This window comes from Girardinichthys multiradiatus, chromosome 9 (genome assembly GCF_021462225.1).
Source record: "Girardinichthys multiradiatus isolate DD_20200921_A chromosome 9, DD_fGirMul_XY1, whole genome shotgun sequence".
NCBI classification, from domain to species: domain Eukaryota; kingdom Metazoa; phylum Chordata; class Actinopteri; order Cyprinodontiformes; family Goodeidae; genus Girardinichthys; species Girardinichthys multiradiatus.
Genome location: NC_061802.1, coordinates 20,024,379 through 20,144,752, shown reverse-complemented (window position 1 = coordinate 20,144,752; position 120,374 = coordinate 20,024,379). Strand labels below are relative to the sequence as shown.

Below are 120,374 nucleotides of genomic sequence, written 5' to 3'. Positions count from 1 at the left end.
TTATTTTCCATAATGTCATGATGAAAATTTAACATTCATATATTTTAGATTCATTGCACACTAACTGAAATATTTCAGGTCTTTTATTGTCTTAATACGGATGATTTTGGCATACAGCTCATGAAAACCCAAAATTCCTATCTCACAAAATTAGCATATCATTAAAAGGGTCTCTAAACGAGCTATGAACCTAATCATCTGAATCAACGAATTAACTCTAAACACCTGCAGAAGATTCCTGAGGCATTTAAAACTCCCAGCCTGGTTCATCACTCAAAACCCCAATCATGGGTAAGACTGCCGACCTGACTGCTGTCCAGAAGGCCACTATTGACACCCTCAAGCAAGAGGGTACGACACAGAAAGAAATTTCTGAACGAATAGGCTGTTCCCAGAGTGCTGTATCAAGGCACCTCAGTGGGAAGTCTGTGGGAAGGAAAAAGTGTGGCAGAAAACGCTGCACAACGAGAAGAGGTGACCGGACCCTGAGGAAGATTGTGGAGAAGGGCCGATTCCAGACCTTGGGGGACCTGCGGAAGCAGTGGACTGAGTCTGGAGTAGAAACATCCAGAGCCACCGTGCACAGGCGTGTGCAGGAAATGGGCTACAGGTGCCGCATTCCCCAGTCCTGGGCTACAGAGAAGCAGCACTGGACTGTTGCTCAGTGGTCCAAAGTACTTTTTTTGGATGAAAGCAAATTCTGCATGTCATTCGGAAATCAAGGTGCCAGAGTCTGGAGGAAGACTGGGGAGAAGGAAATGCCAAAATGCCAGAAGTCCAGTGTCAAGTACCCACAGTCAGTGATGGTCTGGGGTGCCATGTCAGCTGCTGGTGTTGGTCCACTGTGTTTTATCAAGGGCATGGTCAATGCAGCTAGCTATCAGGAGATTTTGGAGCACTTCATGCTTCCATCTGCTGAAAAGCTTTATGGAGATGAAGATTTCATTTTTCAGCACGACCTGGCACCTGCTCACAGTGCCAAAACCACTGGTAAATGGTTTACTGACCATGGTATCACTGTGCTCAATTGGCCTGCCAACTCTCCTGACCTGAACCCCATAGAGAATCTGTGGGATATTGTGAAGAGAACGTTGAGAGACTCAAGACCCAACACTCTGGATGAGCTAAAGGCCGCTATCGAAGCATCCTGGGCCTCCATAAGACCTCAGCAGTGCCACAGGCTGATTGCCTCCATGCCACGCCGCATTGAAACAGTCATTTCTGCAAAAGGATTCCCGACCAAGTATTGAGTGCGTAACTGTACATGATTATTTGAAGGTTGACGTTTTTTTGTATTAAAAACACTTTTCTTTTATTGGTCGGATGAAATATGCTAATTTTATGAGATAGGAATTTTGGGTTTTCATGAGCTGTATGCCAAAATCATCCGTATTAAGACAATAAAAGACCTTAAATATTTCAGTTAGTGTGCAATGAATCTAAAATATATGAATGTTAAATTTTCATCATGACATTATGGAAAATAATGAACTTGATCACAATATGCTAATATTTTGAGAAGGACCTGTATAATAAGGTTTTCTAGAAACGGGCGCTTTTCTGTGATTGCAAGAATATTCTCTGAGATATCAGAGACCATGTTACTGGTATCAATCATAACTTCTGTGTTTTTCTTGTTGCAGAAGTTTTTAATCCCATCCACAGCTGTGTTACTTACTATTAGGGTTCTTGGTCTGGTGGGGAACTTTTTCTCTGGCAATTTAGGAGAAGACTTTAGAATGAAGGTTGTTCTCAAACCTTTTATTGATCTCAGAAGATGGATAGTTTTCCTGGTTTTCATTGTGTAGTGGAGCAAATCTGTTTTGGAGGGGAATTCAATAATTTCCAGCTGTCTCACTCCTATCAGTTGTTGTGACAGCAGCTCGCTGTGGAAGTCTCCTTTTCCCAAGGGAAACAGGAACATCTCTCTGTAATTCTGGCCATTCTAATTTATTTAATTGCTGAGATCTTCCAGTGAGTCGTCCACCTTGATTTTTTTGGGCATGTGCCTAAAACATGCCAGGGGGGTCTGCCTGTAGGTTTATTCTTAGTGTTCTGATTGCCGGCTGAGTTGTTGAGCTGGCTGTCACTGTTTGGGATGACAGGCAGAGTTGAATCATCGCTGTACCCCATATTCACCTCCACATTCACTTCTAGTCGATGGATTTTCATCTCCAAAACAGCCAATTTCTGTAAAGGTTTGTCAAAGTCCTCTGTGGTGAAGGAAGGCATTTTGTGCTGATTAGCTGGTGTCAACCTGTCCTGCTTTCGAGTTCAATTATAAAAGCATCAAAGTCCTTTAAAAAAATTTAAAAATAAAATAATAATAATAATCCTTGGGAGTTGCTGGTAAGTTGTTTTAGTCTAATATTTCCATAATTTTGGCTAAGAGATAAAAAGTTAGGAGTAAAAGAATGCAAGCAAGCAGGAAGCTTAGGAGAAAAGCGTCTGAGCAGGCAGGATTAGGTAAATTAGGTAGGCAGGCAAATTAGGTAGGTTGCAAAGAATGAACAAAAACAGCAAAAACACGAGAGATGAAAGAAGGGTATAAGGAAGAAAGAAAGGAAAGAAGGGCATGAGGGGAGGATTGAAGGACACAATGAAGGGAAAAGGAAATACATAAAGAAAAAGACATGAAGACAAAGTAAAAGCACAGAATGGGAATGAGGGAGAGAAATAAAGGACACAAAAGGATAGAATGAATGAAGAATGGAAGGAAAAAATGAAGGAATAAGCATGGAGATAAGAGAAAAAGGTAAAAAAGGACAAGGAAGCACAAAATTTAGAACATTAGGAAAGAAAGGAGGCAGGACACATGAAAATACAGAAAGAAAATGAATGTTTATAAGGACAAAATTGGGGTAGGATACAAACAAGGGACGGAGGGAGGAAGCAATGACAACAGAAGAAAAATGGCACAAGGAGGTAAGGAAGAATACAAGGAAGAAGGGAAATGAGGAAAGGACAGAAAAAAAGAACAGGAGAGACATAGACTACAGAAGGAATGACAAAAAGGTTTATACAAGGAATGACATAAAAAAGAAAGGGTAGAAGGAAAGATCCAACATTCAAACGATGGGACTGATAGTGTCTGGAAATACAAAATCATTCCATATTCTATCCAGAGCTAAAAAACAAAATCGAAATCAAATCCCATACCAGACTGCAAAGAAACCCTGGTAAATAGACACCAAACCAGAATATAAAAATATTACCCAGGTTGATCATCTGTTGACCATTGTTTTTATAAAATATTTATTTACAAATGTTTGAAAATGAGATGGCAACAGGTCTTTTTTGTCAGTCTTCAGTCTGACTTACAGCTCCGTAGAAGTATTTTTTATGAATTAACACAAATAAAAAAAATTTCTAAAATATTTTCTCAGTAGAATCCATGTTCTACGTCTGTAAATCATGAATTTACAGAAATATGTGAATTTCACCATGACTTCAAAGACGGCTAACGATAGCTGACAGTGGGTGGGTGGGCAAGAAGAATGGTGTTCAGAAGGCCAGCTTTTTCATAAGAAGGTAGACCCTGGAGTCTACTTCAAAGCCGTGAAGGTTGTTGGCGTCTCCCTGCAGCCTCATAAGCAGGCCTCCATAAGACACATAGGCAGAGCTGAAATAAGCACATCAGTGGAAGTAGGTTAAAACAGTAACTTTTTTTATTGCAGTCAAATTAGTTGAAATTGTGCCATATTGTCATGTGCCGTTCATACTTTGTATTATAGATACTGAAGTACACTTTAAAATGACTTGTTAATTTCCCGACCAGACATTTCTACTGTATTATCAGTTTACTTACAGACGTGTCGCTGCTTCTGTTGAAGTTTCGTCACCTTCAATCTTGTAAACCTTTCCATACATCACATACTCAAACTGGTCTGCTCTACAAAATCAAATGTAACAGTGAGTCTGAACCTCAGCAAAAAGCATGGTGTTGCAATATTTTATTAATATGTAGAAATGTATGCGGTGCAAAATGTCCTACCGAGACGGTCGATCATCCTGAGGGTTGTACTCTCCATCATCTGGTGTTCCATCCTCATATAACGTGCTGGCAATTACCAGTCTGAACTTGTCACCTTAATAAAATAGACAATGACATCAGCTGATAATGACATTATAGTGTTGACAGATAGCTTGGTGTATAAAAAGTACACTCAAAACAGTTCCTAAGCTTTGTGTTTAGCCAGATACAATTATTTCTAAATGTGTGCGGCCCCGGGGCCATTTACGTCCCCTGGACTGATTTTGTGTGGTCCCCAACTCCAATTCAATAACGATATAAACTTGGCCTGTTTGCACTGGTGGTTGATGCACATGGAGACATTTCATTTTTAATCAGGGCAATATTATTACTGACCATTTTAAATCTTCTTTCAAGGGAAAAATTTAAAATACAACACATCTGTCCAGTGACTTCTACTCAAAAGCATACTTTGGTTCATCCAAATCTGCTTTTAATTTATTACACTTGGATAAATAAAAACAAATATGACTCAAAAGTGTGACACAAATCCTGTTCTTATTGCCCAGAATTGAGTAAAAAAATTATTTTTTCCAATTTTCAATTGAGCCCAAATTTGCAAACTGAATGCCTTTCTTTTATTGAGGGAGCATGCAATAACGCTTTTTGAGTTTTGGATCTACAATAATTTACACATTCCTTAACTAAAAAAAAAAAAGTTGACTACTTAATTTTTTTTTTAAATATCGCATGCTTAATTTATTGTTGAGCTGGTTAAAAAAAAATCCCATTTAAGTTTTTGTGATAATAGTTTTTTTTATTATATTTTTTTGGCTCAAGAGTACTTTTGACTTGAAAACTTTGGCCCACATGTCAAAAGGTTTGGACACCCCTGAGTTAACGTCTTACCAAGATCAACAGGGTATATCTGAATGTTCACATCCAAGATGAGGTCCATCTTGAAAGATTCACTTTCACAATGTAGTCGTGACACTAAAAAAAAAAAGAAGAAAAATAATAGAAAAACAACATTCAAGTGCTACAATAAAATTACTCTAGCAACAAGATAACCAGAGTGTAAATATGTTTGGTGAGCCACACTTTCAAACATTATCCAGAGCTTGCCGTCTCAGTTTTCTAGAGGATTTAGATTTTTTGCCTTTAGAAAGTAGGTGCTCCAATAGATTTTCCACCCAGTCCTCACTCTTGACCCTTTTATTGCTTTTTATTTTGTTGTTTTGTTTATTCAGACCACCAGTGAATGGGTTTAATGCTATAACAGCTTGGTTTAGACAAACATATGGAAGCCCCCGAAATCAAACCAGAGTTAAGATCAACAAATCCAAGAAACATGTAAATAACTGAAGGGTGTTGGCCTTATTCTGTGCTTTTGTTTCATATAAGTGTAGGTTTTTAATCTCATCAATCCTACCTCTGTCAAACTTCTTCCCATCTGGATCGATGTCTTTTACATCAAATATATCTTCAAACAGAATTCCAGCCATCTCGTTGTAGTCTGACTTTGTAAAAGAGATCAAATAAATAAAATTAAAGTAATGATTTTAGGACGTCTGGTAGAAGATTTTGTGCACAAATAACAGGACACACACAACACAACATTGTTTTATAAACCATATAGAACGTGGCAGAAATACATTCACAGAAATGCATAGAGGGTCTAAAAATGTTCATTCCAGGTTTTTGGTGTTTGTTGCCATATAACCACAACTTTTGCTCTCGTGTTCAAGCTACATGCTAATCTTAGCACGAGGTTCGCATCATTTTTTTCATACTTACCGCAAACGATGTTCTTAAAACAGGTTATAAACTAAATAAAGCCACGGCCACTCGGTTCTGTTAAAAGGCACCAAGTGTTGAGTATTAGCGCCGAATTTTTTAATTACGTATGATTTCATTCATTACTATCTAAACCATAATATACCGCGGAGGAACCATGTGCTCAACCTTCGACACGAAAAACTACCACTTCCGGGTAAGAAAAATTAAAAGAAAAGAAGAAGACTGGTGTTTAAAATGACAAATGACATTGCATATTACAAATAAGCCATCACGTTTAGAGATATTAATAAAATATTGACAAATATGAATTAACCTTAAATACTGAAAATAATCTTTGCAGTTTGGCATTATAAGTTACGTTCTAAGTTAAATAAATTGTACAAAATAAATACATAAAAACGTTCACAGAATTTAGGTATATTTTCATGTTTGTTCTGTTTTAATGAATATCTTCCTTTTTGGGATAAAACAGAAAAATATTTATGTGGTTGTATACGACATTCGCCTCCACTTTCCGGCTCCATTTGGTTGCTAAGTATTTTTGGCGTCCTGTGTGTGTACAGTTGCTAGCTAATTGTTAGCTGACTGAAATTTAAGAAAAAAGAGGGCGAACGAAGCCCTGTTAAAGATGTATTTTCTAAGATTTAGTTACGGATAAACGGACAATATAAGGATGTCTAAACGGACTAACTCGAGCAAACAATGGGCCAATGAGGTATGGATGGCGCTGATTAGCTAGCTTATACAATCTGTTTAAGTTGATGTTTAAAGAAATTTACATTAGCTTCATCACAGAAGTAAAAATGAGATGAGATGTAGCGAAGATTGTCTGGCGTATTTGCAACTCTGCTTAACATCGAGAGCGACGGAACGAAAATACAAATACAGATAATACACATAAATGCTGAAATGCCTGATTGATGGAATCAAACATTTCTTATTTGATGTACACTGACTATCTATTCTTTGTGTGTGTCTTTGCTCTGACATCGATATAATGATAACAAATTGCCCTGTCTTGGCAGCCTCCAACAATGCTCATTTGATTTCCATACATGACTGAATGAAATCAGAAATCTTTCCTGTCACTTTGGGTTTTGAACGATTCTGATATTCACATGAGTTCCAGGAAGCCAGCCAAGATGGGGGACATCTTGGCAACTGAAGCTGATCTTCTTGGGATGATCAAAGAGGTAACACATTTTTGCAGTACACACTGATGTAAACCGAAATTCACATTTCTGTCTGCAAACCATTCATACGATCTGCAGAGACATGTTTGGTATGTGTATGTGTTGTTTGTTGTACAAGAAAGTTCATTGGAGCTTTTTTTTTTTTTTTTTTTTAATGTTCTTATTTTATAGTACCTGAAGTTTGAAGACTTTGAAGAAACTGTTCAAGCTTTTGACAAAGAGTGCAAAACCAAAGGCAAGCTTGTCTCAAAGCCACGTGGAAGTTCTCTCAGAGACTCAAAGACTCGTGTCATCCAGGTAAATGATCCAGTAATAAAATAGCTAATGACACTTTTTTTCTTTTATGGTAGTTTATCAGCTGTAGCGGTAAAGACCATTACTAAACAGCAAGGGTGGTAAGAGGTAGGACATAAATGCGAAATGTGCGATATGCAATTTAAAATGCACACAAACTTTTTATCCCCTGAGTTCTTGTTTTTTATTTTTTTTTTATTTTAAGTGTCCTTCCTTTTAAATGTGACTTTTTCAGGAAGATCTTCTGAGCTCCTTCAATGATGGAGATCAAAAAGTGTTCTTTGAACTATGGGCAGAGAACATTCCCTCCGAGGTAAAAGACTCAGATGCTGAAGCACAAAACCTGGAGTTCTACCTTCATATCCACTTTACCATCTACCCACTGAGGATGCATCCGAGTAGACAAGTATGTAGATTCATTTTTTAAATAATAGTTTTTAGTTTTTGGAAAGAAGAAATTAATAAATGTATTACATAATGTGCAACGTGTCCACAAGGTGGCGCCACATGCTCTTTTTCAAGCAAACCCCTTTGAAAAGGCACTGTAAAACTTTCCTAACTTCCTGCACATGTTTATTGTATTGGACTCTATGATTTTGATTAGTTAAACTATAATTAAATTGCTGTCAGGTTATTTAGAAACTCATAAGCTGTAGCTAAAGTTTCTTCCATGCTTTTAAATACTTTATTCAGTATTTGTAACCAAAGTGTAAACATTCATTTACATAATAGGAACTGGTTTTAAATTACGTGATTAGCTTGTGTGACATTTAGCTGGTAACATCAAATAAATAATGTTACTGACAAACCAGAATCTCTCTGCAGGACCGAGCTGAATTTGAGGAGAGGATTTCCCTTTTCAAGCAGTACCTTGAAACCCGGGGAGCAGCGTTGAGCCAGACCACTGAGTTTCTGCCTTATTACGCTTTGCCTTTTGTTCCAAACCCCACCATTCACCCCTGCTTCAAAGATCTCTTTCAGGTGCTCAAACTGCTCTAAAAGGCATCTCTTTTTTTATATATATGTATTTTTTTTGCACATAACCACCATTACCCACCAAATGCCTGTCTAATCTTTCTTCAATATGTCTATTTTGTGTGATTAGGATTCCTGGATACCACAGTTGAAGGACAAGTTGGAGAAGTTCTTATCAGTGACCATAAAATCATCTAAGATTCCAAGGCTGTTGACTTTATATGTATCCTTTTTCTGTGCCTCCCCTACATGTCCTTTCTGAGAAAATTGTCACAGTGCAGAGGCGGGTTTCTTCCTGTGTTGCTTTCATAAGAATAGCAAAAGTTGTGGGCAAGCATGCAAATCTAACAGCGTTCTGGTAAAATGTTTCTCTGCCATTAGTTACATACAATTCTACCAAAGCTTAATAGCAAGAGTTCAAAAAATTTTCTTTTAACTTTTATTTTAGGGGATTAATTTGAACATGTGGCTATGGTTTCATGGTTCATTTTGGGGGGATTCCTCTGACAGAGTGTGAACCCTTGGTTTCGGTGTGGACAGTTTAAAACTTTAGCTAGATCGTAGCCTGTGATGTGATTAAACTAAACAACACTGGATGGCATTTTTAATTTATTTATTACACAGCGAAGCCTAACTGTTTAACATGATGAAATAATGAAAATCAGATTAACAGTCTTAATTAAAAAAAACACCTTTCTTGCTTGCAAAATTTGTAATGTAAACATTGCTACAGATTTGTTTGCAAAGGTGATTATTGCAACATTTAATTTCATAGTTAAATAATTTCACATTTCACAGTAAAAATACAACTGCAACCCAGCTGTTTACTGTGGTTTGTAGAGCTTAGGACTACAGGTAGGCGATTTTAAGTGATTTAGGGATGGTGAACTCAGACTCAAACAGCCATTGTTATTTTATTTTTTGCATTAGTTGTGATTCATAAAGAAGTATTCTGTAGGCTAACAAACAACTAATGATTTTGTATCATTATTAACAGGTAGAAGGAAAGGATGTGGAAAATAAACCAATGCCCACAAAAAAAAATGGTGAATGACCTTTAGAAAACATGGATATATAGTGCTTTAGACCATTCAAAATACACTGATAAATCCATATTACAAGGAAGTGATACAGTATACAGTAAAATATCAAAGAACGGGCTGTTGAAAAAGTACTATAAGTTTGAATTTGCAAAAAAGTCATTTCAAAAGTCTAGAAACCTTTAGAGGACTAAGTGAACATTTACGGAACAAGAGGTAGTGTTTATAAACTGTAATAAACAAAGGAATGTTGCCATCTACAAACCTCGCATCATGCCTTATCTTTTACTCTTGAATTTGTTCTCACTTTGCTTTTTTATGTTATATATTTATGTCCCATGTCATGGAAATTAACAAGTAAGAAAATTGTCGGCCTAATGTCTTATTTACACTGAACTGTCAAAGTAAACTTTTATTCAGGTAATGACTTTAAAATATCTAGAGTGCTTTACAAGAGGAGAAAAAACTCTGTAAATGCAGACAATATGATAAATAATGAACCAACAGCATTTTTATGTTTTGTTTACATGTTTCCTACAGTAATAGGTTCTTATAGATGCACTGGATTAGACCTGTTTTTGTCCCCAAAAGGGTGTTGGTTATATGCAGCTGTTTAAAAGGTAATGTAAACTTAGCAAATATTGAATCTGTTCTTGCATATTTTCTTTCAACAAGTCATATGGACTAAATACTGTATGCATGTCCCCGATGGGTTTTGCCATCTCAAACAGAATGTTCCATACATTTGTTTGTCTTTTGTCATCTTTAGCTTGAGCTAGATATATCTACTTTTAGCTTGATTGTATGTATTTACTTCAAGATAAAACACAGTTTAGTTTCTTGATTAGCATTCACGTATACAATCTTTAACAAACATAATGCAGAAGGAGGGTGGAAGGACTACTAAAGGTGTGTATTTACTTCACGTAATATGTCTTGTTAAGGTTTGAGCGATATTCTTCTGTTTGTGGAAAGATGTCCACTATTGACTGTATATAATAACTGTTTGGCAGGTAATACAGTTTTGAATGGATAGTGAGCTTGCCTAACCTTCCATGTTTAATGGAGCTTTATATAAGTGAGGTTTCTTTTCTCATGTACAGTAAAATATTAACAGGTATGTTATGTTTTGTGTTATATTTCAGTGATGTTAATCATATGAGTATATGTTGGATTAGTGGAGTTAGCATTTTAGCTCCTCAGTCTATGATTTAAAGGCAACAAAGCCGTCTATAGCCACACCTTCTCATTCTATATTTGCTTAAGTATTATGAATTGAAAGGTGGAGAATATTTGAGGCCTGTGCTAATATTAGCTGTGGACATTCAGTACCATTACTGCTTCAAATGTTTGTAATGAGAGATTTAAAAAGGTAATAACTTCAGTACAATGCCTAATCGTAAAATATTTAGTGCCAACAATTGTTTGATTTAAACAAATATTCATCAAATGCTTTTTTTCCCATTTATAATAATATATTTCAGATATAATAATAAAATGTTTGTTTGACCTTGGGGCTAACTTTCTGCAACCTGTTTGTGTGACCGCACAGAAGCCATGCAGCAGTTACAGCTTCAGCTGGCTGAGTCGGAGCGACGCATCTCCAGCTACGTACGGAAGTGTAACAAGATCAAAGCTGACTACCATAACCTTATTGGAATCACTGCTGAGCTGGTTGACTCTTTAGAGGCCACAGTCAGTGGGAAAATGGTAGGCCTGCTGAATGTTGGTCACATGCATGTTTAAAATATGTGCTGCAAATACAGACTATATTCTGCATATGGGCACACATGATGCTTGGGGTTTCCTTTGTTTTGCATTTGCAAAGTAAAGAGGTGTACGTAAATATTGAAACCTAATACCGATAGACATTTTAGTACGGTCATTTGTGTTTTATTGTATTTATTTTTAACCCCCAACAAGAAAGATAAATCTTCCAATGTGTAGATTTTAAAGTAAAAGGGAACTTCTGTGTTTTTTGCAGATCTCCCCTGAGTATCTTCAGAGTGTGTGTGTTCGCCTATTCAGCAGCCAGATGAGGCAAAGCGGTGTTCAGAGCACGGACTTCATGAGGCCTGGCACTGTAAGCGCCACATACACTCACAGCCATTTCTCATATCTTTTTATCTGTTTAACGTCTTTCATTGATGATCGGAAGTCAAATGGGCGTGGGGTGTCGGGACTCGCGTCACTCAGGGCCGTTCAGACCGACACACTATTTGTAAAAGACTTTTAAAGATTACATACAAATGATATGGCTTACTGCGCACTTCGTCGTCAGCAATAAGCCATGTACAGCAGGATATATCCGGGAAGTGAGGGCCTAGTTTTGCTTTTTTCATCCGGAAAACTTCTTGAAGAGTTGCACATTGAAAATAGCAAGGCAGAGAAAAAAGGAAAAATAATCATCTTTGCCTGTCATTGTAACTCACAAATGGTTAATTACCTTTTAAATTTTAGTTGTCAGTTGTCAGAATATGATAATAAGAAAATCCTCATAGGGTGTGTTGAAGAATTTTATATTTTTGTTAGATCAGGGCACTGTTTCAGATTAGTCTTATTCTAGACTAGCGTTGATGCCAATCCTGCTTTGGCTCTGATTATGAAAACCAAACACATGAGCTGTTTGTCAGTTCTAAACATTGTTTTGCTCTGATGCTCTTTTTGGTTCAAGTTTCTGTTGATGATCACGTCACAACTAAGTATTATGTGTCCGCAATTGACAAAATTAATTGACAGATTTTTCTTAGTTGTAATGTATGAGGGCCCATAAACACATATTGGTGACATCAGAAATATATAGTTGATGCTGGCTTGTTGTGGGCTTTCTCTCACTTTAAAGACATTTTTATCACAACCATGGAAGCTAAACTTTAACCACCCTGTTATCTTTGGTGTCAGTTTGACGTTTAACATCATTCAATGTTTTGACATCATTTTTTGGCTTCATATTTAAAGACTTTTCCTAATTCAATTGGGAAATATGGGTAAACATATTATTTATATAGCTGTAGAAAACATATAAGACATATCAATATTATAAGCACACGTTTTGGATGATATTGAAGTCACTGCAACATCAAATTTCCTAATGTTTAAAAGACTTTTGGGCAATGGCGCTATGTAACCATAACTATAGCAGCACGAGAACCATTGATAGAAAAGATTTTCTGTAAATGAGGTGTTGTCAAACTCTTTGACCACGAAGTTTGACATAAAGGAGAACGTGTCTGTGTCAGAGGACAACATGGAGGAAGACCCTGATAATGAGGCATCCTCCTCTGATGACACCCTCAGTGTTTACCCTCTTGCGCTATCTTAACTTCCAGCAAACACTTTGCAAAAATGGAAAGTTATTGAGGTCTGTCTCCTCACGTCCACAACAAAGTAGACGTAGTACTCTAACGTCATTAAAATGGTTCCAGGGCCTACCAGATATGCTGTCAACCACGTCCAAGACATAAAATCGACATTTGAGCTGTTCAAAACACCATTAACTGAAAAGGATATAGTTGAGATGACAAATTTAGAGGTTAGGTGCATGTATGGAGATAGTTGGAATGAAGTGGATGGACCTCACTTACAAGCCTACATTGGGTTACTCATTTTGGCAGGAGAGTACAAGTCAAAAGGTAAAGCAACAACAAGTCTTTGAATTGCTGATACTGGAAGGGCAATATTTCAATCAACCGTGTCTCTAAATGAATTCCATGTTTTCTTGCTTGTCATACACTTTGGTGACAGAGGAACAAGGCAGGGCCGATGAGAGCATGAGAAGCTAGCAGCAATTGTGTTTGTTTTTCCTGGGGTCAAATTAGCCCGGAATTTAAAACTCGTTACTTGTGATAACAGAAATAGCTTTTCATTCCAAAAGTCAAATATCACAAAAATATGCGATAATATAAATCCATTAGAATAACAAAAATATTTATTTTACCTATTTTAGTTAAATCTGTGAGATTTTATGGTGATCTCCATATTTCTCCATAGTCAAACTGACCCCAAAGATAAAAGATGTTAGTACATTTGAAGGTAACAGGATGGTTAGAAAGTAATGAAGTGTTCAGAATATTTAAAGTTAAACTTAATATTGCCAACAACCAACTTAGAACAAAACCAGCACATTTGTCTCCTCAAGGCTGCTACTCTCAACTTGCTAAAGCTGTTGTTTCGCCTGGCAGGTAGAACAACATGATGGTTGTTGTTCCAAGTGTTAGGAGTTTTATTTCATAAAGCATTAGTGCAGATCCAAACCAAAGTAATCACATCATAACTAATCAGCCGAGGCAGCAAAGCAGCCCCCAGAAAGCCCGTGTCACACTGGCACTATCAGATATTTTTTCTTAGGAATGTTAATTAAACTTTAATTAACTTAATTAAGTTGAATTCTACCCCAGCTCTGAGTAATTGGTGCTCATTAACACTCATCTTGCCTTAATACCAGTTTTCTGATTGAGAAGCCGTGCTTAATATACAGGTGCATCTCAATAATTTAGAAAATTACTGAAAAATAAATTTGTTTCAGTGACTCGGTTCACTAAGTTAAACACTTTATATAGATTAATTACACACAGACGGATGTTTTTAAGTCTTTATTTCTGTCCGTTACGACTTCCCGCTTACAGCTAATGACAACATTTAAGATTAGAAGATTACATCAGACCAATAAAAACATAATAAAAAGACTTAATGTACTCACTTCTCAGACTGCTTACCCCTTCTATAAACCATTAAAAAACAGTGTGTATCCTCATAGTGATGCTTGCAGTCAGAGGTCTTTGACGTGCTGTTGAATTCCTCCTGTGAAATCTTATATTTGTAAGGTTTGAACTGAACAACCTTATTTATTGAGTGTGTGTGTGTGTGTTTTCTTTGTGTGTGATACTTTTGTCCACAAAGGGATATTACTCTATGAGTCCCTATGATGATGGCTATGTAAGTTTCATGTTTTCATGTCTTCTTTTTGTCATCCCTTCTGTCCCCACCTTGCATCTTGCTTGTATCTCCCCCTCCAACATTATAAGAATGTTTCTGCCTTCCATCAACATGTATGCATTTCTTTGCCTGACCTTGTACTCATTCAATTTTCCATGACATATTGTTTTCTGCTTTCCGCTAGATTGCCCCAGTTATAAAAGACGTATGTCTCTATTTGTCCGCATAATGATCCTTTTTGTTAGGTTAGTTACGAAGCCAAACAGGAGTGTTTTTCAGGGTATACCTCGTTATTACATCCAGTTTTTTCCAAGGATTACAGTTGTTACTGCCACTCATCTGTTGTCTCTCTGTTAAAGCCATCAGTTTCAGTTTTACACTCTCATGTGTCGTGGTAAAGTTTTGTAATATGTTAAATAAACACCATGAGAAGAGTAGCCGACACAAAGTACATTTCTGCCATGATCAGGTTGTAAAATAGGTTGTCTTAAATTACAGTCAGGTTACAAGACGCAACAGGGGCAGCTTATAATAAACGATTCAGCATTAATGACACCGAGTTTCAAAATTGATCCATTATCCAGGTCAAATTGTCAGAGCAGAAAGATGCATGCAGTTAAAGACTGTATAGCCAGAATGATTATTTATGTGGCATTTAAAGGGTGTTGAACTGGATCACTTTAATTTATTTATTTACATTTAAAATATGAATAATTGTTTTTCAGCTGTGAATTTTTAAGTCAGAAGAAACTTTTATTAGGTCCTTCTAGGGAAAGTATTTCCACTTATTCCTCAACAATCCTCTAATATATCACTAGATCTCATTTCTTTTGGAGACCCTAATGCAAGAAACTAGAAAACAGAAAAATAGTTATTTCAGAGTTTCAATTTCATAAACCGTTTCATCCCATTTCCACAGACACCTACAGTATGTTTCCTTGTCTTGAGCTGTATTGTGTTTGTTTTCGTCCAAAGTCTGTTCATTATACTCTATTATACAATTGAACTGAGATGTAACAGCTGTAAGGATGCTACCCCATCTGTTTGGTGATGGTTCTTTGCCTGGATACTGCATGGACAATATTACCAAAGAGCCTTGCACTGTGTATGTTTGGCTGTAGCATGATGAATGGATGTATTACAGCATACTAACAACATAGGTGGAGGAAAATACTCCTAAGTAGTATTAAAACTAAGATTACAGGAATAATTTAAACATTTGCATGTGTTCTGTACTGTGTTAACAAAAATGATTACTAATAGGTTCTAAAACAATAAATATATACTTAAGGTCATGTTTTGTTTTTTATTTACTTCCTGTTTAAGGCCTCTTCTATGTTACGGGCATCCATTGCACCACAGTAAGTGTTTAATCATATTTCTTTGTGCAGTTTATTTAATTACATCCTAAAATGTAAAAACAGTTTTTTCATTAATCTATAGGAAACCAAAAGAGGTGCCAATGCTGCCTTCTCTGGACTATGAGAAGCTGAGGAAAGACTTGGTTGACGGCTCGGACAGACTGAGGTGTCTCCTCCTGCAGGCGCTGCGCTGGGTAGGAGGAGCTCTCAAAAGCATGGATCCATGCTTCTTTACTTGGGTGTTTGTTGCTGTTCACGGTGGATGTAACCCTCTATCCATCAAATGATTTAAATCCTTTACCTTTGTCTTTATCCACAGCAATTGTATAATTACTGAAGATGCTAACATCTAAGCCATGTCAGCCTTCACCTTAGTCTAGCCTTTATGAATTATTGCAAATCATCAGCATACAGCGATATCTCCACTAAAACTATCCCCTTGGTAGAAGTGTGGACAAGCCTGTCTCTAAAAATGCATATTTATTTTTCTCCTATTAAGCACCTAGAGTAGCATATGAGCCTTAGTAACAGCTAAAATAAACATAGCATCATATTTATAATAGTTATTGAAGACCTTTTGATGGTTAATTGTTGAATTCTGTTCATGTAGAGACTCACCCGCTCACTTCCTGGTGAACAGAGAGACACAGTCCTTCAAGCCTACATCAGTAACGACCTGCTAGAGCGCTACAGTACGAAGGTGGGCCAGCAGTTTCAGTGGAAATGCTTAAATAGGATAAAAATCCTGTCACAAAGATGTAAGATTAAAACAAAGCTTATTTGCTTTCCTTTGTGTATGAACACACACTGATATCATGGAAGTATTTGAAGTGAGGTGTGGAAAGTTACAAAATGCTAGATAAAAATAGGGGTGGGTGACAAAAGTATATCACAATGTCAGTCAGTCAGTCATTTTCTTCCGCTTCTTCCATAGTGGATCGCAGGGAAGCTGGTGTCCATCTCCAGCAGTCTATGGGCGGGAGGCAGGGTACACTCTGGACACGTTGCCAGTCCATCGCAGGGCAAAACGGACACACGCAGAACAAACAACCATGCACACACCCGTTCATACCTAAGAGCAATTTAGAGAAACCAATCAACCTAACAGTCATGTTTTTGGACTGTGGGAGGAAGCCGGAGTACCCGGAGAAAACACACGCATGCACGGGGAGAACATGCAAACTCCATGCAGAAAGACCCTGGGAGTCGAAACCCAGGACCCTCTTGCTCTATCTCTTAAAGATAAAAAACATAAAAGGTCTTAACTTAGTGCACATATCATTTCTAGCTATTTTCTAATCACTTTGCACAATTTTGCCAACTTGTGTTAAGCACAATTGACATTTAAGAAATATATTTCCATTTTTAGACATGAAATGCACTGCATCTCAAACTGTTTTGTCTAACGCAAAACAATTTTTTGTAATTTTAAAACTAAACAAAACAACTCCACTCATGTAAAATTCACGCTTGCACTATTAGACAGGTAAAAGTAGGAACATTTTGTATCACAGTTGTGTACAAAACATCACAGTTATCAGTTTAACTTGCCGTTAATATTGGTTGCATTAGTAGTTGTAATATTTTTAATAACTTCACCAGACTCTCACCCACATGCATTTTTTGTTAAATAAAATCCAGCAGGGATTGAGTTACAGCTTGCAATCTGAACACACAATGTACCCAGTGTTCAGACTGTGTTCAGACTGTTTCTACCGGAATAAGGCTTTTATTTGGAAGGTTTGCCATACTACCACTGTAAAAAGAGGCATAGACCATCTGTCCTGTTGTTTCCCTCTATACATAGTGAGGATTAAACCTACTTAAAAAGCTTACCTTGAAGCCAAACAAACTCAAAACAAAAGCACAATACTGCAGGAAGGTGATCATATACCGATGCACTCATGCAAACGTTTACTGACCATTTGAACCTATAGATAAATGCAAATGTTTTAAAAATCTTGCAGATCGTTTGGAAATTGTTGATTTAAGAGAAAAAAAAAACTAGTTCAATATCAGCCAGTTTACATCTAACTTGAAGCTTATTGTGCCTTTTTAAACTGCTCTGTCATTTTCCTTTGTCTTAGAGAACCGTGCTTCATTTGATGAAATCAGCAAACGAGGTTGTCCGTCAATACTTGGCTCGTCTCATCAATGCATTTGCTTCCCTTGCAGAGGGTACGTTCCTTTGGTTTTGCATGCTCTTTTCTTGGTAAGATGAGTCATAGCCTCGTTAAGCTTACTTATGGAAACCTAGATTGATTGAAGACCTCAGGACTGAAGCCACTAATGATACTCTGCAGCAGAATGTGAATGACAAAGAAAGGCTGGAGTAAGTTTTCAGGCTCTGTCATAGAGAAACGTTTAAGGTTTAACATCTGAAACATCTTGTATTGAGTGGTAAAAAATTTGATCCAGCCAAATCAGACTGCTGAGAGATATATCATTACTATGACTCATGGCTCTTTTCAGGTTTTATAAAAAACATACGGTTTATCTGGATTTTGTATTGTTTCTGAGGGTGTAAAGAGTTTGTTGTTTAAATTGAATAGTATTTTTTCCATTTTAAAACCACTACTTGTAATTAAGATAAACTATATGTATTTTTATATTTTGTGGAGAATCTTAAAAATATTGAAGATTACTTAAGTTCTTCTTCTTTTTATCCTCTGCTGTATTCATGATCACAGGCCGGATTTACCTCTCCCAAATTCCCATTCTTCTGAAACTTCTGACAGAGACACTCAGGAAGGAGGACAAGGACTCCCTGACACGGGAAAATGTTCTGGTTGCCCTGCAGAAACTCAGTCTTAGGTAAAACGTTCAGTTTTCTTTTAGAAGGTCACACCATAATAAAGGTTCTGTTTTGATGTAACCACGAACCCGTATTATGGATCAGTTCTTTCCCTCATACAACTCGATCAGTGGGGATGGTGTACAACTCGCATAAATCACCTGAACAATATGCACAAGACGATATGCATCATCATCCTCATGCAGGCTATTTAAATCCATTCTCTGCTTTAAATTTAAGCTAAATTGTGCGTGGTACTCAACATGTTATCTGTCTGTGAATCTGCTAAATGCATCTTTCAGATTAGACAGACAATGGAGGATCATCCAATGTCTGTCCTCTGTCCGTGTTTTGTTTAATATCACAATTTCACATTTCTTCTGTAATCCGTATTTCCCCTTACAGTTTGTAGCGGGTGCGGGGTTGTGACTGCATCCTGAGGTGGATCAGGGGCTTAACATTGATGGATTAGCTTCAACCCCCCCCCTTTGGTTAACTGCAGATTTATTACAACAGTCTTAATGTTACATTGCTTCTATAAGGAAATAATGTTTTACTTGTACAAATTAGTACAGTACTAGACTTTTGTCTTATTTTGTCTTTAAATGTATCATTAGCATAATACTAGAGGCCAACACTGAAAAAAACACAAAATAAACTTTATTTGAAATAAGCACATAAGCATCTTTAATACCAGCTGCTAATAATTTAAATAAAACACTGAAAAACAGAACAACAATAACGCCAGTCTAAACCAGAATGTAGAAAATCTCAGACGGAGTGTGTTTTTTACTTGAATATAGAATTTAGGCTCTGTTGATAAGAATCAATAATTGTGGATGGGTGCTCCTGTTAGGAGAAGCCAGCAGACAGCCATGATCGCGGATGATCTTATTGGCTGGCTTGTGGATGAGCTGCAGGACTGGGACTGCCTCAGTGACTACATCCTGGAGTATTCTGCAGCTCTGCTTATGAACTTGTGTCTGCGTACCAAAGGTAAGAGAATAAAGTAATTTTAACTACATATTTGTAGTTTTACCGTAGGAAACAATACTTGCTTCTAGTCTCGTTGCCACAGTTTAGATGTTAATCTTAATAAGCTCTAAAGTTTTAAACAGTAATCCGGCATTGTGCATCTTCACTATGGCACGAAATTATTTTCTGTCTTCAACTTTTATTTAAACCTGGTCAGACAATTTCATCAAAAATCATAATTAATTAAGAATTAAGAAAGTGATTATGCTTGATGGATTTGTTTTCTCCTCAGACTACTACAAAACAAATAAGTCTTTGTTACATACAGGTACAAAAAAAAAACAGTTGTGATGCAAGATTCAAAAGAATCTGTGTGATTTGGATGACTCTCCGTTTGTAGGAAAAAGGAAATGTGCAGAAAACGCCAAGCATGTGCTCAAAGTTCTGACTGACCTCCTCGGACATGAGAACCATGAGGTGAGGTGATTTACACATCTGTCAACCCATTTACATAGATGGCAATGCGCAGTGCATGTACGTTGCACACACAGCACTTTAATGTGCAGCACACACAACTAATTATCTGTTGCTTTATAGTGTTAATAAATAAATATATACAGTTGTCCTTGCCACCAGTAGATTTGTTGAACCCAATTGTTAGTACATCAGAATTCATGCCTAACTAAACCTAACTTCAATGAAGTCATGATGTAGAAGCTTGTTGAATGTTTCCTACTTATTTCTTATTTTATTCCACACAAAATTTTATCCTCATTTTCTGTTAAATATTTCTAGATTTCCATTAGCCATCAAGTGAAATTCCCTGAAGATCTCTAAGACTCTCTAAGATTTTGTGTTTGTTGGTGTCGCTGTGCCTTCCTCAGATTCGGCCGTATGTGAATGGAGCTCTTTACAGTATCCTGTGTATTCCCTCCGTGCGACAGGAAGCAAAAGAGATGGTAAGATAGCTGAAACACCATCATGTGTTTGGAGAAAACAGTGCTCCCTTATCGCCATACAATAACAGTGTGTTAATTGTAATGTATGTGCAAAATTTGGGCTTTAAAATGTATGGAAATGAAAATATAAGAAAATATTTTTACAGGGTAAGAGTTGGACCACACTAATAGGTTAATATTTCTCACATTTCAGCACCGTCAGACACACTTACAATTCCTGTTAGCACCATTAAAATACAGCTATGAAATGCCACAGATGTAACAACATAGCCAAATATTGGTTCATACTTGCTCTCTTTCCTAATTTCTGCATCTTAAGCTTCCATTAACTGTGTTGTTCCCCTTTGACTCTGCTGTAATTGTGTTCAGAGCATCGAGGAGATTCTTCGCTGTTACAACAAAGAGGAAAACCCGGACCTCAACAGACAGATTGAGTTCATCATTAAGCAGCTAAACTCAGGTTAGTTAGTGAAGTCACTTTTGCTTTACATACCAGCAGTTCTGAACAAAGTCAGCTTTTCATGATCAGTGTTGATTGGCTTTTATCTTGTGTAAATGTCATCCCTATATATTGACACTTTTTAACCTTTATTATAAAATTATGCACATACATCCATACATACATACATTAATACATATATTTAAGTTTGTTTATTTTTATTGTTGTAGCAATAGAGGAACATTTTTAATCATTGCGCTGTTTGGTACCCAGGTGATGAAGAGGGATCAGAATCAGATGATGAGGAAGAAGATGACGACAATGACGTAAGGCCTTTTTTTCACTTATTGCATCCTTCATTTATCCAAGCAAAATTCTTATTGAGAGTAAAATATTTGGGTATTTTTTTTTTTTAAGAGACCTAATCAACAAGGCAGAATACATAACCTTTGTTTTTCACTGTATGATACTTACTCAGACTAAACCTTTCCTGTTTTATGTCAGTTAGGATCATTAGGATGTGTCGTGCAACCTCAATACACAGGTGTACGCCACAGATAGAGTGGTTTCTAGCACTGTCTTAGTGTTAAGCATATAGACATGTTCAGGGTAATAAGTTGTGAATTGTCACAAAGTAATTTTTAGAAGAACAATCTTATATGGTTGTGTTAAATGGGAAAACTGTCATCTGAACATTGCATAAGTGATTTATATTAATTACATTACACTGTTTTTTTAACTACAGTTACTGTGATGTCTGATTCGTTATAAATTGTTACAGGAGGATTTAATGGAAATAGAACTTGATAAAGAGGAGGTTCTTCAACCACAGCAAAGAGAGCTGTCTGGGGAGACTCTGCTGACCACTGAGTATCTTGGGGTAGGAAAATGGTGCACACTAATTTTAAGCTAAATATGCTACTTTTTTCCTATAGCTTTGTGTCAGCCTATGTCTAATGCACAGCATTTAGTGTTGGAGTTTATTCATTATATTGCTGCCCACCTCAGGGCAGTTTAAGATACATCACCACCATCATCTGTGTGCTACTGGGACATTCGGCTGTTTGTCTGAGCCACTCTATGCTTCCAAGCTCTTTAATAAACAAGAAAAACTACATATATAAGCATCTACATTTCTTTAATCATATAGGGAGATCCAAATTTCAACATTTTATTTGAACTTTGTTTTCTTTAACAGAAATGTCCTTCCTCAACCATGTTGTAAATTATGATAAATGGCCTGCACTTGTATAGCACAAGTCCCCAAATACCCCAAAGCGCTTTACACTTTAATCAGTCATCCACGCATTCATGCACACATTCACACACTGACAGTGGTGCGCTACATTGTAGCCACACCTGCCCTGGGGCAGACTGACAGACGTGAGGCTGCCATACAATCTGCACCACCGTGCCTTCTGGCTACCATCAGCAGGCAAGGCGAGTGAAGTGTCTTGCCTAAGGACAATCGACTGAGGCAGACAGAGTGGGGGTTCGAACCGGCAACCTGCCGGTTAGAGGACGAACCCCTACAAACCCCAGCGACATCGCCCCAGTAACACTGCTGTTAACAGGTGTTAACACTAGTAAATAACATCAGTAGCCACAACTCTTAACTGGACGTCGATATACATATTTTTATGGCCATTTCAGATGGCCAGCCATTGTCCTCATTTATGCCAGTAATGATTTTGACTTATGGGCTGCTCGGTGGCGCAGTTGGTAGCACTGTTGCCTTGCAGCAAGAAGGTCCTGGGTTCGATTCCCGGCCGGGGGTCTTTCTGCATGGAGTTTGCATGTTCTCCCCATGCATGCGTGGGTTCTCACCGGGTACTCCGGCTTCCTCCCAAAGACATGCCTGTTAGGTTAATTGGTAACTCTAAATTGCCCTTAGGTGTATGAATCAGTGTGTGCATGTTTGTTTGTGTGTTGCCCTGCGATGGACTGGCGACCTGTCCAGGGTGTACCCCACCTCTCGCCCATAGACTGCTGGAGATAGGCACCCGTGACCCTCTATGGAATAAGCGGTAGAAAATGACTGACTGATTTTAACTTTTTTGACTCGTGTGTCCTGTCCAGGTTTAGCCTAAACAACTTTTCTAACTATATTGGCACATCGTTGAAGCAGTAAAAAGGATTCTTTTCAAAGAAATTCTTAGGAGCGAGGAAGGTCTTTGTCCTTTATTCTGAAGATGTGTTCAGAGTAAATGTGTTTTTTCAGATCATTTAATTGACATTTTAAGCCTGAACATTTTTAATGAACCATTAGCTCAACCTGTTGGCAGGTTACTTATTACATGGCATAACATGTTTGTTTTTGTTTTTAGCCCATAGATCCCTCTTGGTCAACATCCTTATTCAAATGAATAGTCTTTAATTCCTACATTTGAACATCTTTCTGAACACAGTGTTCCTAATAATAGAAACAGTTTTTCTGGCACAAATTGTACAGGACATAGATTCTGTGTCTTAAAGTACATCTGCAATGATACTAAAGGCGTGTTTCCACTTCAAAAAGAGGCAAACTACAGCGGCTGCATCTTCTTTTGGGGAACATCACATCAACTTCATTTATTAAACACCTGCTAATGTTACATTTTTCCTAGAAATCTGTAAGTAATTCAGTTTTGTTTCATACTGTAACAACTGGAAATGTATCAGAAGACTGGAGAACATCCTGTTCTAATCCTGGTCATAGATCCAGTTCATCCTTCTTCTGATACAAATGGAAGTAAATGTAATGTCGTAGTTGGTTTCTGTGAAATTTATCTCAAGCTTGTTACATTTACACCTTTTGGATTAACTTAAAGTTACAGGATGAAAAAGTTAGGTTTTTTTGTTGCTGTTGCTGAAAACAAATCTGCGTGGTAACACTCCTGGGCCCCGTTACAGGAAGCTGGGTTAACAAGCTCCGAGTAGAAAGCACAAACCCTGAGTTGACCTACTCCGCACTGTCATACCCAGGGTTTTCGGTTTCAGAACATGGGGTAACGCTTGGGATTCTCAACTCTGAGTCAAAGTCGCCTGGAGTTAAGCACGGGTAAATAAGAAGCTCTCATCAATGGAAGGCAGATAACACGATTCACCATGGCAATAGAAGGAAATAAGAAGCCTTGAAGTGCGTATATACACCGATGGAATTTGAAATATTAATGACGACATATGAAGAACATGAGCACATATTTAAGAGGACAAGCAATAATGTTGCTGCTGCAACAACAGTGAAAGTTAAAAGAATTTAAGTTAAGAGACAGAGAATTAACAGGTGTTAACACTAGTAAATAACATCAGTAGCCACAACTCTTAACTGGACGTCGATATACATATTTTTATGGCCATTTCAGATGGCCAGCCATTGTCCTCATTTATGCCTCATTTATGCCTCATTTATGCCAGTAAATGTCTCTTTAAGTTAAGAGACAGAGAATTAAAAAAGACAGAGAATTAAAAAAATAATAAAGTGTTTGTGTGCAATAAATGTGTGTCTAGGTGCAACCCAGCTGGCACAAAAAGGACGTTGTAGCAAATCAATATGAAATATAAAATTTTTGTTAAATCAGGTAAGGTCAAGTTGTTCTGTTTAACCTTTACCAGCTGAATTACACAGCATTAACTGGCTATATTCAACATATGCAATTAATGATGTGGCTCAGTAGGAAGAGTAGTTGTCTTGCAATCGGAAGGTTGTGGGTTCAATTCCAGCTTCCTCCTGCTGTATGTCAATGTGCCCCTGGGCAAAGCACTTAACCTCAAGTTGCCTACCGATCTGCGTATCGGTGTATGAATGTGTGAGCGTTAGTGAGTGCGATTGGGTGAATGTGGCTCTAGTGTAAAGCGGTTTGTATGACTGGAAAGGCACTATATAAAATTCAGTCCATTTACCACTTAAAGGTTGACTCATGTCAATATGAAAATAGAGTAGACACACAAATGAAATTTAGATATTTTCTGTACCTAAAGCTCCCTGTGAAACAGCTGCACAAGATGTACTTACAAAAAAAAAAACATAGAAACATGTGGAGTCAGAAAGGAAGGCCTAAAAGTGCAACTGCAGAAAACACAGATTGAAATACACCTGAAACCCAGAAATGTATGAATATATACAGGTCCTTCTCAAAATATTAGCATATTGTGATAAAGTTCATTATTTTCCATAATGTCATGATGAAAATTTAACATTCATATATTTTAGATTCATTGCACACTAACTGAAATATTTCAGGTCTTTTATTGTCTTAATACGGATGATTTTGGCATACAGCTCATGAAAACCTAAAATTCCTATCTCACAAAATTAGCATATCATTAAAAGGGTCTCTAAACGAGCTATGAACCTAATCATCTGAATCAACGAGTTAACTCTAAACACCTGCAAAAGATTCCTGGGACCTTTAAAACTCCCAGCCTGGTTCATCACTCAAAACCCCAATCATGGGTAAGACTGCCGACCTGACTGCTGTCCAGAAGGCCACTATTGACACCCTCAAGCAAGAGGGTAAGACACAGAAATACATTTCTGAACGAATAGGCTGTTCCCAGAGTGCTGTATCAAGGCACCTCAGTGGGAAGTCTGTGGGAAGGAAAAAGTGTGGCAGAAAACGCTGCACAACGAGAAGAGGTGACCGGACCCTGAGGAAGATTGTGGAGAAGGGCCGATTCCAGACCTTGGGGGACCTGCGGAAGCAGTGGACTGAGTCTGGAGTAGAAACATCCAGAGCCACCGTGCACAGGCGTGTGCAGGAAATGGGCTACAGGTGCCGCATTCCCCAGACCTGGGCTACAGAGAAGCAGCACTGGACTGTTGCTCAGTGGTCCAAAGTACTTTTTTCGGATGAAAGTAAATTCTGCATGTCATTCGGAAATCAAGGTGCCAGAGTCTGGAGGAAGACTGGGGAGAAGGAAATGCCAAAATGCCAGAAGTCCAGTGTCAAGTACCCACAGTCAGTGATGGTCTGGGGTGCCGTGTCAGCTGCTGGTGTTGGTCCACTGTGTTTTATGAAGGGCAGGGTCAATGCAGCTAGCTATCAGGAGATTTTGGAGCACTTCATGCTTCCATCTGCTGAAAAGCTTTATGGAGATGAAGATTTCATTTTTCAGCACGACCTGGCACCTGCTCACAGTGCCAAAACCACTGGTAAATGGTTTACTGACTATGGTATCACTGTGCTCAATTGGCCTGCCAACTCTCCTGACCTGAACCCCATAGAGAATTTGTGGGATATTGTGAAGAGAACGTTGAGAGACTCAAGACCCAACACTCTGGATGAGCTAAAGGCCGCTATCGAAGCATCCTGGGCCTCCATAAGACCTCAGCAGTGCCACAGGCTGATTGCCTCCATGCTATGCCGCATTGAAGCAGTCATTTCTGCCAAAGGATTCCCAACAAAGTATTGAGTGCATAACTGTACATGATTATTTGAAAGTTGACGTTTTTTGTATTAAAAACACTTTTCTTTTATTGGTCGGATGAAATATGCTAATTTTGTGAGATAGGAATTTTGGGTTTTCATGAGCTGTATGCCAAAATCATCTGTATTAAGACAATAAAAGACCGGAAATATTTCAGTTAGTGTGCAATGAATCTAAAATATATGAATGTTAAATTTTCATCATGACATTATGGAAAATAATGAACTTTATCACAATATGCTAATATTTTGAGAAGGACCTGTAATGCTTGAAGTCTCAAAATGTGATACAGATTAAATTACTGCTTTCATTGATACCTGTAGTTCTGTGACATTCTTCTTTTATTACTTAGCTACTTCTAAATATCCAAGGGGCTCCTGTTTAAAATACAATGTAACTAACCTAAGCTATTTGTGTCTGATGATAATAAAATAAAATAAAACTAAATAAAATAAAATAAAATAAAGTTTCAGTGCAACCTCCGTCGGGGATCACACCTCGGTGTCCTGCGTGACTGGTTAGGACACGAACCACTCTGCTAAGGAGGAAAATCTGACTCCACTGAATGTTTGTGGTTGATATCATGGGCACCTCTGCCATACACTAACAGTGTGTCACCTATGTTATACAAAAAAAACCAGAACTAAGAATATTATTGAGATAAATTATTGACTGTGGCGAAAAATAATAACGCTCAAAAATATATTCATCCAGAAAATGATAAGACATCTAATCGGGGTTTAATCCCCATCTCCTGACGAAGATTTCTGGGAAGTTGTTGCGCTCAAACGTCTCCAGGCTACTCCAGAAAAGGTCGCACCATTTCTGACATCTTCCTTGTGTCAGGTGTAAGCGAAAACGTAAACCAAACCCAGGGTTGGTTCAATATGTCCTGCTACCGAGAAGGGTTAGTTGTAGGGGTAACTTGACTCAGGGTAACGGCTACCTGGCTTTCTGAAACCGCACATACTTACCCCAGAACTTACTCTGAGTTCTCACTAACCCTGCTTTCTGAAACAAGGCCCAGAAAGGTACTCAGAATGAGCGAGTCGGGCATCACTCTCAGTGTCAGCAGCAAACAATATTACATAAGCAGAACAATGAAAACATGCCTTTAGTCCTCAAATTAATAAAGATGTAAAACTAAGGTAAAGTGTTTTGCACATGGCCCTTATTTACTTTCTGTTTTTATGCTGTAGATCATGACAAACATGATGAAGGTGAAGAGGAAGTCAACACCTCTTCCACACCCAAACATTGATGAGCCCTTACAACGGCCTGTCACCCCTAGCTCTCATCGAAACGCAAGCACAGGGTAAATTCAGTGTTCAATGTCATGAAGTCCATTCTTCATAAGTTTATTGTCTTTTTTTTAAAGTTTTTGTTTAAACGAAACAGCACTAATAATTTTTATGTGGTTTCAAATGTTATTTTAAGTGTATAATTTGGTGAAGTTACCTGACTTCTGGGCCTTTTTTTTTTTACAGAACCCAGTCAGTTTACAATCAGTAATTCAATTCAATTCAGTTTTATTTATATAGCGCCAATTCACAACACATGTTGTCTCAAGGCACTTCACAACAGTCAGGTACATACATTCCAATTAATCCTAACAATTGAACAGTGCAGTCGGAGTTAGCTTTTTATTCAAATTGGATAAAAAGTTTTTCTATCTAAGGAAACCCAGCAGATTGCATCCAGTCAGTGACTTGCAGCATTCCCTCCTCCTGGATGAGCATGTGGAGACAGTGGACAGTCACTGGCGTTGACTTTGCAGCAATCCCTCATACTGAGCATGCATGTAGCGACAGTGGAGAGGAAAAACTCCCTTTTAACAGGAAGAAACCTCCAGCAGAACCAGGCTCAGTGTGAGCGGCCATCTGCCACGACTAACTGGGGTTTGAGAGAACAGAGCAGAGACACAAAGAGAACAAAGAAGCACTGATCCAGAAGTTTCTATGGGAAGGAAAAGTAAATGTTAATGGATGTAGCTCCTTTAGTTGTTTCACCTAGAAAGAAAGAACAGATAAACTCTGAGCCAGTTTTCAAGGTTAGAGTCTGAAAGAGAGCACATATAATTAGTTACAGTTAAGCTCAGTCAATCGCCATGTCTAGGAGAGAGAAAGGGTTAAACACTAAAAGACAGGGCTATGTGGATCATCGATAGAGGGTGAGCATTAAGTTGTTGCCAGCAGAAGCTCGGACGATTCCCCTCTCCAGAAAAGTGTCACAGGTAGACACAGAGCCAGGCCAGGTGTAGCTTCTAGGAAGAGAAAAGAGAGAACATCAAGTTAAAAGCTGAAATAAGAGCAAATAATGCAAAATTGGAGAGTAGTGTGAGAATGTAGCAAAGAGGGTGAAAGTGGTCGTTATGTCCTCCAGCAGCCTAAGCCTATAGCAGCATAACTACACAGATAGTTTCAGTTCAGATGATTTAGTTAAACGGTGCTTATTTACAACAATGTCGTCTCAAGGCACCCCACAAAGGGTCCCACTGATGGTCATTGTTATACTAAAAACCACAAGGATTGGGATACCTCTCTCTGTCAGACTGATTATAACCATCGGAAAAGAGAAGTGGTCATACAGGTAGCAGAAATGGAGGGTGTTTTTGCACCTCAACCACAACTGAGCCGGTTTAGGCTAAACCTGACATTTCCATTTACTAAAGATATATTAATCATATCAGTTGGGCATTTTGTCAGTGATTGCGTTGCATCTTTTGTTCAACTCCACAAGTAATAACGTTTCTACTGGAGACTGAACTTGTGCACTAGGTCAAAGCAGTTACATTTTGTAAAGCCTGAATTGCATTTGAATGAGACACCATGAGTAGCCAGGGGGCACTGAAAGCAGACACCAACATAGCCATGGAAACATGGTATTAAAATATTTTCTCTATTTATTTCAGCATTATACAATAAATAAATGTAAACTCATTGTTTAAATTAAAAACTGAAAAGAAAACCTTTCAGCAATAACAAAGTTGAGGTTTAGGTTTACAAAATATACATTTGTGTCGCTATAGATGCCACACGTTTTCACACAATGTAGAATATATGTAATTTTTTATGGGATTGTGTTATCCCTAGTGAAAATGGACCCAGCAGTCTGTGTTGTGAGAGTAGCAGGAACACGGAATACCCCCTGAACAGACAGAAGAGTGAGGAAGAAAGCCTGATCCCTTCCCGATACAACTCTCGACCTCCTACACGTTCCGGTAGCCCGTCCAGCAATGCTGACTGTCTGCGCCACAGCATCGGTGTGTAATCTCTTTCTCTTTCAAACTATGGTTCACTAATTATTGAATAATTAGAATGGCATTTCAAATCCATGGAATAGTGAAATAACCCTTACCTAAGTGTACATTTTGTGGCATGTGTTTATCACATGTTTGGAGTCACTCAAAGAATAAGCCTTCTGTATTTTTAGGGAAGATCTGATTCCCCTTCCACCAACTTATCTTTGCTGCATATTAGGTTTATTTGAAGTGATGCCCATGGTCTTTAGGGAGCATGAGGCACTTCCAGTCAAGGAAGTTGCAGCAAAAAACTCGAGGGGCACATACTGGTCCTTCTCAAAATATTAGCATATTGTGATAAAGTTCATTATTTTCCATAATGTCATGATGAAAATTTAACATTCATATATTTTAGATTCATTGCACACTAACTGAAATATTTCAGGTCTTTTATTGTCTTAATATGGATGATTTTGGCATACAGCTCATGAAAACCCAAAATTCCTATCTCACAAAATTAGCATATCATTAAAAGGGTCTCTAAATGAGCTATGAACCTAATCATCTGAATCAACGAGTTAACTCTAAACACCTGCAAAAGATTCCTGAGGCCTTTAATACTCCCAGCCTGGTTCATCACTCAAAACCCCAATCATGGGTAAGACTGCCGACCTGACTGCTGTCCAGAAGGCCACTATTGACACCCTCAAGCAAGAGGGTAAGACACAGAAAGAAATTTCTGAACGAATAGGCTGTTCCCAGAGTGCTGTATCAAGGCACCTCAGTGGGAAGTCTGTGGGAAGGAAAAAGTGTGGCAGAAAACGCTGCACAACGAGAAGAGGTGACCGGACCCTGAGGAAGATTGTGGAGAAGGGCCGATTCCAGACCTTGGGGGACCAGCGGAAGCTGTGGACTGAGTCTGGAGTAGAAACATCCAGAGCCACCGTGCACAGGCGTGTGCAGGAAATGGGCTACAGGTGCCGCATTCCCCAGGTCAAGCCACTTTTGAACCAGAAACAGCGGCAGAAGCGCCTGACCTTGGTTACAGAGAAGCAGCACTGGACTGTTGCTCAGTGGTCCAAAGTACTTTTTTCGGATGAAAGCAAATTCTGCATGTCATTCGGAAATCAAGGTGCCAGAGTCTGGAGGAAGACTGGGGAGAAGGAAATGCCAAAATGCCAGAAGTCCAGTGTCAAGTACCCACAGTCAGTGATGGTCTGGGGTGCTGTGCCAGCTGCTGGTGTTGGTCCACTGTGTTTTATCAAGGGCAGGGTCAATGCAGCTAGCTATCAGGAGATTTTGGAGCACTTCATGCTTCCATCTGCTGAAAACCTTTATGGAGATGAAGATTTCACTTTTCAGCACGACCTGACACCTGCTCACAGTGCCAAAACCACTGGTAAATGGTTTACTGACCATGGTATCACTGTGCTCAATTGGCCTGCCAACTCTCCTGATCTGAACCCCATAGAGAATCTGTGGGATATTGTGAAGAGAACGTTGAGAGACTCAAGACCCAACACGCTGGATGAGCTAAAGGCCGCTATCGAAGCATCCTGGGCCTCCATAAGACCTCAGCAGTGCCACAGGCTGATTGCCTCCATGCCACGCCGCATTGAAGCAGTCATTTCTGCCAAAGGATTCCCGACCAAGTATTGAGTGCATAACTGTACATGATTATTTGAAGGTTGACGATTTTTGTATTAAAAACACTTTTCTTTTATTGGTCGGATGAAATATGCTAATTTTGTGAGATAGGAATTTTGGGTTTTCATGAGCTGTATGCCAAAATCATCCATATTAAGACAATAAAAGACCTGAAATATTTCAGTTAGTGTTCAATGAATCTAAAATATATGAATGTTAAATTTTCATCATGACATTATGGAAAATAATGAACTTTATCACAATATGCTAATATTTTGAGAAGGACCTGTATATCAGCAAGACCAACACCAAAGGCCTTATGGACTTCTTTTTCTTTCATGAGGGAAAAAAACTATTCCAAAACGTCTCAAAATAAAAATAAAGAAGTTTAACTCAATCCCAGACGTAGTTTCATGAAGCTCTTACTTTGCTCTGTCATTCAGACTCAGACAGTGCACGTTTCTACCAGGATTCAGACGGGACAAATGAAGATCAAGCTAAGAAAGAATATTCCCAGGAGGAACACAACGGGCACTCCGCCAGGTAAATGATACACAAAGTTTACACTTTAAGTCTCAGGTCAGTCTATTATGACTAACCTTGCACAAGTGCTTGTTTTTTATGTAACACACTGGATGTTGTTTTACTATCATTTATTTTTCAACAAAAGTATTAAAAGCTAGAAACTAACTCGTTTCTAGATGGATATAGTTAACGTGATGTAGCAACCATGGCCAGATTTCTGCCTGACTTTTACTTTTAATATTTACTAAAAGTTGAAAACAGCTACAGCATCGACCACATTCATTGACACCCCTGCTAAAGATGTGTAAAAAGTCTTTATTGCAGGAAAATAAACTCTTTCTCGGAAAAGCACTGCAGTTTTTCCTTGGCAAGTTTAAGCAAATAGCTATTTTTTGTAGCCATGTCCTGACTTATTAAGATCAACATAAATCTACCTTACTTAAAAGCCATGTTCTGTTGTCTTGCCCAATTTGAACCTTTGCTAAGAGAAAAGGGCCCTTTTTGTTGTCATGTTTTTACCCCAGACGAAAGAATTAAGTTATGAATTAAGGGTCAAAAGTTCCTCAACATTCTGATCAACTTAAAAAAGTAATACAAAAAAAAAAAAAGAAATATTTCAGTTACATTTATATAACTTGTTATAGGTGCCATTAATTGTCACCAAGGTTTTTGATAAATACTATTTCTTATATCCCCCTCCTTTCTTACACTGTTGCATATTTACTGTACCTTGCGTTTTGTTGGTGTACAGAGTTTCACTGCTTTAGTTGAGTGACATTCCAGCATCACCTGCCTATCCACTGGATACTGTAGCACAGTGGTGGACCAGCTGGGTAAACAGTGAAAGTTGAGCAGGAAGAGAAGGGGGGATTACAGGTGATTTACGGAAAGGCAGAAGACTGGCATTGCCGATACAAACGCAATGCTGTTAACCAATACACCAACATCTGTGCATACACAATTCCTCCAGCTAGGCTTGGCTGCCACAGGCTTTTTGGCCTGCAACTGCAACTAAAACGTGATACCAGTGACCCAAAAAAATAAAACAACTTAATCTGATGCATCACTTTCCAAGCTCTCTGTCTGCGCTGATTAAGCTTTACTCACTGCTGCAAGCTTGGAGTGGCTCTAATTGCTGGCTGCCAAACCTACATGCTGGTTAATGAAGCTAATCATTATTTGACCTTTTGGGAAAACTCATAGCGAATTGAGCCTTTATCCCCAGATGGTCAGTTATTTTTTATGTAAATGGTAAATGGACAGAATTTACATAGCACTTGCTATGCAGATTGGTAGGCAACTTGAGGTGAAGTGCCTTGCCCAGAAGCACATTGACATGTGGTAGGAGGAAGCTGGAATCGAACTCACAATTGTAAGATGACAATTACTCTTTTCACACAGCCACCTCAAATGTGAAATAATTGAGAGAGTGACATCCCAGCAAAAGTACCGTAGCCCATCCTAACTCAGTAGAACCCTGTGACTTTTCGCTCTTTATTCCCAGTACACCTACTACACAAAATAAAGGCACATCAGTTGTGCCACACATTACAAAGTTATAACAAAACATGATGTTTCACAAAAAACGGTTCCTTCCCTTGCATTTAGACCCAGGTAACAGGAAACTGTACAACAGCTTAGATTCTTCCACTCTGAGTAAATGTTCAGAACTTAATGGCTGGATTTTTTTTTTACGTTTTTCACACTGATATTCTGCTATTGAAATGAGAAATGAATTTACTTTTAAGGCTTTTTACAGATCTTTACCTAATTAAATGTGAAGGTTGCTGTCCATATACGTTTTGTGCTTTCCGTTAAGGATTGATGCAAATCAAACTAAGCAGCAATAGTCTGCAGGCCCTCTGTACGCGCTGACATATGTTTCTTAGTGTGTGCGTCCGCAGAGAGGGTTGGCAACAGTGCTGGACACCGATGAGTGAGTCAGCGCTGCCAACCTGGCGTGTAAGACTGTACCATGCGTTTTAAGGGAGCAGCAGCCACAAGGGGACCCATACAGTCCAATGCTTTTTCTCTCCTCTAAATCCTAGAGGAACTTGACTCCCAAACGCCGCCAAGAGAAATGAGTGCCAGGAAGCCCTTCTTCCTCCACCCCCCAGAAACGTAAAACATTGCCACAATACAGCCAGGCTAAGGCTAAACAGAACAGCCTAATTTCCTTAGTCTGGATGACACGTCTTTTATGTTGAAATGAAAAGGGCATTCATGTTGGGGAGAATGGAACCTTAGCAACGCAGCAATTTGGCAAGTACCAGATAAGCAGGTACCTTTTTTACCTTTGTTTTTAAGCCTATAAACACATTTGGCTCTTTCATGTTAAAATAGTCCTTTGGACATTTTGAATTACATTAGGTGACACCTTGGGAAAAGACTGTTTCAATTTCTTTGTCTTGCTTTTGACCTTATTTGACCCCACTTAAGGTTAGAATGCAATCAATGCTACATATGTGCCTGTTTCATGTTGCTGCTGTGCAGATGGCAAGCATTGCACTTCCACCTATGTTCGGAGATACTATCATGGTGCACAATAAGCAGCTATGGCAGATCATGTCAGGGATGTTGGTGACATTGTGATTATTGAGGAGAAACAAGCATTAAAGCCATCTATTAGAAATGGTTTAGGATTTCGGATCTAGACCGTTTGCCTGATAAGGTCCATAGGAGAGTGCTGTGTAACTGGGTGCAGAGGAGTTGTTTATTCATTGTGAGACATATCTATCAGGTGCTATTTTTGTGTTTTAGAGGCTTCATAAAGTGCATTTGTGATATTAATAAGTCACTTGTAGCAGCGGTGATATTCACATCATGCCCCTAAACGCTGTGCTTTATGACTTGAAATCTAACAGGAATAGGCTGAGAATGATTATTGTCCTGCAGCTTTTATTATTTTAAGACTAAATAAAGTGATTGGAAACAAATTTACTGGCTAACATGGCCGATAGCCAGGGCAGTTAACAGCACAACACCCCTTTTTCCTGCTGATCCAGCTCCATGTGAACTCGTCACGTCTTCTCTTCCTACTTAATGTTCGTTCATCGGAAAATAGGATGGATTGTTTACACCTGATATGCTCACAGCATTTGTGGCGCAGTTCAGATATATGTTCATTTTATTTGCTTTGTTGTAAAACAAAGAGCTGGAAAAAGACTTTTAAGCTGGATCTACTCAAATCCAGTCCAAACAATAATCTATGATGTTACTTGAATGAAGATAGCAGATTCTTTGTTGAAGGGGCAACATACAAGCGCTAAATTGTCTTTTTTTTATTTAAAAAATACATTGAAACTGTATGAGTATCATTACACTAAATATAGATTCTAGTGTCACCAGGTCATCAGTAGAGTATCACCAGTAATGGAGGCTAGTGACTGAAATTGATACTATAAAATATCAAGGGCAAGAACATGTGCAAGGGTTGTTCTTGGATATAGTCCTGATTTCTCTTCTCCGTTTCCCCCCTGTATGAACTTAAATATGAGTGAAGCTGTATCTCATGATGAATGAGATCATCAGGGAAGACAATTCATCTTTGAGCCAAATGACTGTGAATTTAGTTGCTCTGGATATTTTTTGAGGCTGTATGCCCTGGAACAAAGTATTTTATATTCTAAAAATATATTCTAACAAATTTATATTCTAACAAAGTATTTTTATATTCTAGAATTGCACCGCTCAAGGTGGCAGCAGGTTGGAGTAGCTCTGTTACTTTTGATTCTGATTTATTCTTTTTTGGGAACTATTCCTCTTGTGGTGGATACAGTTTATTTTTTTTGGACGACTGTCCTCTCTGGTGTCAGATGCTGTGCAGCTTGGAGGATTTTTCCTAATACTTTCTATTTTTAGACATTTGTTATGATTGCCATGACAACGGGGTTGTTTTTTACAACCGGGAGCAGCTGATTAATATCTCAAAAGCTCAAATAATACTTCAACTACAACCCCAAATCCCCGATGAGTTGAAAAAAAGACGCCGTGGATGCAGAGCAGGAGCTAAGAGAAGAGAGAGAAAGAGGAAGTTCAAACCATCTCTTCCGTCGATTATGATGGGCAATGTGAGATCGTTGAGAAACAAGTTGGATGAACTCCAAGCCCTACAAAGGACCCAGCCAGAGTACCGGGAATGCAGTATTATGTGTTTTACTGAGACATGGCTGCAGGATCATATCCCCAACTCCAGCGTCTCTCTGCTGGGCTTTTTAACCATACGAGCAGACAGAGATTTAAAGAGGAGCGGCAAATGTAAAGGAGATGGACTGGCAGTACTTGTGAACAACAGATGGTGTAATCCAAGACATGTAACTGTGAAGTGACATCTCTGCAGTCCAGATATTGAACTGTTGGCAGTAAGCTTTCGTCCATATTATTTACCCAGAGAGTTCACCAGTGTTATTTTGGCAACAGTTTACATTCCACCTTTAGCTGTTGCAGAGACTGCATGTGATGCCATCAGCTCAGTTGTTGCTAAGCTACAGACACAAAACCCCAATACTTTTGTGGCAATTTCTGGTGATTTTAACCATGCTTCACTCTCTGCTACACTTCCAACGTTTCAACAGCTTGTCAGCTGCTCTACCAGAGAAAACAAAACATTGGATTTGTTTTATGCAAATGTCAAGGACTCATACATCTCTACAGCAAGACCTCCTCTAGGCAAATCAGATCACAATCTTGTTTTTCTCTGCTCGAAATATAAGCCCCTTGTTCAGAGGCAACCTGTAATAAAGAGGACTGTGAGAAAATGGTCACAGGAAGCTGAAGAAGCTCTGCAAGGTTGCTTTGAGGCTACAGACTGGGACGCACTGTGCCAGCCACATGGAGAGGACATCAATGCCATGACTGAGTGTGTAACCGACTATATAAACTTCTGTGTGGATAACATCATCCCACCAGAACCGTGAGATGCTTCCCCAATAACAAACCTTGGATCACCAGTGACCTGAAGGACCCGCTTAACAAGAAAAAAAGAGCCTTCAGAGAGGGAGACAGAGAATTATTGAGGAGTATACAGAAGCAACTTAAAGTCAAGATAAGAGACAGCAAAGAGGTGTACAAGAAGAAGCTGGAGAGCAAGCTCCAGCAAAACAATATCAGAGATGTGTGGACAGGGATGAAGAAGATCACAGGCTTCAAGCAGAAGGATGATCAGACCGATGGAGGTCTGGACAGAGCCAATGAACTGAACACATTCTTCAATAGGTTCAGTTCAGAAACAAGCTCAGCATCATCCTCTCCTGCTCACAGCCAAACAGACATCCCACCCTCCTTTAACCCATAGGACCCACAGCTGTCCAGTAACACCTCAAATGTTTTATCTTCCACCTCAGCCCTAGACCCTTCTGCTTCTACGTGTTTGCCTTCAACCATATCAGAAGATGCTGATGCTTCCTTTGCTTCCCCCTTCCACCTGTGTGTCTCAAGAAGTCAAGTGAAGATGCAACTGGAGAGACTGAATCGGAATAAGGCTGCAGGTCCAGATCATGTCAGCCCTAGAGTCCTGAAGGCTTGTGCAGAGCAGCTCTGTGGGATTCTGCAGCACCTCTTCAACTTCAGCCTGGCCCAGAAGAAGGTTCCGGTGTTGTGGAAGACCTCCTGTCTTGTTCCGGTACCAAAGAAAACTCACCCATCAGTCCTCAATGACTATAGACCTGTTGCCCTGACATCTCACATCATGAAGGTCCTAAAGAGACTCCTGTTGGCCCACCTGAGTAAGCAAACAGTAAACCATCAGGACCCCCTTCAGTTTGCTTATCGCTGTGGAGTTGGAGTTGAAGATGCCATCATACACCCGCTTCAACAAATCCACTGTCATTTGGACAAAGCCAGCAGCACTGTGAGGATCATGTTCTTTGATTTCTCCAGTGCATTTAATACAATCCAACCTCATTTGCTTTGTCAGAAACTCCAGAAGACTCAGGTGGAGGCCTCAACAATCTCCTGGACCAAAGACTACCTGACAAACAGACCACAGTTTGTGAAACTGAAGGGTTGTGAGTCTAACCAGGTAGTCAGCAGCACAGGAGCACCACAGGGGACTGTACTCTCACCATTCCTTTTCATTCTGTACACCTCAGACTTCCAGTACAAGACAGACTCCTGTCATCTGCAGAAATACTCGGATGATTCTGCAGTCGTGGGGTGGATCAGAGATGGACAAGAAGCTGAGTACAGGAAGGTGGTGGACCGCTTTGTGTCATGTTGTGGAAACAATCATCTCATTTTGAACGTGACTAAAACAAAGGAGATGATTGTAGATTTTAAGAGAAACAGGAATAAGTCAAAAACTATTTCTATCATGGGAGAAGAAGTGGAGGTGGTGGAGGAGTATAAATACCTTGGTGTTCACCTGGACAACAGACTAGAGTGGAGATGCAACTGCAACTGTGAAGCCATCTACAAGAAGGGACAGAGCAGACTGTACTTCTTGAGGAAGCTTAGGTCCTTTGGTGTTTGCAGCAAGATGCTGCATATCTTCTATACGTCTGTTGTGGAAAGTGTGATCTCTTCTGCCATCATCTGCTGGGGAAGCAGCATCAGAGCCAGGGACTTAAAAAGCTCAACAAGCTGATAAAAAAGGCTGGCTCTGTTCTGAGGACTCCTCTGGAACCTCTGGAGATCATTGTGAACATTATGGAGAACCCTGAGCATCCTCTTCATGAAACTGTCCTACAACAACAGAGTGCCCTTCAGTCAGAGGCTTCTTCAGATCTGCTGTAAGACAGACCACTACAGGAGATCCTTCCTGCCCACAGCCATCAGCATCTACAACGGTTCTTTGAAGAAACCTTCATAATGAGCTACAACAATATTTAATTTCCCTTTGGGATTAATAAAGTATTTTTGAATTGAATTGAATTTGAAGTTACATTCTTAAATTATTTTGTGCTTCAACTACAGCTTGTATTGTGTTACTTTTTACAGTCCAGTTTATAAATACTTAAAACACAGAAAACAGCATTTAAAACAAATTGATTTATGCCTTGCAGTGCGGTGAAAAAGTATTTGGCCCTTACAGAGTGCTTACATCATCAAACTAATTGTAATATTAGCCAAAGATAAACAGAGTAAATACAAAATGATTTTATTTATTGCAAAAAGCTATCCAAAACACCTGCATTTAGACAGCATATTTAATTAGCACTACAAAAAAAAAACTACATAGAGAGAAATTAATTTAAACGTACAGTGTCCTGATATCTACGGATTCAAACAAGTTAAATTTATAGTTGGAAAAAAAAGAAAATGCTGTCTTTAGAGTAATCCAGATGGATTTACTAATTGTTAACAGGTCAGTGCATGGTCCATCAGTGTGTTCCAGGACAGATTGCTTTCAGACTGCCAAACTGATGCAGAAAGAAGTGTCCCACACCGCTTACTAAGGTGGAACGAAGAAAACAATCTTCAGTTTGTTCTCTGTGCACTTACACCTGTCTTCAGCGCTGTGTGGACATGATTACTCAGAACACGTGTTACTGCTAGCTGTGAACGGGGTCTTGTAAATGGCTTTGTAACCTTTTCCAGTCTAATAGATGTCAGTGACTTTTTTTCCTCTTTTGTTCTTGAATTTCTTTAGATAAGAGCATAATGTGTTCCTTTTCAAGGTCTTTTAGCCTACTTCATGTCGTCAGCGATGTTCATATTGTGTAGGCTAGTGAACTCGAGCTCATTTGTCCAGAAAATGTGGTTAATTGCTGTTCATTCATAATTTAACAAGGGAAAAAATTACTTTTTCATATTGGGTCAGGTTGGTTTGGGTCGATTTTCTCCTTTATTTACTCAGGTTACCTTTGTGTAATGTTGAATTATTATAAAACAATTCGTACTCATACTCATACTTGTCGTCTTCGGCTTTATCCGGGACCATGTCGCGGGGGTAGCAGACTCAGCACAGAGGTCCCTCTCTCCAGACACCTCCTCCAGCTCCTCCAGGAGGAGCCCAAGGTGTTCCCAGGTCAGCCGAGAGACATAGTCCCTCCAGCGTGTCCTGGGCCGTCCCCTGGGTCTCCTCCCGGTGGGACGTGCCTGGAACACCTCCCGAGGAAGGCTCCTCTCGTTGTGGAGGAGCAGCGGCTCTACTCCGAGCCCCTCCTGGATGGCCAAGCTCCTCACCCTATCTCTAAGGGAGTGCCCGGCCACCCTACGGAGGAAACTCATTTCAGCCGCTTGTATCTGGGATCTCGTTCTTTCGGTCATATAAAAATTATTTAAAAAATTTTAAATCAAAACATTTAAGCGTGACAAAAAAGCAAAATGAATCTGTTAAGGAAAAATATTTTCTCCACACCCTTTTAATTTTCTTTCAGTTATTCTAATATAAGGTTTTACATAACTCACTTTGTAACTACATCCATTTTTATGCCTTGACTCATGCAACAGATTATTTACAGACAAACTGTCTGTATTTGGAGATGTGGCCTGATTGTCGTAAAAATCAGGCCACATCAAAATCACAATCAAATTGTGTTGATAAAAGCACTGAATTTCTTGACCTCACATTCTGTATACCAAACAAAGCAAGCCCAAGCTTTGTCTCAGAAGAAAAGATCCATCAGAAACATCAGCGATTAGTTGCATTTTCTGGAAGAATGAATTGGTGGCAACTCCAAAAAGCCCTGTGGGCCAAAAAAGATCATTTCACTGAGTTTTCGAAGGACCCAGGAGAGATGAGAATACTCTGGAAGAGGATGTTGAATCATTGTGAAATATAAAACATCTTCTTTGGTACATAGAGTTTACCTAGAATAGTGAAGCCAAAATAGCCGCAGGGGAGAAAATGTAAACAATCCCACTAGGGCAACACAGGACATAAACCCACACACACCTAAGGGCAATTTAGAGAGTCCAGTTAACCTAACCTAGTCCTGTTTTTGGACTGTGGGAGGAAGCTGGAATAACGGGAGAGAACTCATGCAGGCACAGAGAGAACATGTAATTCGTGCAGAAAGACGCACATGCCTGGATTCTAACCCAGGACCTTCTTGCTGCAGGACAAAAGTGCTACCAACTGTGCACCCTGCAGCCCGAATGTCATGGTTATGATTGTCCATAAAGGATAAAAATTAGGCAGCGCTCTGTGTTCTTAATTATGGGTTTAACAGACTTTTTAAAGATAACTATCTAAGTTTATAATTTTCTGTAATGAGGAATACTATTTTTTTTCATTGCAGTAAAGGGAATTTGGTAGCTTGACCATTTAGTGAAATTCAGGAAGTCATGTGTCATGTGAACTACATGTGTTTACTCAGCATTAAACTGCTAATAACTGAATACCTTTTAAATTATTGGCAAAATGATTTGCTCAACCCTTATACCCAGTTACTGTAGTTCATTATTGGCATTATAAAAAATAAAAATTGCCAAAATGGTTACATCTTAAGGCAAAACAGGACTTATTTGTCATAAATCCAGTACTTGTGGATGTTCTTGCATAATTTCTGACTGTAGTAGTGGTGATTATTGTTTATTGACATAGTTATCATGGCCACAAAACGTATTTTTCTTCTCTGACTATAAGTGGCAGTTATGTCCTTGGATTCGTGAGCGCCTCCAAGATCCCCCGCACACCTGATCTCCCGATTAACCAGAACAGTGCCCACCGGAATCGTGGACCTGCCCTGGCACCCCAGTTTTCCCAGTCGGAGCCGCAGCACAGCAGCCAGCCTGGTTCTGCTAGCTCCACAGGAGGAAGGGGGAGCGGAGGTAAGCATAAGGTTTAGGTGCGAAATGGACACCATCCAGTCAGTGTTGGCAATGCTACCTGCCCCAGCTAGTGACTTGTTGTAGTCTGCCAGCAAGGTTGGAAAAAATCCAGCCATGATTGGACGTTTAGAAAAAATCAAGCCAGGAATAGATTTTACTCCAAGCCAATTTAATTAGATGTAGGTGACCATCTCTGCTCGTCTCTGGCCCATTCTGTAGCAAATATTTTGAACTTTCAGTTTGGAAAACATGTTTCAGAGTTTAGACCTCTTTGTTTTCAGCACAAATATCCAGAAATTATTGTTGTTCTCAACCTAATCACAGCCAATAACAACAAGTAATGAATTTCTTTGACAAATCTAGTGTTTACGAAAACATAAAATACTAACCTATTTGCAGATTTAAAATTGTGTGGTTGGCCCACATGTATACAATATACAGATTAGAGATCTGTATTTAAATGCAGTGTTTTTGATTTAGTTTTTTTAAGGGAAAATAACAATGCTGCATCTTCACTTTTAAGAAAGCACATAATAAAACTGCAGAATGCCTGTTCAGCTCTGACCTTGAACTTGAAAGAATGAATTGCTAGTTCTGCGCAGTAACTCTGCACTAAAAGGATAGTTTTAGATGTGGCCTTTTGTTCACAGTGTCATTCTGAGTGTATCGACCCCCCTCAAACTTGTGTCTGCACTTCACAACTGCCTTTTACCTTAACCACCTGCTCCAGCTGCCATCTCAATACTATTCCTATAAAACAACAAAAGTAGAAACGACTGTAAATTGGCAAATCCTGGCCCAGTTTCCCAGTTTTCTCAGTCTTGCATGTCTTCAGTTTCAGTTGTTACTCAAATTCTGTAACAAAATCTTGGATTGCATTGTTAGAAAGCTTATGCATAGTTTTTTGTTAAAGCGTGTTTTTAGTGCTTTTGGCTGTGACAATACTGAATAGTCAGGTAACAGAAAATAGCAGTGTAGAATGATAATTATCATAGTTACCAGATTTCAGCAAATCATGAATAATGTGTAAAGTTTTTTTCATGTATTATTATTATTATTTAAAAAAACAATAATAGTAACTCTAAAAGGTTTAAACTTCTTAGAGAAGTATTTAGTTATCTTCTTTATAGTATGGGCCAGATGGTTCTCTATTGGGAAATGGCAGCTTTTATATAGATTTAGTTGAAGAGTAAGTTAAAAGGACCAAAGGATTATGGTTGAAGGCAGTCAGTTTATTTTTGATTACGTTTTTAAGATTAAGTTTTTATGATGGATGGTTTATACAAGGCTGTGATAAAAATGAAGAACCTTAATTTATTTTGTTCCAGACAAGTTTTTACTTTAGTGAAGGAAAGTTCTATAATCAGAACAGCACTGTAGCCGCTTATTGTTGACATGTTTTGAAAAAGTAAGCAAATAGGAAAGTCAAATTGGGTTAAGTTTATGTTAAACGAGAAAAGTCAATACTCTGTCCAGCCCAATCGGCTTTATTAGCTTTCCATGTCATATCTCACACAAAGAACTTGAGTCACAGCAGAGAGGATCTGGTGCTCTTAAGCTTGGTGATAGCATCTTTCCCTGCTCTCATGCATCTTAACTGCATTTCATAAACGATTACCTCCGGCTCTTCCACCGGGTGACTCTTACCATGAAGCTTGTAATAGCACCTAATGGTCACTCAAAGCCACCACATCCCCCTGCGAGTGTGTTGCACTTTTGAGGTCTGGCAAGTGTCTGACATCTTATTGCCTCAAGAGGAATTCACTTACTGTAATCATAGCAGAGCTGAAGTAAGAAGACACACAAGGCACTGGCCAAAAGGAAAAGTTTAGTTCACGTTTGCTGTGGAGCTTCTGAAGCTCTCGGGAACATGTTCTGCAAGCCTGTTCCTCTTGAATTCACTTAAATGTTCCCTTTTTGCTTCTAGTTGGACTTTAGTCTCACTGCAGGAAGAGAACATCAAAGCAGACATCGGCAAGAATTGCTGTTGGTCTACCTTAGCGTACACATTAGCTATGACTGACCGATACGCTCACTCACCTAAGGAGAAATGGAGGAGGTGTTTGTGTTGTGGAACAGGCCACACACTTGGGCAGTGCAAACAAGGAGGCTCTCCCTCCTTGTTTGCACTGCCCAAGTGTTTGCACTGCACACACTTGGGCAGTGCAAACAAGGAGGGAGAGCCTCTGTTGCCCACTCATACCAGGAGCATTATCCAAGTTAAGACGGGTTGGCCATGCTGGCTGGACGTGATGACAGATTCTCGTCCTGTAGCCGTGCAAACAGATAAGGCAGAAGAGATACATGAGTATTTATTAGGACTGTTCAGTCCTGTTCTCAGTGAAACTCAGATTTAATTTCATCCCAGATTGCCCAGAACAGTTCTCCCTTTTTTTATAATGAGGCATTAAAGAAGGGATCTTCTGTGTGAGTTTTTCTTTTTTTAACCAGACTTCCAAGCCACTCTTGAAAACTCAGAAAAATATCAAATTTGTTTGTAATATTTTCCTTGTTTTAATGTTTCTTGACTTTGTCAATAATTAAGATAAAGATTAAGATAAATATGTGTAAAGAGTAGACATTATGTTTTCTGAATTTTCGGGCCAATTGCTGATCTCTGGTTTTTCTAAAGCTTTCACCTGCTCATGCTGAGCCAATTCCAAAGAACGTTTACTGTTTACATTTATACTTCAGTATATTTTTTTTCCAATGTAAACCTTTTAAAGTCTTTCAGGTTTAAACATTTCAGATTTTACATACATTGGATGGGGTAGATATTGCACCAACCCCGCCCTTACTTCCATCTATTCATTCTCTCCTCTTCTCGTTCCCTCTCCAGGCAGGCACTCAAAGAGGAGGTGAAGAGCGAGCTGTCACCATGGGGGGAAGCACTATCTGTCCAGGAACGTCAGGCTTCCTGTAACATCATCCCCCCAGGTTGTGATCGGGGGTCAGGCCAACAGAGACGGCTGATGATCAGCGGCAGCAGCAAGAGGAGGAAGAGGAGTGTGTGAAACAATGTGTAGGATTGTGGCTCTAAATACCCCCCCACCCACCACCCTTTGGCTTCAGCACACACTGCTTTGGTAATGTGATATAACTACAGTCAATAATCACAACCACCAGTGAAGCAACCCAGTGAACGAAGAAGTCTGAGTTTTTGTGTTTGTTTTTTGGAACAACTCAAGCAGTGCATAAGTTTTGTGTTTCAAATCAACTCAGTAGCATTGCTCGTATTTGGAGCCACTGAAAATAAATTACCATACTTTTTGTTTTCAGCCTGGCTAACTATTTCCACATGGGTTTCCTTTCTGGAAAGATAGTGCTCCTGTTTTTCTTTTCTTCACTGAGCTTAATGCATGGGTTCAGACTTTGAGTTTGAGTCAGGATTTAACATAATATAAAAGGGATATTTAACATAACTGTCATTAGAAAGAGTAAAACAAAATGCAGTCTAGGTCAGTGGCACTCAGATTTTTTTAAGGTTTTTAAATTATAGTAAATATCTGTCCACATGCAAAATTGATTGTACTCTGCTTAAAATAAAATAATAATAAAAAGGAACACACCTTGTAGAAAGGCGTGACTTCCTTTCATCTGACGCTCCAAGAGATGCACAAACTTACTTTCACTTTTCTGATTACTGAGTGTTTTTAATTGTCCATAGAACTTTCTGTATGATGTATTTGGAAAAAAAAAACTTGAGCATCTTTGATTGTCTTGATTTCTGCATATTTTGCATTGTATACTATTTACATGTATGGTAATGTGTATATTTATGTTCAGTACTACGTGTTTCACGTAATGCATTTTGACAGTGCTTTTAAATAAATTTCGTACTTCACCTGCTTGCTTGTCTTTGCAATCTGACTTGCCAGCTTCAAATACTGCTGTACAGCTAAATACATTTAGAGTTATTCAAGCATTTTTGTCTCTTTGTAAGTAAATATTATTTATGTATCACTTTTCATTGACAGAAAAAATTATAAAATACTTAAAAAGACAAGTACGTGATACTGATAATTAAAACAAAATAAAATAAAATAGAAAATTGACACTTTATCATAGATAGATGCTAGAATCCCCTGCCTATAAGTACTCGTACTTGTTGTCTTCCGCTTATCCGGGACCGGGTCGCGGGGGCAGCAGAGACGCCCAGACGTCCCTCTCCCCAGACACGACATAGTCCCTCCAACTTGTCCTGGGTCGTCCCTTGGGCCTCCTCCCGGTGGGACGTGCCTGGAACACCTCCTGAGGAAGGCGTACGGGAGGCATCTGGTATAGATGCCCGAGCCACCTCAACTGGCTCCTCTCGATGTGGAGGAGCAGCGGCTCTACTCCGAGCCCCTCCCGGATGGCCGAGCTCCTCACCCTATCTCTAAGGGAGTGCCCGACCACCCTACGGAGGAAGCTCATTTCAGCCGCTTGTATCCGGGATCTCGTTCTTTCGGTCATGACCTAAAGTTCATGGCCATAGGTGAGGGTAGGAACGTAGACCGACCGGTAAATCGAGAGATTCGATTTTCGGCTCAGCTCTCTCTTCATCACAACGGACCAGCACAGCGCTCCCATTACTGTGGCAGCCGCACCGATCCGTCTGTTGATCTCCTGCTCCATTTTTCCCTCACTCGTGAACAAGACCCCGAGATACTTAAACTCCTCCACTTGAGGCAGGAACTCCCCTCCAACCTAAAGAGGACAAGCCATCGTTTTCCGGTCGAGTACCATGGCCTTTGACTTGGAGGAGCTGATCTTCATCCCGGCCGCTTCACACTCAGCTGCAAACCGCCCCAGTGCGTGCTGTAGGTCTTGGCTAGAGGGGGCCAGCAGGACCACGTCATCTGCATAAATAAGAGACGAAATCCTGTGGTCCCCAAACCAGACCCCCTCCGGACCTTGGCTATGCCTAGAAATAGACTATAAGCCTATAAGTGTGTATTTTATTGTTAGCAATAAGTTGAATATTTGTCTCACTTTTTCTCTGCACAAAAAGCATGTAAGATATTTTCCAATGTAAAATTACACATTTTTGATAGACTTGTTTAACTTTGTATTGGCTGCAAAAGGAGGTCCTACACCATACTAATAAATTATTGTGGTCTAAAACCAGGTGTTTCAGTTTCATTGTCCAACCCCTGTAGTTGCCTTCAGGTGTCGTTAATTTAACAAATACAGGCCATCTCTGTATAATATATATTCTCAGTGCAATTACAGCTGTTCTGTTAATGCCTCAGGGATTTTGGAGAAAACAAACTGACCCATAGGGGCTAAGATACCCGCATGAAGATGGGTCACAGATAAAGGTGTGGAGAAGTTTAAAGCAGGGTTAGGTTGTGAATCAATATCGCAAGCTTTGAACATCTTATACAGGTCCTTCTCAAAATATTAGCATATTGTGATAAAGTTCATTATTTTCCATAATGTCATGATGAAAATTTAACATTCATATATTTTAGATTCATTGCACACTAACTGAAATATTTCAGGTCTTTTATTGTCTTAATACGGGTGATTTTGGCATATAGCTAATGAAAACCCAAAATTCCCATCTCACAAAATTAGCATATCATTAAAAGGGTCTCTAAATGAGCTAAGAACCTAATCATCTGAATCAACGAGTTAACTCTAAACACCTGCAAAAGAATCCTGAGGCCTTTAAAACTCCCAGCCTGGTTCATCACTCAAAACCCCAATCATGGGTAAGACTGCCGACCTGACTGCTGTCCAGAAGGCCACTATTGACACCCTCAAGCAAGAGGGTAAGACACAGAAAGAAATTTCTGAACGAATAGGCTGTTCCCAGAGTGCTGTATCAAGGCACCTCAGTGGGAAGTCTGTGGGAAGGAAAAAGTGTGGCAGAAAACGCTGCACAACGAGAAGAGGTGACCGGACCCTGAGGAATATTGTGGAGAAGGGCCGATTCCAGACCTTGGGGGACCTGCGGAAGCAGTGGACTGAGTCTGGAGTAGAAACATCCAGAGCCACCGTGCACAGGCGTGTGCAGGAAATGGGCTACAGGTGCCGCATTCCCCAGGTCAAGCCACTTTTGAACCAGAAACAGCGGCAGAAGCGACTGACCTGGGCTACAGAGAAGCAGCACTGGACTGTTGCTCAGTGGTCCAAAGTACTTTTTTCGGATGAAAGCAAATTCTGCATGTCATTCGGTAATCAAGGTGCCAGAGTCTGGAGGAAGACTGGTTGAGAAGGAAATGCCAAAATGCCAGAAGTCCAGTGTCAAGTACCCACAGTCAGTGATGGTCTGGGGTGCCGTGTCAGCTGCTGGTGTTGGTCCACTGTGTTTTATCAAGGGCAGGGTCAATGCAGCTAGCTATCAGGAGATTTTGGAGCACTTCATGCTTCCATCTGCTGAAAAGCTTTATGGAGATGAAGATTTCATTTTTCAGCACGACCTGGCACCTGCTCACAGTGCCAGAACCACTGGTAAATGGTTTACTGACCATGGTATCACTGTGCTCAATTGGCCTGCCATCTCTCCTGACCTGAACCCCATAGAGAATCTGTGGGATATTGTGAAGAGAACGTTGAGAGACTCAAGACCCAACACTCTGGATGAGCTAAAGGCCGCTATCGAAGCATCCTGGGCCTCCATAAGACCTCAGCAGTGCCACAGGCTGATTGCCTCCATGCCACGCCGCATTGAAGCAGTCATTTCTGCCAAAGGATTCCCGACCAAGTATTGAGTGCATAACTGTACATGATTATTTGAAGGTTGACGTTTTTTGTATTAAAAACACTTTTCTTTTATTGGTCGGATGAAATATGCTAATTTTGTGAGATAGGAATTTTGGGTTTTCATGAGCTGTATGCCAAAATCATCCATATTAAGACAATAAAAGACCTGAAATATTTCAGTTAGTGTGCAATGAATCTAAAATATATGAATGTTAAATTTTCATCATGACATTATGGAAAATAATGAACTTTATCACAATATGCTAATATTTTGAGAAGGACCTGTAGAGATAATTTCACACCATTGTCAAAAATTATTACTATTAGGTGTGCACTTCACCTCTATGGGAGAATGGAAAGAAAAAAGCCACAAATACCAAGACAGACCAAATTGAACTTTCTGGCCTCCATGTGACGCACATTGCATGGTTGAAAACTAACACTGGACATCACTCTGAACGCAGGATGTCCACTCTGAAACACGGTGATGGTAACATCATGCAATGTGGATCCAAATTTTTAACACCGGGGGCGTTGAAAATGTATGCCTTCTATCCTTTTCTATTTTTTATTTAGAAAAAAAAAATCAAAAACAATGTATAATACTTCTGTCATTTCACATTATGTACTACTTTGTGTTAGTCATACAACACAGAAACCCAATAAAATGAATACTGTTGCATGGCACTGTGCCTTGAGTACAAGACTGTGTCTTATACTAACATTTCTGCTGAATACTACTGCAGTAACCTACTCTATGTGGTGATATTAGTGGGCTAAGTCTGTGTCTTTGATATGAGAGACCTGGGTTCAAATCCTGGTTGGCTTATGTAGGGCATCTTGTGCACAAATTCTGCCAAGTCTCTGTGCAAAGTGTAATGACTTGCTGTGGCGACCCTTGAATAAAGGAGCAGTTGGAAAGGACTTAATTTGACCACTGCAAAACCACCAGTTGTACTTAAACCACAATGTAAGAAACAAGAACCTAATGTTTGCTTTTCTAGTTTGAAAAGCCCACGGGTTTGTGAATTTACTTGCCACTAAAACCTACAAAATAGGTGCACAGAACCAATATAACAGTACCTTCAAATATGGAAGATAAGAAACCCGCAGACTGTCAGTGTTCTGATAGCTTTGGTAGGTCATGTCTGCTGTCCCCCTGAGAGGTGACATGTTCAACAGCTAACATAATAGATGCAGGCTGTGAGGGCCAGCACAATGTGAGGAAACAGGCTACACATGACAGACTGACGCAACTGCTGCCAGGTGGCCGTGTGTTTAAACCCAGCTTTGCTGAAACTTTCTAGCTCAGAGAGTGGAAGAGAGGGAACAACTATTTTCTTACTAACTAAAAGTGTGGATACAGACTAAAATGAAGGAGTTTATACAGAGAAACATAGCAAATAAGGCAAGTCAGTTTTTTTAAGTTCAAATAGATTTTGAGATACATTCGAATTTTTCCACACAGCGCTGCAAAACTATTTGTAAAGCAGGAACACCCTTTACTAAGGAGCCTCATATGTCACCAGTATCATCAACAATCATTGCAGCCATGTACTTTGGACAAAATGTGACACCAACAACGAGCAGGTATCTGTCAGGGTCTGTGTCTTCCAAACTTCCTGTTTCCTTTTGTCTGAACAGATGAATAAGACGACCATCACAGCTGCACTTTGTTGTATGAACACATCTTTTTTTTTACGACATGCTGGGCTGTTTCACTTAGTGTGCAAGTTTACAACTTCTTGGGGGCACTGTAACATTAAAGGTCAAAGAAGCCTCTCATCAAACAGACTCCAGTTTACAGCTGCTTGGCATTCACTTTTTACATCACTGACCTTCGCAGGAATGTCCTCACAAACCAGCACGTAAACTTTCGAATGAAAGCGTTGCTTTTTCACTGTGTGGAAACTAAAACAAATTCAAGCTGTGTGTTAGCATGTTTTGGAGTTTACCAATACTCGTGCAAGTGTGTTGATAATGAGTTTTGCTATAAATTAATCTCTGTAACAGAAAATGCATCATTTTAAACAATGAACCAGTTTTTCTTAGCTCACTTTAGCCTACATCAATTTAGGCTAAAGTTGTGGTGAACCTCATCCATCGGACCAGCTAATTATCATAGTCCTCTTTTCTAAAATTAAGTCACAGAGGTGACAGGTCTGAAAGGTAAATCCATATATTCTTCCCCCAGCAGTGTTGTCTTGCTCATTATGGGGATCCTGAGGCATTTCCAAGCCAAAAGAGATATATAGTTCCTCCCAGTGAGTTCTGGATCTGCCCTCGTTTTAGTGTGACCTGATACACTTTCCTGAGAAAAACAAGATTAAACAGCTGCTTAATTTAGTAGTAGTTCTTAAGGAAACTTGCTAAACCTGCCTTTTTGCCATTCTGCTCTATAGAGTAACACAAGTTACTCTATAGAAACTTGAGATACTGCCACTATTAACTGGTTAACTCGTCGGGTTAGTGCTCTGCTGCTTAACAGACATGGCACTGGCAGCTTGCAAACTGTGGTAATAATATCCCATCATGCCTTTTCAGATACAGATCAGTATTGTTTCGTTTTAACAGTGGTTTAATGGAAGATCTAATGGAATAGGAACATGACACTCTGTCGTCACATTCTTTTTGTATTTATTACCGTAGTGTATAATCACCGCATTAAGCAGCCTGCAGCGGATTTTAGGACATATTGAAAACTGGCTCCACATGTGCCTCACCTCTCACACCTCATGAATAACACAACACAAGTGCACCACTGCCACTGAATGAGAGCAGTCATGGCCCAATATTAACATCACTTAATTTCACAATATACTGAGATTAAAACTTATGCCATCTCTTACTAATAAATTAATTTGGCTAATAATTACATGACCACTTGAGGACACCCATAGGGCATTGAAATTCCATTACCACATAGTTAGTTAATCTTTACCAAATGAAAAAATAAATACATAAACAATAATATGACGCCATACATTTCCTCATGAAATGAAAATGATTTGATGATCATCTTCATTTCATGAGGAAAAGAAGATCTACATACAGGGATCATTTCTATCAGGGCACAGTGTGGCACATAGCAAAATACGACCAACTTTAATCACTACCTCATCAATAATGTTTAGACCTTCAGAAATTACTACTTTCACAAAACAGGTTCTTTGATACAGGTTTGCTTTGTCAGAGGCTACAAAGGTTATCCAGAGTCCCCATAGTTCTTTTGCACTTCCATGATAAAAACCTTGAAAAATCTTTAAAACAAATCTGCACTGTGCTCTATTTGAGTTAAGATGGTAAAAATGGTCTACAACAGAGGAGTCTTGAATGGACTACAGTACAGTCAAAGGAGTTAAAACTTTCACGATGTATTCTTGCCCAAGCATTTTATAAAATCAACTTCCTTTCTCATGCATTATGATTGCATTCAAGATCGTCTATAAATAAAATGATTTAAGTAACAATGATTTTCCTGCTAAAGATTTTGCATGAATTATTGCAATCCTTATTGTGTTAAAAGCACTGTATTTATAAATGTAAGCTGAATGTGGGTGAAACAGAACAAAATGCAAATGTAACATCATGCCGCATGTGTTTTGATTATTCTAATAATTGCCTGTGGCCTGTTAAGACTATATGAAGAAGTCTTTCTTCTGCAAAAGCAGGTGTGATACCCTTTAAGCCTGGAGCATGGACACACCTTCTGGAGAAGAAGACAATCAATAGTGCTGAGCTCCAATGAGCTGGTGGATTCTGAGGACAACTTCTTCATCTGGAGTAGATGGTTTTTCATGTTGTGGTTTTACTTGCAGTAGTGCAAATTGCTTTTTGTGTTCTGAATAAAGTCTAAATGCCTGAATTTTGATTCCACAGTGTTGTAGTAAAAGGTATGAGGAAAGATAGCCAGAGCGAGGGTCATATTGCAATAATCTGACTGCGTTTTATTGGCCGATACTTCTGTTTGCCTTCAGTGACTAACTGTTTCTGATCAGGCAAGGAAGGACATGGAACTGTAATCTCCATCACCACTCTAATCTTCTGCAGAATATGCACAGACCAAAACTACAGAGAAGGGGAAAAAAATCTAAACGGGAAAAAACATCACCAGCAGGCAACAGGATGCACATGGGCCTGAGAAGGATGGCTGGTTGGATTCAGGAAATGGATAGAGGTGGAAAGGAAGGAGAGATTCGGAATCACAGCTGTTGGTTAGATAAAAAAAAAAAATCTGTTTTGAAGCAGAGAGAATTTTTGTTGTTCTTCCCCAACACTAAAAAAAGTTCGAGAAACTTTCTGGCCACATCAAGGGTTAAGTGTGGTTGTAGATGACAGCTGTGCAATCACCATTTCAACCAAAATAATTTTTGTTTTTTTGGTACAGAAGAAACTTTGAAAGGGAAAGACAACAAACATAAACACAGAATGAGTTATCATGAATAGTTAAAACCAAAATGTGTTGTTTTTTGATATTGTTGTCATTTCTCAAACCTTATCATTCTAAATAAAACATTCTGAATTCCAAGACTGGTTATACGATTTTAAAATCATGTGAAACAATGCTTTTATCTAAAGTGTTAACCTTCACTGTTTCTTACATAAGGTTGTGGCACATCAATAACCAATCTCACAAGGACGTCCACTCTATGAGATTACAGCAAGTAGCAGTCCTTCACACAATAGCTGTAAATGACCCTAGGACCAATTAAACCTATGAGTAACTGTTTCACAATACTTTAATTGCACAAGGATGTCTTGATGATTTCCAATAAATGCTGGAAGGTAATGTATTTAAGAAATACTTAATATTCTCAGAGGTTATTTAATGCCAAATTTTAACCAATGTTATTCGTTTAGGTTCCAATCCTTTCAGAGCTAATAACGAGAATTTACCTGCTTAAAACAGCTGACCAGACATAGCCACACTAACATATAGTTCACCCTCTATAAACAAAATGTTATAGTCAATTGTCCAATTCTTTATTTTTCTTTTGCTATTTTTTTGAAAATCATGATTTCACTGGACAAAATTTGCTCTAACAAGTCAACCTCCATATTCTACACACCTGACTCATAAATGTCATAGTAGGTGTTAGTTTCTTGAACAGAGCATCGCCAAGTATGGCTAATATGTTCAAAGAACAAGTATTAGTGTTCATCTCTATATTTTAAATCACATATGTTCTACAGAGGGGTTTATTTATATTCTGTATGGCATAAAATTGCGGTGCTTTGTAGCAAATGGAGCATCCAATTTACTTCCGCACAAGTCACAAAATTAAGTCCTCAGGCGTGTTTATGCACTTTGTAGAGTTTTAAATGTACATAACAGCAGGTTTATAAGACTGCTGTGCTGGTATGCCACATAAGGAGGCAATAGCAGCAGAATGCGGCAGTTACACCTGACAAAAATCCATGGGAATCAATCAAATTGAAATCTTTTAAGATTTTTACCGGGCTAGGTTGTAAAACAATTATTATTATTCTTTTCACTCCTTATTTCATCCTCTTGTTATCCATCATGGCTTATAGATCATCAAAGTAATCTTCTAGCTCAAATACAGTCACGTTCAATAAATTAGAACATGTGTTCCAAAGAGACTTGTTTGTCAAATTAAAAGTACGTTTTGGAAATAAGTTTCAAGCAGGTATCAAACATATTTTTAATTAAGCCCACATTTCTGTATTAAAAATGGTTTTTCACTGGTCTAAGTTAAACTTCTAATCTCAGGCTTAAATTAATCTATATAATGTGTTTCACTTAGTGAACTGAGTGAAAATACTTCAAAATTCACATGGATATCTTTTAAAAGTTGCTTGTCCAGCATAATGTTTACTACAGCCAATAAATCACCCTGAAACTCTTTATGTCAAGCCCTCTTGTTTACAAGAATTCTTGCTATCTACACTCTGCCCTTGTGCCCCCTATGACAATGGGCGAACAGGAGGTTCACTATTCTGAAACACTTTTTTTTGTGTGCTTTGTAAAGAGATGTAAATTATGTTTTTGAGACAGGCCAAAATATGATTTTTTTTTCCAAGTTGTCAATTGTTTGTTGAAACCCTGCTTGTTAAACCGTGACTTAAGCTGTCTTCATCTGCTTAAATGGACAGGAAATAAGTGAAAAAGCTGCTAGTGTCTAAAGAGAAGATGTTTTGAAGTAAAAATGTAAAGGAATGGTGAATAATGTGACGTGTGTGCAGACCAAGACCTTCTGCATCTTTGGGAACAACAAGCCATGGTTTGCTTCACACCTCAGGAATCTGTGCAAGGACAAGGAAGAAGCTCACAGCAGTGGAGATTGGGCACGGTACAGGCAGGCCAGGAACAGACTTGCAAAGGAGATCAAAGCAGCCAAGAGAAGCTACAGTGAGAAGCTGAAGAACAGCCTTTCTACTGGTGATACCTTGGCTGTATGGACTAGTCTAAGAAACCTGACTGCCTATAGGAGCCCCCCCACCCTTCCTGAACAGAATCCTCGCCTGGCGAACCATTTGAATGGCTTCTACAGCAGACATGACAAGAAGCCGTTCACGCCTCAAATCATCTCCTCCACATCCCATTCAGGGACAAGTTCTTCCCACAAAGATACCAACCCCCTACCTTCAGATCCTTCGCCTGCACTAAAGATCTCCGAGGAAGATGTAAATAGCGCATGAAAACAAAGAAAGCTGGAGGACCTGATAACGTCTCCCCATCATGCCTGAAAGCCTGTGCTAATCAACTCGCTCCGATCACTGGAGAAGTGTGAGGTCCCCTCCTGCCTCAAACGATCCTTCATCATCCCGGTGCCCAAGAAACCCACCATCCTAGGATTAAATGACTACAGGCCTGTAGCCCTGACGTCTGTGATCATGAAATCCTTTGAGCGACTGGTGCTGAAGCACCTGAAAGACATCACAGGCCCCCTGCTGGACCCCCTGCAGTTTGCTTACCGAGCAAACAGGTCGGCAGATGATGCCTACACTGCCTAAGTTGACAGTGTAGGCCTACACTTCATCCTGCAACACTTCGACCGCCCAGGGACGTACGCCAGGATCCTGTTTGTAGACTTCAGCTCGGCCTTCAACACCATCATACCAGACATCCTCCACCAGAAGCTCACCCAGCTCAACGTCCCAGCCTCCACCTGTCAGTGGATCAACAGCTTCCTGACAGACCGACAGCAGCAGGTGAGACTGGGGAGCATCTTCTCCTGCAGCATAATCTATAAGTACTGGTGCCCCCCAGGGTTGTGTTCTATCCCCACTCCTCTTCTCCCTGTACACAAATGACTGCACCTCATCGGACTCGTCCGTGAAACTCCTGAAGTTTGCAGATGACACCACTGTCATTGGTCTGATCCAGGACGGTGATGAGTCTGCATACAGACAGCAGGTGGATCGGCTGGTACACTGGTGCGGTCAGAACTACCTGGAACTCAACCCACTCAAGACTGTGGAAATGGTGGTGGACTTTCGGAAAACACCACCCCCATACACCCCCCTCACCATCCTCAACAACACCGTGTCAGCTGTGGACCACTTCAATTCCTAGGAGCCACCATCTCTGAGGACCTGAGATGTTCCTCACACATAGACACTGTTCGAAAGAAGGCCCAGCAGAGACTGTACTTCCTGAGGCAACTCAAGAAGTTCAACCTTCCACAGGAGCTGCTGGTCATCTTCTACACTGCCATTGTTCAGTCTGTCCTGTCTTCATCCATCTCAGTGTGGTTTGGCTCATCCACAAAACAGGACAGGTCCAGACTGTAACGAATAATCAGGACTGCAGAGAGAATAATCAGAGCTGACCTTCCCTCCATCCAGGACTTATACAGGTCTAGGGTCAGAGAAAGAGCTGCAAAAATCTCTGCAGACCCAAAACACCCTGCACATAAACTGTTTGGAGCTTTACCTTCAGGCCGCCACTACAGAGCACTGTTCACTAAAACCAGCCGCCACAGAGACAGTTTCTTCCCCCAGGCTGTTTCTCTGTTGAACATTCAATAGAGTACAAAACAACAGCATACAGATGTTGCAAATGCACCTTTTTATTTATATATGTGCATATTTGTATATTGTATACAGTGGTTGGACAATGAAACTGAAACACCTAGTTTTAGACCACAATAATTTATTAGTATGGTGTAGGGCATCCTTTTGCGGCCAATACAGCGTCAATTCATCTTGGGAATGACATATACAAGTCCTGCACAGTGGTCAGAGGGATTTTAAGCCATTCTCCTTGCAGGATAGTGGCCAGGTCACTACGTGATACTGGTGGAGGAAAACGTTTCCTGACTCGTTCCTCCAAAACACCCCAAAGTGGCTCAATAATATTTAGATCTGGTGACTGTGCAGGCCATGGGAGATGTTCAACTTCACTTTCATGTTCATCAAACCAATCTTTCACCAGTCTTGCTGTGTGTATTGGTGCATTGTCATCCTGATACACGGCACCGCATTTGGGATACAGTGTTTGAACCATTGGATGCACATGGTCCTCAAGAATGGTTTGGTAGTCCTTGGCAGTGACGCGCCCATCTAGCACAAGTATTGGGCCAAAGGAATGCCATGATATGGCAGCCCAAACCATCACTGATCCACCCCCATGCTTCACTCTGGGCATGCAACAGTTTGGGTGGTACGCTTCATTGGGGCTTCTCATTAGGGGTTTTGGATGGTTTTGGTCCGGATGGACCGCAGCCTCCTGCCAGAGGGGAGAGTCTCAAAGAGTCTGTGACCGGGGTGGGAGGGATCAGCCAGAATCTTCCCTGCCCGCTTCAGGGTCCTGGAGGTGTACAGTTCCTGGAGCGACAGAGTAGACTGCAGCCAATCACCTTCTCAGCAGACCAAATGACACGCTGCAGCCTGCCCTTATCCTTGGCTGTAGCAGCGGTGTACCAGATGGTGATGGAGGAGGTGAGGATGGACTCCATGATGGCTGTGTAGAAGTGCACCATCACAGTCTTTGGCAGGTTGAATTTCTTCAGCTGCCGCAGGAAGAACATCCTCTGCTGGGCTTTCTTGATGAGGGAGCTGGTGTTTGGCTCCCACTTGAGATCCTGGGAGATGATGGTTCCCAGGAAGCGGAAAGATTCCACAGTGTCAATTGTGGAGTCACAGAGGGTGATGGGGGTAGGTGGGGCTGGGTTCCACCTGAAGTCCACAACCATCTCCACTGTCTTTAGAGCGTTGAGCTCAAGGTTGTTCTGGCTGCACCAGTCCAACAGATGATCCACCTCCCATCTGTACGCGGATTCGTCACCATCAGAGATGAGTCCGATCAGGGTGGTGTCGTCCGCAAACTTCAGAAGCTTGACAGACTGGTGACTGGAGGTGCAGCTGTTAGTGTACAGGGAGAAGAGCAGAGGAGAGAGAACACAGCCTTGGGGGGAACCGGTGCTGATGGTCAGGGAGTCAGAGACGTACTTCCCCAGCCTCAAGCGCTGCTTCCTGTCAGACAGGAAGTCAGTGATCCACCTGCAGGTGGAGTCGGGCACACTCAGCTGGGAGAGCTTCTCCTGGAGCAGAGCTGGGACGATGGTGTTGAAGGCAGAGCTGAAATCCACAAACAGGATCCTGGCGTAGGTTCCTGTGGAGTCCAGGTGCCGGAGAATGAAGTGAAGGGCTAGGTTGACTGCATCATCTACAGACCTGTTGGCTCTGTAGGCAAACTGCAGGGGGTCCAGGAGGGGGTCAGTGATGTCTTTTAGGTGTGAGAGCACAAGGCGCTCAAAAGACTTCATCACCACAGAGGTCAGGGCGACCGGTCTGAAGTCATTAAGCCCTGTGGTCCTTGGCTTCTTGGGAACAGGGACGATGGTGGAGGACTTGAAGCAGGCTGGCACATGACATGTCTCCAGTGAGGTGTTAAAATGTCTGTGAAGACTGGAGACAGCTGATCAGCGCAGTGCTTCAGGCTGGCTGGTGAGACAGAATCCGGTCCAGCAGCTTTCCGGGGGTTCTGTCTCTTGAAGAGTTTGTTGACGTCCCTCTCCTGGATGGAAAGAGCCGTCCCCGGCGTGGGTAGGGGGCTGGTGGGGGGGAACTTCAGGGTGGGGGTTGGAGGTGCCAAGGCCCCTCTTGAGGTTGGGGAGATTGGGGTGGTGGATTGTGGCTGCAGCTGTTGGGGGGTGTTGTGGGGGATGGTTGCAGGACTGTCCCTTTGTCTTTCAAAGCGGCAGTAGAACTCGTTCAGGTCATTGGCGAGGCGTCGGTCGTTGATGGAGTGGGGTGCTTTCGGCTTGTCGTTGGTGATCTGCCTGAGCCCTTTCCAGACAGACGCAGAGTCGTTGGCTGAGAACTGGTTTTGGAGCTTCTCAGAGTACAGTCGTTTGGCCTCTTTCACTGCCTTGCCAAACTTGTACTTTGCCTCTCTGTATATGTCTTTGTCCCCACTCCTGAAGGCCTCTTCCTTATCCAGTCTTAACCTTCTGAGTTTAGTTGTGAACCAGGGTTTGTCGTTGTAACTCACCCTGGTGCATGATGGTACACAGCTGTCCTCACAGAAGCTGATGTAGGAAGTCACAGCCTCTGTGTACACGTCCAGACTGTTGGTAGTAGTCCTGAACACATCCCAGTCTGTACAGCCTAAACACGCCTAGAGATTCTCCACAGCCTCACTGCTCCACTTCCTTGTCGTCCTCACAACAGGTTTGCATAGCTTTAGTTTCTGCCTGTATGCGGGAATCAGGTGGACCATGATGTGGTCGGATAGGCCCAGTGCAACACGTGGGACGGCGTGATAAGCGTCTCTGATGGTGGTGTAACAGTGATCCAGAATGTTGTCCTCTCTGGTCGGACATTTTATAAACTGTCTATACATGTCTATACTGTCTAAACATGTGGACATGTTTCACATTGTCCACAGCCCAACATTTGCGCTCCTTGCACCATTGAAACCGACGTTTGGCATTGACATGAGTGACTAAAAGTTTGGCTATAGCGGCCCGGCCCTGTATATTGACCCTGTGGAGCTCCCAACGGACAGTTCTGGTGGAAACAGGAGAGTTGAGGTGCACATTTAATTCTGCCGTGATTTGGGCAGCCGTGGTTTTATGTTTTTTGGATACAATCCGGGTTAGCACCTGAACATCCCTTTCAGACAGTTTCCTCTTGCGTCCACAGTTAATCCTGTTGGATGTGGTTCGTCCTTCTTGGTGGTATGCTGACATTACCCTGGATACCGTGCCTCTTGATACATCACAAAGACTTGCTGTCTTGGTCACAGATGTGCCAGCAAGACGTGCACCAACAATTTGTCCTCTTTTGAACTCTGGTATGTCACTCATAATGTTGTGTGCATTTCAATATTTTGAGCAAAACTGTGCTCTTACCCTGCTAATTGAACCTTCACACTCTGCTCTTACTGGTGCAATGTTCAATCAATGAAGACTGGCTACCAGGCTGGTCCAATTTAGCCATGAAACCTCCCACACTAAAATGACAGATGTTTCAGTTTTATTGTCCAACCCCTGTATATGTATATTCTGTAATGCAAAAACAAAACCAGAGAGCAAAGTGTACCAGAGTTAAATTCCTTGTTTGGATGTACAAACTTGGCAATAAAGCTGATTCTACAATACAGTGTACACTTGATATAGAGACCAGTGGTGGTTTTTTATATGGGTAATATGGGTAGTTGCCCAGGGGGGCATTAATAAGGGAGTGCACAAGCACCACATTAAAAAAAGATGCGTCTTAGGTCTCATTTGCTCCATTAATAAGTAACGCATTGCTTGCATGATTGATTGAGAAGGAGGTGCACAGTCAGAACTCCTCATGCAAGAGCCAACAGTGAAAAAAGACTTCTCTGAGGGCTTTTTTTCACAAGATTTCCACAGACCTTAAGTAACATTTAGTCAAAGAACTCTCCAATTCCAGTTTTTTCAATATATCATGTCTTTGAAGACTGCTGTGTGGACATAAATTCACTGAATAGACCTTCAATCGTGTTTCTAGTTTCATCATTAATTGTTTATCATGATTAATAAGTAACCACAATACTTAGCAATATGTGTTCAGCTAACGAAGGCTGGTAAACACTACACTGTAAATATTCAAACACCATATGACAACTGGGAATGGTAATATATCGCAGAGCAATTCCTTCATCATATGTCAGCTACATAAAACATTGGCTCCCATTTACTCGACGTTTTCTATGCTTTGTTGGATTTTGTCTCAAATTTTGACTGATTTGACTCTTTAGAATTTCAATTAGATTTCTGAGCAAGATTAGGAAACTGATACAAGGAGAATATGAGAGTAAATAAGTTACTCCTCCTAAAACCTTAATTTACTACAGTACTTGTTTTTATCATTTACGTAACCTTGCTAAGTTAAGTCCTATTGTGTCATGTTCTGAACTTGAGATTACTATCCATGCATTCATTTCCTCACGTTTGGATTACTGTAATGCTTTATTTACCTGTCTTAGCAAAAACTCCCTGGAACGTCTCCAGGTTGTTCAGAATGCTGCTGCTAGACTTCTGATAAAATCTTCTAAGTATTCCCACTCCACACCGTTACTCATCCAGCTGCACTGGCTCCCCATTAAATTCAGAGCTCAGTTTAAGATTCTGGTCCTGACTTATAGAGGTCTTCATGGTCAAGCCCCAACTTATATCAGTGAACTCTTATATCCATACAATCCCCCCAGGTCTCTGAGGTCATGCGATAAAGTCCTACTGGCAGTACATCACACAAGGCTGAAAACTAAGGGTGATAGAGCTTTTGCAACAGTAGCTCCCCGACTCTGGAACTCTATCCCCTTGTGTATAAGGACTGCGGATTTGGTGGTGTCTTTTAGAAAACAGCTAAAAACTCATCTTTTTAGGCTTGCGATTGGTTAGTTTATTTTTGATTTTATCTTATCTTCTATTTTACATTTATAAATATATTATTCCAATTGTATTTTGTATTAGTGTTGTGAAGCATTTTGTGATCTGTGTCTTGAGAGGTGCTATATAAATAAAATTTTACTTACTTACTTACTTACTGAATACACAGACATTTATTGAACTGTGCAAAACACTGTGGTATTACTCTTGGAACAAGTCATCTGTCCACAATCATAAACTTAACGAACAAATGAAATCCTGCACACAGTAAGACAAAGGAAGCAGAGGCAGCTCCATTAAAGTTTAAAGTTGTTAAATTCCTATGAAGTTGGGTAGTAGTCAGAGAAATATCACTCTACGGATAAGGCATGGAAAGTTAACCAACAAAGTTCTAAACAAAAAAACTTTCCTTTTGGGTTTTCATTTTTAACAAAACTTAAAGAGATTTTTCCTAATGATGTAATCTATTGTTTTTTTTTATCTTTTTAATTTGTTTTGTTTCTTAATTTACCCCTAAATACATGGATTTATAGCCTGAAACCAAAAATCTTCAAGAAGAAAATTTCTGTTTGATGAACTAGCCCTTTAGTACTGAATGTTGGTCCTTGTACTTCAGCAGAGATAATCAGTACAATATATCCTAAAGCAGAATAAGAGTTGATACGTTGTTCATGATTATAACCATAAGCCTAAAATTTTGTTTGTAAAAACATTAGTATTGTAATTTAATGTTATGACTAAAAATGACTTATAGTCATAGGTTGTAAACGTGGATGACCCAGAGGCAGGCAAGATCATAATAAGCTGGATCTATAAAAAAAAAAAAAGAAAAATCACCATTGGTGGTATACTATATCACCAGAGTTGGCCTCAACCATGAGCCACAGTGTATGCAGCTGCTTAGGACCCACTGTTAGCCTGGAGTCCCAAAGAGCACTTGAAATTTCCCAGGACAGGATAAAAATGTATGGGACTCGTAAAGACACAATGTACATACCTGACAGTAGGTCAACGGTTCAAAAACTGTTTGCTTTCACTTGGCTCAGATCTGGTTGGCTTCCAAAATGTTCAATGTTAACTGCTCACAATATTTCAACAAAACTGCATTCTAATAAATGTGAACTCTTTGGAATCCATTGTTGGTTTACTAGGATCAAACACGGACAATATAAATACAACATTCACTGCGCTGTGGTGGTTGGCAGACAATGAGCTTGAGTGGGAAATCAGAGCCTCATGCAACTTTAGGCCAGTTCTGATCACCTGTCTAAGGTTTAGTACATTGTAGCCTCTCTGACATGTAGTAGTTATAACTACAGCAGCACAACTATCAATATAAATGTGACAGTTGCAGAGCCAGAACAAAGATGATAAAAGTGTCTGATTGCTTTAACACAAGTTGTACAGCAGTGCTAACAAGCTGCTGTTTGATTATCTCTAAAGCTCATACGTGATACTTTGTGATGAACAGGGTGGGAATTAAATCTGTGCATTGTAGTTTTGATTGCCCCAAAATATTTCTAAAGCACTGACATACTGATGGGAAAAACATTTTCTATAAATATTGGGTTTTATGTCGCAATGTTATCTAATTCTGATACAAGACGTTTCCTGAACTCAGTGGCTTGGATTTAGTAGTGGCTCTTGCATGAAGGTTACCCTTCCTTCTGTCACCCAACATACAACCAAACGCACCCCCACTATCCTGATTAAGCACATCTAAAAGAAAACAAGCAAACAAATAAACAAATAGATAAACTTTTCATATAACTTCTCAAAGACAGACAGAGGGAAGGATGGTCGAATGGATAGATAGATCATAACTTGTATTTTAAATCATGTTTTCCCAAATAAAATAAAGGTTTTGTAAATCTCAGTTTGTCATTTGAGATGTTCAATTTACAATAATCCAGTTGAGACCTAACTAGCCTAATTATTTAAATTTTGAACCAGAGATGAACAAATGACCCTTTAACAAACACAGAAAGAGACTTTTAATTTAGTTCCAAGCCAAAAGCTTCAAATGTGGTATCATCATCAGCATTATTAGCCACCATAGTGTACAACAATATTTTTTTTAAGTCTCTGTGTGGTCCACACAGAGACTTAATAACTTTAAATATTATATATTTAGGGAGCATCTGTGGTGACCTTTTCAAATTACATATTTTGTTTTATTTTGTGGCGCCCCAGAGTGTGCCTACTGGGTGGAGAGCCATGTTGCCCATACCAATGACCACCGCTGCTTGAATTTTAATTTCACAAATATGATCGACTATTCAATTATTGAAGTTCAGGGTGTTTAAAATGGTTTGTTTAAGTTAGTTTCCCTGACAATATTAATTCAGGACTCCAAGTCTTCTAATGCCTGTGTGGTTAACTCACCATTAGAAATGACATTACCTGAATGTTTAGATCAGGCAGGGGTAAACTGCGGCCGCGGACCATATACGGCCCGTTTGGCTTTTAAATCCGGTCCGGCAAACACGAGTTTCTCTACTGTGTTGTTAAAAAAATGTATTTGGAAAATAATTTGAACAATAAACCTTGCATATCTATGCTTTACCATCTATTAAAGGACAGAATCTTTTTTATGTTATGACTTTTACATGTAATTTACATTAGTTCACACAAATACTACACGCATCCGCTCTTGGCCCGGCTCCTCTGTTAAATTGTAGAATCCATTTTGGCCCACGAGTCAAAACGTTTGTCGAGGCCTATGCCATGATTGAACGCCATGCTTGCGTAAGCAGCACTGTTCATTCAGTTTTCCACATCCTGTTTCACGTCCTCTGCCTGGAGCCTTTAAAAGCGGCTCGCAGCGCGCAGCGGCGCTCATCCGATGCCGCGCAGCGACCAGACATCAGTGCGCAAAGAAAGCCCTTCAGATGGCACATCTGTTTTCTCTGTAGCCGCTTCCTGATTCAGAACCACTTCGATTCAAAGGATTTTCCGGAGACGCAAAAAGAAAAGCTGTTCCATTACAAATAAAATCATCATCTTTGCTGGTTGAGTTGTCTCATCGTTTAAAGCATAAGAGAACAGGTAAGTGTTATCCTTCCCCCCTCCTAAAGTTGGGGATCAGATCATTAAATTCTGACAGTCATCTTTATTTGACTTACTTTCTGTAACATGTGTGAAAAATGATTTTACCCTTTTTGGAAATGCTTCAGTCAATCGAAGCGAGCTGAAAATATCTCGGCATTAGTTAAATAAAACCAAACACATTTTTATAGAAATGTTAAAACAAAAGCCACGATGTGAACAGGTGTTTCATTCTATAATTTATATCAAATGAACCGTTATTATTGAGATCCATTAAAAGTATTTTATTTTGTTCTTGCTTAAAATATTTGAGTAAAAAATCTCGCTTCTGATTTATTGTTTCAAGATACTGACATAAAAAAACTGAAGCATGTTTTATATTTAAAGACTGAATCTTTATTCTTGTCTCAGAATTATAATTTTTTTCTGTTTCCGAATTGACAAATCTCTCATTTGTAATTAGAGGGAGAAAAGAAAATGTCTCTCAAAGGTAAAGGGGCCCACTTGGGAATGTCTCAGTTGTCGTGAATGGAGCGAGCTCCGGCATGACATTATGGAAATGTGAGAATCTGTAGCGCATTCCACATGGTCTTCCAGAAGATCCTGATGCTGTTTGATTATAAGGGCTACATGTGTGCTCCACTGTGATCATCTGCATTGTTTTTGTCTAAAAGGAGATAAATACAGATAATGTAAAACACAATGCGTCCTTAAACATGTTCATTTTCTCACGCTGTTTGTTTTCACTGTGTCTTTGTTCTGATTCTGATAAGGATTTCCTTTTTTGCTGACTGTTTAGTAAGATACCCATAACGTCTTCTTAACTTAGTAAGTTCTAACTTTTTGCTTTAAACATGTAGCCCAAATAAACAGGAGATTCATAGGTTTCACGTTCAAGCTGCCTTGCAAAAGTAGTTATATCCATTGAACTTTTCACATGTTGTTACATTAAAACCACAAGTCCCCTTGTTTTATGTCACAAATCAACACAAAGTAAGCTATACTTGGGAAGTGGAAGAAAAAGTAAATACATGGATTACCTATATTGTTTTCACAACAAAAGATCCGAAATGTGCTATTTGTATTCAGTCCTCCTGTGAAGCCTTTTGTGTTACGTCATTACCAACTTTGCACACAAATTGATTTTTTTCCCTTTCCTCTGCAAAACAGATAAGGCTTTTGTGAAAATCAATTTTCAAGTCTTACCACATATTGTCCTTGGTGTGGACATTTGGCTTTGTCTTTCTAACGTGTGAATATGCATCAATTAAAGATATTAGAGGCGCAATTCCAGTTATAAATGGAATGCTGGGAATTTCAGCATTGTGCATGTGTAAATAGGAATGCATGTGTGTGTAAAACAGATTGTACTTGTAAAAAATAATTATACCAGTTGGAAATTTGCTTTGTTAAGGTCTGTTTACAGATACAACGCTAAAAACTATGTGTAAAACTCTGTGCCCTAACTTGTGTGTGAGTTTCAGCTTGCAAGTCAGATTTTAACCAGAGCTTTTTTTTCCTCAGCCGATTGGTCAAAATCCTATCAACAGATGATGGATTGAACTGTGAGATGATCAAATCTTGGGATATTATTTTATGACCTTCTCCTTTAAACAGTTCCACAATTTCATCCTGTCTTTTGTGTTCCATGGTCTTCATGATGCTATTTGGACACTAATGCTCCCTCACAAACCTCTGAGGCTTTCACAAAGCAGCTGTAGAATAAATGTGGTGGTGAATAAGTCTGTCTAAATTGCCCTTAGGTATAGTGTGTTTTGGGGTTGTTTGGCCTGTTTGTGTCTGTGTTGCTCTGTGACTGGCAACACATCCAGGGTGTACCCCGCCTTTCACCCACTGACCATGGAAGATAAGGCAGCCCCTTCAACCACGCACTGATATGCGGGTAAAGACAATGGATGAATGGGAGTTGGGCTTATAATGTGACAAAATGTGAAAAAAGTTTCATATTTAAGCAAGGCATTGTAATCTACACAGATATGGAAAAATGTCAATGTTGATCCAAAATGTGCTATTCAAAAATATTGAATAATGCAAACAAATCCTGATGTTGCCTGTGACTTTTGATTTCCTGTAGAATGAACAACAGAGATCGCTGGAGAGTATACAAGAGGGTGTGTGCCATGTTCTTTCTGGCTGTGGTGGCACTCACCATTGTCCAGAGGGGGAGCATCAACATGGGGACTCCTTTTGAACTGGAGCGGCAGGCTCGCATGCACGGTTCCCAGGTAGCCCAGCCTGAAGCGTCCTCAGAGGAAAATCCTCGCTCGTACCTGGGGTTAAAAAGCTTCTGGAAGGTTGGCAGGCAAAAGCCACAGCTCAAAGCCTGGGCCATCACGCGGGAGCCAATGATTACTGATGACAGCAGCCCCGGTAACTGGGACATAACCAGCTCCAACTGCAGCGCCAATCTCAACCTGTCAAGCCAGGCATGGTACATGGGGCTTGAGGGCAACTTCAGACAGTTTATGCTTTATCGCCACTGCCGTTTTTTCCCTATAATTATCAACCACCCAGAAAAGTGCACAGGGGAGATTTATTTGCTCATGGTGATTAAATCGGTGGCCATCCAGCATGACCGTAGAGAAGTTATTCGAAAAACCTGGGGTAAGGAGCAGGTGATCAATGGCAAGAGGATAAAGACCCTGTTCCTACTGGGTAAGCCTTCAAATGATGCAGAAAGAGCTAACCATCAAAAGCTTGTAGAGTATGAAGACTATATCTATGGAGATATTCTTCAGTGGGACTTCTTAGACAGTTTCTTCAATCTGACACTTAAAGAGACTCATTTTCTAAAGTGGTTCCACACCTACTGCCCCAGAGTGCAATATGTTTTCAAGGGGGACGATGACGTTTTTGTAAGCGTGGAGAACATTTTTGAGTTCCTGGAAGGTAGCAGCCATGATAAGAATCTGTTCATAGGGGATGTGATTTTCAAGGCTAAGCCCATTCGTAAGAAGGAGAGCAAATATTACATCCCTCATGCTCTGTATAATAAAACCTACTACCCTCCATACGCCGGTGGAGGAGGTTTTCTTATGCATGGGATTCTGGCGAGGAGGCTTCACTGGGCCGCTGAAACCCTGGAGCTCTACCCAATTGACGACGTGTTCTTGGGTATGTGTCTTGAGGCACTGCAGGTCACGCCCGTAAAACACAATGCCTTCAAAACATTTGGCCTAGTGAAAAACAAAAAGAGTAAAATGAACTGGGAGCCCTGTTTCTTCAAAAACATGATAGTGGTGCACAAGCTCCTCCCGTCGGACCTCATGCACATGTGGCATCTGGTCAACAGTGACCTGAACTGCTCAAAGAAAGCGGAACTACTATAGCTCCAGGAGAGTTATAAACAAAACCCACAAGCTGAACTTTACCACTGCGGTAGAGTAAGGTGCTGTCAAATGTGGAGAAAGCAAACATTTAAGTAAACTCTTCTTTATGTGGAGAGAGAAAAAGACAGTTTTTAATTTGCTGTTACTTAGCAGCAATAGATGTTTTAGAGGAGTTTCCTTAAATGTCAAGTAAGTTATTACAATTTTAAAAGCTTTACGAAGAATTGTGAGTATATATGTACATATTGAGAAACTGTGCTAGCACTCAATTTCAGAGGCAGCGTCTATCACGGTAATATTTTTATTCTGTTATGTATCCTGCAGCAGGCTCTGCTGCAAATGTTCAAAAGTGGACTTTGCAACAAGCAGTCATAAATCCCTTCCTCCTCACCTTTTCTGTGGTCTGAACAACAAACCTCCCACCTTCATTTGGTGGTAATGTCCTCTTTTTGGATTACTTCTGACAATGAACTTAAATTTCACAAGTACAAACAGCACAACATCAAAAACATGTTTTACCGTATTAGCTACAACATCAGAAGGCAATACAGGAAAAATGTGTGACTGCAATTTGTATTAGTAGAAGGGCCAAAGGTTTTCTTTTTAAATCAAGGTTGCCTGCAGTAAAGCTTTCAGTTAGAAGTCATAAATTACTTCAATTTAGGTAATAATTGCACGGTTCTGTAGCTTCAGATGAATTCAAGTCAAATGAAAAAGCAACTACACTCAAAAACAAAATAGCTTGTTACCATTAAATAATAATAATAGTAATGATAATAATAAATCACTAAAAAAAGCCTGTCTTTCTTTGAACATAAAACAATTATGTTGTTGTATGTTATAATATAGCTGGGCTGGCTTAACTTAATCTTGTAGGGTTGATTCCTTTTTTTTTGCCAGAGTTTATCTGATAAATTTAAAGTGAGTGGGTTAAATATCTTTTAAATTATTTACTTAAAAAAAAAAGAAAAAAATAATTTTGTCAATTTAAATGAATCTTACTGTAGTGGTGCATTGGATTTGTTTCAGAAGTTTCAGCTAAGATCTGGGAATGGCATCATGTTTTCTAGTTGGAAGCTGGAGAACCGGTAGGGTAATTATTGACAACAACAATGCATTTCTCTCCACTTGTGTGTTCAAACACTAAAGGAAGGTGTTTACAGTTATACATTTTGCAGCACTGTGTCTGCCACTGGTTTAAAGAGACAAACCATCAGAAGTGCTTATAAATGGTTTATGCTTGTAGTTGTGACAAAAATGTTAAATGCGCAGCAGCTATATTGCATTTTTTTCCCCCACTGGGAACTGTAGAAACTCCAGCTTCTGTGGGAAGAGAAAGCGCCATGCAAGCATGCGTTGTCAGTTGTAGTCATTTCAGTCTTGTTAGATGAAAACAAGTCAAACGTAAATATGCACACAAGAATACATTTTTTACCAAACCTAAACAGAAATATTTTTCTATTTAACTTAAATTAGTCAAATATGTGCCATGGTTTGTTTTTTGAGTGTACCTGATTCAGGCAAAAACCTTTCATTAAATTGACCAATTTAACAGCTATTATTTTATTTACGCTAAATAATATGTGAATCACTTGGATTTCTGAGTTAAATAATTTAGTGAATAAAAATTAATCCTCAAAATATTTTAAACATTTTTGTCAGTCTTGTTAAACGAAAACAGATCAAAACAGAACTAAAGTGAACCCAGGAAAAAAAAATACAGTGGTAAATAAGTTGAGTCAAATTTTTAAACACTGCTGAGCACTCCACGTATGTATGTTATATTGAAACTACAAAATTGCTTAAAAACGTGTTGCAGCTAGAGAACAGCTAGAATAAATTATTCAACAAAGGTTAAATCAACACATTTAGTATTTTGTCAGAGCGTATTTCACTTATCAAATGTGTTGTAGTCGGGTGTTTTTTCAGTATAACTCACTGGGAAAACTAATATCATTGGCCATTTTTAGAGCAATTTCAAATGTTTTTTCAAAACAAAATTGGAATCACTTAAGTGTGTCTTGTAGAAGTCACTTTACCTGTGGGCATGTCTGATTTAATCTAGAAATTTACTGGATGCACATTACTCTAAATTTTAAAAAGCATTTTTATACTTGCTGCACACATTAAGTCTGTGGATTTGAATGTGCTGATATACTTGACATGAATTCATTAGGGGGAGCTGACTATAACACTGTGAATTTCAAACTGTTGCTGGTACGAATGCATAGCATCTGTCCCCTCAATGAAAGAAGGGGGCAAATGTGGGAGTTCTTGAATTTATTTAAACATAATATTGTCAACTTATGTGATTATAACCTCAAATGACAGGGGTGTAGTGGTTGGTGATTATGTCTAAATAATGTAAATATATGTAATATTGAATGTATACATATATGTACATGGGATATCATCTGTAAAGAAAACATCTTCACAATAAAAGTAGAAAATGTGTCCTAGATTGGCTGTTTTTGTTTATCAACTCCCAAAATCTGAGTGAAAATTCAGATCAGGTCACCCGACAGAAGAATTCTGTGTTGCTGTGAGTTTATAGGTTACATAGCAAAACCTAAACCAGAAAAAGAATTTAAAGTAGGAATAAAAACACATTTTTATTTTAAGTGTCAACTTTGTACTCAACTCCAGCATCCCAGAACCCTGATGTAACGTTTTCTTTTATTTATGCTAACTGCCCTTGTCAAACATGTCGTCTCACCAAACTCAAAATGTAAGTGGACCAGTGAACCCATCTTTTATGAAGAACAAAGAGGACTTTGCATACTTAAAATACCTTCGGCACAAGTACAACAGACCAATAAAGAAACTGGATCATCCTTCTATTGTTTTTAATGCAAATGCTTTCACCAGAGCAGTAGCATAAGGTTTTATCTCCTTGAACCATCTCTTGTTTTACAGACCATACTAGAGACCTCAAAAGAGTTATCTCTTTTTTTTCCATTTTTCAGTGTGGCTTATCAGATACAACCCTATAAAGTGCGTGCTTATCATTTACTGTCTCTTTTGAGGTCTGACAGTGGGAAGAATTTCAGATTAGAAAAAAAGGTATCTATGTATGCAAAAATGTCAGTAGTTTGTTTTAAATTTGCATTGGTGTAAAGGGGCGGGGGTGGAATTTGGTTACAGAGAATATATGGTAGTGGGGGCTTAGGCGAAATCAAACCTTCATGTTCCAACGTACACAAGCCACAAACATCTAGACACTCCTCTTAAAATGCTACTTCTTGTGATGGAAAAAATTAGACCACAATAAATCTTGCAAATAATGTGTAAAAAGTATAATCTGTCCTGCACAATTCAACTGAAAATAAAAACAAATATGTTGGGGGGAATTGCAGAAAAGTTCATAGGGTGGCATAACCTGGTTGCATAAGTGTGAACACCCTTAGATTATTACTTGTTTGTCTGCTTTGGTTTCAGCAATTAGTCTTCTTAGGTTTATACCTTTCATCAAATACAGGTCCTTCTCAAAATATTAGCATATTGTGATAAAGTTCATTATTTTCCATAATGTCATGATGAAAGTTTAACATTCATATATTTTAGATTCATTGCACACTAACTGAAATATTTCAGGTCTTTTATTGTCTTAATACGGATGATTGTGGCATACAGCTCATGAAAACCCAAAATTCCTATCTCACAAAATTAGCATATTTCATCCGACCAATAAAAGAAAAGTGTTTTTAATACAAAAATCGTCAACCTTCAAATAATCATGTACAGTTATGCACTCAATACTTGGTCGGGAATCCTTTTGCAGAAATGACTGCTTCAATGCGGCGTGGCATGGAGGCAATCAGCCTGTGGCACTGCTGAGGTCTTATGGAGGCCCAGGATGCTTCGATAGCGGCCTTTAGCTCATCCAGAGTGTTGGGTCTTGAGTCTCTCAACGTTCTCTTCACAATATCCCACAGATTCTCTATGGGGTTCAGGTCAGGAGAGTTGGCAGGCCAATTGAGCACAGTGATACCATGGTCAGTAAACCATTTACCAGTGGTTTTGGCACTGTGAGCAGGTGCCAGGTTGTGCTGAAAAATGAAATCTTCATCTCCATAAAGCTTTTCAGCAGATGGAAGCATGAAGTGCTCCAAAATCTCCTGATAGCTAGCTGCATTGACCCTGCCCTTGATAAAACACAGTGGACCAACACCAGCAGCTGACACGACACCCCAGACCATCACTGACTGTGGATACTTGACACTGGACTTCTGGCATTTTGGCATTTCCTTCTCCCCAGTCTTCCTCCAGACTCTGGCACCTTGATTTCCGAATGACATGCAGAATTTGCTTTCATCCGAAAAAAGTACTTTGGACCACTGAGCAACAGTCCAGTGCTGCTTCTCTGTAGCCCAGGTCAGGCGCTTCTGCCGCTGTTTCTGGTTCAAAAGTGGCTTGACCTGGGGAATGCGGCACCTGTAGCCCATTTCCTGCACACGCCTGCGCACGGTGGCTCTGGATGTTTCTACTCCAGACTCAGTCCACTGCTTCCGCAGGTCCCCCAAGGTCTGGAATCGGCCCTTCTCCACAATATTCCTCAGGGTCCGGTCACCTCTTCCCGTTTTGCAGCGTTTTCTGCCACACTTTTTCCTTCCCACAGACTTCCCACTGAGGTGCCTTGATACAGCACTCTGGGAACAGCCTATTCGTTCAGAAATTTCTTTCTGTGTCTTACCCTCTTGCTTGAGGGTGTCAATAGAGGCCTTCTGGACAGCAGTCAGGTCGGCAGTCTTACCCATGATTGGGGTTTTGAGTGATGAACCAGGCTGGGAGTTTTAAAGGCCTCAGGAATCTTTTGCAGGTGTTTAGAGTTAACTCGTTGATTCAGATGATTAGGTTCATAGCTCGTTTAGAGACCCTTTTAATGATATGCTAATTTTGTGAGATAGGAATTTTGGGTTTTCATGAGCTGTATGCCAAAATCATCCATATTAAGACCATAAAAGACCTGAAATATTTCAGTTAGTGTGCAATGAATCTAAAATATATGAATGTTAAATTTTCATCATGACATTATGGAAAATAATGAACTTTATCACAATATGCTAATATTTTGAGAAGGACCTGTACAGTGAATCTAATAACCTCAAAACAAAGCTCAGCTGTCTTCTTGGAATTTTTTTTAATCTTCCATGTATGCATCCTTTATGCATCCAGCCATAGTTAGCAGAAAGTTAATGAAAGTATGGAACTAAAGCAACAGTACAAAAACTGCTTCTGTTTCCCAAATTATTGAAATGACAATATAGAAACTGATCAGGGAGAATACCAAAATGCTGACAGCAACACTGAAGGAGCTGCAGACATTTCCAACAAGTACTGGATATGTTGTAGTTGGAACAACAATGTGTTGCACACTCAATGTTTTCTTCCAAAGAAACCATCCTGACCTGGCTAAACTCTTGTGAAAGAACCTTATGTGTGTCATGGTTTGATGAAGCTAAACTTGAAGTTTTGGGCTATGATTCCAAAAGGTGGGACCAAAATATCACAAAGTAAAAAGCACCATGCCCACAGTAAAATACAGGGGTGGCAGCATCATGTTCTTGGGTTACTTTTCTTCAGGTCAAACCTAAAGCTGACATTTTTGGAGGAAATTAATGTTTAGGAGTGGCCAAGCCAGAGTCCAGAACTAAATCAATGGGGTCACCAGAAGAGGGCTGTGGACAGGAGATATTGTCACAATCTAAAAGATTTTGAAAACCAAGATATAACACACCGATAGACTCCATCCAAAGAAGATGGAGATTGAATGTAAAGATGAAAAAGAATTTGTTTCACGGTGTGCATACTTCTAAAATCGGCAATTAAACCCTTTATTTTTTTTCACCGATCTATCTTTTTTAGATTATTGTACAGGATGTATGCCACAATAGGCCTATATCTGGAAGATTTTTGAAATGAATTATCATGGTCTCATTTTTCCATATCACAAACAATGGAATTTTAACAGGGGTTTGAACAGGTATGTCTAGTAAGAAGTTGGGATATTGTGGTAAATTACTAAAAGAAACTTGAAAAACCAGACTGGTTGATGTTTGAGTGTTTTAAATCAAACAAGGAAAACTCACTGTGAGAGGAGGTGAGTCAGCAGTCACAGCCCACAGTCACAGTCAATAAGCCCAAAGATAAAGAAAAAAAGTCTTAAAAGAGCAGCAACAATCAATCCATGGCCACTTCTAAAACAAACAAGCTCAATTTACAGTCACAGACATGACTAAAAGTTTAAATAAATTGGAGCTTTACAGTGTGTTACAGAAACAACTTATTACAGGCAGCAACACTGCACTTTAATAGGGGCACAGCATAAAATTATCATTAACATTCGTGCATTTTACCACTCATGTGACCACCAGTTTCATTTCATGTTATTTATTTGTATGGCCCTTCAAAACAGCCGACTAGGCAACTAGAGTGTTTTACACTACATACATAAAAAGATATACATTTCATAAAAGGAAAAACATAATATAACCAACATGGATAACAATAAAACATTAAGAATGCTTGAATAAAGTACCACCAAACTACTGAATATCAAAAGGTTTTAAGTTTGGATTTAAAAAGGCCTAGGTCAAAGACAGAGAGTAGGTCCGGAGGGAGATGGTACCACAGTATAGTAGCCGTTACTGAGAATGCCCGGTCACCCCAATCTACATAAATAGTCCTTGGAACAATCAATAAAAATTGGGATGAAAATCGCATGGATCTACCACATACACAATGACACAGCAAATCAGATAAATAAGATGGGCTCAAACCATTTAAAGCTTTAAAAACAAACAGTAGAAGTTTAAAATCTATTCTAAACAGGCAGGAAACTACTGTAAGGAATATAAAACAGAAATGATGTGCTCTCATCTGGTGGTACCCATTAGAAGCCAAGCAGCCTAATTCTGGATCAGTTACAGATGACTGAGTGACAACTGACTGACACCAGCATTAAGGGAATTACAGTAGTCAATTCTTGAGCTGATAAAAGCGTGTATAGCCTTCTAAAGAATTTAAAAAAGGCTCGACTTTAGCTAAAAGATGTAAATGATTAAAGCTCAACTTGACTACTTAATCAATTTGCATGTTTGACTTAAAATTCTTCTCGTAAATCACTCAGATATTTTACCGCATTACTGAATTAAAACTCTGAGCACTAATGTCAGTGGTGGCTTTACTTCCAAATGAAATGTGCTCAGTCTTTTATTCATTTAAAAATATGAAATTTGGGTTCAGCCACTGTTGAACTGCAAAAATGCAAACACTAAGGCTGTTGGGGTTATGGTCACTTGGTTTTAAGGACATATAGTTCTGAATGTTGTCTGTGTTACAATGGAAAGACAGGTGGTGCTGTGTAATGATCACTCTGAGTGGCAGTATGTAGAAGGAGAAGAGGAGGGGGCCAAGGACAGAGCCCTGTGGCACCCCACACGACAGAGGAGCACTGGAGGAAGCCAAATCGTTAACATAACATAACTGCGAAAGTTCTGCCAGTAACATAGGATTCAGACCACTTGAGAGCGGAGCCACAGACCCTAACTCCATCCACAGTATCAAAAGCTAACGTTATGCACCTTTAATAGGGCAGACTCTGTGCTACGATCTAAAGCCAGACTGGAATTTCTCAAAGATCTGATTTTCTTCTCAAAATGGTTGTAGCCGAGTAAAGACAATTTTTCTAAAGCCTTAGATAAGAAGGACAAGTTGGAGATTGACATAAAATTTTATAAAATCGGAGGGTCAAGGAGGGGTTTCTTTAGAAGAGGCCTTACAACAGCAAATTCTTCTGGTCTGTGTAGATACACTACTTTCCAAAATTCCTGAGGCATCAAGTTTTTACTTAGACACTTGCCCCTTAGACACAATGGATTTTTTTTTTTATCTGAATCTACGAAATACACTAAACATTAAATAGCATTTTTCACCAACTACGTGATGTCAGTTATGTCATCTGCTGTACTAGTTTATTTTAGCGCTAGCCTTTCTCTTTTCTCCTTTTTGTATACTTTGCTAATATTTAACAACACATGGCACAATATGCTGTCATTTAATTTATTGATTGATACAGCATTTAAAAACAACCAACTAAGGTGACCAAAGCACTTAACAGTAACACAATCACACTAAAAATGACTAAATATAAAAATAAATACAGCCATGAATTCAGATGACAGGTATTAAAAAATGTTGCATGAAATACTGTGTAATAAATGTGGAAAAAACATTGTTCCTATATTAACATGCTCTAAGCGAGAAGTCAGGTCATGGTATGTGTATAAATTAAAGTAATCAATTACTAAATAGGAAGCAGAAACAACTGACTCTCTTCTTACCAACCTCCTCCAACATGCGTCAGCCACACATTGACCCTGAAAGCAGATTTAAATTAAGATGAAAAAAGAAAAAGGGGGTTGCCTAATGGTTACAAAACAAATTTCACGCTGATTCTAAATTTCTTCAAGCTAAAGTGGCATTAGGAAAACTGACAGAATCAAGCAGAGGTCAAAATTTTCCATATATTCTGGTGTAAATTTCTCACTCCAGTGATGATGTTTGTCTGTGCAAGCAAGTATACAACCAGCATCCAGAGTTTCATGTTTGCCCAGCACTAATTGAAAGTTGCCTTTGTTGTCAGCCTGGTCAGTCAGTTGAATGAGGATGCAAATTTTCACACTGGATCAACACTTTTCTTTATATAGCCCCATTAGAAAAGACAATGGCAGGACTTTATATGGCCCCCTTGAAAAAGAAGGTAATTATTTATAGGAGGCTGGTTTAATTCAGAGCTGCGTACTTTAAAGCACAATGTTTGAAAATTAGAGAGAAACCAGCGCTCTGCATATCTAGAGGACTCCTACTTAATCTGGAAAAAATAGTCTTCTGTTGTATAAAAAGACTTCGCCAAACTAGAACAGCTTATTTCTCATCACTGATAGAGGAGAATAAGAATAATCCTAGGCTTCTCTTTAGTACAGTTGCTAAACTTACACAGAGTCATTGCTCTGTTGAGCCATCCATTCCCTTAGCTCTCAGCAGTCATGACTTTATGGGATTCTTTTAAAATAAAATCAATTATATTTAAAACAAAATCATTGGCATACTCCCGAAGATGATTACTTCATCCTGAGTAAGCGAGACAACATTGGAAATAACTGTAGAACCTGATCTGTGTTTGAACTGTTTTGATCCTGTGAAGCTTCCTGAGTTATTGGAAATATTAGCTTCATCTAAACCTTCAACTTGTATGTTAGACCCAATCCCAACCAAATTATTTAAGGAAGTATTCCCTCTGATTACCAGCCCCATTTTAGATATGATTAACCTATCCTTAGTAAATGGATATGTACCACAGGCTTTTAAGGTAACTGTAATTAAACCTTTACTTAAGAAACCTTCGCTTGATTAAGATGATTTACTATATTACAGACCTATAACCACTCTTTCGTTCTTACCTAAAATTCTTGAGAAAATAGCTACTAATCAAATGTGTGAGCATTTACACAGCAATGACCTGTTTGTAGAGTTTCAGTCAGGTTTCAGAGCTCATCATAGCACTGAAACAGTTCTGCTGAAAGTCACTGATGATATTCTTATGGCCTCAGATAACGGACTTGTGTCTGTTCTGGTTCTGTTAGATCTCAGTGCTGCATTTGATACAGTCGACCATAATATTCTCTTAGAAAGGCTGGAATATGCTGTAGGGATCAGGGGAACAGTACTAGGCTGCGTTAAATCTTATTTGTCTAATAGATTCCAGTTTGTTCATGTAAATGATAAATCATCTTTAAACTCCAGGGATAATTGTGGAGTACCACAGGGTTCAGTACTTGGGCCAATTCTTTTTACTATTTATATGCTTCCAATAGGTAAAATTATCAGGCAGCACAGAATAAATTTTCACTGTTACACTGATGATACTCAGCTTTACTTATCCATAAATCCTGATGAGCCCAACCAGTTAGATAGACTACAAACATGTCTTGAAGATATAAAAACTTGGATGACTTTAAATTCTCTGGTTCTAAATTCAGACAAGACAGAAGTTGTCGTCTTTGGACCGGAGTCTTTAAAAAAGAAACTGCATAGTCAATTACTTAACCTGGATGGCATTAAATTGACCTCCGGTAATAAAGTAAAAACAAAAACCTTGGTGTTATTTTTGACCAGGACATGTCATTTAAATCCCATTTTAAACAGGTTTCTAGGATTTCCTTCTTTCATCTCCGGAACATTGCCAAATTAGAAATATCCTGTCCAGGAGTGACGCTGATAAACTAGTCCATGCATTTGTTACTTCAAGGCTGGACTATTGTAATTCGTTACTATCAGGATGTCCACAAAATGCAGTTAAAAGCCTTCAGCTGATTCAAAATGCTGCAGCAAGAGTTCTGAAGAAAGTTAAAAAGAGAGATCATATTTCTCCTATTTTAGCTTCCCTTCATTGGCTCCCTGTTAAATCCAGAATAGAATTTAAAATTCTCCTCCTCACATATAAAGCCCTTAATGATCTAGCTCCATCATACATCAGAGATCTGATTGTTCCATATGTTTCTAACAGAGCACTTCGTTCTCAGACTGCAGGTTTACTGGTGGTTCCTAGAGTCTCTAGAAGTAGAATGGGAGGCAGATCCTTTAGTTATCAGGCTCCTCTCCTGTGGAACCAGTTCCCAGTTTTAGTCCGTGAGACAGACACCCTGTCAACTTTTAAGGCTAGGCTTAAAACTTTCATAGTTTGGTGCTAAGCCATTCAGTAATTTATACACTAACAGAGGTACTATAAAGGCTATTCTCTGAGATAAAAGGAGTCAGTGTAAGGACTTTAAAACTAGGGTGATGTGCTCTGCTTTCTTAGTTTAGTCAGGATGCAGTGGTGTTCTGGATCAGCTGCAGCTGTCTTTTTAGGTAGACCTGTGAAGACGCGGTTGCCGTATTCAATTAGACTAAAGCTAAACACATGGATGAGTTGTTCAAGATCTACTAGTTCCTTAACTATGGAAATGTGCTTCAGGCTATAAAAGACTGACTTTGTAATTCTAGATTTGCTTCACAAAAATATGAAACTTGTTTGAATTGCATTCTATTTCATTAGTCACAATACCGTGCAAAAATACTTATATTTGAACTCTTTTTTAGCTATTGTCAAGTTAGAACCAAAAACGTCAATGTATTTAATTGGGATTTTATGTGATAGACCAAAACATGGTGAAGTAAAATGATACATGATTTTCAACTTTCTTTTTTATGAATGAGAACATGAAAATTACAGTGTGCATATGTATTTTGACCCCTTTATTCTGATGCCCCTAAGTAAAATCCAGTGCTTTCAGAAGTAACCTAATTAGTCATTAGAATCTTGAACTAGGTTTGTTCAAGAACAAATCTCTCAACAGGCTTATTTGCAGTACAGGGTCCCCGCAGGGAACTGTTTCCTGTTCACCCTCTTTATTGCAGGCTTTCCATCAACACCAAAGGCAGAAATCTACTAATGTCCTCTGATGACAGCCATAATCAGGCCTCATCACAGGTAACTCAAGAGTATAGACGGTGGACACAGGATTTTGTGCACTGGTGCCAGCAGAACCATCACCTGATCAACACAAGGAAAACCAAGGAGCTGGTGGGTGATTTCAGCCAGCAACCTGACACTGAGATACTGGACCGGAACCACAGCACTGATGCGCTTTCAAGGAAGGGTCAAAGCAGACTCAATCTACTGAAGAGAGTGCAGTCATTTGGAGTGCAGGGGGCACTTGAAGTTGGTTTTTGACTCTGGGGGGTCATCAGCCACTTTCTATGTTGCAGTATGCTAGAGGAGCTGCTTATCTGCAGACTAGAGTGGTTAGATAAGCTCCTCAGGAAGACTAGAGGTGTCTTGGGATGCCCCCTCAACCCAGTGCATCCCATCACTCATTACCCATAAGGCAATGTCTCGTACCACATGCATGGAGCTGTTGCAGAACTGGAGAGGTCCTTCGGTAAAAGACTGCTGCATTCATGGTGTACAAAGGAATGTTATCACAGACCCTTCCTCCCAGCAGCTGTCAAGATTTTATAACCATCACTGCTGCCAACAACCTCAAATAAGTGTTTACATCCCTGCTGTTAATTTTTTTCCATTTCTTGTAAAGATTGTTTTTTTTATGAACAAATGTTCATGCCATTTTGCAACTTTTTTCTAATCTGAGCATGCCATTTTTATTTACTGTACAGTATTTGTTTTATATATTGTACATTTCCCCTTACTGTAGTCCTTTATTCTTATTTTATACTTTTTACCTTTACATGCTTCCATTTGGCTTTCACTTTGCTGCTGGTACACATTAACGCCATCATCGGAAGAAAGCAATTAGAAACTCAATTTAGAGATTGTCACAAGCCAGGAAGTGGACACATCAATAATTCAGGAAGAAAACCTGTTAGGGGCTGCATAAAACTTGTGGCACAGGGTTCACCTTCCAGTAAGAGTACAACATGACAAAATGTTCAAGGAGTATAGAGTATTTTGCAAGACATAAATATATTACTTGTATTAGAATCACCAGGGACCTTTCTAATGTATTGCTCTACAGATGACTGAAGAAAACACAAGAATTATGATCTAAAACCAGCAAAACAGGAGAGAAATTAACTTAGAGTTGAGCTGGGAGAGGCATCTCTAGATGAAACAGAAAGGACACAGGTTATAGATTTCTGACAATGCCATACAGAAGAGCTACCATGACCTCTGTCAGTGTTAAAGGCATGAGGCCACAGACTTCTAAATGGAGTTATTCATTGGTGCAATCATCAGAGCCTCAGCCCAGTCACCTACAGCAACAAAGGCCACTGTTCAGCTCCAGGTCATCATGTCAGTGTATTCTGCTGCTGTCCCGTCCTGTGGTGTCACTGACATGACAGACCTACAAAGAGCTCTGCCGAAGAACAGGATCGGTGCTGATCATGTCATGTCAACCTCTCCTCCCAGAAACACATCGGCTGAGGTGGAATCATCAGTGCCGATACCTTTCCTCAAACATTGAGGTTATTAAAGTTGTCAGACATATTTGCACACCAAGAGGCTGTTTCTCAGAGGTTATAAGATATTTAGTCAGGGCCAGGAAGACTGCATGCATTCAAATAAATAATAGATGAACCCTGGACCCAGATATTAACCAATAACAAAAATAAATTACTTATAGGTTTGGCTATAAAACAAAATTTTAGTGAATTTGTGCAACTCTGTGAAATACAACTTGGATATTAAATCAATTCACTCTCTCAACGCAAAGTGGATACCTCTGACTGTTGTTCCAGCGCCATCTCCTGGTCAATATTTTACTCAGTCAGAAAATACCTTTTGTACATTGAATTTATGCAAAAATGATCCCTCCAAAATTTTCTAGTCTAAAATTGCAGTTAGTTTTCACTTTCTTTGTGAATATTACAGCAGTTTTTACTGCCAGATATGGATCATCCTTTTGCATCAAAGTTCCACAGAAACATGTTCATCTACAAGCAATTAACTATGCTTGATTAGAACAGCAACCTAAAAATAATTTAGCATCATCTTGGGCAGTAACTAATTATTAGTGAAAAGCATCAAGCAGTTTCACCTCTTTATAGCTCACTATATTTATGATTTATTCTTAATAGTTAACAGCTTATGTTGAAAATTAAAAGGACAATTTCCTTCTACCTGGTATTCTCATTTCATAAACATCGACTGTTAACTGCTTCATGCCTCAAATTATACAGCAAAACTGCTTTCATTTGGTCTACCCTTTCATACCCCTGTATTTAGATGGCCTAGAACATCTTAACCAGGCTCCAAAATACCAAAAGTAGTAACTGTATAAAACCATTGTAAGAACCAAGAGCTTTTAGGTCCATCTCCAAGAGCAGTGAAACCAGATTGCACACTGTAATTCCCTTCCAACTGTCCCTACACAACTGTTTAAGTCACAGATACCAGACTTTTCAGCTTCTAATTTCCAAAACAGTGAAAGAAACCGGTGATCCCTAGAGTTTACAAGCTAGTAAATCATAGAAACCTTTGCTTTGCTAACAAAAACATTAATATTGGGTGTTTTAATACAACAGGGTTCCAACATATTTGTCTGAACAAATGTCCTAAGTTTCAAATCAGGATTTAAATATGGAACAGCCAAAAAATTAAAATGAAAGAAATTTCAGGAAGGACAGCAAGACAAAAAAACAGGACGTAAGGAAGGCAGAGAAATATAGGGCAAAAGAAAGGAAACAACTAAACAAGGACCAGTGAAAAATTGCAGCACACAAGCAAGGAAAGAAAAACAGAAAGGGAGGTAGGACACAAATGAAAAGCAGGAAATGGGTTAAAAGTAAGGTCGCAAGGAAGAAAGGACGAAGAGAGAAAGTAAAAACAAAATAAAACTACAAAACACGAGGGAGGAAAATATGGACAAGGAAGTCAAGAAAGGATACATAAAAATATATAAAGGAAGCAGAGATTGAAAAAGACTCATGTAGGAAGAAGGTGAAAGTAAACAAGGAATCAAGTCAGTACACAAGGATGTGAAGTCAAAGGACAAAAACTTCAGACAATTGGATACGAAATCAAATCTGGTACCACTGTTTTATAATTTCCCTTTTACCATGCTTATTCAGTCCTGTAAGACTGAAGGAATCCTTTTAAAGACTTTTTTGTATTAATATTATTACTTTGATTTCTTAAGACCCCCCCCCCTCCCCTTGTTCCCAACCCTATCTATGGGATCCACAGACTAAGGAGGACATCAACTGTACAGGTACTTTCTGACCCGTTTTATACCTCATTTTGCAAGCCAGACATTGCAGATTTAATTTCGACAAAAAAATTAAAAATATTCCCTATCAGGTTTTATTACATCAATTGAAAATCTTGAGATGGGGAAACAAAATTGGTTAATACAGTGGTCTTGCATCCACAACTTACTCAGCAACTCATCCCTGTCAAAGAACTGTGACAGACATTCAGCGGCATGAACCATGGGGGGGAGGGGGGGGGGGAACCTCACAGTAAAACTTAATGAAACCTAAAACACAAACAAAATAAAAATGGATACAAGGGTAAATTCTTTTTTACAAAAAGGTAAAATGAAAACATACAAACTGTTTAAATTTACACAATATATCTGACAAAACAAGCAGTTTGCTTTTCAGATATTCCATTTTACTCCTTCTGAAAAACCTTAGGAGGAAAAGAGGTGCAGGTCTGCATTTGGGACATTCAGGTCTCACATGTAGCACAAAAGCTGAAAAGGTCTGAAGTACCATTCTGGCACAGGAAGGTATAGTAGATGAGGGAGGTCTAGATAAAAGGGCTTAAAATGCCCCGTTTACAGTTAAATATAACTATGACAATTTCTGGAATGTCCAAAGGCTCTGAAAAATGATGAAGCCAGAGTCCGTTGCAAAACATAAAAAAACAAATAGACCAAAGATTTAGTCATCAAACTTGATTTTCTTTCCCTGGGGTTTGGACCCAAATCCACCTCCTCTTCCACCTAAAAGAAGGAAAGTGCAAAGATTTTACTGCCAAGCATCATTAAAATGAAGAATCATCAAACATAGATGTCTAAAACCAAGTTTGAATTTGAGATGTCCAGTTTAATTCCTCATTGTAAAAATATTCCTAAATATTACCTCCAAAACCACCACGTCCGCCTCCACGTCCACCCCTTCCTCCTCTGCCTCCACCGCGACCACCGAAGCCACCAAACCCGCCGCGGCCTCCGCGGAAACCACCTCGTCCTCCCCCGCCGCCTCCACCTCTGCCTCCACGGAAGCCACCTTCACCCTTTGGCTTGGCGTAGTCCAGGGTCACTTTGCTCCCATCTATTTCACTGTCTTCCATGGCCTCTTTTGCTGCCTTGCAATCACTCTCATTATCGAAGTCCACAAAACCAAAACTGTTGACAGAGAAACTTGGGTTGCTAATCATTGAAACAATTGCAGGACATTGTCAGAAACCAACTGTGAAACCCTCAACTTTGGGTTTTTTATAATTTTTTTAAAAGCAGGCAGGAAACTCAACATTCAAGCTGACAATTTATGTCAGGTCTTAAAAGTTGTAAGAAACAATTTCAATTTATTTCACAAAAGTTGTTTTAATCTGAGAAATCAGAACTGTCTCACATCAGACATGGACAACTTCCACCTAGAAAGCCGTCTGTTAACTGCGAGTTCACTCTGCTTCTCATGCGAATCCTTAACACTGTCACTGATAGACAGATAGGTGCTCATGAGAAGCATCATGAAGCTGGAACTATTAAAACATACCCCTTTGATGCACCAGTGTCCCTGTCTGTAACTATTCTGGCTGCCACAGCTGCTTCAAAGGAGTCCTTAAGAGTCTGATCTGTCGTTTCCTCGGAAAGACCCTTAATAAAAAGAGTTTTTGTTGGACCTGGTAAAACAGAAGAGATGGAAGAAAAAAAAAGTGTTACAAATCATTTTGTAGACAATAACTGCTACAAAAACTTTAAGCCACACGTATAAGACCAGATCAGGACTTGACTATCTAAGAATCTTCAAGAGGTCTCAGGAGATCAAGTTTTCATCATATCTGGTTAAATCAATTGAAATTTTTTTTAAAGCAGACAAGAGTAAAAATGTACCAGAGTTTCCTCTGCCTCCATCTCTTCCACCGCTGTTCTGGCTGAACTCCAGTCGGATGGAGCGGCCCTCTATTTCCGTGTGGTTGAGGTTTTCCAAAGCTTCCTTGGCATCATCTGCGTTATCAAATTCTACGAAAGCAAAGCTAAGAAACAAGAGCATTACATTAGGGAAATAAACTTATCACAAGTGTGAAAAACAAAAATTACAACTACTATCTATGTTGGTACTTTTAAGAAGACCTGACTTGTAGCACATTAGACTTTGACGATACCCAAATGAAAATAGGGCAAAGCCAGTTCTAACTGTGCACTGGCTCTGCTTCTCGTGCGAATCCATGCATAATCATAGATTAGATTAACAGGAGCTCATGAGAAGGTGCACAGCTGTTGTACTCGAGTTACTATTGTAAAAGGGCTCCATTATTTACCCTTTAGGTCTTCCGTCTCTTTGAGGGATCCTTACAGAGACGGCCTTCTCAAAAGTGGACTGCAGCACGTCCTCTGTGGCACCGAAGGAGAGGTTATTCACCACCAATGTTTTGCTGGTAGCTCCCATTGCTGCATGACAAGAAGGGCAAAGTTAGATTAATACTGTTCAGGACATTCACCTTTAAATTATCACAGATTGTTGAATATAAATATTTCAATTATAACAAACCAGACACACTTTAAATACAAAAGCCAAGTTCATCTTGCCATGATGCTTTAAATGCTTACCAGAGCCCCTTGCTCCTTTTTGGCTCTTGTCTCCAACATAGTCAACCATGATGGACCTCCCCTGCAGTTCAGCGCCCTGGGCCTCCTCCAACATCTTCTCTGCTTCAGCCTCGGTTTTGAACTCAATATAGGCAATGCTGTGAAAGGCAGGAAAGAATATTAATTCGCAGACCGAGAAAATTGTATTAAACATGTTGAACATTTTCTACAAGGTGTGTCTAAGATTCTTAGCAACGATCACACTGGAGAAATCAGAAAAGCCTCTCCTTGTTTAACAAGATCATGGTTTAAACAAAATGACCCTACCCTCTGTTTGAACCACTTTGGCCTTGAGGTAGCCTGACATCAACGGCGCTTTCAAACAGCTCTTTCAGGTCATCGGTTGTTGCAGAGTAAGGTAGATTTTTCACAAACAGTGTCCGGGCATCCCTCTCTGAAAACAAACAAATCAGAATTAGAAACATGTCCACGAGAAGAAAAAAATGACCAAAACCAAACACACCGTCAAATTTTTTTCTATCGATAATAGAATACCTTTCTTGCCCTCCTGTGAGTTCTCCTTGCTGCGGGCCTTATCCAGTTTCACCTCCTGACCCATGACTTTCTTGCCATTGAGCTCTAGAGCTTTGTTAAGATCTTCCTCAGTTGCAAAGTCTACATAGCCAAATTTCCTATGAAGGTAAAACAGAAAAGAGGCATGTTTAATTTATTAATTCTCTTTGCTGAAATAACATTCAGGACAGTAGACCCCCACAAAACTGAATTGCAAGACAACTACTTTTAAATTGTAATTTTTTTAAATCTGATAAAACATAATAGTTCATCCCATAACACAAAAAAATAATCCTCAATGTACACAGCAACCAAGAATAACTCATAACTGCTTACTTTGACCCTCCAAGCCGGACGTCGGTGACCTCAACATTGTTTTTTGTGAAGAATTTTCTCAACGACTCTTTGATCTCTTCAAAATCTTTGTTGGAGTTCAAGTTTCCAACAAAAAGACTAAAACCTAATAAAAACAAGACATTTCCATTATTTAAATAAAGCTGCATTAATGTAGTGATTTAGCCAAAGCCTTCAATAAAAACATTTTATTACCTTCACCATCTGACTTTGCTTTTTTGGCAAGTGGCGTCTCTTTTTTGGTTTCTGCTTTTCTCTTTGCAGGTTTTACTGGAGCTTCTGTAAAGAATGAAGGAATTATAAACCGGACCTCCCAATCCAGTAACTTAAATAAAAATAAAAACTTAAAAACTGAAAGATTGAGGAAAAGCCGGAGCACACAAACCCAAATATAAAGCTTGAACCTCAACAGGTATAACACCTGCAACACTAATTAAAATAGTATTCTCAGTCTCACCCTCTTCTTCCTCCTCCTCCTCATCATCATCCTCCTCATCGTCGTCCTCAGACTCCTCTTTTGCTTTGACCATGCCTGCTTTCTTTGCTTTGGCGGCTGCAGGAGCTGGAGTGGTATCCATCTCTTCTTCAGAGTCTGTAAAACGTGAACATTAATTAACAAGTATCCTTTCATCGGGACGAAGCAAACATGAGCCAATGCCGTTAACGTGCATCAGATATATAAAAGGTGACATCACACAATCAGTATTAAGTCCCTTTTGATCATCATAAAACTTTAGAAATTTAACACTGATTTTATATTAATGCAACAGCAAACAGGCCTGGTCTTACCATCTTCATCTTCCTCAGATGACTCTTCAGCAGCCTGTACTTTAGCTGCTGGCTTTGCTGATTGTTTGGCTTGTGGAGTCTTCTTGGGTGGTGGGGCCTCTTCTTCTGAATCGTCCTCTTCATCGTCATCATCAGAGGACTCTTCGGCGGCGGCCTTGGCAGCTGCCATTGCTGGGGCCTTGGCAGCACCCTTGGCAGGCTTTGCAGCTGGCTTGACTGCTTTCTTGGGGGGTGGGGCCTCTTCTTCTGACTCATCTGCACAGGAAACAACAATCCAGTCTTTCATTTTAACAGCAGCAATGCAAAAGAAGATACTATAATGCAAATGTAAAAAGTGTCACAGCGTTTGAGGATAGAACCGGCAGACAGCAAAACACGCCGGCACCGAAGACATAGCACTGCCTTTGCTTTTCCTCCGTACATAACACACATGAGTACTGAACAACCCCATGCATGCCAAGAAATGGAGGGTGTGGGGACATATAGACAATTCAAAATTAAAATATTACATATTCACATGGATAACAAAGCTGCTTTAGCGTCAACACCATTTACCATCATCGTCGTCATCATCCGACTCCTCTGCTTTTGCAGGGGCTACTTTAGCTGGTGTGGGTTTAGCTGGTGTTTTTGCTTTTGCAGGTGTGGTCTTTGCAGGTGTCTTTTTAGGTGGAGGCGCCTCTTCCTCGGATGACTCTTCTGTAGATCGTCAAACCATGGGACAGTTTAGGAAAATTTTTGCTGATAAAGATTTCTTACAGTAACAACACAGCATCACTGTAGCCTTTAGATTACTTCAGCCTAAAAATCTACAGTATTGCTGTGATTCATTTAAAGGTTTTCATAGGTTAAATTAAAGAACTTAAGACGTTTGCAAACATAAATTTTGATTTAAAAGGTATACATGACTAAAGAAAACAACTTAATAGCTTTATAAATTTTGGTCAACTTCCTTACAGGTAAACTATACTAACTTCTGTTGGTGTTTAGAGTCTTTATACAGTTAAAGCTTAATTATTTACAATGAGTTTTGCAAACCCTGTTTTCCACACAGTCTTTGTTAAAAACACTTTACAAACAAGAACTAATGTTACACCTAAATTGTAAAATTATGTATGTAGCACGATCCATTGTTATGTGAAAATATTCAACCTAAAACTAGTCTCATTAGCTACAGATGTTTTCTGTTGCTAGCAGAGCTGAAACAACTAATCGGATTAAAATAGTTGTCAACTAGTTTAATCACGTTTTGCCCTAGGCAGTCTATTTTTTAACCCAATCTGTAACATTTGTGGCCAATGTGTGGCAGTATTGAGCCACTGAACGCTGTGATCTACCATTAGAAGAAGAAATCAGCTAATAGTTGGCCTTGTTTTGCACGACATTCCACGCGCATTAATCCATACGAGGCACAAACGCATTTGCACTGAGCAAGATGGCAGAGCACGAAAAGTCACGGAAGAAAAGGGGGACAAACAAGAAAAAACACGAACACAGACATCAAAAGTATGGGAGCACTTCACCCTAGATGCAGTAAAAAGACGAGTGAACTGCAAGATATGCAAAAATGGTCTGGGGTGGCATGGAAGCATGACTTCTCTACATGAACACCTGAGATGAAAGCATGTCTGAGTTGAAGCGAGAGAGGAAGAGCCAGTGCGGTAAAAAAAAAAACATACTTAAGAAACTAAACACGTTAAATACTGTGAATTCATTTAATTAATGTTAATTTAGTGTTGCAGATGTGGGTGCTGCTTTGTTAATGACAGTGACAGTAAATATAAAAACCGATTAATCATAAAAAAATAATCGACAGAATAGTCTATTATTAAAATAATGGTTAGTTGCAGCCCTAGTTGCTAAAAAGATGTCCAGCACAGCTACACCCAATAACTTCAAAACAGAAGTAGCGATTAGGGGGTCTGTTCTTAAAGTTTCAGACCCCATCGCTTTAATTTTGAAGAAATTTATTTTAAGAATATTTCACAGCACTTTGAAACAAAGAGCAGCAAAAAGACGGAGCGTCAAGAATTAAGTATGTTTATTTTAGAAATTTAAACACTAAAACTGGAGGTGATAGCATGATATTCTCTTTACACACTGACCAACAAAGTCTAATTCATTATTGTTTTTCTTTTTCTTCTTTTTATAAAACGGTGAGCATTAACTTCTTCAGACCAAGTTTCCTTTATCTTAATTAAGAACCTAATTTGTCAAAGAAATGTATGACTCTATGCAACAGGTTGAGGAAAAGGGTGTACAAAGTGACTAGTTGAAATTGGTCCTTTGGCCAGTTGATGAGACACTTGTTTATAAAAAGTAAATGTTATTTTGTACTTGAACAGTTTTCAGGTATGTAGTGTTAAGAATAACCACAAAAATGTAAAGAATCAGATGTTGAATGCATACCCGAATCATCGTCTTCATCCTCACTTTCAGCCTTTTTAGCAGTAACACCGTTTTTGGCAGCTGGTTTAGCTTTTGCTGGAGTTGCTTTCTTTGCAACCTTTGCAGGAGTCTAATGAGAAAATAGAGAACATTTAACTTTTGCCACAACAATTAAAAATTTATTTTTTTTAAATATATTTTAGGGAACAGTACCTCTTCCTCTTCGCTGCTCTCCTCCTCACTGGAGTCCTCTTCTTCCTCCACCTGTTTAGGTGGGGGTGCTTTTTTCTTCTGAGCTTGTTGATTTGCTGCCTGGAGAGGACATAAAAACGCCACACATTTTGATAAATAAAGCAAAAACCATCGGAACTGTTGGTATGCATTTGTCATAATCGTAATAAAAAATCAAATTAGATTTAAAACTTGCTAGCTATCTATGCTAATGCAAGGTATATCTCCTTAACAGCATGTACGACATTCCAGGTTACCCAAAAAAAAAAAAAAAAAAAAACTCCCCCACACAATTGAAGTAATTATTAGCGAATTATAATGCTAAATGCATTAAATACCACAGCCAAACTTGACGTTATCTGTGTTGGTACGCCATTATACACACTCTTAGTTGTGGTTGCTGGCCTCGTGTGTCACTCAAAAATGTGCGCCCACCCACGTGGGGATCATGAGGGAGGCCAGCTAACATATGGGCTAAGCTAAAAAACCAACAAGGTTCGAAATTGGTAGGTTATTAGCTTTAGAAGAGTAATAAATTGTACTACAACCAAACTGCTACTAACAATCTATAGAATAGAAAACATGTAATTGGCAAAGACTGTGTTGAAGAAACCGCGTTGAAACCGCGACACAAGCTAAAGCTACTGCTTAGGTTGAGCTGCAATAGTGTGTACTTTCAAGACTATATACAAAACAAGTCAACATATAAAACAATAAACGTACGTCTAAGCGGACCGTTTAAGTTACTGAAGTTAACCCTTCCATTAAGGCTACAAGCTACTGCATAAACCGAGCGACGGTTCAGTGCCATCTTGAAAAGCAGGCTACAGTTAGCATGCCAGGCCACAAACGCGGTATTGTCGACCGATGAACAACGTGTTTCACGAAAAAATTAAATAAAATAAAAAAAACAGCCCAACATTCTCGATTGCTAAATGCTTAAAAACTCTTCATGACCCACTCATTCACTTATGTGTACTAGCACATGTTTCTATTGCGAATTAGAATCTAATCTTCTCCCAAACGCAACAACTTAAGCGTGAAGGCCTCGTGCATTAACAGCTTAATCTATCACAGGCCCACGCTCCTGCTGCGTGACGGTAAAAACGGACAAATGTTTTTTCTTACCTTTGCTAACTTTACCATGGTTGTTTCTGTCGTGTGTTTCGATGAAACACGGGAATCTGGATGTTTAAAGACGGGTAACTTAAACGGCTAGTACATGCACGTGATTGTGTCTGCTCGATGGAACATTGAACTGGAAAAGACAGAACGGTCGCAGTCGCGGGCGCTCTCCTTTCTTGCGCGCTGACGCCGACCTGCCCACATGCCCGCATCAACCAATCACAAGTTGCGGTGTTTGCATTGTGCGTGGTCGTTGCGTATGACATGGAGTTTACGCCAAAGCAGAAAAAGCAAAGCTTTATTGCAATTTTTGCTCTATGTAAACATCAAAGTGATCATGCTTGTTTTATTCTATCCAAAACATTCACATTTAAAAGTTAACAGAGCTCAGTTGGTACTTTAACAAAGTCCCATAGGCTAATCTTAAATTGCACAAAACGTCGTTTAAACCTATGCAGCTATTATAAGCATGTGGGTCTCTTGCTGTGGACCGTCGTCACACGTGGTGTACGCCTACAATGAAGAAAACACTGAGCACATTGTTCAAGTTGTTTGTTATAATGCGTTTGGATTTCTTATTTGGTTACAAAATGTTGACGTTGTTAATGGGTAAAATGTATTAGAAAGTGAAGGAAAATAACATCAAAGGACTGATGGGTGGAAATCATCAAATGTCTTTCTAACATTACCGGAGGCCATTACTGACATACGTCTTTTTAAATGAACGTCTGCATTTGAATGCATTTCTATTGTGTTTCCTACTCATACAAAAACATTGAAACACGACAAAATGCTGATTAGGCAATATGGCGAGTTATTAATACTTGAAATCAGGCATTTATTTAAACTGACAAAAGAACCTGTGACCACAGGTCAACCTCTAGAAGTCGTTATACTATACTACATTTACATTTGTTAAAAAAGTAGTGTATTCATATGAATAATAATAATATAATTTTCTAGGTAACATAAATATTTTTCAATATAGATCATTTTGAGTATCAAGTCAGTAGGAACAAAGATGATTATTGATTTTTTCTGAAGCTAGTGAGAATTTCATTGTTGCTGAAATCAAATAGCATTATCAATGTTCTTTACAAACTAAGTTGTCTGGTTGTTATAATTTATGGTTGATACAGTCACACATGAACTGTTTTACATGCAATAAAAGTGCAACAGAATAGTTATTCACTCTGCAGTGCATTTGAGCTGTGTATGTCCTAGACAGCAAGGTACAGCAAATTACCATAAGTACTGGCTCCACCACCAAGTATTATTTTCAGGTGATCTAATCACTTCCATGGCCACAGGTGTATAAATCCTAGCAGACATCGTATTAAACCTAATAGGTTAAGAATGGCATGTCACTTAAGTTCATAACAGTGATGGCATAGAAGTAAATACTCTTAGTAGTGTATCTCTCACAGCTAGATTAAACAGCATAGGTCTTTTTGTTAGGGAGAGTCAAAATAACCATGTGGCATGACAACAATGATTTACCCCATTGGGCTGAAAGTATTAAAGGGGGTATAGAAGCAACACATAACATTTACAGATGGAATGACCACCAAAGATTCAGGATCTTGACATTTTGCAGCAGTCTAAAGTAAAGATCGCCACACAGTGCAACATGGCTACCCTGTACATGAAAGGTGGTCAAAGCTGTAGTTCAAAATTGTTCAGACTTCTGTCAGGCATTGTCCAGTTTTTATCAGTGATTTTTGCAATATTGTTTCTTTTTAAAAAGAAACGGTTAATTCATTGCAATCACGTTTATTTATAGTAACACTAATGGTTAGGAAGCAGATCCTCACATGTGCCAGCTTGCAACATTATCAACCTACAATACCTTGCAAATGTATTACCACCCCTTGAACTTTTTTACATTTACATTTCATGATAGTACCACAAGCTGTATTTTATTGGGATTTAATGTGATAGACCAATACAAAGAAGTGCATAATTGTGGAAGAAAAAATATACATTGCATTAAATATTTTTTTCCCAAAACAAAAATCTAAAAAGTGTGGCATACATTTATTTTCAAACCTTTTAACTGGGATAACCCTAAATAAAAATCAGTGCAGCCATCTGGGTTCACCTAATCTGTAAATAGAGTCCACTTGTGAATAATCACATCTCAGTTTACATACAGCTGTTCTGTGAAGGCCTTAGATGTTTGTTAGAGAGCATTAGTGAAGAAACGGTATCATAAAGACCAAATGACACGTGTGACAGGTCCGGGATAGAGTATTAAGAAGTTCAATTCAGGGATAGATTTTAAAACAATATTTGAACAACCCACAGAGTGCTGTACCAACAATAATGTGAGAAGGGAACAAGGATGCACCACTACAAACATCCTAAGAGGTGGCTTTCCACCTAAACTGGATTAAAAAGGAGAGCAAAACTTGAAGAGGCCCATGGTAACTCTGGAGGAGCTGCAAAAAAACACAGCTAGGGGGCAAGGAGCAAATATGTGGAAGAAGGTGCTTCAAAAGCTGAGACCAAAATTGAACATCTTGGTTTTACTGAAATTTCACCTTAGCAGGACAGAAACCCCAAACATTTAGTCTGAGCCACAATGGAAAGGACTAGACAAAAGCATATTCATTAATTAAATGAGCCAGTTAAGGTCCAGTCCTAAAACACACTGAGAGTCTGTGGTAAGTAGTGATGCAACGTTTACGAACTGAACAATCTGATTCTTTTGAACTGCTCTTTACCTTGAACAATAGAACTAAAGTCTCACTCCGAGCTGTTCTTTGTGTTCTACTACTTTGCTTGTTTTATAATGCTCTGCATGAACTCCACTCGCTACTTTCAAAAATGTAATTTAATTTTAAATTATCTATTTATTACTCAGGCAAATAAATACAGAGGCACAAAGGGGGGTGGGGGAAGAGGGTTTTGAGCATACACAGCGTATGCTCATTAATTACTGCTCACTGTTTGTTTTCGTCACGTGTCATGGCGGCAGACACGTGTGGCACAGTGTGCTGCAACAGTGTGCTCCATGCAGAGGAAGAGAGGAGAAAGAAACTCGCCTTTCTCAATGCAAATTTGCATTGAGAACTGTAACATTTAGTTAATGTTTTCAGTTAAGTGTTGTTTACCATTAGTGCATGCCTTAATTGTTATATTTAATGGTGCAGTCGGTGATTTTTGTTTCTGCCAAAACAATTCAAGTGGTCTTTTGTCATTTCTATTTTGTTACATTTTGCTTTCTTTATTTTGTTTCTATATTACATACAGCGCTAAAATGCTATTTATGCAGTAAAGAACTACACTGGTATTTGATATTTGTATTTTGATATGAAAATACATACATCAAGAATTTTTTTTATTTTGCATGAACATATCTTGGTTTTATTTTGAACCTTTAAAAATATGTTAATCTTATTTAAAACAGATGGTTCAGCTTTTTTGTGAATTTCATCCACACATGCAAGGTTTCCTAAAATTAATATATTTAACACCATATTAGGGATAAAACGGCTTATTTTTCGAAATACATACATTTTCAGAAATGGAAAATTTCAACTGATCTTTTTATCTGCTCTTTGAAGTAAACAGATCCTGAAGATTTGGTTCCCTTCAAAGATCCAAAAGTCCCATCAGTAGTGGCAAGATGTCAATCTAATATGACTGAGCACTCACTAGATGTACCGTACAAAGCTTTTATGATTGCAGCAAGCTGAACACAAATGCACATCCCACTTTTCAGATTTGTATTGGTTAGATTTTTTTGAAAACCACACATTCATTTCCCATCTGTTAGTTTTCATAAAATAAAACACACTCAAGATTGTGGACGTAAAATGAATAAATGTGAAGTGTGTTTAGGCTACTTTTGTCAGGTATAGGTGTGCTATTCCTAGTATTTCATCTTTTGAAGCATGGACAATTTTTAATAATTTTTAATTATATAGCCGATCCTGCTTTAAAATGTCCTGGCTGCTTAGCACTCCAACATAATTACAGCATCATTATCTAGATTAGCCCCTTGTATTTTTGTCCTTCTGGTGGTGGGAATAATTATCTATGTGACGCGCTTATTTGTTTGATGTGTTAACAATCAATTAAATGGGTGTACGTATAATTTCATATATTTCATATTTATATTTCATTATAATAAGTATAATGAAAATGATTATCTTCAGAAAAAAAAGAAAGCTTAACACCAAATACATTAACAATGCATTCTAAAATGTTTAATCAGGATTTCATTGTTATTCAGTCAGTCAGTCATTTTCTATACTGCTTATTCCATAGTGGGTCGCGGGGAAGCTGGTGCCTATCTCCAGCAGTCTATGGGTGAGAGGCGGGGTTCACCCTGGACAGAGCGCCAGTCCATCGCAGGGCAACACACAAACAACCATGCACACACTCATTCATACACCTAAGGTCAATTTAGAGTGATCAATTAACCTAACAGGCATGTCTTTGGACTGTGGGAGGAAGCCGGAGGTACCCGGAGGTTCACGGGGAGAACATGCAAATTCCATGCAGAAAGACTCGAATCCAGGACCTTCTTGCTGCAAGGCAACCATGCTACCAACTGGGCCACCTTGCAGCCCATTGTGTGAATTAAATTAGGTTAATTCTATCTATCTATCTATCTATCTATCTATCTATCTATCTATCTATCTATCTATCTATCTATCTATCTATCTATCTATCTATCTATCTATCTATCTATCTATCTATCTATCTATCTATCTATCTATCTATCTATCTATCTATCTATCTATCTATCTATCTATCTATCTATCTATCTATCTATCTATCTATCTATCTATCTATCTATCTATCTATCTATCTATCTATCTATCTATCTATCTATCTATCTATCTATCTATCTATCTATCTATCTATCTATCTATCTATCTATCTATCTATCTATCTATCTATCTATCTATCTATCTAAATGAGTTTTACAATAGATAATATATGATATTTCTGTGGTTTGATTTCCAGTTTGATTTCAATATTTCATTCGTCTACATGTTTAAAAATCAGGTCAACTGTACTATGGTATTATCACTATAACAAGTAACTTTTTTGTTGAGTCCCAGGAGATGTGAAGAGCACGTCTGAGTAGTTAGCACTGGACACCACACAGAGGCAGCATTGCCTTTTACTTCCTCCACTCAGAAATAAACCTCAGAGGTCCAGCTTAGTGTGATTAATGACTTTCTTTTCATTTACTTTTAGTATTTGTTTATCAAAAACATACTAATATGTAAGCATTCATTTTCCCTTTTCTATTTTAGCAAATTTTTGAGCATTTAAATAAGTTGATCAAAACTCATTAATACTGTTTTATTCATGCTGTTAGGAATAACCTTTATTAATATGCTCATAGCTGTTTTTCCCTTTTATACAATAGTGAAGTAAAGTATAAGTTCTAATGTTTCCCTTTTGTTAGAATAGGATAAGAATGCTCATAAACATACAGCCCAAGGTTTGTCATAAATGACCTGAAGCTGGGGCACTGGGTTTGATAGTGGAGCAGCTGGTATAACTGGTTTGATTAGAAACCTACAGCACACTTAGATTAAGTATGGACACCTGCTACTACACAACCTAACAGATAGACACCACAATGGTGACACATAGTCTACTGATAATCACTGAGGGAGAGCACATCCATTGCATTGGAGTGCCAGATATAAAAACTACATGTGACCTTCTATCGAGGCTCTTCGTCATCCTCTAACAGATGCTACGGTCCGAGACCGGAGCCTCAGCACTGATCTCTGTAATCATTCCTCTGCCTTAATTTAGATTAAAGGAGCTAAAAGTTAGAAACTGTTTGAGAGTCGTTCATTTAAGAGTCTTTAGATAGAAGTGGTGACTGTTTCCAGGGTCCAAGGACCGGTGGAGCTCCGAGGCGTCAGGGTGCGGTAACTCGGCAATGCTAATTATGTATCTAAATTATTTTTTCATTTGTGCTCAATAAACCCCATGCAGGCAGTTTTCTGACATCAGAATAATTGAAAAACCATCTCTAATCAGAAAGACTTTATTGTAAAGCTACAAAAACACATTAACAGAATCAAACCTCACTAGAACTCCTACAATAAATCTGCAGGGCTTGCAAAACAGTTCCACCTTTTCAAAGCACGTCCCCCCACACTTGTGTTGCTTTGGTGGATTAAATCAAGCGCACCTAACAAATGAAGGCATTAGTGAGAGAAACAGATGCACCTCGTAGGGGTCTATGCATCTCCCTTCTTTATTGCAGGGAGATATTTCTGGGCAGCCACCCAAATCACTCATAGAGAGGTTTAAACTCAGAAAATCATTTTAATGTTCCTCAATATCTCAATAATGTTTTCCACTGACAGCACCATTGCTAATAGAGCTAAGTACTAAGATACTTGACTGTCTGATTCTAGCAACAGCATCTAATTTGTTGTAGAGGTTGACATTTATGTAGCACGCAAGTACAATTAATATTTATTGTGTCTGCAAACACAGAAGAAGAGTTGTACCAAGAGACAATAAATTCCATGCTGGAGTTTAATTTAGCTTGTTCTAATTTTGAATAATAAATATTTATTTGTGTGAAAAATGTATGGTCTCACACTATATCCAAACTACACATTCCTTACAATCGTTATCATTTTGAAATATTTTAATGTAGTAATTTAAAAAAAAAGAGAGAAAAAAATCACTTCACAAGTTCCATTAAATGTAAATGGTGTTTGCTCTTTATATTTATAGAAATGTTGAGCATGATATAACTGTATAATGTAGTTCTTAAAATTAATCATTCCTGACAGAAGCTGACATATTTGAAGACGGGGTTTCACTTTATTTTGGTTCTCTCCTGCTCCCTCTAGTGGGGGAGTATGTTTTTGCAAGAAGTGAATATAACACTGGAGCACAATACTGACTAACCACCATCTTTATTGGGTACACATTACAAGTATATGACAGAACCCTCTTTTGCCTTAAGAGCTGTCGTGAGTCTTTCTGATATAAAAATTTTAACAAGGTGCCAGAACCATTCTTCAGAGTTTTCTTTATCCATATGATAGCATCACGGAGTTACTGCAGATCTGCCGGCTGCACATCCATGTGAATATCCTGTTCCACCACATCCCAAAAGCGTTGCATTGAGATCTGGTGACTGCGGAGGTCATTAGAGTACAGAGCGATCATCTTGTTCATGTTATTTGAGCTTTGTAACATGGTGCATTATTCTACTGGAAGTAGCCATCAGAAGATGGTTAATGGACTAAATTTATACTGCTCTTTGTAGTCATACTGACCACTGAAAGCAGTTTTTGCTAGAGAAATTTCAAGATGGCTACCTTTCCCATTGAGCCACCGTCAAAGGCTACATGTGTCCATAAAAGGGACAGATGCGGTCAGCAACAACCCTACACCATTATACCTCCACAACAAGCCTGAACCACCGATACAACATAGAAGGGATCCATGTTTCATGTTTGCACCAAATTCTGACTACCATTTGAATGTAGCAGCAGAAATCAAAACTCATCAGACCCAGCAATGTTTTTCATGAGTTGTTATCTGGGCTAATGTTGCCTTTCTATCATCTCAAACTGGTCTGCTCATTCTCCTCTGACCTCTGATATCAACAAGGGATTTTAATGCACACAACTGCTGCTCAACATTCGCTATAAGTATGAGATGTGCTTCTGTTTGAAAATCCCAGTAGATGACCAGTTTCTCAAATATTCAGACCAACCATGTCTGGCTCAAACAATCACGGCACGTTCAAAGACACTTTAATTACCTTTTTTCCCCATCCTGACTTGGTCTGAACTTTAACAAGTCATCTTCATCATCTTCTAGTTGCCTAAAGACATTGAGTTGCTGCCATGTGATTGGCTTATTTGCTTGATGTGTTAACAAACAATTGAACATGTGTATGTAAGAAAGTGGCTGGTGAGTGCAAATATAGTGTTTAAGTAAAATGAAAATGATTGCCTTAAAAAAAAGAAAAATTAACACCAAGTAAATTTACAATGCATTCTAAAATGTTTAATCATGATTTCATTGTAATTATTTTGTGAATTAAAATTTACCTGGTTGTTATGAATTTTGGTCTTCGATATTGTGCCCAGGTCAGACCCATTTGGAAAGACTTTATACAATTTCTAAAAAATATTGCCTTCAATGACCTCTCAGTTTGATTATCCTACAAGGCTGGAACAACCCTTTCTCAAAAACGTATACTGGAGCTAATTCATTATCATATTTTCCTCATAAACACACTTTATAGACTTAATTTTATATGTTTCCATCTTTTTTCTTGCCTGATTGTTTGCTTCTCTGAACATTGCCCATATTTAGTATGTTTTGGATACTTTATGGATAAGTTTTACACACCCCTTGACTTGGAAAACTCTGCTTTGGGATAAGTGCCACATAGATAGACACATTAATTTTAATACCACCATCATATAACATGAAGTTGCAGCAGTAAAACTTTGGTTTGGATTCAAGTACAAAACATTGCAGCAATAAAATCTTGAAACTTAGTGCTTCAGCTTTTCTACCCAATAAATCTACAGACCCCATATTTATTCCTCTAAATGTCCCTGAATGTTAATAATCAGAAGAGTTAAAATACAGGGTGGAGCATTCTTTAATAAGAAAAAAGTATTTAGGATCTCACTGGTTGGCTTTTTATTGGTGTGTTCCTACACAGCATTGTTAATGTTTTCTCTGAGGTTACAGTCTGTTTTACAATAAGCTTCTAATTATAACAGTCAGCATGAATGGTTAAGTTTTTCCCCCTCAGGTACTTGTGATGGCAAAATCTGCAAAAGGGATGATAAAGGTGCTCTTTTGAGGGTTCTGGTGAATTCGATTTTTACAAAGCGTTTGACAAAGTCAAAGGGACATGCAAAGTTAAGTCCTGTTGATCCAGGTCACAATTCAGAAGTCTTCTTGGAGATTTTTGCAGCTCAAAGTTAATAGTTTCGATGTGCAATGTTGATTAAAGACTCTGATGACATCATTTGTCTTGGATTTACTACGTCACATCTGAACCTTTAGTCTGACTTGTGGATTGTTTTAACATTTGAGAGGGAGAACCTGGAGTGAATGCAGACTTCTTCAAAAATCAAAACAGGATTTTTCCTAAGAACCTCTTAGATCAGGGTTTTAATCTTGACTATAAACTGACAAGTGTAAGTATTATAACATGTTAGGTATAGAGTTAAATTAGGTAGCAAAAAATGAGTGAAACAGTCCTTTAAATCAATGCCAAATCAAAATCGGACTTCAGAATTGTCTTGTTTCATGATTACTTAAATAAAGATAACAAAATCAAACTAGTGAAATGTTTTCTTCCTAAAGTCAATAGTATTAAAAAAGCTCTAAAATATAGACATTTTGAGTATAAAATTGATTTTTTTTAAAATGAAAGACTTGAAGGAACCCTGTGTTACATGCTTGCTTGCATGCAACTGGTTTTATGTTAAATAATGTTCTTTACTCTAAATTCTGTTCTTTCACTACAGCAGTGAAACACAAAAAAGCCCAGAAAAGATGGCATGTGCACATGGAAGTTCATTTTTATATTGTTTTTCCTTAAAACACTCACAACTATATAAAACAAAAGTAAAAGGAAACAAAACAAAATCGACCTGCAGATTGCATCCATTTTCAAAATGTTACATAAATAACACTCAGATTTATAAATATCTCTTTTATAAACATATAAATATTTTAAACATAAATACATTTACGCAGGAGAGGATGAAGTACTTGAATGTACAGCAGCAGCAACAATATACAGCTTTTGCAGTTTGTAGTTTTTACACCATTGTCCACAACGTCATAGTACACATCTCTATTTGTTTCTGTAGACCATTTGGTATGGCATACATGAATATATACCTGCATATTTACTATTTATATATTCATATTTATATATATAAAGTGGTGATGCTTCTGCAGCATTGTCTTCTTAGTCTTTGCCCACCAGTGGCTGTGAACACCTTCGTACTGAAAATCTTATCAGTTGATAATTATTTCCTCAGGTGGCAACACACTGTTGTCCAAAACCCATCGTCCAAAGACCTAGAAAAAGAAGAGAAACAGGAGTGAAAATCTCAGAAGGGCTGTCAGAGACTGGTTCTTAAACACATTATCAATCATTCTGTAATTTCAAGTGGCTATTCATCAGCTGCTCATCATCTTGGGGATTTCCAAACATGTGTGTTGGTTTTAATACATGACAAACTTTCACATTTCTGGGTGTTAACCATTGAGCAACACTTCCATGTTACTTACAAACTCTCACGTCCCTATGCTGGATCTCACTGTTTCACCACAACCACAAAAAGGCCTCAGCCCTCAGGACTAATTGTGTGTCACCTTAGCTTCCACATTACTTCATTCACAAACACAGCCCCTTTTGTTTTCTGGTCAAAACACTTGGGTTTGGAGAAAATGGCTTTCCCAGAAAGATCCTGACCACTGCAGGGTGCTTTGTTTTCAAGACGGCGCATAAATGTGTGTGAGCTCGTCCACATCACCACTTCCTTCTTTCATCCCTCCTTGTCGTCTCCGCTTCCTAAACATGATGTATCCCACTGTTTTTCTCAATGAAGCAGATTGGATCATTCATGGTTATGAGCAGAAACATGAGAGTGGACTTCCTATACACCCACAGTATTGCTCCCCATACGTCACTCCACTTTAGTTTAAGTTGGCTTTCCTACAAGCAATCTGCTTCCTCGCATTATTATGTCATCAGTTGAGATTTTATGATTTTATTAATTTCTACATCTTTTTATATCCTGTAGCTTAACATTATTGTATATATCTCGTTGTTTGATAACAAGGAATCATGCAGACAGCTATGACACAATGACACTTGAGTGTGACTCCAGACAAGTAATTAACCACTGAATTAGACAATAATGTTTTGCACAGTGTGACTATGCAAGCACAGTCATGCTTATTTCTTCTTCAGAAGTCTGCACTCTTTATTATTGCCCCATATCTGCAAATTCTGTTTTACTCTGACCTAACTTTGAATGCAAAACACATATATTCCTGTTAAAAGATGGAACATTTTGTTTAAATTGTTTTTTTCTTGCAGCCATCCTTCTTTCTCACCCTGTAGACCAACCTAACTTTTTCTTTCTTGCATAAATGAAGAAGAGATATAAATCTCTAATGAAACAGTCTATAGCTTTACATATTCTTATTTTCTCTAAATGTTCTTTCTCAGTTCTCTGGAAGTGTCGTAAAACACTAAGTTAAACTCAACAGCTAAAAAAGTTATTTTTGTCATATTCTTTACAGATTCATTTTAAATGATTCCTTTCTTCTTATTTTTGACAGCTCGGATTTTTCCTCATTGCACCTCGGGAGGTTACTCTGGCTCCATCTAGGTGTAAAAGCAGAATGACCTTTGATGAACTTACCGGCTCCGCGCAGCTCCAAGCCCTAGCAGCCCATCCCGCTGATGGTCCCTATCCTGTCCATCTTGTGCCCGAAGCAACCACTCCGCGACGTGGAGCCTGCCTTCTTGCTTCCCGACTTATGCCTCCTCGTTGCAGGCTGGTCGTTGAGAAGACGGGCCCACATCCCTCTGGCCCGGGTGTCCATGCGTAAATCTCGCAGTAATCTCATCCGAGAGCGCACGGCGTCTATCCGCCTCTCCCTCTCATCCGACTCCAGTATTTCCGCCAGCTCCTCACCCAGTAAACTTCGGAAGGACTGTGAGATGAACAAAATAGATAAACAATACATCCCCCCGGCATCTAGGGTTTTGTAAAGTTTTGATGTCTCAAACAACAAGACGACATATGTACTGCTTGTTCGGGCAGGGGGGCTACACGTTTTTATAGTATTTGAGGTAAGCCTCAACTTACAGTATATTCAAATAAGCGGCGAGTATTAGAGGAAATAGTTTAACATTTAATACTCTTGAGGGTTAAACAGCTTTAAACAAAAACTGCATCCCAAAGGATTACTAAAATATTGCAGTTACTGGATTAGACGTTAATTGAAATCACTGATGTAGACTATAGATCTCCCCTGTTGCCTCTAAGTGCTACTTTAATTTTTATTAAGTAATACTGCGCTCTGAGATTGTCAGACTGGGAAACAGGTGCATGTGCAAGGTATTTACTGCGGATTTTGGCATCAACTTCAGCTTGCTCTTTTTTCAGATCTGTAACTGCATAACTTATTTCAAATATTCAGGGCAATTCTAATTAGATTTAACTTACAAACAGGATCATTTTGGATGCACTTTCAAGTCGGGAATACATCTAAACTGAACCTAAGCTGAATTCAACACCTCTTAAGTGACGCTCTTAAAAATTCAATGGTAACAAATAATTTATGAGATTAAAGTGAGATTTTAGAAGTTAGAGAACAAAACAAAACAGCTTAATACGGGCAAAATGGCTTGGGGAAGTTTTCACTTCTTAACACGGAGAAAAATGGTATTCCAGAGTGGCAAACAGGAACTAAAATGAGGACATTTGATGCGTCTTTTGCGCACTAATCAAAAAACAGCTGTTCGTGCGTGAAGCAGCACTCCGCATCATTTGTGATACAAGCGGCTTACCTTCTGTTGCGCTTGAGTTAAAGGTTTTGCTCCCATCTTTTCTGAAAGCAGGCTGACCAAAAGTCCACACGCAAGCCAGTATGACAAGTTCATTTTGTCAAGTCTTTTAGCGAGTCCTCTTCTATTCTTCTTCGATTCAGTCAGTCAGTTAGCCACTGAACAGGTTTAAGCGCGTCCTTTACTCCTGAACTGCTGTTCTAACTCTGAGCATCAGTCCTCAGCTCTTTATAGCCAGCCCTCGATGATGTCACGACAACCTGCGTAATGGTCCTCCTTCTAGCCAATTCTTTGTTTTCGCTACCTGCCTCCGAACACGTCATGTCAGGGCTTAATTAAATGATACAATGCTCCGGGCAGGGTTTTGCGGGAAATTATATGTCGTCTAACCCTTATCAAAAATACCGTCCTTCTAACTTTTGAACCTCTGGTCGAATTGAAACCAAAGACGATTACAAAGACTGTGCGTAAAGACCGACTGCGGCGTGCTCGTAAAGGACTCAGAAGAATGTGATGATGATAAACTTCTTAGAAAAAGCAAAAATGATTTAACGCTCACACATAACGAATAAAACGCCACATCTGCCACTGGAATTTAACAGTCAAGTTTTTTTTTTTTAAAGACGATTTCAGTTAATACATATATAGAACTATTTGTTTTCTACAGGCAAGCAAATGTCAAAGTCTTGGATTAAAAAAAGCGAATTTGTATAAAATCCATAAAGGAATGAAGAGCAAAATTCAAACAAATGAAAAAAAAAATGAATAGAAGAACAAATACACATTAAGGGTCCCTGTGTAAAGAACAGTAGGCTAATGGCATCACCAGTTACTACATAGAGGATATCTGTTTTAATAGCCTTGAGGGAGTGTTACAAAACAAGAAGATTTTGAATAAACAACAGATAATCAGCCCAGATGTGATTTGTTTCTTTTTTTGCTTTGCAGGTCTCAGAAATAAATTTTCGTGATCTGCACCAGGGCTCATCAGAGAGTAAGCTGATTACATTAAAAATAAACTTGTTTGAGAGTAATTTAGTTTATAGCCTTACTGCATTAGCTTACAGTGTGGCAATATTGAAGCATTCATAAAACTCTACTTATTAATGTTGTGATCGTATAGATAGTGATACCATTTTGTTATCATATTCTGTACCTTACAGACCCAGAGATGAAAGGTTTTGTCATAGTTTTGTCATAAAACCATGTAATATGTAGCTATTAAGAAATTCCCAGGAGCGTATTTCTAATGGCAAAATGATAAAGACCACCATTACTTCTGCCCACCCTTTGCTTTAACAGATCTTAATCACATTTTAATGGCAGCAGGAAGGGCATATCCATATCATGGTAAAGCAGAGACATTGAAGTTAAATTGGTTTATAGTGGTAACACAGGAATGCATCTTTTAAAAGCTAATACTAGATGTTAGGCTTGAAAGTTTAGTTTGCTGATAAAACAGTAAATTCAAAATATGTTATAGCAGTGTTTGATTTGAGGGGCAAGGATATGGATTTAAAGCTAAGAGATGAAATAAATCACCTTGTTGTAATTTAAAATTCTTTTGGTGCATATTTATTCAGGGGTTGTGCAAGTACCCAATGACAAGAGGAGCTGAAGTGCCCAGCAGCAACCTGTTTGAAACACACAGTGGCAGCATTTGCTGTGCTGACAGAGACAATTTGTAGTCAAATTTTAGGTGGATCAGTATCACTGATCTAAAACTTGTTATAATACCAAGCAGATCAAACAGAAATCCAAGTATTGTAGATCAAGTGCAGATTAGATACATCTTGCAGTTGAAATGATTCTAAGTCTTGTTAAGTGTGTTTCTCAACTATTGGACCTAAATACAAAGGTCTAATTAACTGGGGTACCTTACAGAATACATTGTTCTCTGTTTGGTCTCTTCCAGAGATCTGCATACAGCCTAATAAAGATAGCTATAATTGTTATTTCAAATACCACTAACACCTGAATTACTGTACAGGTCCTTCTCAAAATATTAGCATATTGTGATAAAGTTCATTATTTTCCATAATGTCATGATGAAAATTTAACATTAATATATTTTAGATTCATTGCACACTAACTGAAATATTTCAGGTCTTTTATTGTCTTAATACGGATGATTTTGGCATACAGCTCATGAAAACCCAAAATTCCTATCTCACAAAATTAGCATAACATTAAAAGGGTCTCTAAACGAGCTATGAACCTAATCATCTGAATCAACGAGTTAACTCTAAACACCTGCAAAAGATTCCTGAGACCTTTAAAACTCCCAGCCTGGTTCATCACTCAAAACCCCAATCATGGGTAAGACTGCCGACCTGACTGCTGTCCAGAAGGCCACTATTGACACCATCAAGCAAGAGGGTAAGACACAGAAAGAAATTTCTGACCGAATAGGCTGTTCCCAGAGTGCTGTATCAAGGCACCTCAGTGGGAAGTCTGTGGGAAGGAAAAAGTGTGGCAGAAAACGCTGCACAACGAGAAGAGGTGACCGGACCCTGAGGAAGATTGTGGAGAAGGGCCGATTCCAGACCTTGGGGGACCTGCGGAAGCAGTGGACTGAGTCTGGAGTAGAAACATCCAGAGCCACTGTGCACAGGCGTGTGCAGGAAATGGGCTACAGGTGCCGCATTTCCCAGGTCAAGCCACTTTTGAACCAGAAACAGCGACAGAAGCGCCTGACCTGGGCTACAGAGAAGCAGCACTGGACTGTTGCTCAATGGTCCAAAGTACTTTTTTCGGATGAAAGCAAATTCTGCATGTCATTCGGAAATCAAGGTGCCAGAGTCTGGAGGAAGACTGGGGAGAAGGAAATGCCAAAATGCCAGAAGTCCAGTGTCAAGTACCCACAGTCAGTGATGGTCTGGGGTGCCATGTCAGCTGCTGGTGTTGGTCCACTGTGTTTTATCAAGGGCAGGGTCAACGCAGCTAGCTATCAGGAGATTTTGGAGCACTTCATGCTTCCATCTGCTGAAAAGCTTTATGGAGATGAAGATTTAATTTTTCAGCACGACCTGGCACCTGCTCACAGTGCCAAAACCACTGGTAAATGGTTTACTGACCATGGTATCACTGGGCTCAATTGGCCTGCCAACTCTCCTGACCTGAACCCCATAGAGAATCTGTGGGATATTGTGAAGAGAACGTTGAGAGACTCAAGACCCAACACTCTGGATGAGCTAAAGGCCGCTATCGAAGCATCCTGGGCCTCCATAAGACCTCAGCAGTGCCACAGGCTGATTGCCTCCATGCCACGCCGCATTGAAGCAATCATTTTTGCCAAAGGATTCCCGACCAAGTATTGAGTGCATAACTGTACATGATTATTTGAAGGTTGACGTTTTTTGTATTAAAAACACTTTTCTTTTATTGGTCGGATGAAATATGCTAATTTTGTGAGATAGGAATTTTGGGTTTTCATGAGCTGTATGCCAAAATCATCCGTATTAAGACAATAAAAGACCTGAAATATTTCAGTTAGTGTTCAATGAATCTAAAATATATGAATGTTAAATTTTCATCATGACATTATGGAAAATAATGAACTTTATCACAATATGCTAATATTTTGAGAAGGACCTGTAATTGTATTCATCCAGTGTTAATGATTACTTTATTCTGTTTAGGGTCACGAGTGGCTGGGCACTATCCCCTATTGTACTCTAAAGTAAATAGAGCATATTATACACTTGTCAGTCCATCACTAGTAATAAATACACAGTGACAAACAGCTGTGTTTGCTCACATTTATAAATACTGCCAAAAACATAATAAAATTCTGCATCAAATAGTTCCTGAAAAGATTTGAGTTTGATGCTGTATCTCACAAAAAATAAATACCCAATAAAAACAATAAGGTTTACTGGTGGTTCCTAGAGTCTCTAGAAGTAGAATGGGAGGCATATCTTTTAGCTAACAAGCTCCTCTCTTGTGGAACCAGCTCCCAGTTTTTATCTGTGAATCAGTCACCCTGTCTACTTTTAATATTAGGATAAAAACTTTTCTTTTTGATAAAGCTTATAGTTGGAGTGGCTTAGGTTTTTCTGGTCTATCTCACTACTTATGCTACTATAGGCCTAGGCTGCTGGAAGACATTGTGACCACTTTTTTTACTCAGCTTCTTTCTTTTACTGCTCTTTTTCGTAAGCTGCAATTTTTGCTGCCATTTACTTTATACTGTCCCTGTTTTTTCTCACCCTAGAACCTTTACCTGGCCCACTGTTTCTGTGTTTAGATGTGATATCCTTCCGACAGAAGGCATCAGCTAAACTATAGCCTCCAATATCCTTAAGTTCTCTAGCTATAAATGAAAAACCAGGCCCAGTCTGCCTGTGTTTAGTTTCCTTCTTGGACAAGGCCTCTCACAAAAAGCTACAGCTGCCACTAACTTTAGGTTCTCTCTTTTGCTACCCAGAGATTGTACCACTGGCCCAGAACTAGTGTGTTTAGCTATGGTTCTTTCCCAGATGAAGCCATTTAAAGAACTACTGCTTCCTTTAACTCCGGGAACTTTTTTTTAAACATATAAAGTTCTCCTGGACCCGTGTGTCTGCGTTTTATGTCTGCCTGCTGTATCTTCTCAAAGCAGATGGCTGCTCATCCTGCGCTGGATGATGCTAGTGTCATAATGTAGCGTTTCTTTAAACTCTGAGGAGAACACAACCACAGATTCAGGACAACGTTTTAACAGATTTATTTTGTGAAGAAAAAGGAACAAGGCGAGACAGGGACCCAGGCAATGACAGCAGGAGACTGGTTCTTCTCTGGAAAGGAAGGTGACAAGGTTATGGATATCCCAGGAGAATTTCAAGGTGTTTTCTTTTAGAAGGGTTTGTTCAGGAACTTACGGCCAGAGCGGTTGTGGTTTAGCTGGGGAGGTAAGTCTTTCCTCTGAGATGGAGGTTGGCAGGATGAGTGTGGTAGGCAGCAGTTTCCTTTCTTTCCTTTAGCTCTCAAGTGATGACTCAGTTTAAGCGTTCCCAGGTAGGAGGGTGGACAGGCAGGTGACAACAGAAGTAAGGTTCTCCAAAAAACCTCACCCAAGCCAGGGCCAGAAGCTGAGAAGGCAGGGAGACTCACGGTGGGAGATGAGGAATGAAACCTTGAAGCTCGCTCAGAAAATAGATCACAGGACTAGGAGCCTTAAAAACCCTTCAGGCAAGGTCTGGGGAAAAAGACAAGAGAAAATTTCGATTAGGTTCAGCAAAATGTATGCACAAGCACTGCACATCATGGTCAGTACCGCAAAAATTTAGCAATGGGCTGACGTCTCCCTCCTGGTCTCAGTTCCTTAAGAAGGCCAGTGATTAGGCCCTGATCAGCAGCACCTGCCAGGAAACGCTCTAGAGCAGAGGGTGGAAAGAAACACACACACTGCGCACCAACACAGAGCCCTGACATTACCTCCCCCTCAACGAGCGCCTCCTGGCGGCCTACTGGTGGAAGGAGCAGACAACCTCTCAAAATGATGAGAGAGGGGTCCAAAATGAAACTGCGAGGGACCCAAAGACGAGCTTCAGGACCGTTCCCCTCCCAGTCCACCAAATACTGGACGCCAAGACCCCTGCGCCGGGAGTCAACAATGCGACGGACAGTAAAGGCAGGGTGGCCATCAATGTCCCGGGTGGGTGGAGGGAGTCTGGAAGGAGGGCACAAAGGACTAGACACGACTGGTTTTATCTGGGACACAAGGAATATTGGGTGGACACAATAATGGGATGGTAACCGCAAACGGACGGTGGTGGGACTGATGATGGAGTCAACCTTGAAGGGACCCAAAAATCTGGGAGCCATCTTCTTGGAATAAGCATTCAAGGGAAAATTTTGAGAAGACAACCAGACCTCCTGTCCCGGGAATAAGTGGGGGCAAGTCTTCTCTTCTTATCGGCATACTTCTTGTTTTGAGCAGCAGTGCATTGGAGGCAGGTCTTGGTTTGGTCCCGGATTCTTCTACAGGACAACATGTGACTACGGACAGATGGAAGAATGGGGTCAGGCAAAGAAGCAGTGAGGAGAGAAGGCTGGAAACCAATAGAAGCCTCAAAAGGCGAGAAGCCAGATGCAGCAGATATGTGACTGTTGTGTGCAAATTCAACCCAAGGTAGATGTTAACTCCAAGAGGTGGGACTATTATTACACAAGCAACAAAGGGTGCTCTCAAGCTCTTGGTTGAGCTTCTCGCACTGCCCGTTGGTCTGGGGGTGATAGCAAGAAGAGGTATGGGATCTAGCCCCAAAATATGCACAGAGGTCCCTCCAGACCTGCAAGATAAAATGAGGACCTCGATCAGGGAGAATCTCTGTGGGGAGACCATGTAACCTGAAAACATGGTTTACCAGGAGTCTAGCTGTCTCGGAGGCAGAGGGGAGCTTAGTGAGAGCTACTAAGGGGCAAGCCTTAGAGAACCGGTCAATGATTGACAGAATGACTGTCTTATTTCTGGATGGAGGAAGTCCAGTAACAAAGTCCAAGGCTATGTGTGACCATGGACGATTAGGAACAGCTAAGGGTTGAAGAAGACCTGTCAGGGGTTGGTGAGAAGGTTTGTTTCTTACGCAGATAGCACAGGCAGACACAAACTCAGCTGTGTCTTTATTTAAAGAAGGCCACCAGAAATAACGTTGAAGGAAACCAATAGTGCGGCTAGTTCCTGGGTGACCCGAAAATTTAGAAGAATGGCCCCATTGTAATACTCTGGATCTAACAGTCTCAGGAACGAATAGGCGGCCAGGCGGGGCTCCACCTGGGTCAGGTTCAACCAGTTGTGCTTGGTGGATAAGGTCTTCAAGTTGCCAAGACAACGCTCCCACTACACAGGATGGAGGAATGATGGGCTCAGGTTTGGCCTCTTCCTCAGAGGCAGAGAACTGTCTGGACAAAGCATCAGGTTTTAAATTCTTAGAACCTGGGGGGTAGGTGATAGAAAAGTTGAACCGAGAAAAGAATAGTGACCAACGTGACTGACGGGGGTTAAGGCGTTTGGCTTTCTGGATGTAAGCCAGGTTCTAGTGGTCTGTCCAGATAACAATGGTTTGCAAAGTTCCCTCTAACCAATATCTCCATTCCTTAAGCGACATTTTAATGTTGAGTAGTTCTCTGTCTCCAACATCATAATTTCTCACAGCGGGGTAGAACCGCTTTGAGAAAAAAAGCACATGGGTGCACCTTCCATCTGTCGGGGAGTGTTGAGAGAGGACAGCTCCAACTCCAGTGTCAGATGCATCAAACTCCAGAATAAACTGTTCCTTGAGGTTGGGATGGGTAAGAACTGGAGCTGATGCAATACGCTGCTTGAGGGTAGCAAAAGCCTTATCAGCCAGAGGAGACCATAAAAAGGGTTGTTTAATGGATGTCAGGATAGTAAGAGGAGAAGCAATTCGGCTGAAATCCTGGACAAAACATCTGTAAAAATTGGCGAAGCCTAGGAAACGTTGAAGCTGTTTACGACTTTTGGGGGTTGGCCATTCTTGAATTGCAGAAATTTTACTGGGGTTTGGCTTCACCTGTCCACCCTCAAAAATAAATCTAAGAAAGGTTACAGTGGGGACATGAAATTCACCTTTCTCGGCTTTATTGGACAGACTGTTCTCTAAAAGTCTCTGCAGCACTGACCAAACATGATTGTGGTGATCCCTTGGGTCCTTTGAAAAAATGAGTATGTCATCCAGATAAACAAAAACGAAGACGTTCAGGAAATCCCTCAGGACGTCATTTACAAGAGCCTGGAAGACAGCTGGAGCGTTTGTTAAACCAAAAGGCATAACTAAGTACTCATAATGTCCAATATGAGTCTTAAAAGCAGTTTTCCACTCGTCCCCCTCCCGAATCTGAACAAGATGATAGGCGTTTCGCAGATCAAGTTTGGTGAAGATAGTTGCTGCTTGAACCGCTTCAAAAGCTGAGGATAGAAGGGGAAGAGAGTACTTGTTCTTGATGGTTATTTCATTTAGGCTGCAATAATCGATGCAGGAACTAAGAGACCCATCCTTTTTGGACACACAAAAAAAAAAAAAAAACAGCTCCTAAGGGAGAGGAGGAGGAGCGGATTATGCCTGTCTTAAGAGAATCATTAATGTATTTCTCCATTGCCTCACGCTCAGCTTCAGCTAACTGAAACAGGCGACCTGAAGGGAGAGGAGCACCAGGAAGAAGGTCGATAGAGCAATCATAGGGACGATGTTGAGGAAGTGACAGGGCAGAGTCTTTACTGAATACACGCTGGAGGTCATGATACGCTTTGGGTACATTAGAAAGATCCGGTTCTGAAGATGGGACGGAAAGAGAAGAGGAGCAGACGGCCGAAAGAAGGCAGGAGGCATGACAGTTTTGGCTCCAAGCTTCAATACAGGAATGGGACCAGTTTATATTGGGGTTATGAGTCTTGAGCCAAGGGTGGCCCAGAACTATATGCACCTCTTTAGTGGGAAAAACAAAAAATGAGATAGTCTCATGATGGTTCCCTGAAGTGATTAACTTGAGGGTCTCAGTCTGATGAGTGATGAAGTGAAAGGCTTGGCCATCTAGAGCATTGACTTGAATAGGTTGATTTAGTTCAAAAATGGGAAGATTGAATTCATGAACCAACTCTGGACTAATTAGATTCTGTTCAGATCCCGAATCAATCAAAACCCTTAAAGGAATCTGAACCTGTGATGCAATTAAAGAAGCAGGGAGAGTTAATCGTGTGAAGTGATTGCTATGAATAGCGCCCGCCAGCACCCCCTGTCTTAATGGCGGGCCTGATCTTTTGGGCGAACAGGGCACTGAAAAAGAAAATGACCGGGGCCTCCGCAATACAGACAAAGACTTGAACTGTGGCGTCTCTGTTTCTCCTCCAAAGAGAGACTAGTTCTGCCTATCTGCATGGGTACGGGCTGCTGGTTGTTTACATTAGGAGGCTTGTCGAAAATTGATGACGTTATGTTATGCGACTGACTAGGGCGTCTGGGATATGGAGTACTAAACTCCTTCTTTATCCGATTTCTTTCTCTTCTCCGATTATCAATTCGAATGGATCGTTCGATCAATTCTTCTAGAGAGCTCGTTTCGTCTCGACATGCTAGTTCATCTTTTAGGCTTTCATTTAATGAATTTAGGAAAGCGCTTTTTAGGGCCGGGGATTTCTATTTTGACTCAGCCGCAAGTGTGCGGAACTCAATGGCCATGTCAGCTACCAACCTCGCACCCTGTCTAAGAGCCTGAAGCTTTTTAGCTGCCTCCTCATTACTTATCTTGGGGGTGAAAGTTAAGTTAAATAAATCCAAAAACTCCTGAAAAGAATAATACTGAATGGAAACTTCATCAATAAGAGCCTCTGCCCATTGTAGTGCCCTGTCCCTGAGTAACCCGACTATATAAGATATTTTACTGGCATCAGATTCTTCTACAGGACAACATGTGACTACGGACAGATGGAAGAATGGAGTCAGGCATAGAAGGAGGGAGGAGAGAAGGCTCGAAGCCAATAGAAGCCTCAAAAGTCGAGAAGCCAGATGCAGCAGATATGTGACTGTTGTGTGCAAATTCAACCCAAGGTAGATGTTAACTCCAAGAGGTGGGATTTTTATTACACAAGCAACGAAGGGTGCTCTCAAGCTCTTGGTTGAGCCTCTCGCACTGCCCGTTGGTCTGGGGGTGATAGCAAGAAGAGGTTTGGGATCTAGCCCCAAAATATGCACAGAAGTCCCTCCAGACCTGTGAGATAAAATGAGGACCTCGATCAGAGAGAATCTCTGTGGGGAGACCATGTAACCTGAAAACATGGTTTACCAGGAGTCTAGCTGTCTCGGAGAAAGAGGGGAGCTTAGTGAGAGCTACTAAGTGGCAAGCCTTAGAGAACCGGAGGAATGATGGGCTCAGGTTTGGCCTCTTCCTCAGAGGCAGAGAACTGTCTGGACAAAGCATCAGGTTTTAAATTCTTAGAACCTGGGCGGTAGGTGATAGAAAAGTTGAACCGAGAAAAGAATAGTGGCCAACGTGACTGACGGGGGTTAAGGCGTTTGGCTTTCTGGATGTAAGCCAGATTCTTGTGGTCTGTCCAGATGTCAGTCGAATCAGTCTGGCGTCGTCAGGAAAAGAGCATGGGGATCGGTGGAAAACAAGAGTGCATTAAAGAAGAAACCCTCTACTTTTACTCAAATCTCCCGAAAAAGGCTCAGGAGGAGGTGGGAGAATTTCCCGGCTTACCGCTCGTGACTGCCGGAGTGAGCGGCGCCGGAACTGGAGGAAGAGCAGAGGCAGCAGTGTTAGCGGAGAGCGAGCAAAACACTGCTTGAAGCTGTTGAGCCATGAGATTTACTGTCTGTTGAATATCGGTTTGCTGTTGGGACAATGATTGTAGTGTAGCCTGATGCTGCCCTAAAAGAATGCCCTGATGGGAAACAGTGGTCCTTAGTTGTGCCTCAGAGTTCTCTTGGTCAGGCCGTTCTGTCATTATGTAGCGTTTCTTTAAACTCTGAGGAGAACACAACCACAGATTCAGGACAACGTTTTAACAGATTTATTTTGTGAAGAAAAAGGAACAAGGCGAGACAGGGACCCAGGCAATGACAGCAGGAGACTGGTTCTTCTCTGGAAGGGAAGGTGACAAGGTTATGGATTTCCCAGGATAATTTCAAGGTGTTTTCTTTTAGAAGGGTTTGTTCAGGAACTTACAGCCAGAGCGGTTGTGGTTTAGCTGGGGAGGTAAGTCTTTCCTCTGAGATGGAGATTGGTAGGATGAGTGTGGTAGGCGGCAGTTTCCTTTCTTTCCTTTAGCTCTCAAGTGATGACTCAGTTTAAGCATTCCCACGTAGGAGGGTGGACAGGCAGGTGACAACAGAAGTAAGGTTCTCCAGAAAACCTCACCCAAGCCAGGGCCAGAAGCTGAGAAGGCAGGGAGACTCACGGTGGGAGATGAGGAATGAAACCTTGAAGTTCGCTCAGAAAACAGATCACAGGACTAGGAGCCTGAAAAACCCTTCAGGCAAGGTCTGGGGAAAAAGACAAGAGAAAATTCCAATTAGGTTCAGCAAAAAGTATGCACAAGCACTGCACATCACGGTCAGTACCACAAAAATGCAGCAACAGGCTGATGTCTCCCTCCTGGTCTCAGCTCCTTAAGAAGGCCAGTGATTAGGCCCTGATCAGCAGCACCTGCCAGGAAATGCTCTAGAGCAGAAGGTGGAAAGAAACACACACACACACATACACTGCACACCAACACAGAGCCTGACAGCTAGGGGCTTGTCCTGTTAAAACCAAGGCGTTCCTTTCCATATACTTGTGCTGGAGCAACGATTGCTACAAAGTTGAGGACTTGATTCATGTTAACGTTTTATCCATTTGTAATATAAACCGAATTTGACTGCATTGTATTATCACTAGGCTCAAACTGAAACATATTTAACTGAATTTGAATCTGTCTATGTGTCTAAAGTTATGTACAACACACCACTGCAACCAAGGCTTTGCATTGCTGTTGGTGATATAAAGCTTTGTTGTAGCTGCTTGGTCATGTAAAAACAACTTGAAGCTGTCTGTGCACTGCTCTTGAGCTGATCTGAAGGCCGCATGAAGTCTGGAGTTCTGTGTGATATTTAGTGGTGTAGAAATTTCACAACTAGACTATTGCACAGGTGGCATCATGGTACCAATATAATACTGTAAATGTGATTTGGGTCTTCTGTAAACCTTCATTTCAAGGTCAAACACATAAGTGGCCAGTACCTGATATTTGCTGTCACAATCCTGAGATGTTTGGGGTTTGATTTTCTGTTGTGTGTATTTTTATTGTTTTCTTTGGTGTGTATCTTGTTCCATAGACCCTGCTTTTGTAAGTTTATTTTTCTGTGCGCATTTTTGTTAGGTGTTTTCCTTATTAGTTCTTTCATATCTTTTTCTCCTTGATTTGTAATTTCCTTGTATCTCTATTCAGCTCATCTGTGTTAATTAGTCTCTCTCCGTCAGCTGCTCTACCACAGCTGGTCCACATTTCTTCTGATTACTCTCCTGGCTTGCTCATCAATTTTCACCCCTGCCTTATTATTTAAGCTCCTGGTTTCTCTTTGGTCCTTGCTGGTTTTTTCCATTGCTCCATTGCCATACCTGTTTCTCTGCCTATTTCTCCATCAGTGCTCGATGACCTATTCTGCCTGTGCACAACCAACTTGTAAGTTAGTCAATTTTTTATTATTAAAAAACATAGTTTCACCTCTTTCATTCTATGCGTTTGGGTCCTCCACAACCTAATTATGACATTTGCAGAGAAAAACACCAGTCTTAACTTACAAACACACCCATTTCTTATAAAGAATATACCGTATTTTCCAGGCTATAAGGCATACTTAAAAGAATTCAATTTTCTCAAAAAACGACAGTGCGCCTTATAATCCAGATTTTGAGTGGTACATGGCGCTCTGTCTAAATCTTTTAGTATGACTTTGGTAAACTACAAAGCCACACCGCTTGCAGCATTACGGCTACCATAATCAGGAGCGTGGCAGAGTAGTACATACTGTGCTTCACCATAATATGCTGGATGCCGTAATTGCCAAACTGTTAAACTTGGACACTGAAGATAAAGAATTTGACGTATTTGTGGTCGAGGAATGAGCTGAAAAGTGTATTATGTTGAATTTTACGTGTTATCACTGAACAATTTTGAGTTAGTGGGAATACGCTAACGTTTGATTTAGTGGTATTAGACTTAGTTTTTTTATACATGTTACACCTAAACAAGGTTGGGTGTTATTGTGAATATGCTCATTAACGTTTGAACAATGTTGAGAGTTATTGTAAACACGTTTAATAAAGTTTGACTGACTTATCTGACTGTTTTGTTTCACTTAATGCGCCTTGTAGTCCGGTGCACTTTAATATATGGAAAAAGTTCAAAAATAGACCATTCATTGACTGTGCGCCTTATAATCCAGTGTGCCCTATAGTGCGGAAACTGATGACATCTGACATCTCTTTTAAGAGCTTTTGCATTAATAAAAGGGGTTAGGAGATCTGAGAAAAGGTACATTTCCATTGCATGGATCAAAAAACAAGATAAAAAAGAACAAAATTGTTTAATAAGCTGTTCTCTAAGATTTCAACCTCATGCAAGTTTCTGACAGATATATCAGATATTGTTTATTGCCCCAAGCTGAGTGAACTTTACTGCAACTCACATTATCTAACTGGTGTTTTATTGTATGAGAAAGGTGCTTTATACATTTGTAAATGTATGGCTACAAAGACAGTAAAAAGGAATTCTCGTAGCGCCGCTCAACCCCTACACCACACCCCATTGCGAGAATATTTACTTTTTATTATAAAGATAAGTTGGTAAATATTTTGTATCAATTTTGTAATTCATATTAAGTTTTTTTGTATCTTTTTGGAAAAGAACTGAAAATATTACATTGCAGCATTTGAGTCTGTTGTTCTTTGCTTAAGCAGCTTAGACATTTTATGCCTCTAATGGCCTTCTTACACTGTGTGATTTTAGCAATCTTATAAGTATATTCCATAATACTCTATGCGACAGGAATCTAATAAACTATGGTGCAATGTCAAGTTTGATGTGTGCACATTGCACTATGACTGTATTTTACTAAAGTTCATGGGGCGACCATGGCGATGGTGGCAGGGGCTCATCTTGTAACTGGTGGGTTGCCAGTTCGAGCCCCCATCTCAGGCTAGTCCTTGGACAAGACACTTCATCTGCCTTGCCTACTGATGGTGGTCAGAGGGCTTGGTGGCACCTGTGTATGGCAGCCTCACTTCTGTCAGTGTGCCCCTGGGCAGCTCTGGCTACAATTTAGCTCACCACTGTCTGAATGTACTGTGAAACGCTTTGGGGTCTCTGGGGATTTGATAAAGCGCTATACAAGTACAGGCAATTTACCATTTACCATTTAAAGCAGTTATTGCGTATGGCAATAAGCAACGTCATAAGTTTGCACCTCATCAGCATATGCCATCCATATGTGCCGCCAGAAACAACAACGACAAACGTATAATAAAGAAATGCCAGAACCTTGTTGTTCTGGCATTTATGTGCCTCGAAACAAATATGAAGAAAATAAGAGAGGGAGGAGGAAAATGTAGATGCAGTCATGGCTGGGGTAAAGAGGTCAACTTGGGATGCTGGTTGACCAACTGACCATTGCATCATATTCTGCTGCAATTCTATTGGCGGATTAGTAGACGTAGGTTTTAGCAGCTGTCACACTGTGAGAAAGTCATTCTTACTATCTGATACTGTCAGATATTTATCGAAGGGTATCTTTGGTTGCAAGACGCTAACAATGGCCATCTTTGAACCTGTCTCACAGCACAACATAAGACTACAGATGTAGGGCCACACCGAAAGATTTCTCCACAAGTTTCCTACAATCCTCGTCTTTCATCTGCAATGTCCTAAAATCAAACAGGGTAAACCAGAAATTTCTTACACTCCAAACAAGACCTGGATATAAGAACTTGAAGAGTATAGGTTTGTCATCACTGCATCCCCACACATCTCAAGGGCAGAATGATGCTTGTGTTCATGATTGTAACAACTAGTAAAAGTTCAATTTAGCCCACAAAATCATCTCTAAAACTTGCTCTGCAACAATTATTAGGTCCAGATTGTGTACAGGTTTTTCTGAGGTATTTTACACCTTTTTATTAAAGTAAAGGGACACATGCCAGCCGACAGAGGAAAGGTGTTCTTAAAGCATCCCTATTGAGCTCTAGGACGAAATGAAGCTTTCCATCTTCACTAACCTAAAGGCAAGTACAAAAATTGAAGATGCTAACTTTCTTGGTGTAGCCACTTCACATGGATCCATTTTCAACTTCTATTCTCAACAGCTTCTGTCCATTGCAATTTCTTCAGCCAAACATTTTCTCTCGATTACTAATTAGTTTATTTTAAATTTTAACAAGTGAGTGACGCATTCTTCCTTAATGCCACAGCTGCTGTCTCACAAGTTTGTCCTTTTTAGTTACACGATTTTCCCAATGACATCACACAGCTTGCTGGGAGTACTGATCTTGTGGCCTGTTATTTATCAGTCTTGCTCTACTTTAACTAAAATAAATATTGTTATGTGCTTAATTTACAGCCAATGGGTTTTGGGTTTTATTTGGTGGAATTTAAATTATGCTTGCTTGCTTACTTGAATTGTGTATTAACACAAACCTAAGGAGGTACAAGACCCTTTAATGAATGTGTATGGATGGATTCAGTGTCTTGGGTTTTCCTTTGGTGTTTGTGTTAGAAAAACCTACAACCCTGTTATGGCCCTATAAATAACGGTTTTATTGCATGTGGAATTTTAATGCATTTTACAAAAGTGCTCTGACGGCTTTTGCATCTGCCATGTCATGCTTGAACTTAATGGAAAAGAAGGGATAGCAGTTGAAGCCAGATTTTTGCATACATCATATAAGGGACACTTAACATTTTTTCTTGCTCACTGTCTGACATTAAATTAGATTAAACTTTCTCTGTTTTTTTGAAGGATTTTGTTATTGTCATTCAGTATTTATACCCTTGCTGTGAAGTAACTATGGCTGTGAAGCACTGTAAAGCACTGATTTAGTCCATCTTTACCTTAATGATAAAATTTTAAATATTGGTATGATAATTATTTCTAAAGGAAGTGTTGGGTGTGTGGACTGGAGTTGTTTCATTTACTGAAACAGAAGGAAAATCCGCAGTATTTCTCAGTAAGACTATCGGTAGTTCAGTAGCTGTTTGCAACATGCCACCAACAAATAGAGTTTGCATGTCATAGACCTATGCTGGTGAAACAATATGAGGTGAGTTCTCCTGGAAAATTGATGAAACCTTCATAATATTGTTTCAGTTTATGTTTGAAGAATGAAAAAACCACAAGTGGAATACAGTCATATGAACAATATAGTTTTATTGCTTCTTCCAAAGCATGAACTGGTGCTTTTATTGTAATTCCATAACAAAACATACTAAAGAGCTTTGAGGAGACAGAAAGATGATTAAAAAGTGAAAAAAGTTCAGTCACTTCAAAGCAATTAGAATGAGAAAAGCATCAGCTTTGATTGTTAGTAATGTGTGACCCCTTTTTCTTTTTAAAAATAATTCCAAACATTCCACAGGACAAAGGTCAGGATTTTTATTTCAAATGTTCCAATCTTTTAATTGGAAAATGTGGACAAATTAGACTAGGAATTGCATATATTTGTGTGCCTAAAATAACACAAAACAACCCAAACAGTTTTCTTACCTAATGGCTTGATGCTTTAGATAGAACAAACAGATTTTATTTAATTTCCTGCACCACAAGAGATGTTGCTTGGATTTTTGTTTAGTGGTTTTATTTTACAGCTGAAATAACTGGAAATGCACATGCACAAGGCACAGACTTAACCAGCGTTTGGCCTGGTTGTTTGTTTAAAGGTTTATAAAGCTCCTGATTTCATCATTTAGAGATAATAACAAAACAAATTCATGTTGAAATTAAGGAAAAATTACAACTAAAGAACACAATAAAAGAAAAAAAAAATAAAATTTTCCCTAGGGTGGCTTTAAAACATTTACATTTATGATGTGAACAGCTGAAAATAAGTTTTTAAATGTGAATACATAAATATCTGAAGGGTTTTATGGTCAGCATTAAATAATAGTTATCCAACTTTCAATAACTTAAAAATAAAGATTCTTGAGATCTAAACTCAATTTTATTTATAGAACTAGTTTAAGGTTGGCATCAACTCTAAATCAAATAATCACACAACGAGATTGTAATTACATAAACAAAAGAATGGGGATGAAATATTGTTTGTCTTTGCAAGTCTGAAATGAACACAAAATATCAGATCATGTGGCATTGCGTTGAGTCAAGAACTCTTTCAAAAGTCCTTGCTAGGCAAAATGTTTACTTTATTGAACAAATGACAATGCATAATCAACTATAAAAGAAAAGTGCATGGTGTACTGAATCAGTATTTAGTAGCTGCGTCCTCTGGACAAAAAAAGCACTTGTAAACTACCAATGATGCTGAATGAGAGTTTTTGGTGAAGCATGTGCTGCCATCTGGATGGCATTTTTTGGAGGAAAGGTGTGTTTATTTTTAGCAAGATAGTGCTAAAAGCTTCTGCATGTCACATCAATATGGCCGTACATTTATATGCATTACATATAAAGGTTTTCCATCATTTCATTATCTTTTTAATACACGTCAATTTTGGAGCCCGGGCTTTGTAAGCTTCTGATAGGTGTTATGCAACAACAGGTTTGGTTTGGCAATGAATAGCTAAGTGGCAAGGGCTGTTTTTGATGAATTTGGTAATTTTAATCAAAATGATTGAAATTACCAAATTGAAACCAATATAACAATGTAGTGATTTCACAGTTCAGTGTGAATATGTATGTTTAAGAACCAAGGTTTGTTTTAAAAAACGGGGTATGAGGCCAAATTAGCTCTGAAAGCTAAAAAAGAATAACAGTTCCTATGTGTTCAAACAACCAGCTCACAATGCAAAGCAGAACGGAAAATAAAACACTATTTTATTAAAATAATGTTTTAAAAATTGTTCGCTCAATTAGAAATCAATAATATTTTGGACAATTGATTCCTACTGTAGTGTTAATTAGCCATCACAATGACTGATTGAATGGAGTGATGCACTGCCAACATGGCAGCAAAAAATAGATATAGAATTTAGAAGAGGGACATCAAGTGTCATGTTGTCAATTCCAGATTTGGTGGCTCAGCAAACCACAAAGAAGATAGCGGCTGCTGCACTGTTTAGCTACCCCTCTAAGTCCCATGTGTACCTTTAAGTACAACTAATACAAATATTAAT

General features: G+C 39.4%; 5 protein-coding genes, 1 long non-coding RNA gene and 2 other non-coding genes across 15 annotated transcripts; 3 read left to right on the top strand and 5 right to left on the bottom strand.

The window, feature by feature from the left end:
- Nucleotides 1-3,231: 3,231 nt before the first annotated feature.
- polr2h (RNA polymerase II, I and III subunit H) lies at nt 3,232-5,959 on the bottom strand. 2 transcript variants are annotated; one of them, XM_047375407.1, is made up of 6 exons: nt 5,771-5,959; nt 5,406-5,493; nt 4,883-4,966; nt 3,995-4,088; nt 3,809-3,892; nt 3,232-3,622 (listed from the first exon to the last, which is right to left on the bottom strand). In XM_047375407.1, the coding sequence occupies exons 2-6, from the start codon at nt 5,476-5,478 to the stop codon at nt 3,505-3,507; spliced, it is 453 nt and encodes a 150-aa protein (XP_047231363.1). In that variant the 5' UTR covers nt 5,479-5,493; nt 5,771-5,959; the 3' UTR covers nt 3,232-3,504. The 2 variants fall into 2 exon arrangements, with proteins under 2 accessions (XP_047231363.1, XP_047231362.1); XM_047375406.1 differs by having other exon boundaries at nt 5,406-5,489.
- A 346-nt stretch (nt 5,960-6,305) lies between these two features.
- LOC124874267 (lisH domain-containing protein ARMC9) lies at nt 6,306-45,122 on the top strand. Of its 6 annotated transcripts, none has more exons than XM_047375548.1 (27): nt 6,306-6,488; nt 6,903-6,966; nt 7,138-7,263; nt 7,496-7,666; nt 8,086-8,241; nt 8,366-8,458; nt 10,160-10,184; nt 10,828-10,985; nt 11,260-11,358; nt 14,175-14,210; nt 15,537-15,571; nt 15,654-15,765; nt 16,182-16,271; nt 16,506-16,559; nt 17,659-17,749; nt 18,262-18,385; nt 19,222-19,361; nt 19,741-19,817; nt 20,225-20,299; nt 20,669-20,759; nt 21,012-21,064; nt 21,520-21,618; nt 27,347-27,462; nt 29,240-29,409; nt 31,479-31,578; nt 41,090-41,274; nt 44,114-44,387. In XM_047375548.1, exons 1-27 carry the CDS (start codon nt 6,484-6,486, stop codon nt 44,134-44,136), a joined length of 2,568 nt encoding a protein of 855 aa, XP_047231504.1. In that variant the 5' UTR covers nt 6,306-6,483; the 3' UTR covers nt 44,137-44,387. The 6 variants fall into 6 exon arrangements, with proteins under 6 accessions (XP_047231504.1, XP_047231503.1, XP_047231505.1 ...); XM_047375547.1 differs by having other exon boundaries at nt 6,799-6,966; XM_047375549.1 differs by lacking the exon at nt 41,090-41,274 and having other exon boundaries at nt 6,799-6,966; nt 44,114-45,122.
- Nucleotides 34,905-41,081, top strand: LOC124874268. Its single transcript, XR_007039744.1, has 3 exons — nt 34,905-34,915; nt 37,142-37,144; nt 40,368-41,081. It is a non-coding gene; the product is annotated as an uncharacterized LOC124874268 (long non-coding RNA).
- An 18,505-nt stretch (nt 45,123-63,627) lies between the features above and the next one.
- On the top strand, nt 63,628-69,665 carry b3gnt7 (UDP-GlcNAc:betaGal beta-1,3-N-acetylglucosaminyltransferase 7). Its single transcript, XM_047375947.1, has 2 exons — nt 63,628-63,845; nt 65,941-69,665. The coding sequence occupies exon 2, from the start codon at nt 65,942-65,944 to the stop codon at nt 67,193-67,195; it is 1,254 nt and encodes a 417-aa protein (XP_047231903.1). The 5' UTR covers nt 63,628-63,845; nt 65,941; the 3' UTR covers nt 67,196-69,665.
- Nucleotides 69,666-81,970: 12,305 nt separating this feature from the next.
- ncl (nucleolin) lies at nt 81,971-90,136 on the bottom strand. Of its 2 annotated transcripts, XM_047375218.1 has the most exons (16): nt 89,980-90,136; nt 88,834-88,932; nt 88,642-88,750; nt 86,788-86,931; nt 86,233-86,487; nt 85,901-86,035; nt 85,639-85,722; nt 85,426-85,549; nt 85,072-85,208; nt 84,844-84,970; nt 84,538-84,674; nt 84,249-84,378; nt 83,821-83,963; nt 83,483-83,609; nt 82,847-83,112; nt 81,971-82,707 (listed from the first exon to the last, which is right to left on the bottom strand). In XM_047375218.1, the coding sequence occupies exons 1-16, from the start codon at nt 89,995-89,997 to the stop codon at nt 82,646-82,648; spliced, it is 2,097 nt and encodes a 698-aa protein (XP_047231174.1). In that variant the 5' UTR covers nt 89,998-90,136; the 3' UTR covers nt 81,971-82,645. The 2 variants fall into 2 exon arrangements, with proteins under 2 accessions (XP_047231174.1, XP_047231175.1); XM_047375219.1 differs by lacking the exon at nt 86,788-86,931.
- Nucleotides 83,328-83,454, bottom strand: LOC124874582. The gene has a single exon (XR_007039848.1). It is a non-coding gene; the product is annotated as a small nucleolar RNA SNORA75 (small nucleolar RNA).
- Nucleotides 86,565-86,702, bottom strand: LOC124874577. Its single transcript, XR_007039843.1, has one exon. It is a non-coding gene; the product is annotated as a small nucleolar RNA SNORA57 (small nucleolar RNA).
- Nucleotides 90,137-99,516: 9,380 nt separating the features above from the next.
- Nucleotides 99,517-102,738, bottom strand: nppc (natriuretic peptide C). Its single transcript, XM_047375507.1, has 3 exons — nt 102,557-102,738; nt 101,403-101,697; nt 99,517-100,047 (listed from the first exon to the last, which is right to left on the bottom strand). The coding sequence occupies exons 1-2, from the start codon at nt 102,647-102,649 to the stop codon at nt 101,425-101,427; spliced, it is 366 nt and encodes a 121-aa protein (XP_047231463.1). The 5' UTR covers nt 102,650-102,738; the 3' UTR covers nt 99,517-100,047; nt 101,403-101,424.
- Nucleotides 102,739-120,374: the final 17,636 nt, after the last annotated feature.

Coding starts and splice junctions, on each gene's coding strand:
- polr2h (XM_047375407.1), bottom strand. CDS start 5,478: ATGGCTGGAATTCTGTTTGAAGATATATTTGATGTAAAAGACATCGAT. Junction 3,893..3,994: donor CAGGATGATCGACCGTCTCG/GTAGGACATTTT, acceptor TTGATTTTGTAG/AGCAGACCAGTTTGAGTATG. Junction 3,623..3,808: donor ACAGAAGCAGCGACACGTCT/GTAAGTAAACTG, acceptor TGCTTATTTCAG/CTCTGCCTATGTGTCTTATG.
- LOC124874267 (XM_047375547.1), top strand. CDS start 6,892: ATGAGTTCCAGGAAGCCAGCCAAGATGGGGGACATCTTGGCAACTGAA. Junction 18,386..19,221: donor CTGCAGAAACTCAGTCTTAG/GTAAAACGTTCA, acceptor TGCTCCTGTTAG/GAGAAGCCAGCAGACAGCCA. Junction 41,275..44,113: donor AGGAGGAAGGGGGAGCGGAG/GTAAGCATAAGG, acceptor TTCCCTCTCCAG/GCAGGCACTCAAAGAGGAGG.
- b3gnt7 (XM_047375947.1), top strand. CDS start 65,942: ATGAACAACAGAGATCGCTGGAGAGTATACAAGAGGGTGTGTGCCATG.
- ncl (XM_047375218.1), bottom strand. Junction 86,932..88,641: donor GGATGAAGACGATGATTCGG/GTATGCATTCAA, acceptor GACGATCTACAG/AAGAGTCATCCGAGGAAGAG. Junction 86,488..86,787: donor GGATGATGACGACGATGATG/GTAAATGGTGTT, acceptor TTTCCTGTGCAG/ATGAGTCAGAAGAAGAGGCC.
- nppc (XM_047375507.1), bottom strand. CDS start 102,649: ATGAACTTGTCATACTGGCTTGCGTGTGGACTTTTGGTCAGCCTGCTT. Junction 101,698..102,556: donor TAACTCAAGCGCAACAGAAG/GTAAGCCGCTTG, acceptor TTCATCTCACAG/TCCTTCCGAAGTTTACTGGG.